The 114,246-nt window shown below is 47.4% G+C and overlaps 2 protein-coding genes across 5 annotated transcripts; one reads left to right on the top strand and one right to left on the bottom strand.

Moving 5' to 3' along the window:
• The first annotated feature begins 3,587 nt into the window (after positions 1–3,587).
• On the top strand, positions 3,588–14,603 carry RLBP1 (retinaldehyde binding protein 1). Its single transcript, XM_019726747.3, has 8 exons — positions 3,588–3,769; positions 5,925–6,016; positions 6,265–6,393; positions 7,461–7,665; positions 9,142–9,320; positions 11,504–11,662; positions 12,572–12,682; positions 13,009–14,603. Exons 2-8 carry the CDS (start codon positions 6,005–6,007, stop codon positions 13,165–13,167), a joined length of 954 nt encoding a protein of 317 aa, XP_019582306.3. The 5' UTR covers positions 3,588–3,769; positions 5,925–6,004; the 3' UTR covers positions 13,168–14,603.
• Positions 14,604–17,186: 2,583 nt separating this feature from the next.
• Positions 17,187–84,360, bottom strand: ABHD2 (abhydrolase domain containing 2, acylglycerol lipase). 4 transcript variants are annotated; one of them, XM_088789343.1, is made up of 12 exons: positions 84,210–84,322; positions 82,848–82,972; positions 67,473–67,573; positions 65,410–65,609; positions 42,035–42,210; positions 38,975–39,142; positions 34,979–35,162; positions 31,121–31,213; positions 28,431–28,541; positions 26,449–26,518; positions 24,888–24,972; positions 17,187–22,963 (listed from the first exon to the last, which is right to left on the bottom strand). In XM_088789343.1, exons 4-12 carry the CDS (start codon positions 65,601–65,603, stop codon positions 22,767–22,769), a joined length of 1,278 nt encoding a protein of 425 aa, XP_088645469.1. In that variant the 5' UTR covers positions 65,604–65,609; positions 67,473–67,573; positions 82,848–82,972; positions 84,210–84,322; the 3' UTR covers positions 17,187–22,766. The 4 variants fall into 4 exon arrangements, with proteins under 4 accessions (XP_088645469.1, XP_019582304.1, XP_074174229.1 ...); XM_019726745.3 differs by lacking the exon at positions 82,848–82,972 and having other exon boundaries at positions 84,210–84,360; XM_074318128.2 differs by lacking the exon at positions 82,848–82,972 and having other exon boundaries at positions 83,995–84,290.
• Positions 84,361–114,246: the final 29,886 nt, after the last annotated feature.

The raw sequence follows: 114,246 nt of genomic DNA, 5'->3' as shown, positions 1-114,246 counted from the left end.
AATGTCCCTCCACCTGGCTTTCCCCCTTTCTCAAAGGAGGGGCTGAGGTCTGGGCATTCCTTAGGGTCCTCCCTAGCCCAGGAGAATTACTACTATTCAAAGAGGGAAAGGTAGTGACCAGACTCTTGCCCTCTGGGGCTGCTCCCAGGAAAGTGTGGTGACGTCACCTTCCCCAGAAGCCAGGTGTGACTCCCCTGGGCTGTCACACCTGTGGGGCTCATACTTGTGGAGGAGTGGGCAGCCTTGTGTGTTGAATGACAAGAGGGCTTTCGAGTGACGGGGTCTCCACTCCTTACCAGCGTGTGGCTTCAGGCAGGTCACTTCCCCTCTCTCTCAGTTCCCTATTCTGTAAGAGGAGATATTTCGCCTCACACCTGGAAGGACTAGATGAGATAATGCTGGTAAGGCACCTGCCACAGTACAGAACGGGGCCCCAGCAAATGTGCACCCCCTTCCCTGCCTCCAGCCTGGCGGAGACAGCCTGGGAGCCCACGGTTGTCTGCCAGTGTGGCCAGCACAGGTGTCTGGGCCAATGAGGGCAGCGTCTCCCCTCACACAGTGGCACTATTGTTCCAGCCGGAGGAGCCAGACATGAATGGGACTCTTGGGAGCGGGGAAGGGGCAGGGCAGAGGCAGGAGAAGGGCTGTGAGCAGAAAATAATGCCAAAGAGAGCTCTGCTCCCTACAAAGGCCTCGTGGCCCGCTAGCATCCTGAAAGGCTCTGTGTGGCCCACTCCGGTCAGGGCCGTGCCATTAACACGGAAGTATTTTTGGTGCACACGAGGGTTCTTTGGGATGAAGTCCATCACGCAGCTTTGACAGAGCCTCTTCTGGGGCCTCCATGCTCCCTTCCCATAGGGCAGCCTGAGTTCTCAACCCCACGCCCCATTATCTCCCCTGAACCTCATACCCTGTGAAGCACCTGGGGAAAAAACACAATATCCCACCTGTATTTGCTAAAGCTGCCATAACAAAGTACTGCAGATTGAGCGGCTTAAACAACAGAAATTCATTTTCTCACAGTTCTAGAGGCAAGAAATCCAAGATGAAGGCGTCGGCAGGGCTGGTTTCTTCTGAGGCCTGTCTCCTTGGCTTGTGGATGATGTCTTCTCCCTGTGCCTTCACCTCATCTTCCCTCTGTGCGCGTCTGTGTCCTAATCTCTTCTTATAAGGACACCAGTCATATTGGATTAGGGCCCACCTTGATGACCTAAATGAAGATAATTTACCTTAATTGCCTCTTTAAAGACCCTATCTCCAAACACAGTCACATTCTAAGGTCCTAGGGGACAGGACTTCGATATAGGAATTTGGGAGGGGGGTACACAACTAAGCCCATTTTACAGGTGTAGCAACTGAGGCCCGAGAGGGTCAATGGCTTGTTGCCGGCAAAGCCAGGCTAGAATCAGGTCAGGAGACCCTCCCTCTGGCCCCCTTCCTCTGCTGTCCCATCCCCCAACTGGGCCACCACTCGCCTGCCCCCAAGAGGAAGAGATGGTGGGCAGGGGCCGTCCTTAATCTACTTCCTCACCAATCCTCAGAGCTGATGGGAAGTGCGAGGTCAGGCACAGGCGGGGAGGGGCCTGAGGATGGGACAAGCATCTCTGTAGGGCAGTGCTTTTAAACCTTCAAGCGCAGAGGCATCACCTGGGGGCCTTGTTAAACTGCAGATTCTGAATTAGCCTGCTTGGGGAAAGGCCTGGGACTCTGTTTCTAACAAGCTCCCAGATAATTCTAATGCTCTTGGTCTACAGGCCCCACTTTGAGGAGCAGCAAGATTTAGACCAGCCCTGCCCATTGGAAATATAATGGGAGCCATTAAAAAACTAAAATTAGAAAAAGTTAAATTTTCTATTAACCACATCTCAAGAAAAAGTAGAAAGAAACAAGTGAAATTAATGCTAATATATTTTTAATGCAATGTACCCAAAACATTATCATTTCGGAACATGAAGCCACATAAGAATCATTAACGAGAAATTTCATGCTCTTTTCTTTCTATTAAGTCTTCAAACTCCAGTGGGTATCTTATATTTATAGAATATCTCACTTTGGGCTCTAAATTTTCACCGCAAATAATGGATTACAAAATTTAGTTGAGAAAGTAGAATCACACACCTGAGTTGTTTCAAACATACTTTAAAGTCTTCCAATAACTGAATCCAGTATCAGTTTTTAAGTTTAAGCAGATTAAAATTAAATAAAATTTACAATTCAATTATTTGCCCCATTTGAAGTGCTGAAGAGCTACCCATGGCTAGTAGCTTCTGTGTTGGACAGCGCAGGGCTAGACCTCCAAGGAGCGGGTCAGAAATGAGGCTTCCCCATTTCTGGGAGGACCTGGGAGGGAAACAGCTCAACAGCTGACAGCAGCCACTGCAGGAGCCGAGGGAAGGTGGAGAAAAGGGCTCCGCAGTTACTCAGCTGCACCCCAAGATCCAAGCCCCAGGCATTTCAGCCTGTTCTAGAATAAGGGGTCCAGAGAGGTCAGTGGGGGTCAGATGCTGATTGATCCCAGGGTATGCCCTCCTATGACACTCTCACAAACCCCAGGGTGTCTGCAGAGGGTATAGGAGGGTGAAGAGATTCCAAACCCACCCAGGGAGAAAGGGGTTGAAAATAAGTATTTCTGAGGGAAACCAAAAAGTATTTCTGGGGTGGATGCTGGAGAATGTGCTGTGCACAGGAGCTTGGCCCTGCCCCCAGCACCTCCAGGAGGCAAAACCAGGGCCTTACAAGGGTGACATTACAGAAGGCTGCTTGGGGCTCAGACGGAGGATGAGCTTTAAAACAAGGAGGATTGTCTAGTAGTGGAAATAGGGAGCTCCCTGCCCTTGGAATCCTGGAGGGAATATGCTAAAGGAATCCCACCCCTCCAAGGGGAATACCAAAGCAGAGACTGGGAACCCTGCTGAAGGGCTGCAAAGGGGTTTCCCTGCTGTCCAGAGGATGGGATAAGTCCCCTCCAACCAGATGTGTTTGGAGTAAGTGCCAGCACACATTTACACTTACTAAGTGTCACTAAGCTAAGCATCCGCCTGCATTTCACCCTCACTAAAGTCCTGCGCCTGTCTCCATAGTTCAGAGGAGGAAACTGAGTCACGGATGGTGGAGTCACTTCTCACAGCTAGAAAGTGCTGGAGGTAGGCTTTAAAAGAGGGCAGCCAGAACAGGCTCCTACCATGGGTCAGGTCAGCCTGTCTTGTTCTCGCCCCACTCCCCCCTTCAGCCTAACCGGTTACATTTCGCTATTGGCCCTACTCAGTGTGGAGGTGACAACTGCCTCTCCAGGCCCTGATGCGCTGGGGGAGAAAGTGACAGGCCTGGATTCGCCCCAGCTGCCACTGCATCAGCAATCACATTGAAAATTTCCCTCTGCCTCCTGCATGTCATACCCTGGGGTGCGCTCTCTCAGAGCCCCCCTGCGATGAGAGAGAGGACAGGGAGGAGGGAATGGGGCTGGCCCGGATCCCACCCCCACAGCCTGGCTTCCACATGCTGAGCAGGAGCAGACCACACAAAGGAGGGCTTTGAGGCGGCTCCAGCCAGGCCCAGGCCGATCCCCTCTCCCCGCTGGCGCTGGCGCTTTGCTGGCCCCAATTTGGGCCTCTGGTGAGCCTGATTTAACAGAAACCATGGGCCTGAGAAGTTCCTTGTGACATACTAATCCCAGCCTGCTGACCGGACCACGCCCCCAGCGGAGGCAACCCGGGGCTCCCAGAGGACTCAGGCACCAGGTGGCCCCAAGGAGGAGCCGCTGACCTGGCAGGTAAGTCAGTACCAGGGGCCTGGCTGGGCCCGGGAGCCCAGCACTGGGGTGAGGAGTCGGGAGAGGGGAGACCACATCCCAGGTGCCCAAAAAACTGAAACCAACTGGCCACTTTCCAGGGTGAGCCAGACCAACCTGATGGCAGAATTAGCAAATAAATGCGTATTCAATGTGAATAGGAATTTAAATATGAATTTCAGATTTTGAAGTATAAGTATGTACCATGCAATATTTGGGACATATTGATATTTTAAAAAGTATGTGTTGTTCATCGGAAATTCACATGTAATTGGGCATTCTGTGTTTTATTTGGCAACTCTCCTCAGCAGGAAACAGCCTTGATGTTGAGTGACGGGTGGGTACTTTTTCATTGCATAGAGCTCATAAATTAGTGTTTGAAAAATCAAAGTTAATAGAATGGGCATATTTTTAAGAAGAGTTACTGTACTGACTGTCACCGTTTCTAAGGTCTGGGATGTCCTGCTGATTTGCATAACTGGCTGGGGCTGTCCAGCCACTCTCTCTCCTGCCCGACCTCTTGGGGCAGTTCTATCAGCCTCTCCATTCCTGTGCCGGCAAAACCCAAGTGAGAGCAAGGCAGCACTTCCGTCTGTCTGTCTCCGTGCCCACGTGTTTGACAGTCTATCCACCAGACATGGCTTAGATTTGGTGCCTGTTGGAGGGTTACAGCCCCTAGAATGTCCTTGCCCTGGCTGGGGCTGTGGAGTGAGAGAAGCAGGAAACGGGAAACCCTCAGATATTCCCTGGGATGCCCTCAGTCTGTCAAGTTGGGGTAATGATCAGTATGATGCTAAGAAAGGGAAGGGGAACTACGGTGCTAGAGCAAATCACTGTGCTAGGTGCCTTAGAGAAAGTCCATGGTCTTCATTACAACTCCATTTGGTAGGTATGGGTATTAGCCCCAATTTGCAGATGCGGAAACTGAGGCTCAGAAAGGTTAAATAGCTTGCCTCAGGTCACACAGGTGGTAAATGACCAAGCCTGACTCAAAGCCAGGTGTCACTGACCCTCCTCGGGAGTTTGCTTGGAGATGTCGTGGCTCTAGGTGTCAAAGCAGCCTTGGTGTCACACAGATAATGGTTCCAGGGCCACTGCTGCCACTCACGGACAGTGCCTACGTGATAGAGCTAACCAACAGAACCTGGTCATCGGCAGGAGCAGGGTGCTGATGGGTCCAAGGCATTGGGGATGTGTAGGTGGCAGAGGAGAAAATCTGGAAAGAGGAGAGCTATCTCCAAAAAGCCTCATTGGGTGAGCAGGGTGTCATGTGGGCAATGGATGGCATTTGTGCTGGTGGCCAGCACTGCGTCTTGTACATTAGTGACTTAATTTTCACAAACCTTCCATCTCTCTTTTACAGGGGAAAACCCAGACTCAGTTAGATCACAGAGCTTGTACGTGGAAGAGATAGAATTTGAACCTAGGTCTGACTTTTGTCACACCGGGCTGCCTCTTGGTCTGACAGAAAGTCACAGCTTGGGCTTGAGTCCTGATCCTTGGCTATTTCTGGCGGTGTGACCTGGGACAAGTCCCTCATTCTCCTGGGCCTGTTTCCTCCTATGAGAAATGGAAATAAGAATGCCAGCCCAGGCTCTGAGATAATGGATTTGGAAATACTTAGTTCATCACAAAGCACCGTATTACGATTAAGTAACTCGTCCTCACCCCTCACGAGAAGCAAAGCACTGGGGAAGGGGTCAGCCACTAGCCTGGGAGTTTCTGAGGCCCTGCTTTGGGCCGGAGAAGGAGGGCCACAGATGGGGTAGGGCGTGCTCTCGCCTGCAGACAGCATGTAACTGAGAATGGAGGCCACCCCTAGTGTTTTCCTGGCTGGGCCAACTCATCTGAAGAACTGAGGTTTGAGTTATTTTTGTGCATATTCCTTCTCAAAGGAGTGTTTCCCAGTGTGGAGCCTAAGACTCCTCTTCTTCAGAGACACTGGGGGTGCTGCTTTAAAGCTTCCTGCGCCCCAGTGCAGACCTCCTGAGTCAGAATCACAGGTTGCAGGACCCAGGCGTCTGCATTTCCAACAAATGCCTCCAGGTGATCTGATGCACTCCAGTTTGAAATCCACTGTTCTGAGACAATACCAGAAGTTTCTCCGCACCACTGCAGCCCCGACTTCCTCTCCTAGGAAGGAGGCTCCCTGGAGAGACCAGGACAGGGGAAGTGGGCCCTTCTTTTTCTGAGGACTCTGAGTCTTTCAGAGGCAGCATGTCAGAAGGGGTGAGTACCCGTGTCCCGGGGCGCCCCTTCATCCACCTTCCCCCTTCTCTCTCTCCCCCTCCTTGCTTCTCCACCATCTGGCCTGCCCACAGTTAGGGATACTCACCCCTACCACTTCTCTGTGGTCCCTGACCTCACCCAAAGACAGGAGGCGTAACAGTGACCTCAGGGAAAAGCACTAGTGTAGGGTTTGAGCAGGCCCCTTTGCCTGCCTCACTCAGGCCTGTTCCTGGCCCCTCTCTGCCCAGGCGGGCACCTTCCGCATGGTCCCTGAAGAGGAACGGGAGCTCCGTGCCCAGCTGGAGAGGCTTACAACCAAGGACCATGGGCCTGTCTTTGGCCGGTGCATCAAGCTGCCCCCCCACACCTTGCGGAAGGTGAGGTGGCCAGGGGTGCGGGGAGGGGAAGGCTAAGGAGGGAACAAGGGGGAATGTTGACAGCGTCCTCTCCAGGAGAAGGCCCAGCCCCAGCTCTCCAGGTCATCCCGGACCTGATGGACCGGCCTGTTCTAGGGACCGTCCTGGAGGTCAGGGCCACGGCAGCAACTGGACTGACCAGACATCCAGGCTGGTCTAATCCAAACTACAGCACCAACATTTCCCTGAAACCAATGCCGGGTCCTGGGGCCTCTGCACCAGGAATCACCTAGACTCTGATATTAGGAGTGCTGGCTTGCAAGTGGCCCTGGGGAACAGGGATCCAACTGCTGTCCCCACTAGAAAGGTAGAGGCCTGAGTTCAAGAATCAGACCTACTTCCAACTTGCTGTGTGACCTTGAGCAAATTGCTGTCCCTCTCTGGGTTTTGCCTTACAAACAAAAGAAAGTTGTTGGACCAGCTCAGATATGATCGGACTGCTTTCCATCGAGGCTGGCAGAGCTGTCTTGGGGCTGAGCTGAGCCTGGGCTCCTGGCTTCCATCTCTGCTTCCCTGGGCTTCACGAGGGAAAGGTGCTCTGAGCTCCCCCAAACCTGACTCGCCCTCCCCTGCCTTCCCCATTCATGCTGGCCAAGAACAGAGCTGCCTGAGGCTGGCTCATCCTGAGACTGGGGAGAAGCACACCGACCTCACTGTGCTGGGTTGTGGCAAAGACTGAAAACCACAAGGTATAAAGGACTTGGCAGGGTGCTAACCCAGGACCCCAGTAAGTGAAGGCTGTTAGGATTAGAAACCTCAGACCGTTAGCTATCTCCTGCAAAAGGACCCAGGGTGTGCAATTGCAACTGATTTTCTCCAAATATAACCGGCCGTCTGAGGCACTGCCAGTGCACATGTTGCAGAGGTGATGGGCCGATCTGCAGCCCCCTCTGCCCCTCGGCTGGCACGCGCGCGCGTGCGTGCGTGCGTGCGTGCGTGCGTGCGTGCGTGTGTGTGTGTGTGTGTGTGTGTACACCTTTCCACACAGCACCTACCTGTGACTGTGCTTCCACCGGACTCTGTTCCAGGCCAGGGATGAGCTGAACGAGAGGGAGGAGACTCGGGAAGAGGTGGTGCGAGAGCTGCAGGAACTGGTGCGGGCACAGGCCGACTCGGGGCAGGAGCTGGCCCGGGCTGTGGCCGAGAAGGTGCAGGGGAGGGACAGCGCCTTCTTCCTGCGCTTCATCCGCGCGCGCAAGTTCCACGTGGGGCGTGCCTACGAGCTGCTCAGAGGTGAGGCCCTCGCTGGAGAAAGGGGTCCGGGGAGGCTGCGGGGTTGGGGGGTGGGGGCGGTCTGAGATTGGTGTTGACCCTCAGGCATCCACGGAGGAGACGGACTCCTCCAGTTTCCTCCTCTTCCCTGCGCGAGTCTCTGAACCTTCTTATTCTTATCTGTAAAATAGCCTCCAAGATCCCAATGAATGAACGAGTCCAGCAGGACCAAAATTCCTGGGGATTTGACTCCTCTCTGCTCTCTCCCAGTCTTGGGGCTCACTGAGTGGAACTCAGCCACCCAACTGGGTGCCCAAGGAGGGGAGGGGTTTCCCCTCCACCCACCCATACCAGAGGCTAGGTTTTGGCTCTGGAGCGCTGCAGGGAAGGTGGGTATGTCGTGCCTGGCTCCCCATAGGCACCTAAAACTCATGCAGAGCAGAACTGAAGATGGGGCCAGCCCTGGAAGGAGCTCTCGGACAGAATTGCCTTGGCCCTGCTGGCTGGACCAAGACAAGTTTCCTCTGGAAATCAAGTCCGCGGCACTGGTGGAGGGAAGGGGTGTCTGAGCAGGCCTTCCGCAGGCCAACGGGCCTCCTTTTCTTGCTTCATCCTTCCCTCCTTCCCCAAATGGTAATTCGCTGGCCTGCTGCGCCAAGCGCTGTTTTAGGCCAAAGGAGGCAGCAGAGAATCAAGAGGACCGGACTGCCTGCCCTCGTGGACCTTATATTCTAATGGTGGAAATAACAAAACCAGATAAAGAAAATAAAAATAAGTGGATGGTTAGATAGTAAAAAGGGAGAATGAGAAAAATAAAGGAGGGGGAGGTAAAGGAGGAAGGGGTTGCAGTCTCAGTAAAGTGGCCTGAAGGCTCTGGTGCAAAGGGAACTCTTGAAGGAAACCTCAAGGGGAATGAGATCTCTGGGGACTGAGCCCCAGGGCAGAGGGAACTGCAAGGGCCGGGCTAGGAGGTGGCAGTGTCTGCAGTGCTGCAGGGGCAGCCAGGAGGCCAGCGGCATTCCCTTGGCAGAAGCTCCCGGAACGACTCCTAGGGCCTGGCCCCTCCAGGGCTTGGTGGTGGAGACAGCCCGAGAGGAGGGGATCTGTGTGGGACGGACAAGGATGGGTTTCTAGGGGGTAGACGTGCTGCGGAATCCGTACGGCCTCTGGGTCCTGCTTTGGGTTTGGGTTTCATCTTGGGGTCTTCTCCCCACCCCCACGGAGCTCACTCTGTGCCCAAGTGAGAAACCTGTACCTCTGCCCCTGGGTGAGAGGAAAGAACAAGGGATAGGCGTCCTCAGATTTAGGATTATATCTCGTGTGTGTGCAGTTTACCAATGACGTTCCTACCTATGAATCTTGTCTGATTCTCGCGACAATTTGGTGAGAAAGGCCAATATTGTCCTCAGAAAGGCGGAGTATCCTGCTGCGTCACACGCAGGTCAGGAGCCAGGGTGGGCTGGCTCCGAGGGGACGCCTCTGCCCTGCCTCCCCCAGGCTATGTGCACTTCCGACTGCAGTACCCCGAGCTCTTCGACAGCCTGTCCCTGGAGGCCATCCGCTGCACCATCGAGGCTGGCTACCCTGGTGTGCTCTCCAGTCGGGACAAGTATGGCCGAGTGGTCATGCTCTTCAACATTGACAAGTGGGACTATGAAGAAATTACCTTCGACGAGGTCAGTGGAAGCTGGTCTGCCTTCCCACCCTCTGGGCTGGGTTCCCTCCTCCAGCCCTGGCCTCCTTTGGCATCTTATTCCTGGCTCCCCAAGACGGGAGGTCTGGGGAAGGGGGGACACCTGCAGCCAATGCCACCAAGACCTTTCCAGGTAGGGGGAGAATTCCTAGGATGTGCCAAGGCAGCTGGAAAACCCAGCAGCTTTGCAGGCGGGGTCCTCTGGCCAATACATGGCTGCCCTCTGGTGTTGTTGCCAGGGGAGGGTGACAGCTGTGGACCAAGAGCTGGGGTCAGCTCTGCCACATGCTGAAAGGTAAGATCAACACAGAGAATAGGGATTAGTAGACTGCAGGCTGTGAGAGATTCTGGGAAGCACGGTTACGACCTATTTAGCAGCCTGACTTCTTTGCATTTATACTCGCGTATATGCAAGGTGGCTTGTCAAGCAAGCCCTTAAGAAAGCTTCCCTAAGTAGGGGAATAAGGTTCGTTTTGTGAGAACGCTGGCATGTGCCCTGAAGCCTAAAAAACATAGTACAACTTCATTTTAGAATGTGCCATCTAGTTGTCCCAACACCATTTATTTAAAAGGTCACCTTTTTCCCAGTGACTTGAAATGTCATCTCTATCATATTCTGTATTTTCATGTGTACTTGGGTCTAGTTCTAGACTTTCTTCTCTGTTCCGTCGGTCTCTGCCTGTTCACGCTCCAGTAGCACACTGTTTTAATCATAGAGATTGTACAGCATGTGTAATTTCTGCTAGGGCTTGTTCTGTCCTTACCGCTCTCTTTTTCAGGCCTTTTCTAGAACGCCTGTTGACATTCCCCTACGAACTTTAGAATTAACTTTTTCAGCTCCAGGAGAAACGTTAGGAGGAAGGTGGGGATAACATTAAATGTAAATAACACACTTGGGAAGGATTAACCTCTTTATGGATGCAAATTCATCCATGCCGAGTTCTAGCCACAAACAAGGGTGCTTTCCTTTTACAAACCTACCTCTGAGCCTTCAGGAGTGTTTTAAAGCTTTCCTCACAAACATGATGCACATTTCTTATTAAGTTTTCTTCAGTATTTATTGTTGTTCCTATAAATGGGGCTTTCTCTTCCATTATATCTTCTTAATTGGTTATTGCAGGTCTATATAAAGATTATTGCTTTTTATGCTAATGTTATATCCTGGTATTTTACCAAATCTTTTGTTATGTTAGTTTTATTAGCACCATGCTCTAAGCAACTGGGCTAACCGGCCACCCCTGTTATGTTAGTTTTATAATTGGGTCTCTTGGGTTTTCCAAGCACACTATCAGATTATCTGTAAATAGATAGGTTTTCTTTTCCTTTTCTTCCTATGCTCCTGAATTTTTTGTTTTTAACTTGATTGTATTGGCTAATATTTCCAATACAGAGTTAAATGGTGCTGGAGCTAGTGAATATCCTTATCTTGCCTCTAGTGTTTTCCACTAAATAAGATACTGGCTTTATTACTGAGATATATATATATATATATATATATATACACACACACACACACATATATATGTATATATGTGTATATATATAACCACATGTAGATATATATATAATCATCTATATCATATATAATCATATGTTATGTTAAGAAACTTACAGTCTTTTTCCTATTACATAAGTGATAGCTACTCATTTTAGAAAATACCAAAATATCACAAATTTAAAATAATCCACAATTCTACCACTCAGAGATTTCTACCATTGACATCCTTCCAATCTATTTTTTCTAGAAAGCTAGACACACACATCACACGTACTTATGCACAAATGTACATGTACACACACACATTTTTTAAAAATTAAAAATGGGATCAAACCCTACAATATTCCAAGAATGGACATCTCCCTGTATTGTTAGTCTTATATATCATTGTTAACCATCCCAGAATATTCTACAGCATGATTACATCACAATTTCATCAGGCATTGGGGTTGTTCCACTCTTATAAGGGTACAGGGAAAAACACCCTGGCATCTAACCGTGGAATGACATTCAAGGTTATTTTCTTGGGATACATTCACAGAGGGGGAATGTCCCAGCTCAAAGCCTGTGACAAATTACCTGTGGTGAAGGATAAACCAGTTAGCTCTCCCCTCAGGACCTTGATCTTCGTGGGTTGGGTCTGACAGCCTGTTCACTGTGTGCCTCAGATCTTGCAGGCGTATTGTTTCATCCTGGAGAAGCTACTGGAGAACGAGGAAACTCAAATTAACGGCTTCTGCATCGTGGAGAACTTCAAGGGCTTTACCATGCAGCAGGCTGCCGGGCTTCGCGCTGCCGACCTCAGGAAGATGGTGGCTATGCTCCAGGTGAGGCCCCAGAACCCTGCTGTGCAGGAGCCGCTCACAGGTCGGAGGCTGGGAGGCTGCGCCCAGTGTCCTGGTTCAGTGGTGCTGGCAGGGACCTGAGAAGGTGACCGCTAGTGCCATACAGAGCAATGACAACCACAAACACTTGCCCAGTGATCAACAGTGTGCCAAGTATTCACACTCACTCATTCATTTACAACTTGACAGCACTCTCTCGCTGCTTCCCTGCTTCGTTTCACAAACCTGGAGACCAAGACTCAGAGATTTGAGTGACGTCTCAAGGTCACAGAACTCTAAAGTGGCAGAGGCTGCACTTGAACCTACACCTGACCTGGAATCCCATTCCCAATCCACATACATCTCGTCTCGCTGCCTCTCCCCGAATGTGAATTTATCCTGAGAAAGGATATCACTAATGCCCCCGACAACTCACGCCTATAAATACTGATGTGTCAGAAGTCCTTTCTCCGAGCTTATCTTAAATCTGCTTTATGTGTTCCTGGGAAAGGAAAGGGGGCAGGTGGGGGCTGTGGGAGGGGCTGAGGGACAACCAGGCATGACAGTGGTGTCCTGTGGTCTATAATAGTTTGCAGTCCACTCAGCAAGCAAGTGGGTGTGGCAAACTCAGTCCCCTCAAAACCAAGCAAGGCCACCATTTCATTTTGTCATTCCACCTTATTGCAAGGTTTTGTGCAGGGATTGGGCTGCGTGGCCTGTGGGGCTTCCTCCCGCAGTTTGGAGCCATGGTGAAGCCAGGGTTCCCCAGTTGGTGGCCCGGGGCTGGAACCTTCAGTGGGCTGTCCCACTGTGTGATAAGTCTGTCCTCACGCCATGGGGTCGCAGTGGGGGAGCAGTGGGAGCCTCTGAGGCCATCGGGGCTGCAGCGTGGGGTGCTCTCTGTCACTGCAGGATTCCTTCCCAGCCCGGTTCAAAGCCATCCACTTCATACACCAGCCGTGGTACTTCACCACCACCTACAACCTGGTCAAGCCCTTCCTGAAGAGCAAGCTGCTCCAGAGGGTGAGTGTGTGGCCACACAGGGTGCTCCGTGATCTGCTGGTGCGTGAGTGGGTGAGCGAACTGAGTGAACGCGGCTGTAGCAGGAAAGGGTTCACGAGACAAGACGGATGAGTGTGTGGGGGGGTGAGGGGACCCCATCTGAGCCCTCCTCAGACACTTACCGTAGTCCTGAACTGAGTGGACCCACAGACAGCACAACAAGCATTGTGGAGAAGGATGTCACCAGGCAGAGGTGGCACACGGTGTCTTTGTCCTCTCCCCTCCCCTCCATCCCTCATTCTCAGGGCACTGCCTGCTCAGCTCTTGTCTCCCCTGCTTTCCTCCAGGTCTTTGTCCATGGAGATGACCTCTCTGCCTTCTTCCAGGAGATTGACAAAGATATCCTGCCCACCGACTTTGGGGGCACACTGCCCAAGTATGACGGCAGGGTCGTTGCTGAGCAGCTCTTTGGCCCCCGGGCCCAGGCCGAGACCACCACCTTCTGAGGACTCTTCCTGCCATCTGGCCTGTAATTAGCATCCCTGGGCCTCTCCTCAGCTGTCCTGGACCCAGAAGGCTCGGGAAGGGCTGCCTGGGTGACTATGCTTCCCCTGAACCTCCCGAAGCCTGGGGGAGCTCAGGTGCCACCCTCCTTCCAAGTTTGGGGGCAACAAAGCCGAGGGAGTTTCCCTGAAGAAGAACTGGGGGCAGTTACATTCCTACTGCCTCTGAAACTTTAGGAAAGGGACTTGTGTGAGACTGACCTGCAAAGACTCTAATGAAGCTTCTCAATGATTTCCTTCGTAATGGAGTTTTGCTACTTCGGGTCTGTGAAAACAGGCAACGAGGCTGGTTTCAAAGTCTCTCCTCCCAAACAATATGACAAAAAGAAGATAAAAAAGGGGGATATAAGTGCAAATGATCTTGACAGCCAGTAGGCCGGGGAGGGGTTTTCCACATGGAATTCAGGGTGGGGGCAGGCTTGAAACAGCTCCATTTTGGGGGTGCCCTGGTCCCCCCAGTCAGGCACAGCCCCATGGATACAGTGATGGTCCAGACCTTGGACCTCCTGCCAGGGTGGGCGTTGTGTCTCCCTCCTCCGGCCTGCGGGGTCTCTCCACTAAGAGCTGTCTCCTGCAGAGCCCTTGCCTCGGTGCCTTCTGTCTTCTCTGAGCGCTCACTCGGTCCTCACGTCCTGCAGTGGGAGCTCTTCTTGGTCCTCTGTCTCAGGCACTTCACGGGGACGATCGTCTACTCTCCACTACTCTCCAGCTTGGCACATTGTCACAAATACAGACGTGTCCCCTCTGTGGAGTTGGTGTTCCTTGAGTGCTTGGGGACTTGCGCGTGGGAGCTCATCTTTGTCTCTGAGACCTTCTGCTCGAGGCCTCCGTTGGCTGAGCACGCTGTTCTCTCTTGGGGCAGGGCTGGCTTCTCTGGGTGTGGGGCTCACAGGCATTGACGGACAGATGCCCCTCCCAAGGTCCTCCGCTGCCTTTCCCACCTGGACGCAGAGCCTGGTTCTGGTATCTGGCTAGTGGTGGTGGGTGGGGGACGACTGGCCTGGCTGCTCCCACTGAGGTACCCCAGTAATCACCCTAAGACTTCTCTGCTATTGCCTGGGGAGCCAACCCGCTTTTTTGTGGGCATGAGGTACCCTGGGTGCTGCACCCACCTTTTGGAACAGGGTCTCCAGCAGTTTCCTAGGCTGTGGATTCAATCCAATGCCTTCTGCTTTCACTTCTTCAGGAATTCCTCTGATCCACTGAGAGTTCTCTTGCTTGTTTTCCGGCCTGGCTCTGTACCTGTACACGTATGTGAATGTACATATGTATTTCTTACATCCTTTCTTTCGTTTCTAGGGTTTGCAGTGTGTGCTCATCACTCAAGTAACTTCCTTCTTTGTAACGTTCAGTGTGAACAATCCATGGTCACAAATGATATTGACATAGGATTTCAGAGCTGGAGGAGGGCTCAGCACATGTTTGTGGGTGTCTGACCATTGAGGATTTCCCCCAAACCCTTCTTCAAACCCTTTAAAAGCTGAGACTACGCTTTCCCAAATCAAATCTTACACGGAGCTTCTCTGGTTGAAGGGGGTCAAGAGCTTCATCCTGCGGGACCTCCTAGAACATCTGGAGCTGAGAAGGCCAGGGTCTGAAAAGAAAGCCCAAGGCGCTTTCTGAGGCAGAAACTATAGGGTTGGGACCCAGTGAGTGGGCTCTGACTGTGGGCTGGCACCACCCCCTGCTGGCCTTGCCTTGGTACTGCCCCTCCAGGCTCAGACAAGCTGAGCAGGAGAGAGGTGGGCACACCTGAGCCAGTCTGTGCCCAGGAAAGTGGTGCCGCCTTTGGGAGAACGTGTCCCAAGACCATGAATGTTAATGTTAAAATACTCAGCCTCACAAATCCCAGCTGCCTCCGTGCTGGATTCTTACAAGTGGCCATCACCACCACAGTAATGAGGCACATAAAATCTTTTGAAAGCCACCAAATATGGCGAGGGGGACAACAGAACTTGATTTCAATGACAACCATTTGCTGCCCAGAACACCTTCTTTCCAGAGACATCTGGGATGAAGCAAGAATTCGGCCACGTCAAAGTAATTTGAACAGAGCGAGACTTGGGAGATTACAACAACGCGTTTCTGCCAGCCTCATGTGGACCTTCAGGGAACACTGTCTGTGAGCAGATGGAGGCAATTCGTTAGCGTGTGGGTGGAGGTCTCAGGAAGGCGATGGGCCTCTGAATGAGATTGGCTGCTGTTCAGAGCCTCAAGTTTACCTAAGGGATGCTGCAGGGTGGCCTGGTCAAGTCCTCCTGGCAGAGGGACACCCAGGACTTAAGCTGGCCAGGAAAACAGCTGCAGAGTCACCTAAGGGTGAATTGTACCATCTGTTATCCTACTTTCACTGGTGGGTGAGGACACTGGCAGTGCTGGGTCTGGAAGCTCCCAGGCTCCCCGGAGCCTCACTACGCAAAGTGTGGTCCCAGGAGGGGGGCATCTGCCCCACTTGGGAGCTTGCTAGTGATGCAAAATCTCTCAGTATCCAGAGATAGGCAATTATTATAATCATTCCCATCTTACAGGTAAAAACAAACAAACAAAAAACCCCTCAAGGTTAAATTGGGATAAAGAGCTAGGAAGTGGTGAGGATGGGACCTTAACGCGGCAACTTTGACCCTCCAGCTCTGTTCCTACTCACACTTTGTCTCCAATGTGTGTTTATTTCTGGGGATAGAGGTGGTGTAGGGAGAAGCGGTAAGAGGAACAGTGAAATTAGAATGTCACTTATTCCAGGGCCATTTCACCAACATCATCAGATAAAGGAGGAAATAACTCCTAGAGGAAACCAGTCTTCAGTAGAGACACTGGGAGAATTCCAAATGAGGGAGAAAGTGTGAGTCAAAAAGAAGTTTTGGCACACATAGCCCCAGGGAGAGGGGAGACATTCTGCAGTTCAAGGCCAAACTGCCCGTAATGTCTTCCCAACCACTCAGATACATGTGACCCTCTCTGGGAGGGTGGGGTGGGGTGGATAATACCCGAGAGAGAAATGAGAGAGGCTGTCATACCTACGGAGGGCCATCCAGGTAGGTGTTTGGTCCTTACCATGGGCAAGCACTCCCTAGAGGGCTATAGCTGAGGGGCCTGTTAATGAAAAGTATAACAAAAACTATATTAGCACCATTGGGACAGCGAGTGACTAGGTAAATGTCACTGAAAACAAATTTGCAGGGTTGTCTGCTGGCATGAACCTGCCTGACACCCGGAACTGAAATATCCTCCATGTAATACTTGTCACAGGCAGTATTCTTCGCAAGTTGGTGCTCTTGGATCAAAAGTCTGGCTATTTTGTGGGGGATCGGAAGTGGGGGGAAGCTATTTGCCAGAGAGGGACGCACTTTGACTCAATTTGTTATTGGCTGTTCTTAGGTCATGTTAACGCAGCTCCTCCAAAACCAACACTCCCCGCCCATCTGGCTTGTCGAAGGTTTTGCGTGGCCAAGGAGGGAAGAAAACACTGAGTGCAGGCTTTTGGGGTCGGGGAACATGGGTAACTCTTTGGCTAGGCTAGTGCTTGGCCCCGGGAAACCCCTGGATTCAGACAGACACCAAGAAGAAAACACCACCGTCACCCAAGCAACCCAATATAATCTTAACTTAGGTGATTTTCACTCCATCTGTTCAAAGAACACCATTAGAACAGCATACGAATCATCCGTGGCAAACCCTCATTTACATCTCACCTTATGTTCCGTCTACATGGTTCACTTTGTAGTTTAAAACGCTGACGTTTCACTTAGCTCAGGTCTTGGCTGTCTTGCCTGGAGAGGATGGGCTTGTACTGACACCTCTGGGCTGGGCATTCCTCGGAATCTGTCTGCAAGGCTGGGTTAAAAGTCAGTGGTGCTGAGAACCTGGTGCTCCCCCATTTCTTTCAAGCTCATGCTTTGGTGAAGACACAGGCAGAATCCTTTTAGACGGAAAATCCCCGCGACACAAAGGACACACAGCCATGCCACATTTTTAGTCTTTTATTTTTTAAGTAAAGAAATTCCATTGCATCAAAGATAACAAAAGTACAGTTTTGGTTTGTAATGATCTTTGTTTACTACCACACAGAATCAAAATTGGACCAAAAGTCATATGAGAACATAAAATGGTCAAGGACACCATTGTTTAGAATAATTTGTTAATAAAGGTAAATATCCTCATATTTAGAAAAAATTGCATTGCTAGTTGCAAATCTTAAACACCTCAGTGCTGGAGGATCCTGTATTTCTCCCTCAAAATCCAGCAGCACGGAGGCTCTCAGAACACAAACTCAAAAAAATACATTATTCTCAGGGCAGCATTTTAAGTTCCAGAGAACCCAAACAAAATAGAAGAAAACAAAACAAAAATTGGGAATGTGAAAGTGATGGTTCTCAAAAATCAGTCTGGGAGCAGATCTGCCAACAGAAGAATGTGGTTGACAGGTGTCTAACCAGGAAAAGGGGATGCGAACTGGCTCCCCACCCCCCTCCCCTCACCCCTGGTGTCGCTAAGGCAGCTGCAGTGGCAGAAGTCAAAAGCTCAGGTACAGTGTAGGTCTTCTTCCTGAGGCAGTGGGAGAGACCCAGACCATCTGGAATGGGTGTGGAGAAGTGACAGCATTGGACATGGACTTGTGCTTTAGGGAAACTGAAGAGGCCAAACCAAACCCAAATGAAATCTAATTCCTACCCCCAGGAACTTGGTCCACCCATGCGAACAACCTGGGAGGGAAGTGGCCGGTGCTGGATCCAAGCTGCCAGCCGTTATTCTAGGGGACTGTTGGCTGCTCAGCGTGGGTGGTCTGAAAGGAGAATGCCCATTGAGATGAAGGATATTTCTGTACGTGCTATAAGTGGACTGTCCCCAACTTATGGCAATAGTCAATTTCTTGGCTGATGGGGACCAGGAGGGGGTGAAGGTAGGTTATAGATTTCATTACTAATAACAGGAGTCGAGTTAAAAGACTGAATCCACCAATCAGAAATTAACTTCAGCTTCTTCATGACAGATACATGGACGCTTTACCCACGTACCTAGGCAACACAGCTCAGAAAACATGGGGTGGGGGGCTGACTCTTCCAAAAGGGCAGCTGTCTGCTGTCGGGAGTCTGAGCATGGCTGGGAGCTGGACTCCACAGCTTGCTCCTAAGGGCCACTTTGGGAAGATGCCTGGGCTACAGCCTCCGGGGGCAGTGGCAGCAGGAACACAGGCAAGAGGAAGCAGCTTTTGTTTGGGGTAGCGTGCAAGTCTCACTGCCAACAGGGGCCAGTTCCCTCCCTCAGCTTCAAATACAATTTGGCAAAAGCAATCCTCCTCTGTGAAGAGAGGGTTACTTCCCTCTGCTTAGATAACAGAAGTAGAAGAAAATCTTTCCCTCAATTGCTTGGCCTCTGAATGCCAAAGGGAGGCCACTCTTCACGGCTTTTTGAAACATCCAAGTAATTCAGAGTGGCTTTGAACAACAGAGCGAAGCCAAGAAGGAAGAAAGGCATCAGAGATGAGGCGTTTGGCAGGTTCTGGGTCCCTCATATGGCCGAGGGGTGTGGGTGCCTAACATAGGAAGGAGCTCACAGGTCGCGTGAAGAAATTCTCTGGTTTTGCTGTGGTTTTGCTTCAAACTTCCCCAGCAGAGGAATTTTAATTCCAATGCCACAATAGTGTGGTAATACCAGGGGGATATCCTAGAGGCAATGAAGGCTTTCTGGGCAAAGAAAGTGATTCCAGATGATACTGTAAGTGGATGCTACAGAGAAATGCCTCTTAATAACTCTCCTGCCTAAAAGACAAAGACCCAAGTTCTTTAACTCAACGTGATGTTTCAGTGATCTTTACTTTAGCTCTAAGCCAGAATCGATGCCACAGGGAAAGAAAAGCCTCTCACATCTCAGACATCTGCTCGCCTGGCAAATACACACCAGAACACATGCATTGTTTCCCTGGAGCTGGCAAGATGATCTCAAGTCACACGGTGACAAAGACAGCTCTCATTCAGATGCCAGGCGCTGTCGCTCAGCTACCCAGAGAGGTTGGCTTTAATGAAGACAACGGCTTCAGAATGAAAGACTGAGCTGGAAGGATTTCTGCCCTGGGAACTCTCAATGCTCTGCCAGAGTCACATAGAAAGCTGGGGGGATTCGCCTCGTTCCAATGGCGCACCTGTCCCAGTCACAAGACCACCCTTGGAACAGCAAGGACACTGAGATGATGATGGAAACTCTGAAGAGAAGCCAAAGACACAAGGCTGTGGGCAAGATCCAGGGCCTCCACCAGCAAAGCCTTCATGCAGTAACCCCTGTCTCTCCCAGTCCCCTCAAGGTGAGCCTGGAGACTTGCCATTTCCGTTTCTACTTGCAAGGGCTGCAGAAGGCAAGTGGAGTGTCTGGGCAAGTGACGTGTAAATAGATGAAGTGGATTTAGAGATGGTCTAAGATGAGGTAATGGGGGCTCAGAGAGAAGAAGCAATAGCCCACCATCCAATGAGAATGAGAGAGAGTTAGGGCAGGAACCCAGGTCTCCTGGACCCTGGTTCCATAACACCACGTCAAGAAAGGAACATTCCGCTTTCGGGTATATGTCCACTCTTGTGGTGTTAAGGGTTCCCTGTAAGTACAAAATGCTGCAGGGAGGTTACAAGAATGTAGTGGCAACAAACAACTTTCTGCTCTGGAATATAAGAAGTTTTCCTCAAGTCTGTAACTCCCTTCTAACATAAATGCATCAAGGAGACGCGACACCACTTTTCTGATGATCCTAATTTGATGGGGATCCGTTATTCAGATCATTTCGGAGCACAACCAGGAGAAATGTGGGTGCTTTCCTCCCTCCTTGGTTTTTAATGTGTTATTCCTGCAATAGAATTGTCTAGGTCTATGCAATTTATAGCCTAATCTGATTTTAACATATAGTATTCAAATGCTCTTTGAAAATGCAGCCTAGTTTTAGCCCAAATGGGACCTTAATAGCAACACGAGCGCCCACACTATCATCGGAAATGAATGACTTTAGGAAGAAAAGCTGCAGGGAGGAAAAGGCTGACCTACATATACAATGCTGCTCCCTTGTTTATTAGGCGTCTCTGTAAATTCAATGCTTCTGTGCTCTCATTCAGGGACAAACAAAAATCTTCCTGTAAGACAGCCACAGTCACATTCTCATTCCCATGCCTGAGAGCCTGAAGCTCGAACAAAGGGCTTCAGTGGGTTTCATATGAGCCCAAATGGAATGTAAGTGCCATTCAGAGTCACACACTAAAAAGAGTTCAGCTGGGACACGGCCCCCGCAGTCCTGTGGGGTAAATTCCGGTTGTGTGACAAAGGCGATGCCCCAAACCTTGCCTCTCCTCCATAGGGCCACCGGTTCCAAGGACTTCTGGGTTCCCTCCCTGAGCCCCCACCCTGTGTGTGAAAACAGGACTGTCTTTTCTCCTCCTGAACGGAGCTGGTACCTGGCCACTGCTTTGTCAGAATAGGTCAAGAGCTGTGCCTGGAGGCAAATGAAAAAGGGCCTTTCGCTTCCTGGGATGATTAGACGACCCCATTAAGTTATTGCTTTGTTTACCTAATTTCACAAAAAGTCTTGAGAAATCAAGAGAGGAGTAGGAAATACGACTTCTAGATTACAGCTGCGGTTGCTGGGTGGCAGGGAAAGTACCAAAGGAGAGGGACTAGCTTCCAAATTGAGCGATAAAGTGCCAATTTGTGCTAAAAGAACATGAAAAGGGAATGCACTAGAAAAGCAACAACTGGGGGGGAAGGTCACAATGACAAATTTGGTGTATGTGTAAACCAAACCAAAACTGAGACCACAGAAATCTCAGTCTTTTGGAGATAATGGCTATTTTTGAGAGCCATGATTAGTTATTAGTTAGGATGATCTGGCGATTGTCAGAAAATAATTTTTTCAGGTTACAGACGTTACTGTCACAGTCACTTGGACCAATGCCCAAACTACAGCCACCTGTGGCCACGAGGGTCGAGATCCAGGCCCCCAAATGACTCTCTCTACCCCTTAAACATCCACACTGACCCACTTTTTCTATTCCTGCTGTCTCGGAGGGAAGGAGATGAAGCAGGGAAAAATTCTTTGAATGTATCCAGCAATTTCACTCCAGATAGCAACTGCTGATTTTTCAAAGTGCAGGGTTTTTTGATATTCAAGTACCACAGGATTGGAGAAAAGGAGTACTTGAAACCTTGAGTGACATTTTCTTTTGAGAATACACACTTTGGAAAGACCTTTCCAAAAGACTATAGACTTGAAATTAAAAATCTGGTTTCAAAATAACACGCTCTTCAGTTGGAAAGATCTTTCTCCAAACTCAAATCCAACTTTTGAATTGTTTGGTAGCAAAAGCTAGCGTTAGAGAGACCTGGGTTAAAAAAATAAAATTACAATTGAGTGCTTAATAAAAGAAAAAAACCAAAAACCTCTTTATGTGAAATGAGGGACAAAAAACCAGAATGGCAAGTGACGCCAGCAATGAATAGTTCCCAGCCTCCTCTGGAGGGATGTTCTCTCAAACCTCAGTGAACTGAGTTTGTCATTGAACTTTAGAACTGGTAGTGATCTCAGCAATCTACCTGGTCAAAGTCCCCCACTTTACAGGTGAAGAAACTCAAGTTCAAAGGGACTTTTCCAGGGTCATACAGCCAGTGAGAAGCAGAGTCAGGCGCAGCCCGGCCCAGGCCCTTCCGTGACATCACCCTGAGGTCACACAGGGGCAGCTGCTCAATCAACAGGTCCTGCTCTCCTGGAGGCCTCTGGGAGCTGTGTGACATCTCTGACTATGAATTTCAATAAAATGAGCTACTGAGATGTTTCTAATTTAAAGGCTTTGCAGAACAGTGTTTCCGAAATTTGCCTGGTGATGAGAATCACCAGCGGCACTTGTCAAAAATTAAAATCCCCAGGCCCCTTCCTAGACCCACTGAATCAGCTTCTCCAAGGGGAGGGACCTGGGAGGCTGAATTTTTAACAAGTGCCCCCGGTAACTCTCATCACCAGCAAAGTATAGGGATACTGTCTTAGGAGATAGTGAGGGTGATACTTGGCATGTGACATAAGGGAACTTCCTTTCCATGTAAGAGGTGGCACTGCGGCCTGGGAGGCGCAGGTCCTTAGGTTGGTGAGCAATTTTCCCGGTCGGTCCGTGTAAGGACACATACGACCACCACGAACAAACAGGCATCCTTCACTGTTCTTGGGGAAAAGCCTTTTGATTGGCAAAGCAAAACTGCTATTCGGACACATTTTTAATAGGGAAACTAGACGTCATTGGCTTAAAAGCAATCATGATGCTGCTGAAACTGGACAGGAGGGTGAGAAGCCTGTCACTTGTCACCATGGCTAACAATGCAGTGGAGAAAACCAGTAACTAAGCACAAAAGTAGCCTGGAGCTCCCAGGGATAGCTGCCCACTCCAAGGCAGGTGTGCCTGGCGGTGGCCCCCGCTGATGGTGTGAGGTCAGATCCAGGTCACGGAGGGAGAGGGGGACCTGAAGCAGCCAGTGAGGGACGCGGGTTCCAGAGAAGGGCTTCTGGGGCGCGCCGAGTCCGGGCGGCCTCATTCTGGGTCCGCCTCCATCTGCTCCGTGTCAGAGCACTGGAACTTGCTCCGTTCCCACTGGCAAATGGCGTTGGCGTACTCCACCACCAGCTTATCCATCCACGTCAGGGGCTCGGGGAACAGCACGGAACCCTCAAAGAAGCCCAGGTGGCCCCCGTGCAGGGGCAGCACAAACATGACGTTCTCCCGTTTCTCTGCAGGGGAAAGGCAGCCGAGTGAGGCACTGTCCTCTGCTTAGTTCCCCGGCAGGAGGTGCGAAAGCACGCTGGCCAGGGTGGCCCAGGCTTTCCCCACAGGCATCCGACCTCTACTCACTGCCTCGTTCACCAAAGTGGGAGGGGTCTAGGGGGGCAGGCAAGATAGTGGGATCTAGCAGGTTTGGGAACAGCAGCTTGGCTTTGGAGCAGGACGGGCACCTGCCTAAGAGATCCTCAGAAGTCTGTGTTTCTCAAATGTGGCTGCGTATCAGAATAGGTGGGGTTTGTAAAGATGCCTATGGGGCACCCAGATCAACTGCATTAGAATTTCTTCGGGGGGTACTAAGTAAGAGAAGGGGAACTGGAAGCTGGCTAAAGCTCCCCCATGATTTGATTGCACAGCCAAGTGCTTCCCAGCTTTGTGCATCCAAAGCCCCGGGGTAGCGCCTTAAAACGGAGATTCTGCTTTCATAGGCCTGGGAAAGGAGCTGGGATCCTGCACTTCCTCCAAACTCCCAGGCTGGCGATGCCCCTGCTGGTGGGGGCCGGGGAGGGGGCCTGGCTCTGAGGAAGGATTCACAGCACAGCATTTACACTGTTATTTACTGGAGAACACAGTGGACTCAATGAAGTCGATGGTTTTTCATTAGAGACCTTTATCTTTGAAGACTGACGCATAAAGCTGCCAGTGGTGGTAAAAGACGCCCAAGTTCTCCACGGCACAGGCTGCAGGGTCATCCTGAGAAAGACTAACCCGGAGCCTGGCTGTATGAGATAGGTTAGTTGCACATGGGCTAGTAAAGGCCATTACTGCAGACAGCTGCAAAATGGGCAGGTACCGTGGGAAGCAGCTGTCCTCCCGGGGCCATAACTGACAGGGGGCCCTTGCCAGCTGCTCCGGGCCTCCGAGACGCTTCCTGGCATGCACACTGGTGGCTCTCCAGGGCTCTTTTCTTGTCTGACCCCCTTTACTCTTCTCCTTCCAGTCGCTATTGCAAACATTTCTGTGTGACAGCAGCAGAGCTATGGTTGTCACTTTAGATGTACAGAAGGAAGCAAGCGCTGCTGCCTTCTCTGTCTGCCGCCCACGTGGCTGAGGGGGCTATTTCTGTGCAGGGGCTGACGGGAGAGAGCTCGTATCACGTCACACAGCCACAACACATGCAGCATGCACTCTGAGCGCTGTACCAGAGTTCTCTGGTGGCTGGGCGTGGGTCCGTCTGCTGTGTGATCTACTCTTCAAGCTTGGGATCATAAGGGAACCAGAAGTCGCCCCCTTCCCTCTGGTTAGCATATGATATGTATAGAGGAAATGTAATCGCAGAGGACACGGAGGGAGGAGATGAGGTCCTAGGGAGCTGAATTTCAATGCCACTTTGGAATCCCCAAGGGTTTCCTTCTGCTACCCTCTTTCTAGTCTCTCCTTTAGCTCCTATCTGGTGCCGTGTGAGACTGTGCCGGCCGGAAACACGTTAACATTCTCATGAGTGACAGTCTTGGCTTTTCCAGTCACTTGTATTTTTATCCTCAAAGCAGATGGAGAGGCTGACTGTCACGAGATGTGGCAGAACTGGCTTAGATTTTTTTTTTTTTTTTTTTTTTTTTTTGCTTTTCAGATCAAGCTTTAAGTGTAAAGATCTCTTTAAGTCAAACTCTCAGACTTAATGGAACCTTAACCCTGAGACAATAATTTAACAGGACATCAGAGGACTCTGCAAACAGCTCTTGGCTATGGATATAAATGATGGGTCTGTCTCTTGTACCAGGACAGAGAAGGCTCTGCCCAGGCCCCAACACAGCCCAAGGACTAACAGGTTAGACTGAATAAGAACAGTCAGGAGGTGACAGCATGACGAAGGTGACAGAATTTACTATGGCAGTTTGCCGAGTGGCTGAGGGAGCAGCAGGAAAAAACACTTACCTGAAAGAGATTTTGGAATGGTTAGAAGGCTTTCATGCACCAAGGGGTCATCAGCTGCATTAACCAGCATGAGAGGCACATAAATCTGAAACAAGAAGATGAAAAGGATTAAATAATCAATTCCCTTTAGACCCCACTGATTCAGGGCTCAAATTCACTACCGTACATGTTTTTGAAGCGCAGGGACGGGGGTGGCTGCTCAGCTGGCTGAACAGGTGGCCTGAGGACGCCTCGGCTTCCCTGGTCGCGGCATGACTTCTAGCTGCCGCTGTGATTACAACCCTGCAAAGCTCCCGTGTCCTTGGTGACCCACGTGCTCCGATGGAGTGAGGGTAAATACTCTATGGAGCTCACGAGCAAAATATTTCTGATGCTCTTCAATCATCAGTGTTTCAGATGAGCCGTACCTTTCAGAAAAATGGCTTTACAAAGAGTTATGTGTATCCTCATTCAGTTAATATTGTAGGGAGGAAAAATGGGAGTGTGCTCCATTCCAGACAAAGGAGCCTTTCTAGAAGAATCTGAAGGTAGGAAACAGGAGTACGCTGGTGGATATTGGGAAGCTTTTGGCAGGATTGCATTCAACATCCGTTTCCACAAAAGAGCCAATAATCTCCTTTTTCATTTTAGTGGAGATCGTGCTGATGGGGCACTAAGGCATTATTGGACCGTCAGGCCAGGGGGTGGAAGGCTGTGCTAACCTGGGGGTCTCCAACATTCGCTCCAGACAGCGCAACAGTTCTGTAATATCTCAAGCAAAGACACCAGAAGCCTGGGTGATGATGCTAAATTAGGAGGGGTGGCCGATACGACAGATTGCAGAACTGCAATCCACAATTATCCGCTTTAGCCGGGGGGTTGGGGGCCAAACAACAGGTGGACATTGACAGGGATAAATGGGTAAAAAGTACTTAAGTGAAAAGAGCAGTTGTGCAAAGACAGAAAGAGAGAGGCTGATCTGGTGGCGGTTTAGGTAAAAAAACATATGGGGTTTGGCCACAAACTTAATTTAATCCACATAAAAGTTTATTGGAGCTGCTGGAAACTGCATTGGTGTAAACCAGTCTTCTTGTCAACGACACGTTCGTCATCGTCTGGATACAGAAATACCCCTGTTTTACTCTGAGCTCGCCAGATCACTGTAGGAATTCTGAGTCCAGTCCTAGCCACCACACTAACGAAATCCACAATGGCCAGAAAAAGGGTCCAGGACTGTAAGAAATCTACACGGATCTCCTACAGGAACGATGGCAGGAACTGGACAGGGTTTTACTGTCAAAGGAAGACTAAGGCAAAAATGGGTGTTGCAGCGATTTTAAGGGCTTTTTCACAAAACAGGAGCAGACTGGGCAGCTCTGGCATTAATACATGGAGGTCATGGAGGAACAGAGTTTGGGTCAATGATAAACCCAAGGCAACAGCTGGAGCAGTTTGAGCCAGACTCTGGCTGGGCTTCCACCAGAGAAGTTTAGGAGGGGTGCTTGTTATCTGGGGTGGACAGCTGGACGGAGTGGCACTAATTCTGAGGTGCTGCTCCTGCTGAGTCGAGGATGGTACTCACCCTGTGCAGGTATCTCATGCAGCTTTCTTCCTCGTAATATTCCTTCAGGGAGTTGTAGCCATGAAACTTCCTGGGACACGCACACAAAGGAAAAGAACAAAATAACATTTATCATAAGATCGAACTGCTGAGTTGATTTCATTCCTGCTCCAGTTCCTGCATTAACTCGTCATATCAGCAGGATATATATAGGCACTAGAATTAAGGTTAAGAGCTTTGGCATCTGGGTTCAAATCCTGGCTATGCCACTTACTGGCTGTGTGACCTTAGGCAAAAGGTTTAACCTCTCTGAGCTTCTCTTCTGTAAGAACAAGAGCTAAAGACAGGAACTTCCTTAACAGCGCTGTGAGATTTATAACATTAAAGTGTGAAGAAGCACAGTGATTGGCTCAGAGTAATTACTAAGTTAGTGTTATCTATAGTAATTATTGGCAGATGTTACATTTTTCGAGGTGGTATGAAACCAGATGTCACTGTAGACACTAAGAAATTTAAATTCAAAGGCATTTACTGGAACTCTCTTCACAACAGAATTCTTTCTGGCAGAGTAACCTGGACTACTGTGAATTGGAATGAAATATGTACTGAGTAACAGAAATGAGGGATTCAAAGTCACCGATTCTGTCTTCAGCCATCAGACATAAATCGACATTTAACAAAACCTTCAGAGTGGCTCTTCCCCATGCTCTAAGCAGCCTGTGTCAACCGCAGGCCAGAGGCTCTCTGAAAACCTCATTTCCTCCTGACACAGATTACAGCCTCTGGTCTGTCTATTCTGACTGGTCTCATTAAGGTATCCCATCTCCCTTTTCCACCACCATCTGCCTGGGGAGGACCCAGAAAGCTCAGGCTGGATTATCAGGTCCCCCTCCGTAGGCAGGAGGCCACGCGCCGAGGTCATCTCCAGGACATCTGTCTTCATGGACTCAGTCCCCTTGTGGTGTCAGCGGGCCAGGAGAGCCCTCCCAGTCCTCCATGGTCCCTGGTGACAGGTTTATGAGGAGGCTGCCCAAATTGGTGAAGATCATGAGAACTGCTACTCTCCAGCACTGTTAAAACGGAAGTGCTTTAGGGAGAGTTAAAGAACATTCTCTTTCGGGCTTCAAAAAATTCAGAAGATGAATAGGAAATTGAAACAAATTTGGTGTGTTTTTCTCTCATTAGACACCACAATAGTCACACACCCCATCTTAATTGAGGGTGGGTAAAATTCATTCTCAACTTCTGAACATACCAGCAATTTCCTAGTTTCTATCTCCTTTGAGTGACTGTTAACAGGCATCTGTCAAGGTTCAGTTGGTGTAAGAGGGCTGCTAAGATCCCATAAGGAAGCCAAGCACAGATTTCATACCCTCGGGTCAGCGTCTGCCTACGGTGTCCACGGGGTGAACGCAAGCTTGCTTTAGACTACGTACGCCTAATGGTATGAAACGATCATTAAATAAAAAGGGTGACTTTTTAAAAAGAAAACAGTGAGGTCGGAGATCAAGTTTACCTTTTCCAGCTAAAGCTACCCTCAGTCAGAAACTATTGGTACCAGGAAAAAGGACTGTGTCAGGGTCTCCACCCAGGGAGCCAGGAGGGGCCAGGAGGGGCCAGGAGGGGCCGGCAGGGAAAAGGTAAAGGAGTGAAGTTTGTGGATTACACTCAGAAGAGCGTCTACCTGTCCCCAGATAGAGGCTCTACCTACTTTTCTCGCAACACACAGCCTCTCTTGGTCTATTTTTTGTTGTTTTTTACTTTTGATAGAGACATAGAAAGGTGTAAGAAATATTTCCTTTTCCTTTCCCTCCGCTGCGAACGCAGTTGATGTGGCTCCTGATCCCTGCCTGGCATGGAGCACACAGGTAGGGGGAGGACGGAGGCGCGCACATGCCAGGCCAGGCTCAAGCGCAGTTAAGCCGCGCAGGGAAGCCGAACACGTGGGCAGATCCGCTTTCTGCGGCCTCGCGCCTGGGCCCCCGTCCGGAGTGCGGACACACCTCATCACGTTGTCATCAATCTGCATCAAGGACGTGGCTGTGTAGAGGCGGCTCAAGTCCGAGTCCTCCAGGCTCTGGGGTTTCTTTACATGGTCTCCAAAAAGAGCTTGTCTGGAATGAGACACAAAAGCCAACAGAGAATAAAAAGCAGGTGAGAAACCAAATCATCACGTTGTACACTTGACCTATCTTAGACTCTTATTTGTCAATTATACCTCAATAAAGCCCCCCCAAATTTTTAATTAAAAAGAATTTTTAAAGCTGACAATAACCACAGCAGAGCCTGCTTTCCTGCCCAGAGGTAAGCTACCGTGTTTCTCCGAAAATAAGACCCGGTCTTATATTAAGGTTTTGCTCCAAAAGACACATTAGAACTTATGTTCAGGGGATGTCACCCTGAAAAATCATGCTACGGCTTATTTTTCGGTTAGGTCTTATTTTTGGGGAAACACAGTAGGGGACAGTCTCTGACAAAGCATAGCTGGGTAAGTTAAAAATAGGTGATTTCAGACTTCAGAATGTCCCAGAGGATAAGCTGGCACGGCTGGATTTTGAGTAACTGCAGGAAGATGGATGTCAAGACCTTATTTTCCTTTTCAGGGGCAGCTAGACAAACTCAAGATTGGGCCTGAGCCTTCCTAGGTGGCTATTAGAAAACCTTCATTGCTGGGGAGGAGGTTTCAGGTGGGTAGTCACACAGTGAGTGCAGGAAGGTTGGCCAAGCAGCCTAAAGTTGTGGGGGCCCCATCTTTACATTGGTGGTGACACTGCCCCCTCTGGCAGAACTCCTTTCACTTTATGAGTTTCTGCTGCTTACTAAGGAAGACAGCTCTCCAAAGTGGTAGCTAAAAAGCTAATGTATGCTCAGAAGAGTAATCATGTCTATTAAGAAAAAGAGCCATCTTAAGAGGATGACAAGAAACGTAGAGGTCAAAATGTGCACATTTAGACTCCCATTCTCAGCAAGGGCTCAAATCCCACAGCTGGAGGAGTATTGAGTTTGCTTTGAGGTTTGGCCTTACAGTGCGAAGTCATTTATAGAAACGAAATGTTCCGGTTTCCATTCACAACCTCTCGCAAAGAAGAGGAAATTTCTTGAGCAGTAATTTTCCCCCCCAAAGATTCTGTATCTATGGTATAGAATAAAAGTGCCCCTATTACACAGTGGTATATGCCATTTATATTTCAATAACAGTGGAAAAATAAAAGGACAATGCTGATAAAAAACAAAAAACAAAAGTGTCCCTAAAATTTCTAGACGTGTGGCTTTCTGTAGTAACTTTAAAAAATGTAAATCCACTTAGAGCACATCCAAAGGACTCTCCCAATTTGTTAAGACGTACATGGTAGACCTTCCGGATGGACTAACTAATCAATGGCAAGACTGGGCCCTGTAGCAAATCAAACATTCCGTGGGAGGAGTCACTTTCCATTGGAGGTGTGGCGAGGCAAACAGAGGGCTGGAAGTTGGGGTCAGAGTCCTGGCTTCACCCCTTCCGGAACCTCAGTAAATCCCCAGCCCTGTCCAAACCTCAGCTGAGCCACACCCACCTCAGGGCTGAGCACCAACTGATCCTCACGCTCCACAATCTGAGTGGAAACAGTTTATGTCCTGCCAGCCCCGGGGAACATAAGTCTCCCCGGTCCTCCAGCCACCCAGCACGAGCACCAGCCTTGCCCAGGCACCACGTGAACCCACCCACAGGAAGACCAACCTGGGGTGCGTGGCCAGCATGGGCAGTGCCACTTTCTTTTTACAGTTGAGAAAAAGAGAATAAGAAACTGATCATTCAGTCAGACTGTCTTTCCTAGGATGGCATCAAAACCCCCCTAAAACTATATTTTTTGAGTGCCCATTATGTGCCAGGCTCTTGGGGAAATGAGAAGCCCAACCCTCCAAGGCTCTATGGTTTAGTTCCAAATGCAGAATTGATACCCGGGAAGCAACAGGAAACCAAGCTGGGGCTGGAGGGGCTGGCTTCACAGAGGAGGGAACTGAGATGGACCTGGAAGGATGGGGTTGGTTTGGACAAGCAGACATTGTGGGAAGGGCATTCTCCCAAGGGCACAGCGGTCTGGGAGAGGCCAGAGGGCGCGTGAGCTGGAGGGGCAGGGAGGAGTGGGGGGACGGGGAGAAGACGTTGATTATAATCACGATGATGAGTCATCGCTGATATGTATTGAGACCTACTGCACACCAGGCCCTGCTCTAAGCACTCGTGAGGGGCTGGCCACCGAAGGATTCTGAGCAGAAGAGATGGAAGCAGGAGCATGGTGACACGTGGACGCCACACTTTGCACCAGCGGCTGGACTCCTGTCATGCTTCTGCTTGGTCGGAACCCCAAGAGCCAGCAGAGAATGAGTCTTGATCCCCAAACACAAAGCATGGTACGGAGAAAGTTTCCTAAACAATGCCAGCCACCCTCAGGATTGCCCGAATTTGGGGAAGAACAGGGTAGGACCGGCTTCTCGTCTTGGATTTATTGGGAATTAGGAGAGCAGAAAGCGATCTGGTGAATGTGCGAGCTGGGTACAAGTTCATTTCGAACCCTGTCACAAAGCAGTCAGCAGAGGATCTGCACCCCACCCTCCATCGTTTCCTGGAGAAACAAGAGAGCTGGCTTTTAGTGACACGGAAATCAAGCTGAGACAGGGACTCTGGCTCCCGAGAGAGCGGAGGGTGACATACCTGTGTGAGAGGATGATCTTCTTCATGTTGTCAGCCATGAGGAAGTTGTAGAAGCGCCGGCACTGATCCCACTGCATGAAGGTCTCCTGGGCCCTGGGAGAAGCACCCGCAGAGTGAGGGGCGGCGTCCTGGCGAGGAGGTGGCGGGCGGGCCATGGGGCAGCTCTTACTACTGAACACGTGCTCACATGGAAAGCACGGCTCCCTACGTCGGGACGGCGCTTCGCTGGAATTCAAACTAGCTGCAGAGGCCCGTGACAAACCTCTGCAGGGCCACAGGCTCTGCTGGTGACACTCCCGACACCCTCTTCCAGCACCTGAGCCTCCTCTAGTCACAGAACCTGCCAGCTGCAAAGTCTGCTTCAGTTGTCATTTGAACACCCTCTCTGTTTGGCTTCCTACCCTGCAAGCATGTTTTTCTGGCCTGATCATGGGTGTGTGCAAGGGGAGAGTGGGTGTGGAGAGGTAGGTATAATGCAGCGAGAAACCTAAAAAACTTTTATTGCTGTTGGGTTTGAGCCTCACCACAGCTGGCACCATGGAGCTGAACTTAAAACTATGGAGCTGAACTTAAGTCCCAGAGGAGGGACTTACACTATGGCCCATCTGTCCCCACTGGGTATTTCGCTAAACTCTGCACAAGCCACCTCACCTCTCCAAGCTTCAGTGTCCTCGTCTGTCAAATCAGAGGTTAGAGAACCCCTCTTTGCACCCCGATTGCTCTACAGCTGAGGTATCCAGATGTTTCTATCTCAAGCCTGACAGAGGCCACCCTGGGGGACATGGGTGGTGTCTTCATTGTTTCTGATTGGCGGATGGAATTCTGTAGACAGAGCATTCTCTAGGGAATTCTATCAGCCAGGAGAGCCGGCCAACTAGTGGTGTTAACAGTGAGTCTGAATTCTGGCCTCAGAATTCGTAAGTTTTCAAGTGATTCAGTAAGCCAGAGCGTTACACTGAGCTTGACCACACACATTTCCAGGGCTGGTGGGCGGCTACTTATGCTGAGGGAATGTGTTAAGTCAGCCGGATACCAGCTAGTGTCAGAGCATTTATGTCCTGGCTTCGCTGGGTCAGCACGTCATCAACTGGAGCTTGTTCTGAGGCGGCAGCTACACTTTGCAAGCGGGTGCTGGCTTCTGAGCCTAGAATTGGCTCTAGCTAGAGGAGACATGTGCTACGGGGATGACAAGCCAGAGGGAGGGGATGGGCCACTGACAAGCGATGCTGCAGACTCAACTAGGAAGGATTTACCAGAAGCACGGACTCCCGGGCAGACGAGCCCTCCCTGCTCCATGTGGGCATAAGGGAAGCACGGCTGCCATCATCCCAGCGCTGAGAAGGCTCATTGCCCTCACGCCTTGGCAGGAAAAAGAAAGGTTACACTGGTTTAAAGCACTGCACACTGTCCTTCAGTGAGTAGAGCTGGTGGAAATGTTGAGGAGACCTGAGCCCCGGGCAGCACCAGCACACACAGGACGACGGCGTCTCCTAGCCTGCCATCAGCGCCCGTGTGTAGGGCCACTGGACCTTAGCCCCAGTGTTAGTTCCCTGTGCTCTAGAGGACAGAGTTGCCTCTTTCTCTCCTCACTGCATGAAGCTGGGGTGGAGAAGTAATTATGAGGAGGAAAATCTTTGAGGTCTCAAAGAGGGGTGCTATGGACCATATCTGCAACATGTATAGCAACTTAAAAAAATGAAAGTATAGGCAACATACAATATTATATGAGTGTCAGGTGTACAACAGTTACTCGACATCTATATACCTTACTAAGTGATGACCGTGAAAAACCCAGTAACCATCGGTCACCGTGCAAAATTACTATGATACTATTGACTATATTCCCCATGCTGTACATTACACCCCGTGACTTATTTACTTTATAACTGGAAGTGTGCACCTCTTATTCCCCTTCACCTTTTTCACTCGCCCCCCCCCCCACTCACCCCTCCACCCGTCCCCTCTGGCAACCATCAGTTTAGTTTCCTAGCTTCTTAAACCTTCTCTGCCTTAGTTCCAACCTGTTTGCCAAATGTGCTGGTCATGTGCTCTTGCCAACAGCAGGTGGCGCTACTGCAGCAACATTTTGTTCTTTGAAGGGGAAAAACACCAAGCTTGTCCTACATCGTCCTACTTATCAAACCCACTGCTCTCTAAACAGTCCGTGTTCACAGTCCTCTCACAGCATGTGGGTGAGGAAGGGACTCAGCAATTCCAATTTTACAGATGGTAGAAGGCTTCCCAAAACCTGGTCGATTTGTCAGGTGAGCGCAGGTGAAGTCTGCTCGTGCCCGGCCCTGCTCCCTTGAATCCTGTGTACGTCCTTTGCTGACCTCTCTGTTGTCACAGTGACTGGGCAGGATGAGACTTCAAGTCTCCTGTGAAATGTGCCCACACGTAGATTCTGGCCCTATGCCCCAGATTCGTGAATCAGAATCTCCAGGGGTGGGGCCCAAAACACTGAATTTATTTCTAACACGCTCCCCCAAGTCATTCTTAATCGAGTGAGATGGTCACTGGTTGACCAGACGGGGCTGTGTGATCCACTGATCTACCCCCCTTATTTTATAGTGATTAATGATGATGGTAATTAAGTTACTGGCTCATTTTCTACGTGCCTGGCACTGTTCTAAGTAGTTCACAGGCATTAACTCCCGTGGCCCTCACTATGGCGCTACGGGGCAGGCCTATGTATTATCACTGTCAGCCCCATATTGCAGGTGAGGAAGATGGGAAGCCCGGCTGAGGCCCTACAACTCAGGAAAGGCTCCGTCAGGGATGTCTTACATGACGGCTGGGTACATTTAAACCCTCCTTTTTGGCCAGCCTTAAGCCTCAGCACAGGCTGAATTCTGGGCCTGCATTAGCCCTTTGGGTGTGCTGGCTCAAATTCCAGGTACTTTTAGAAATAACGTAGCTCCATCTCATCGGAACACAAATGGGTTTATACACATCACAAGAGATAATAGGTGACGCAAAGAGAAAGGGTTCATTTATTAACGGTAAGAACCAACTGGCATTACGCTGCATCAGTGATGGAGATTTTGTTGTTTTTGAGGGAGATATTGTCACGTTGTGAGATTTTGGGTTTCCTCCAGAGATCTTTAATAATCGGTCATTCCCATTTGTAACACAAAAGTCATTACGCAGAGTGAGTGCAGGAAGAGGTACGAATGCATCTGAAGAATTTGGGGGATTCCAAATCTGCGTGTGTGTGTGTGTGTGTGTGTGTGTGTGTGTGTGTGTTGACTCTCCAGAGATCTGGGAACACACAGGATGAGTCCTAGGACAGTAACACCCTCCGAGGACTCATCCTGTGGAGTTCTGTGGGCAGGAGACTAAGGGGCGAGATAAGTCTTTATCCAGTAGGTCACCTCCTTGTGGTGATGTCTGGGACACCTACGAATACCTGAAGGTGAGCGCACAGATTAAATGATTTCTATAGATCCCTTCCAGATGCCAGCTGAGACTCAACTCTTCTGTAGGTAGGAGGGATTGTCAGGTTCTGGGGTGCCTGTCTCCTGTGGTCTTTCATAAACCCCCAGTTGTACAAATCTCCTGGGGCATGAACAGATTAAGTCCCCTCACAGAGACTCCCTAGGGAAATGCCAGCTATAAGGGGCTTTGGCTTATTCAATTACAGATCTGATCCCAAATACAGCTACATATCCCAGGCTTACGGGGTCTGAAAGGACAACTCCAGCATACGATGTGGAAGGAAGAGACCTGGAAGCTTCTGCTTAGTCTATCACAGCATTTCCTGGGGTCTTCACGGGACAGCGTCTGGTATGCAAATGAGTGCTCACGGAAGGACCTGCTGGAAGGAAGAAGTGGGGACACGGGGTGGGGATCACTCACCTCAGCGCACTGTAGCCCTGGCACACGCTGACACAGCACAGCACCTTGTCTTGGTTGGCTTGAGTCTCCCCCAGGTATTTACACACGATGTTACCGCCCAGGCTAAAGCCCACGACGACCAGCTGAGACAGGGGGTACATCTTCCTGATGTAGTTCACCATGGCTCCAAATTCCCAGGTGCAGCCTGTGGGCAGAGAGGCGGACATGCAATCGTGAGAAAAGGTGAGCTGGAGGCTTGTTACTAAACGGAGAGAAGCTCCCAGACGCCCCCCCAGTAGAACAGGAAGCAGGGCATTAGCAGGCAGGTACTATACGTCCAACAGATATGCAACGTGCCTTTAAAGGTAGGAGATCTGTCTGGATGCTCATGGAAATCAAAAGAGACATTCAGGGGGTGCTTGAGCACATATGTTCACACACAGATACAAACAAAAGAAAGAGCAAGTCCCTTTGGGATTAGATTTTAGGCTACAAACAGGAAGCTGTACTCGTGTGTACAGTGATTCACAGAGTTAAGAAAAGTACCAGGTGGATGTTATTTACAGGATCTTCTCCAGGGAGAGGGAAGGAAAGACAAACCGCAGTCCAGAGGGACCGCCAGGATGCTCTGGAGGATTGAGAAAGTGTTCTCGGTGACGTAAGGACAGGGTGCCAGGGGAGGCAGACCCACTCAGACACACGCAGACCATGTGTGGGCCTCGTTTGCCCAGAAAGAATGATCTCAACGGCTGCCCCCTAGGGAAGCTGGTGAAGTCATGTTGTTTCAGCAGCTCTGCTAAAAAAGGAGATAAGTGGCCATACATGGGGGAAGGAATTCATCACATCCTTCCAAGGCCCAACCCCAGGCTCTGCAGGGGGCCAACCTTAAATAAAACCTAACAGGGAAAGTTAGGGGCTTTGGCAAGAAGCACATACAAGACCGACCAGCATGAAGAGAATATGGATCCTGTGCCTGTTTTTAGAAGTACAAGTCTTTGGTCCAGCAATGACACTTTTAAGGGGACTTTATACAGCAGAGGTGTGCACAGGTGTGCAGATATGTGTGCAAGAATGTCCACTGCAGTGCCATTTGCAACAGCGAAGGACTGGAAACAACCTGAATTTCCATCAGGAGAGGGCTAAGTTGCTGTGAAAAGGAAGGCTATAGACTGATTTGCTGACGTGGAATGACTGAGCCATCTTACTCAGGGACAAAAAAAAGCGGTGGGGCAGGGAAGGGCATCATCTCACGTGTGTACTTGGGTTTTAAAGGGATTACCTGTGCACACATATCTGACTGAGGATGTGTTTAAAAACTGTAGCAGATATTGATTTTTCCGTGGAGGAGATTTAGGGGTCTAGGGTGGGAGGGGGACATAGTTTTACTCATCGTATATGGACTTCTGCACTGTTTGAATGTTTTTACTATGTACATGTGCTACTTTTTCAATAAAAATCCAGCCAGTTAAAAAGTCTAGCAAAAATAAATAAGAATAAAAAAGGTGTTTAAATCCCCCTAGAACAGTCACACCTGTGCTAAAGACACCCCACAACTCTCTGGTGCTGGCTCGAGATGGGGACATTATTTGCCTGCTTAAGAAATGGTACCAAGGGACTTACTTTAAATTATTACTAAAATCTTTAATCCTCCACCATTTCCTTGGGGTTCTGCCTAATTTCGTTCATCCCTTGGCTAATTACTTATCTATATTTCATTCTAACATTGAATGAGCCTGTGTTTGAGTCCCAACTCCATAAAGCAAAGATGGTCTTGGTACCCATTGGGCCAGGCCTTTGGGGGGCACTCCGTCAGGGTTACGTAAATGAATGGGCCAAAGACTGACGGACCACGTTCCAGGCTCTGTATTAGGGACTCAAACACAGGTTGGAAGCAGGTTGAAAGGGATGAAATGACGGGCCCAACCTCACACAGTGAGCGAGTAGGAGCACAGGACTTTGGACCCAAGTCAAACCCCAAAACCTAAATCCTTGGCCTTGTATCCTAAGTCTACAAGTAAGTCTACAAGTCTACTACTGCAGGGGTTTATTTTTGTAACAAAGTCTCCCTTTTGCACTATCTGATTCCTTTAGACCAGGGGTGTCCAAACTGCGGCCCGCGATCCATTGTTAATTGGCCCGCAGCAAATTTCAAAAATATATTTAGTTTACTTAAATAAACCAGGTGAGGCAATACGTACTTCACCTCGAGTGAGTGGCCCGGCTGTTTGTGTATTTTACCGCATATGGCCCTTGGTAAAAAACGTTGAAAAGAGTTTGGACACCCCTGCTTTAGACACATCTATCTTTACTCAGGTTGGAGACTAACTATTGGAGACCTAGAGCAGAGGTTCAGATGTTAGGGGGGCAGTTACCAAACCCGGATTTGCTACATTACTGAGGAGCTGTGCTACAACTAATTGTGTTGGCACTTGGGGAGCCTGGATGTGAATCAATTCAAACACATCTGATCTGGACCAAGGGCCAGCCCTGCCTAATGCTGGACAAGCTGCTGCGGGTTTTGTGAAGGAGCTGCCATCTCTCCTCGGCAAGGGATGGGATGGTGTCTGCCAAGCTCCAGGACCAGCTTCCTGGTAGGTGCTGGGTGCTCCTGGGCTCTCCACCTGATGCCAGTTACCAAATGCCCTCAATGTCTGGGAGGCCCTCCCTGGGCTGTTCCGCTAAGAGCACAATAATCTGTGTTTTAATACTATGAGGATTTTAATGAAGTTCTATGTGTTTAACCTCGTGGGATTAGCACCAGTCACAAGATTTAGGGCTCTAATCTTGCTGGAGCTTTTCAAAGCCAAGATGAAATATGAGACACTACCTGACCTTAGAGAGATGAGAACGACAGGGCCATCTCGGAAAAGAAACCTGCTGAGAACAGGAAAGACTCTTTCCCGCAAGTTCCCACCCCTAAACAAAGACAAAGCTAAGGCTGCCTGAAAGGTACTATTTCAAAAGCCACTTGCCCCGAATGTCACTAACATGACTAGGGAGGCTCAAACACAAGGACCTGGAGACTCGCTGTTCCTTGTGGCTGGAGACTTTGAGTCATCTCTGCCCTTCATACCAGGCCTGGGCCTGGCACATGGTGGGTGTAGCACCAATGTTAGCTCGGTAAGAAGGATGTCTGAATCATATGGAATGAAAGCACACCTCGGAATATCACTGCATTTGGAGAAAGGGACTTTAAGGAGGTGATTCATTTAAAATGGGTTTGTCAGGGTTGGCCCTGATCCAATAGGACTGGTGTCTGTATAAGAGATTAGGACACAGCTAGAGTCCTAGCAAAATAAAGCAGTTTTCACAGAGTCCGTGTATCTGAGTGTCACGTACTGAAATAGTCACAGATGAAGTGACAGGCTGTCTAGGACTTGCTCCAAAATAATCTTTGAAAGGGGGATGTTGGAAGGGGGTGGTTTGTAGGTAAAACAAGATTGGCCATATGCTGAGTAACGGCTGAGGTTGAATGGTGGATACACAGGGGTATATTCTGGGTTCATTTACTCTTCTCTGTACTTTTGTATGTTTTGAACATTTCTATAATAAAAAGTTTTTAGAAACCTGAGGAAGAAACAAGGATTGTGTAGACCTGTACGTATCTATGGTTCTCAACGCTGGGGGTACGTTGGACTCCCCAAGGGGATTTTAACGTTGATGTACACAATGAGAATTAGGGGTTCTTTATGGGAGAAATAAAGGAAGACTTGAAGGAAAATGCCATGTTACTACACGAGAAAAGTAAATACGGTAAAAATAAACTTTTCCAAGTTAATTTCGATGTTAAAATTCCCATTCAAAATTGTGATGCACCGTACTAGAGGTCACCAAAATCGACTTTTGCTTCCTGGGAAGAACGCCTCTCCCCCACCTCACTGCTGTTAGGCTTGGCCTATCTCTTGCTGATGGGCATAAATTCTGAACTCTGGAAAGGAAGGCAGAGGCAGCAGTAGCAGGGCCCTTGCAGTGAGCACAGAAAAGGGGAGACTCCACGTGGCCACGACTCGTGCTTACCGTAGGTGAACATGCGGGGCGAGGTCAGTTCAATGTTGGGCAGGGCGCCCAGGTGGTTCAGCACGGCGCAACGATAGCCATTTTTCTGGGCATAGTCGACAAAGGTTCGAATGTACTGCTTTTCGCTGTGATTGGCAATTCCAGGGCAGATGACCATGGTGATGTCATCTACGGGGCGAGAAACAGATCCCACTATATCCAATCCACAGTGACATGACAAATGGACACAATGACACTTCAGTGGCTTAGAAAACAGTTGGAGGAGATTTAACATACATCTTTTCACTCAATTCTCTGGGAAAGAATGTTTCCCTTCTAGCTGGAGCTGTCGATATGAGTGCCTCTTAAACTTTATGGTGTAGGATCAGTTTTTAAAATTTCTACTCCGTCATGGACAGATACTTTTGAAAAACAATAAAAATTAATTACTAGAAATATGAAATAAAAAAACATGTAAATCTCATCTTTTTATTACTAGATTCAACAGATATAAAACTACTCTGAAAAATTGCTATACAATGTTTCTGAACATTACTCTTAATTTCTGTATGAAATGCTGCATGAATGAACAAATGATTGAATGGAAAAAAAAAGTCATGTCTGCACCTCTTTGAAACAGCAATTTTGAAATAGCAATTTTACTTTCAGGTAATCTTTCTACTGATACACTCGTACGTATGCAAAACAGCGTCTGTACAGTATAGATTATAATGGCAAACAATTGAACACAACCCAAATGTCCAAACATAGGGGTCTGGTTAAATAATTTATGCAAATCCAAGTGATGAAATATTAGGTGGCCCTTAAAAATGAGACATCTTTATATATACTAATATGGAAGCTCTCCAAAGTGTACTAAGTGAAAAAAAGCAAGGTGTAAAACAGTTTATGATATGCTGCCATTTGTGTGGATAAAAAAAAGACATCTATGATTGTAAATCATCCACTAACTCTAGAATCATATACCAGAAACCGAATAGTGGGTGTACTGGGGGGGATGGGTGGGGAGTAGAGGTGGGAGAGAGACTTATACTTTCCTTGTATACCCTTTAGTACCTTTTGAATTTTCTATCATTAGCATGAATTACCTACTTGAAAATATGAATACATATTGTTCCTTTAAAAGAAAAGTGGAGCTTGGGTTATTAAAACTGATTATAAATTTTCCTTCCAAAAGTTAAGAGGAAAACAATTTTAAAATTCTTACGCAATATGCATAAAGAACCTTAAAATTTTTATAAATGTTGTCCTGGTAATCTCAATTCTTAGAATCTTGCCTCAAATTTTATGATTAAAGATGCTCATCATAGAATTAATCATAGTAACAGAATTATAAACAAGCTAAACACCCAATGATAGAAGAATGATTAAATTATGGTAAGACCACATTGTAGAATATTAACCAATCATTAAAATGATGTTTTTGAAGACTTTTAGACTTTTTAATGACATGGGGAAATAATTATAATGTATAATAATTCAAATTTTGGAAAAACTGTGTATAGAACAGGAAGTAAATGGAACAAAATATTTAAAATGGTATGTTGGGTGATGGGATTATAGGTGATTCTTTTCTTTTAAAAATGTTTATGTATGATCTAAATTTTCAAAAATGCGTATTTATTCCTTTTATAGGAAAAAAAAATCATAAAAGAAAAAAAGAACTGTTTTCCTTAGAGCATTTCTTGGATGCAAATACTCCTTTGCCCAGAGTCACCCATATTAACCCTTTCTAGGGATGATGGAAAGACATGAATGAGTAAAACAAAGAATGTAAGTTTTTCCCTTTTCAACTTTCCACCTCTGAGCAGACTGGTTAAATTTTGCGCTTCAATGGTAGAAGAAATAAGAGCATTAGAAACAAGAGAAAAAACATGTGACTGGAAAAGAGAAATAAATATTTGAAAGATCAGCTATGAGATTTATAAACACAATGTGAATGCCTAACCTATCATTTCGTCATTCCTTCTGTGACTATTTATTGGGAACCTACCGTGCTGGCCTCTGGGGAGCCTTACATCCCAGACAGATAATAAACAACTGCACAGATAAGTTTAGAGAGTGGCAGGTACCATCAAGAACTGAAGCGGGGAGGTATGACGGATTTTGGGGGATGGAAACATTAGTTTAGGGGAGGCAGGGATCGTCCCTCTGAGGAGGTGACATCTGAGCTGGAATGACAAGGAAGCAGCCATGTGAAAGTGTGGGATGAACATTACAGACAGAGGGGACATAAATTAAACCTTTGTCACTAGCTACTCAGCAGTTCTATTACTTTAAGTAACTGCAAGTTATAACATGTTTATTGGAATTTACCCGTTAATATTTACTGAGCTCCTACAAAAAAACAACGAGGTGCCTTTGCAGACTACAAAACTCAAAAGACGTGTTTTCTTCCGGTTGGAATGGCATTTTAAAGGGTGCTGCCATCTAACTCCACTTCCTCCAAGTTCTTATTGTGTATTTTAGAATGAGTGCTGATTGCGCAGGCTGGACAGAGCAATGGAAATAGGAGTTGTTTCTGAGACATAGGTGTCCCAGGCCCTGCCTGAAAAATACGACCTTAATGTGTCTTTTTGTCAATGGAAACCTAAGCAGAGGGTACCTAAGAGCCTTTATCTGCTATTATCCAGCAAACAAAGTTAGCCTGCACTGCATCCCTAAGCTTCAGTTCCCTCATCAGTAACAAATACGGCATTGACTTTATGCGGGTTACATGAGATAATAGTATAGAGAAAGCACATGGAACAGTCTGACTTCTGTTATCAACCCAGAGGTGGGGTCCTGGGCCCCGAGTTCTGCCTCGCCCCCTTACACCAAGCTTCTGTCTTTCACGAGAGGATTAAAAACTATTCAACAACGCTTCCTGAAGAGTGGCACATGGTGGCTGGCAAGCACAGGCCACTTCCTCCTACGTGATGTATTTCAGCAGACTTCCTCCCAGCGCGGGGACACGCAGGATGGTCAGAGTCGGAGGCCCGAGCGCATGCACCGTGCTTTCTCACTGACTGGTGTCCCTTCTCCAAGGGATGGCCCATTATATGACCCAAACTAGTTTACCTCCAACACAGTGCTCAGCCAAGGGCTCGAAGAGGTCGAAGGTCGAAGTGGCTCCATCGGACATGGTGATGAACTTCCGGTGCCCATACGGGTGTGGTGACCTCACCCTTCCCATCTTCCCATACAAGGCTGTCTGGATGTGTCCGCTTTTCCCCCAGATCAACGGCGGAATGTATCTAAGAAAGAAGGAGACAGGAGGTCACTTTTATCCATATTCCTTCAACAATGCTCTGAAAAACCTTTGCGCAAAAGTCTTTCAACCTATTTAAGTTTTTTCCTGACAAATTCTGTACACTAGCATAAATGAGGTTTTCTTGAACCTTACATCTATGCCGTGATTTACCCCTTGTCCCCACTTATGAATACAACCTGCATCAGATTCACTTTAGAAATCAACCAGATTCGCTTTAGAAATCAACCAGGACATGTTTATACGGCCAGGATTTCAAATTTGGGGTGTTATGTCATTCAACATGGGTTATTTCCATAATGTAGAATAAAAAGAAAGCAAGTAATGCTTTGAACACATGCTACGTAACCGGATTAGCCTCATGATCAAATGCGCTAACATGGACAACATAGCCCACGCTCACTAAACGCTCACTTCTTTTCCTTCCGGACAAGACAATTCACGCTGTGGTGGTTCCTCCATCCACCATACCTGCTGCTCGGTTACAGTGGGAAGGGCTGCAAACTCGTCTAAGAGCCTGTAAGTGCCTTGTGCATGTGTGTGTGTGTGTGTGTGTGTGTGTGTGTGAGGCACTGTATGCCTGAGAGAAGGTGCCAGAAGCGCAGAGCAATGTAAATATTTGTCGGATTATTGAAGGATAAAGGCTTGTTAGCCTAAGCAAGGCATGATGCCAGCCTAACAACTATCCTTCGTGAAAACATGGTGACTGGTCCTTGGTACAAAGTGCAAAAACCACAAACTAGTTAATTACTGGGAAAACAAGGCGCTCCGAGTTACAATTAAGGAATGATTAGTTCACAACCACAGTGCAAGGATGATCCGATTTAGTAAAACCGTTATTGGTTTCTCTTCTGCAGCTTTGAGCCCAAGCTTGATGGCTGGCCAGGGTTTGTGTTCTATATAAACTAGCGTCATATAATATAAAATGGTAATGACATCAATCCTTCCTCTCTGTAGTATGTTACAGTGGTGACAATTTTACTAACAGTTTACCTTAATCTATCTGCAGATTCATGCCTATCATTTCTATCAGGCCAGATGAACCTAGAAGCCCATTTTAAGTTAAACCAGATTTGCTCTCTTTTTTGGTAATTCATTAAATCTACACAAACTTTATAGAAGTGAAGCTAGCACCTTAAGCCAGCCAGCTCCCAGACTAACTTCCTCTGTGGGAATGGGGAGGAGAGGGAAGAGTATTTTAAGGCCTAAGGACATGAAGCCACTTGCCAGCATAACAGGGCAGGTGCAAGTCTCGGAGCAGAAGCCATGGCGTTTGGAAAGTAGTAGGAGACATTTATAAGAGAGGATTATGACAGTAACAAGAAGCGAGCTTATAAAAATAATGTCAACTGAACAACTGAATACAAGATTGAGATGAGAAGTGATAAAGGGTTTCAAGCTACCAAGTTGGATGATACACTGTGCCTGCGGAGGGGGAGTGATGTAAGAAACTAGACTCCTGATGGCTCCTGGAGGAAAGTACCCTGTGCTTATCTCGGGCTTGATGAATTTAAAGGCTCTTTTCCAGGCATAGGAGCCAGGCTCATGCAACTTTTCTGTCTATCCCCAGGGCACCCCACTCGCTAAGTATATAGGGAGGTCTGCTGAAGGAACACAGTACACACCCACTGAGTAAATCTGAAAAGACAAAGAGACACTTACGAAATCATATGCATCCTAACAATGTGAATTTGGCAGTAGCACGCTTGGTGTCTGGTTACTGTGTTCTTTCCACGCCATCTAGCACCATTCTCAGATGGGGCTGGGATATCATTCTCGAGGGGTGTGTGTGTGTGTGTGTGTGTGTGTGTGTGTGTGTGTGAGAGAGAGAGAGAGAGAGAGAGAGAGAGAGAGAGAGAGAGAGAGAACAAGCGACTGCCTCAGCATCACCTGAGCCCTTCTTAGTTCACTGTAAGGCACAATCTTTAATTTTATGACAATAAAATTTTGATCACCGTCACAACACAACACCAGGTTTACGAAATTGAAATTGTGGACAGCATTTACTATGATGGGGTTCTTCTGTGTGTTTTTGTTTGTTTACATAACTTACCCACAGATCACAAGAAAAAAATTAAAAAACAAAAAAACCACCATAGGTGCCTAGTCACCTGGTTTAGGTCAGGACCAAAACGGTGGAAAATGTTAAAATTTTATAAACATGGAAACACTTAAAAGAGATGCTGCTAAAACGGTACATGGAGGAATATGCTTTACTCTAACTACCTATGTGGTAGTTTGTCTGAAAATATGCCTGCCAAATGCTACCTATTCCTGTCCCCACAAGCCACTTGTCCCATCAGGAGCTAAATACCTCCCACCCCCAACTGAGTGTAACCTGGCCTGTGACTTGTTTGGGTTGATAGAATGTGGGGGAAGGAATGCTATACACTTCTGGGCCTAGCCCTTCAGAGGCCTGGAGGCTTCTGCTCGAACCTCGTACCTCGGGGACCGGCAGCCATGTAAAGAGTAGGGGCTCCACTAACCAATGACGGAGAGGCAATACGGATGCGGACCTAGAGGATGAGACGGGAACGGAGAGCTACACGCGTTTTCAATTTTATAGGGCCACTAAATTGCCTCCCCCAAAAGTTGGATCAATTTATATTCCCACCAATTATGAGATGCACGAAAGTACCAGTCTTCCTCACCTTCAACAATAATTGGTGCTATCGATCTTTTACATTTTGGCCACTTAGATGGGTAAAAACTGGGCATTTCATTTCAACTTGTTTCTTAAGGTTGAGCCAATCTATGGTTAAAAAGAAAGTTTATTTGAATTTGGATTTCCCTGCTGCATGTTCATTAGTCATTTGTATTTTTTTTCTGTGAATTGTCTGTCCATGTCCTGTGTCCATTTTTCTATTATATTTTTCTTTTTCCGTTTGATTTGTAGGTATTATCTTTATCACGCCTACATTAAGCCACTATACATGTTGTAAAGGTTTTCACCCAGTCTATTGTACTGTACATTTTGTCTTTTATTTTACATAACTTTTATATTGTTTAAATTCGTTAGTTTTTTCTAACAAAACTTTTGTGTTTTGCATTTGCTTTAAAAAGACCTATTCTGACACCTAATTATATTTTGACTTGTCCCATTCAAAATATATTCCCCGTTATTTCCTTCTATTACTCCTACAGTTTTAAAAAAATGCATTATGCTTAAATCCAGTTATGTTTGCAAATGATGAGAAGTAAAAATCTAATTCATTGTTTCCTAACAATTAGCTAATTGTCCTTATACCACAAATGGCCCATCCTTTCTCTACTGACAATAGTCATTCTTAATATATACCAAGTTCTCAATTAAATAATTCAATTTATTCCTATCTTTTCCATTCTGGTTCATTGATCTATTTGTCCATGCTTGTGCCAATACGACACTGCTTCAATTAATAGAGCTGTAAGGAATATTTCGAGAGTTGATAATGCAGGCCTCCTTTACTCTTTCAAAATTTTCTTGACAGATTTTTGGCATTTTATTTTCCAGATGAACTACAGGAACAGCGTGTTCTATGGAAATCTTAGGAGATTTTTAATTGGAAACACACGAAATTTATATTTTACCTTGGGGAGGACTGACATCTGTACAATTTTGATTTGTCCCATTCAAAAACATGGTTTGTCTTTCCACTGTTCAGGTATTTAAGTCATAGAGTAAAACTTTATAGCTTGCTTCATGTTTCAATACTCAGTTTTTACTACACTAATTTGTATGCACTTCTATTTTTTTTGTAAGCTATTCTTAGTTAGCATCTGGACATGTTTATTCCTAACTGCTGGAAAGCAGAGGCAATGTCTTCTAGTTTACTAATCCACGTGGTAATTTGCCCAATATTACGCTGTAGCCAGTGGTTAGTAAATGCTTGTCACTAAGAAAGCAGCCAGACCACACTGAAACACAGAGGCAGCCTGTTCTTATCTTCTGAGCCTATTTATAATCAACCTCTGGCTATACTAACAGAACTGCCCATGGGAAAGACCTCAAGGGAAAATCTGGACCTCCCTCCCACCCCATCCCTACACACACGCACACACACACACGCACACACGCACACACACAGCTTTCGGGCAGATGGAGTTCACATCAGCAAGGACAGCTGGTTGCTGGGCTGTTTAAAAGAGAGTTGGAAAAAAAAGTTGACTCATGCTCATCTTTGCCCTAAATCTGTGGGTGACCAATTCTCCCCATGGGATCTGGGTCCCTTGGTTATAGCTGCTGAACGCAGACTTAGCTGTTATTCCCTTTGATTCTCTCCAGTACCTCTCTACCAAGTTGGCATAGGTAGGCGCACAGAAGAATGTGCTTAGTCTCAGCCTTACACTGAGCCTCCCAGCTCAGCAACTCCTTTCCAGTGAACAAAATGCCCATGAGCAGCTAGTCTTTGGCACTTGTTTCAGACAGGATGCTTTGCTTAAAGCAACAAAACCCAACTCTGACTAATTTAAGAAGGGACTGTATTAGAGGGATGCTGGGATGGTTCTGATTTGCATTTTCCTAATGTCTAATGATACTGAACATCCCTACGATTTTGACTCTCGGCCATTTCCTTCCATGCTATTTCTACTTTCACCTCTATCTCTAATAGTAATCACATTTTTAAAATTAATTAGTTGATAAATAAATATATATCATCAGTCTCGTTCATTTCATAACGACTACTATTGGTAGAAAGAATTGAATCAGAATAAAATGTGCAACACTTAAAACTGCATGTGGCATAGTTTAGTACTGTCTAAAAACCGACAGAGGAATCCAGTTTTCATAAAAGCACATAGACTTGCAAAATTTAACCTAGAGAATTGGACCTGGTGGAAATAATAGCCACAAGAGAACTTGCTGTAGCATAAGCAATGGTCAATAGTGCAGAATATGGACAAAAATCTGATTCCGAGCTTTGCAGTAAAATCTAAATGGAAAGCAAGCCTGCTGAAGATAAAATTTGAGTATTGCATTAAAAATTCATCACGGAATCAAACTGGCTCGGCAGAATTTGTTCCAGAAAATATTTCTCAAAGAAAACTCTTTAATGTGAGCATAACTGAGTGGGCAACGAGGTCAGAAGGAATGAGATTAGGGGAAACTTACTCACATGGCTGAGAAGTACCAATTTCACCCAGGGAGTGATGGGGAGTGCTAAGGACTGAATGTTTGTGTCCCCCAAATTCATACGTTGAAGCTCTATCCCCAAATGGGATGGTATTTGGAGGTGGGACCTTCGGAAGGTAACTGGGGTTAGCTGACGGCATGAGGGTGCAGTCCCCGTGATGGCGCTGGTGCCCTTGTAAGAAGAGAGAACACAGCCCTCCTTTCTCTCCATCATATGAGGACACAGAGAGAAAATGGCCACCTGCAAGCCAGGAGGGCCCCCACCAGGAACCAAAGCTGCCGCACCTTCATCTCGGACTTGTCAGCCTCCAGAACTGTGAAAAACAAATCTTTGTTGCTTAAGCCCCCCAGTCTATGGCATTTTGTTATAGCAGCTTGAGGGAGTCTAGGGCTCTCAGAGAGGGGGGACGTTTCTGAGCACCCAATGTCTGAGTCAAGGACTGGGCTGGTCACGTCTCTCATTTAATCTTCACAGCAACTCTGGGCGATGGTCTCACCCCATTTTACAGATGAGCAAAATAGAAGCTCGACTTGCCTGGTGTCACAAAATCAGGATGGAGGAAGGTCTCTGAGTTCTGTCCAGAGCTTTTCTTACTATGTCACACTCAAGACGTTCATCAACTCCCTTAACTAGAAGTTAAAATAACAAACATCTTGGTACCTGTTTTTTCTTGTCTCATCAATTGTCAGAATGTTAATACAAATCCTGTTTCTCCAAACTGATAATTGAATTTGCTGGAACTTCTCTTTGGGGTTCTTCACATACTTAAACAACAACAAACACACATTTCTTTGCTTTTACATGTTTTTCTGCAACTGTAACCAACTTCCTGATGTCAGAGAAGTGTGTTTCTGCAGGAGCCCCATCTGAAGGTGGTTAACGAGAATATGCACATTTGATTATTCCTCCGAGGAGGCCAGATTCCTGTTAATAGAATCATACGGAATACGTCCCCAAAGATAATGAGACCCAGGAGAGTGATGAGAGTGAGAGTGAGAGGATGGAGGGGGGTCGGCAAGGCGACAGGGGTCTGATTCAGGGAGAAATTTTTATCCTACTTTAATGAGTGAGAATAAACCAGGCAGGATGAGCGCCAGTGCCGGGGGAGGGGCCGCTGGAAGCAAAGCTTTGTGGAAGCTCCAGAAGTCAAAAAACTGAGCGCTAGGCCTTCATGTGTGTGTGCGTGTGTAAGTGTGTGTGTGCGTGCACAAGCTTATGTGCGCACAGGGGCGGTGAGGAAGCAGGATGGGGCAAAACCCCACAGAGTTTAGAGGAACATTCTGTAGATACTTATCCTGGATCCTGACCTGCCAGAGCCTCCTGTCCGCTGGTTTGAACGAAGGACTCCTGCTGCTCCCACCACAGTCCCCTATGGCTCCCTTTCCCCCACATCCGGCCTGCCAGACCTGCCGCCAGGAGGGCAGCAGCAGGTCTGGCGTGAGTCCACCCCACTGGGCTCACCCTTCTCCGCTAGAATGCAGCCCACTGGAAGCCCCTTCTTTTCGGGAGGCCAGAAGTGGAGTGGACCCCGCACGTCGCACCAGTCCTGCTGGGGGGGCGGGGCAAGGCTGAGGCTGGGAAACAGCTTCATCAGTAACTGTGGGAACACACATCTTGGGCCTTTTATCTCAAATGGCAAGTGACATATTCAGCTTCCCAAACACCCATTAATAGGTGCATCAGAAACATGCTTAAACACAACATTTCCCCCACTGGAGGCAAATACTGCTTCACAGCTGTCACACGTCACGTTTTCACTGTTGTTGCTAGATGTTCTATTCCTGAATCGCAGGCTTATGCACAGGAAAAATTCCAATACAGAGACTGTTTCGTTTTTGCCTGTAATGACCAAAAGTGGCCATATATGAAAGAGAGAGAGAGAGAGAGAAAACATCTGTTCCTGGAACTGGTTTCTAAATACAGGCCACAGGCCACCAGGGTGAGCTGGCACCTCGCTGACTCATCGTGTAAGCTATAAAACCCGAATGTTAGAACAGGCACATGAGTTACAATAAAACTGCTTAAAAAGAAAACACACTTTTTTGCTCTAAGGAAAAATAAACTCAATTTTAAAGCTCAGAGAAAACCAGTGAACACCCGTAAGAATTATATCCACGTGTTACATGTATCTATCTGATCCCAGTATCTTCCTGTTCCACAGACAACGTTCGGACTGGTCCGACTCCCCTGAACACAGATGGAAGCACAGCCCTCTCTTCTCGTGTGTATCTCCAGCTGGTTTTGACATTATGTTTCACGTGGGCTTGGAGTTGAAGAAGAGCTCCAGGGTTCCACCTGACAAATGCCATCCACTGAAGAACTAGTCCTGCAAAGAGCAGGACTGGTATTAGTTCCCGAGCCAGGAGAATGCGTGGCAGCTCCTGGAGTCCAGCTGCCCAGGTGCTGTGCTAACTGCACAGCTCCCAGACTGGGCACAGAAGACGCTCCTCCCCCATCTCACCTTTCCTGTTGCTAAATTATGGACTTGAAAACACTGCCTGTGCTCACCAAACAGGACGTAGGTGACGCACAGCACACAGACCACCTTTGTTCTGTCCCCGTCTCCTCCCATCACCCCTATCCTGTCTGGAGGACACGCATGTATCTATGTCAACAGTCTGTTCTTCGCCCAACCCAGGGCTGCCTTTTCACCACTTCTTGGCCCAAGACCACCTCAAAATCTATGCCAGCGCTGGGGAGGAGGGAAGATGAGAGCTGAAAAATCACATTGTATCTGCTACCATTCCTTGTGAGGAAAGCTGGAAGTGCCTGCATCACCTACATGGAACGCCTCAGGAACACTTTCATCAACAGGTGACTATGAGGGGCCGGCCAGGTGGCTCAGGCGGTTGGAGCTCCGTGCTCCTAACTCCGAAGGCTGCCGGTTAGATTCCCACATGGGCCAGTGGGCTCTCAACCACAAGGTTGCCAGTTTAACTCCTCAAGTCCCGCAAGGGATGGTGGGCAGTGCCGCCTGCAGCTAAGATTGAACATGGCACCTTGAGATAAGCTGCCGCTGAGCTCCCAGATGGCTCAGTTGATTGGAGCACGGGCTCTTACCCACAAGGTTGCCAGTTCGACTCCCACAAGGGATGGTGGGCTGTGCCCCCTGCAACTAGAAACGGCAACTGGACCTGGAGCTGAGCTGCGCCCTCCACAACTAAGCCTGAAAGGACAACAACTTGAAGCTGAACGGCACCCTCCACAACTAAGATTGAAAGGACAACAACTTGACTTGGAAAAAAGTCCTGGAAGTACGCACTGTTTCCCAATAAAGTCCTGGTCCCCTTCCCCAAAAAAATCTTTAAAACAAACAAAAAAAAAATGTTTCTTTTGTTTACACACACACAGCCAAAAAAACGTATACACATTTTAAGAAAGGAAAACTATTAAAATTGTAATATTCAATATATACCAATAACAAAAGGTGAATACAAATCACATTTGACTTCTGTAATTACAAGAGGTGCTCAAAGTGGTTCCCATCAGCGTCCAGACACTTCTGATGATGGCAAACTACTGCTTGAGCAACGCTGACCAAAGTGTCCACTTGTACACATTTTTGTGGCACCCCTGGCATAGATATCATTACCAATAACTCACACTCAAAAGTTGACTCCATTCTTGTCCCCAAGGAGTTCACAATCATGAGACGGAGATAAGAAGAAAAATTTGTAATGCTCTTTAGGACTTAAGAGACTGGAAGAAATGAATTTGCAGTGAAAAACTCAGCATCACAAACATGTCAATTCTCCCTAAATTATCTATAAACTTAATAGATACACAACAAATATAACAGGATGTTTATATTTGGATTTAAACAAGCATTATAAAGTTCATACACAAAAATGAAGCAGATATAATAGCCAAGGAAATTATGAAAAAGAGTAGTGAGGGGGTAGTAGCACCACCCCTGTAGTAAAATATATTAAAAAGCTACAAATGATAGATATTCAGGATTCTCAAGGAACAGACTGAAATATGACTAAGTACATCCAGGAAACTTAGTATGAGAAAAAGGTGGCATTTCAATAAATGGGGTAAAGATGGATTGCCCAATAAAAGATGCTAGGCAAAGGGTAGCACCTAGAAAAATATTAAGCCATACTTCACATCAGGGTAAATTCTAGAGGGATCAATCATTTCAATAGAAAATGAAACCATACATGTGCTAAAAGAAAGTTTAGAATTGTTTTTTTAATAATTTTACAATGAAGAAGACCTTTCTAAGGAAAACAGAAATCCCAGAAGCCCTAAAAGAAACGATCGAAACATTAGACTATGCAAACATTTTTAAAAAGTTCTGCATGGCAAATACTACCACGGGCAAAGTCGAAAGACAAATGACAAATTGAGAACAAATATTTGCAACTCATAGCACCAAGGGCTAATTTCCCTAGAACATAAAGGGCTCTCTCAAATGATTAGGGAAATGACCAATAGCCATCAGAGAAATGGCAGGGGCTACCAAAAAGGAAATAAAAACAGTTATTAAATGTAAAAAGATGCAGGGCCTCTTTCATAAGAGACATACAAATTACAACCACAGTGAGGAAAAAGTTCTTACCTACCAGATTGGCAAATATCAATCAACCCTTTATGTGGACAAGGTTGCGAGGAAACCAACACTCTGACACAGTGCTTATGGGGACAGCTTGCGGGCATCAGCTAATGGAAATTCCCATGCACACCCCATTTGACCCAGCAATTCCACTTCTAGTTTATCCTACACTGACACACGTACATACGGTATAAGCACAAAATTATCTATTGCGGCATTATGAAAGCAAAACATTAGAAATAAATGAAACCTCCATCTAGGAAACGGGTTTAACAAATAAATGATGGTCCACTACGGAACACCAAGCAGCCAAGACATAAATGCAGGAAACTCTTCCTATACTCACATGGAAGAATCAGAGATATTTCACAAAGAGATGTAAGGTGCAGAAGAGTATATATTACAGCATACTATGATTTGTGCAATAACTCTGTGTGTGTGTGTGTGTGTGTGTGTGTGTATAATTGCTGTTTTTGCATAAAATACGTCTGGAAAAATAATCAAGAAACTGGAAACACTGGTTAAAGCAAACTGGCTGAGGGCTGGGCAAGTCTTCTTTTTTTAACGTAGAAATCTCCATTTTCTCTTTTTAATTTTTTTTTAACTTAAAAAAAAAATATTTTAAGTGTGTTTTTCCAGGACCCAGCAGCTCCAAGTCAAGTAGTTGTTTCAATCTATTTGTGGAGGGCACAGCTCACAGTGGCCCAGGCAGGGATTGAACCAGCAACCTTGCTGTTAAGAGCACCGTGTTCTAAACAACTGAGCTAACCGGCCGCCCCTGGGGGAGTCTTTTAACATAAATGTATTACCTGCTTTTTAGAAAATACATACAAGGTATAAAGAAGTAGAGAATGCTGCTGATATGCATAACTGTTATAAATTTACTCTGCTAGACACAGCAGCCTACTGACGGCAAGGGCGACACTGAAGGAGAAAACAAGATCACAGATTCTACTATGACCTTGCTGAGAGAACTATGGGGAAACTGGCCACTGCTTCTTGAGCACCGTGAGCCTTGAAGGAAATGTAAAAGGAAGGAAATGATGCAGCTGCCCTGGACCTTTCAGTAAGAGGAACACAGTTCCAAAAGGGCTGAAAGAAGCCACTGTTGATGGCTGTGGTTTAGCCCTGTTGAAATGGCAGCCCTCTCCTGTGGCATGAGAACACAGAAAATTATTTCCTCAAAGAGTCAACAGCTTCATTCTGTGAAAAGTCACAAAGCTCCATTCTTGTCCACACAACAAGAGCGCATCGCAAACCCAGCATGGCCCCCTCAGATTTGTGGTTTAGAAGGTGACGTGGTGGCACGCAAGATAAATTAGGAAAGGTAGAGAATAGGGATGCAGCTAGGACGTGAATCCAAGCAGGAGCTGATGACGCCCTGAACTGAAGCAGAGGCAACGGGATGGTGCGGACAGAGGGGGTGGTGTGTGGTGGCCATTATTCTCCTCCATCTAGATACAGGGTAAGCCTGCACTTCTCAAGTTAGGCATGGCCGTCAGTCTTGCTTCAACCAATGAAACAGGAAGGAAAATAACAAAGTGTCACTTCTGGGTAGCAGCCTCCAGAAGCCCATGTGCAAGTCTCATCCCTTTTCCTGCCTCGGCGGTGACCACAAGAGTACGTGTTGAAATGACACCTCCATCAGCTGGGGTCCTAGTGGGACTACACTCCGCAAAGCCCTTGGGCCGATTAAAGTAAATACGTATTTTGAGTCAGAAATGTTTGTGGTTTCAAGACGATGAGGTTTCTGGGTAATCAGTTAACCACAGCTTAAACTAGCCTATCTTGACTAGTAATACTGTATCCCATTGAATTTCATATATTCTGATAATACTGCCAGATTTTCCTCTGAGCATCAAACAATACTTCATTTAAAAGTTCAAGGCCGTGAACCTCATTTGGTATTTATTACTAGTATTTCCTCTTGTGGGAATTATCCGGTCATGTCCTTTACCCATTTATCCACTGAGGTCTTACTGATGAGCAGACAGACTTGTAAGAAGTGGGTGTACATCATATGCACTTTGTCATTTATACAACTGATCTAGCTAATAATATCAATATAAAAATAGCTACAATAATAGCAACTTGGGCTGGCCCGGTGGCTCAGGCGGTTGGAGCTCCGTGCTCCTAACTCCGAAGGCTGCCGGTTCGATTCCCACATGGGCCAGTAGGCTCTCAACCACAAGCTTGTTGGCCTTGAGCTGAGCTGCCGCTGAGCTCCCAGATGGCTTAGTTGGTTGGAGCGCATCCTCTCAACCACAAGGTTGCCGGTTCAACGCCCGCAAGGGATGGTGGGCTGTGCCCCCTGCAACTAGCAACGGCAACTGGACCTGGAACTGAGCTGCGCCCTCCACAACTAAGACTGAAAAGACAACAACTTGACTTGGAAGAAAGTCCTGGAAGCACATATTGTTCCCCAATAAAATCCTGTTCCCCTTCCCCAATAAAATCTTTAAAAAAAAAAAAAAAAATAGCAACTTAAAGGTCTTACACATGCCAAGCATCCTATAAATCATCTCACACGCTGTCTGTTTTTATCTTCATACAGAACCTATGAAATAAGTACCATTATCCGTATTTTACAAATGAGGAAAACAGACTCAGCAAGGTGACGTCACCTGGCCAGTAGGGGGCAGAGGTGGCATCTGGGCCCAGGTTGGTCTCCCAGCACAGCCTGAGCTCTAGATCGTGGTGAGCTTGTTTCCCTCTGGGCGGGGCTCTGCACTTACCTTCTCAGTCTTGGGAAAAACCTTCATCCAATTGGGCTTTCTCCTCTAGCTTCTTATTTTTTCTCCTTCCTTTCTCAGCTTTTGTTTACTCACTTGTTTCTTTGGCTTCTATGGGATGACTTCTTTGTTTCACCTTACTACCGTGTTTCCCCGAAAATAAGACCTAGCCAGACAATCAGCTCTAATGCGTCTTTTGGAGCAAAAATCAATATAAGACCTCGTCTTATTTTACTATAAGACTGGGTATAATATAATATAATAAATATAAATATAAACATAATATAATATACCGGGTCTTATATTATTTTTTACTCCAAAAGACCCATTAGAGCTGATTGTCCGGCTAGTTCTTATTTTTGGGGAAACACAGTACTGAAAATTTATCTTCAAAAATCCCTGATTCTTTCTGGCCCAGCTCAAAGGCGGATGGTCGGCCCTCATTCTTCCAGACTTTTCATGGTTTCTGGCACCTTCTCCTTCAATGTCTTCCTCCTCTGGCTTCCGTGACACTTGAGGCTCCTGGTTCCCCTTCTAGCCTTTCCTACTGCCAGTCCCTGGCTGATGGCTGGCTCTCCCTCCCACCCTAACCTGCCACAGCCATCAGTCCTCAGGTCTCTCTCGCTCCTCTGCCTTCCTCTGCTCTGCCCGCGGATGACCTGTAATCTGCACATCTGGCCGTATGCTCACACCTAAGTTCTATTGTCACATCTGTACCTGCTTACCTGCCCATCTCACAGAGCACCCCAAACTACACAACCTTCCCAGAGAAAGTAGCTTCCCATGTGATTTCTCGATTTCTGTCAATGACTCTATTCTTCTCTCGACTCTCGGTAACCTTGGCGTTACCTATGATTCAGCCCTTTCCTCCGCAGTCCTAGGCCATTCCATTATCCGCCAACACCTACTGATTCTACCTTGACAGAGCTCTGGAGTATGTCCAATTCTTCCCTTTCCTATCACCACTAGCGCTCCCAGGATCAAGTCCAAACTCTTCCTTTCTAGGAACTTGAGACTCCCCATGATCTGACCTCCTCTTTCTCCCCCAGAGACCTCGGGCTCTCTGATACAATCAGACAGCTCTTGTCACACCACATCGTGGCATAGGGACCTGGCAAGGAGCTGGGCAGGAAGCAGATGTGGAAACCAGGTCAGTGATGGGGCCAGAAGCACATTAGCAAACAAAATGAAGGGCCGAGAGTGACAGGTGCAAAGGCCATGCAAAGAACACCAAGGAGATGTTTGGGAATTGTGAGACAGATGGTCAACGTTTCATCAAATGAAGAGCCATGGAACTGGGGGGACAGAAACAGAGTGGTTGTGGGGTCAGGGCAAAGCAGTGACAATGAGGAAACGTGCCAAATCAGTGAGGCCTCCCTCATCTTGTCTCCCAGGTACGTTGGCGGAGGCCCATAGGAGAAAGCAACAAATGTGTGTGGGTGACATGTTTTGGCCTGGAGAGCAAAGCCCGTTTTCTCCCAGAAGCCCTTGCTTAAATGATTGATTTCACTGGCTTATACTGACATCTGTGCCTTCACTCATTTGGACCCACCTGTGCAAATCAACTCATCTTTCAGAACCATATAAGACCTCAACTCTTTCTCCAGACTCCTTTATCACACAGGTTCCTATCAAAACCATCTACAAATATTAATGTTCACTGACTTTGTGCACAGCAGCAGCCAGAGAGAATCCACAGAAGTGAAGCCAGTCTCTGTCCTTAAGCCTCTCAGGATATGGTTGGCGGGTGAAGAGATACATATACAGAAAGGTATGGTTACATCCTTTGTTAGGGGGGAGCCAAAGGGACTACGAGGGGTAAAAGTCAGAGAATGCAGGAGGAGCTAGTATGCGAAGAGGCCGTGAGGGATGAACAGAGAAGGTGGAAATATGATTGGGAGGATGTGTGTGTGTGTGTGTGTGTGTGTGTGTGTGTGTGTGTGTGTGTGCAGGAGGGGCTGAGCGTGGTACACAGACAATGAACAGACTGGTAGAACAGGTTACTGAATATTAATTGACGGACTTATATATACTCACATATTTACTGACTCACTGAGAAGACTCTTCTTTAATGAAGCACCAAGGAAGGAAAAGTCCACACGATTATGGCTTGGCAGATTTCAAATTGTAAGCCATACGTAAGAGTTCCTCACTTCATGTTAATAAGGAATTACTATTCAAGCTTTTGTGATCTGGCTGAAAACATCAGTTCAGGGTCTTGCCAGCAGGAGAATTTGGGGCTACATGTCACTGGAAAGTCAGGTTGGCTGTGGCAATGGCATTAGTGCCTCGTGGGAAGATGGAAAAGTACATCACCTGCTGCTTCTCACGGACCTGTTCCTCCCTAGGAGGCCACAGATGGTTCTGGATGAGACGCTGACCTCCAGGTGAGGAGGTTTCCCAAAAGCTCCAGATTGTAGACTCTTTTAATGGCCCCCTCAGAAGCTAAGCTGTCTGGCTTGACGCCATGTGCCCACGCTGACCTAGAGCCCTCACTCTATAATTAGAAGGTGACATGGGAGGAGATTTAGGGTGGTTCACCAGCTGCCATAGGGCTGACTCATTTCCATGGCTCACGGTGACACAGGATCCTGGCAGACAGTCATTTGGGTGGCAGCACGGATGGCACCCATCCGAAAAATCAATTCATCAAGGATTATACAGCTTTCTATATCAGTAACAGTTTCGCTTCCTAGAATTTTGTGGACAGGCGGATTTCCTTACAAACCCAGGGAGATACTTCCCTGAGTCAATCCTATACCAGCTAGTAGAGTCTGGTACTCCAGCCAGCCCCCGACACACGTCTTGTGCATGGAAGGTGCTCTCCAGGCTGAAGAAGGGGACTGACCTTCCACAGTCGGCCCCTTCCCGAACTGCTGCAGCCACCTCTCAACCTGCCACCCTGCTGGGTGGCGACGCAGCCCCGACAGTTTGGAAATCAGACTTATTCACCCCCCGATACACTTTCAAAGTCAAGTTATGGTCTGAATTCCGCCTTACCAATAAAGCATATACTGTTTTGTGGTATAAAAAGTGAGTGAGGGCAGGCGTGCTGAGGGGCAGGTGGGGAAAAATAACCGTTTGAGATCAAAGTTGGTAACCACTGAATTGACAAGATCAGCAGAACACGAGAAGCTGATCAAAGCTGGCTACACTTGGACATTCCAGACTTTCTAGAAAATGATGCCCATTTCCTGCTCCTGGATATTGGACCCAACTATATATTGCCAAGGACCACAAAAGTGGATCTGATCCCAGGAAAGTCCTATAAAGTAAATTCAGTTTAAGTGAAGTAGCTTGAATAAAATTGCAAATAAAGGATCACTGGTGGACCAGGACGTACCTGGGAGCCTGGTCTGGGAGAAGATGACTCAGTGATGGGGGAAGCCTCGCATGGACCCATTGCCCATCCAGATGTGCCAGGTTGGACATCGCGTGATGGAATCAGCTGTAGCACGTGCTTCCTTTGCTTTCTTTGAAGACAGAGTAGAGCACCGAAGAATAAACTCAGGGCAGTGGGTTGGTCATACATTTTTGGAAACTGGAATTGATAGCTTTAAGGAAGGCATGGCCCCTGGGAGATGAGCCTCCTTGCATCTAAACTAAATCAAGGCCGTGTTGAATATTTTAGAGTCTGAACCTTTTAAATTTTTCAGCCATTCCTGCATGAAGGCACAGGGTCGTTAAGGAGACGCTACAATCTGTGCCTAGGTTAGAGAAAGTGGATGAATTTCACCCCAGGCTCAGCTTCGTCATCTTGATTCAATACAAAAAGCCTCAAAGATGGTGCAACTTTCCTTTCTGGCTTGATGGCCTCCTGGATAAGTGACCTGCTAGAGCAGAGACGGAACAGATGGGCAATATTCAAGGGTTAAGTTAAATCTGGCCACTGGTGAACTAAATACCCACCTCCAAGGGCAAATCCACTAATGAAAACCTCATCAGCTGATGGCAGAAGACAGTGAGTAATAGAGAAGGTGACCAACACACCCCGGTTTCTCTGGGACTGCCCCAGGTTTAGCATGGAAATGCCCACATTACGGCGAATGTAGCAGTCCTGGGCAATGAGGATGTTTGGTCAGTCTAGCTACACAGGACAGCATCCCGGAGTTAATCATTGAACCTTTTCACCTTGACAGTTTGGGTTTGGGCCATTTCATGTGAAACACAAGCAACTTTAAGATGAAATCACCTGAAAATATGACTTCACTGATGTTAACCATTGATCCTCAGTCTCAATAAAGACGACTGTGAGGCTTTTATCTTTTAAAGAACTCCCTCACAATGTAAGTTGCCAGGCAAATATGCTCTGAAGATCAGATGCCTGTATCAGTACATCACAGCACCGCAGATCCACTTATCAATTGTTCATGGCTTCCCACAACCATCTAAGGAAGTCTTTGCACAGTTCTTCCCGTGGGTAAAATCAGGCCAGTGGAATTAAGAGTTTTGGCAATTAGGAGTTTATCCTATAAAAAGGACAAAGCTTTAGTGTTCAGCCAAGGAGGAAAGGATCTAAATCTGATCTGGAATGTCTCTCTGAGCAAGAGAATTAAGAGGAATTTAAGCCCAAGATAATGAAATCCTTCTCAACTTTAACTCCTATAAGTAAGCTGTGCTGGCTCCAAAACGTGTGCCTAGCAGGGGCATGGGGTGGCGGCGCTTGGACGGGAAGGCAGTGCGTGGAGCTGCGTCTGCATGATGCTTTAAGACTGAGGAAACATCAATTGCCCACAGCCAAGCCCCTCACCCTCACTTCCCCTTTGGCACTGCCACGGCAAATACACAGCCTTATGAAGGGAGGCAAGGGAGGAAATGGCCGGGGAAGGAGGAGTCTATAGAACAAGTCCTGTGCTGTTTAGACCTGGAAAGTAACTCCATATATTGCGATATCAGAGGCCTGAATTAGTGCTTTTCTGTAGAGTACTTCTAATGATTAAATACGTTCTTTGTGCAGTAAGACAAAAACAATGTATCTTACACGTCTATGACAAATATAGTCTCTTTATATATAGAAGTTGGCTGTTATTTGGGGTAGATAAAAGGAAAATAAATGTTACTGCTGGGAAGTAAATGTAGACGACAGCAATAGAGAGGGAATTGGTATGGTTTGAGAGAAAAATCAAAAGTAGGTTTGGTCTGCCTTACCAGAAATCATCAGGGAGCACAGTTGTGCAGAAACCATAAAAAAAAAAAAAAGTGCCTCTAGAACATTTCCACAATGAAACAGTTTTAAAAAATGATCCTTCTTTAAAACCTCCCAGTAATGGCGTCTCAAAGAAGTAGACCCTCAATTGTTCATTAACCAGAACGAATGGGGGACTCCTGGCAGGGAACTAAACATATGGACTCATTACGAGGAGAACAACATTGCAATAGGATTGTTTTGGCGGTTGTACTCCAGTGAGTGAGGCGCGACATGGGAAAAACCACAGACGAACCCATTACGACTTATGGAAAGGTCACAGCGTTTCCGCCATTCTCTCACGAGGAAATGCTCAGAGAAGGCACCATGCCCTGGGAGAGTCAACTATTATTTTTGGCTTGATGTTGGAATGGGTGTGACCCTCACCCCCAAGTTTCAGGTACCTCTCAAACCCACGGAGAACAATAACATCCCACTCTTATTAATCCAGGTGGCAGCTGGTTGCAGAAGGAAGCTACTACCTTTTTGTCTCTGGGAAGAAAGGACCCACAAACATGTGGCAGTGGTTTTGATCACGGTTTTTGTTCTTCAGACCCTGCAGGGGCTCTTATGTGTCTCAGTGAAAACACCCCAGCTATGTTTCCAGGCTTGTGTGTTAGCTAAGCCCTCCATCACGCATCTCCTAAGTGCCTTCATCTGTAGCTACACATGACCCACACTGGCAGGCCTGCTAATGAGGGAAAAAGCAGAGGCCTGGCTTCCCACAGGGAATATCTAAATTTTAATAGCAGGCTTCCGGAGACGGGGCACCTGCCGCCTGTTCTTTGCTTTCTAACCAGGACTTGGTGATGGAAACTTCAGCTGGGCCCAAGGGATGGGCAGAGGCTGCAAACTGCTTTTATGCGTACAGCTGGGGTTGCAAACTGCTTTTATGCATATAGCTTAAGACAGGGCAGTGACAATGGACAAAACTGTCAAGAGCTACAGGTACACCTGATTTCCTGGAGTGCCCTGAGCAGCACTGACTGCATAAGCTGGGGACAGTGTGGTTTTTTTGGCCCAAGCACACATGGCATTTGCCAAAATGGGGACATCCCCCACCTACGCCTGTCTATGGCAAACAAGAGACAGACGCCATGATACTTAAGATTTGGAACCGGTAGGGATCCTGTTCTGTCTCGCCAAGCGTGTGGCTCTGGATGTGGGGTCCATGTACTCTACTAATGAAGATACAGAAATTCCCATAAAACAAGGTGGAATGTGCTACATGGGCCTAGGCGCTGCATGCTGGGAAACACATGGGTAGGAAGATGGAAGAGGGGCTTGTTCTGACGGAGGAGGAGTGGGGAGAAGTCAGGGGAAGTTTCTCAGAATAGGTGCTATCTAAGTTTTTCTCACAGGATAAGAGGCATTTTGGTGGAGAGAGAAAGGAGGGGATTTGGAGGAAGCCAGGGGCCACCAGCCCAGGGGGACAGCACTTCATTGGCAATGGAAGAATGCCATGGCAGGGGAGGCTGGACAGGCAGGTTGGGGTCACTGTGGCGTGCGTTGGGTGCTGGCCTGATTCACAGATGTGTGGGTAGGAGGCGAGGAGGTAACTCAGGACACTCCAGTAAAGCCCCAGGGAGTGGTAGGTCCTGAGCTGCATAAGGAAAGTCTGTGCATTTTACTGTATGTAAATGACAGCTAAAAAAAAGTCCTTAAAAAAACAAAAGCCCAAGGGAGCCAGGGCCAGCCTGTCCTAGAGCACCAGGGTGGGAGTAGCTAGGAGAGGGCAGATACTCAAGGAAACCCTTCTCTTTGGGTTCTTGTTCTCACCTCACAGAGCCCCCTCCCCAGGGTCCTCCCTCCAGGAGGACTTGTCCCATGCTTGGTGACCACGCAGTGGTACTAGCCTCAGAGGATGCCAGTTCATCTGTCAATTTTACACAGAAAGATACTAAGACCAGAGGGCTGTCATTTGGTCCAGGGTTCCACGGCCTTCCACGGCCAGTTTAGAAGCAGAAGACACATGTTTGTGTCCTAGTCCCAGTTTCAGTTCAAGGCTTTTTCTCTACACCACTGCTGCCTCGGCCACTAGGACATTTGAATAGCTGACACATTTCAAAAGCTGTTAAAATTCAGACATTAGAAGATATGGAGCAGCACGGACAAATGTCCACAGCCTACCAACTGTAAAGCAGGTTACCAGACGCTATCCCCCTGATCTGGTGGGGGAAAGCATCTGCAGAAGAAAAAAACCCCAAAGGGTCGATCACCAGAGTAGCAACGGTATGTATCTCTGAGTAGAATTATAGATGATTTTGGTATTTCACTGTATTTTCCATTCCTAGAAAATAAATACGCATTGCATTTTTTATTCAGGAAAAAAAAAGGGGGGATTTGCATTGTCATCTAGATTTTTCTCATAATTCTGAACTGAGCTTTTAGTCTGCTTGATTCGCTAAAAGCAAACACTTAAGAAAAACAAAAAAATGAATCACTTGGTAAATATTGATCTGTTGCTAAGTGAAGAAAGAAACATATCATCCCATCTAAGCAGAGTTTTCCTCCACACATTAAAAAATTCATTTCTAGTGCATCTTTACCTTAAAACACATTTAAAAACTGAGTTGAACGCTCAAAGGTGGGGGGTGGGGGGTGGAAATCCCTACTCTCCTGGTTTCAATGTTCTCCTTTCATCAACTTTTTTTATTTTTATTCCAGAACAGCAAGAGGAAATGTTCTGATTCTACACGTAAGTCACAATAACTGGCTGCTTTCGGTCAGGGTTACTGAGTAACACCATCCGCTTGTTGTAAATCTGTTAACTGATCTTTCTAGCCCAGACAATTGTTAGTGAAGGCTGCAGACAGGCTTCCTCTAGGAAAAAAACCTTCAAAGTCCCAGGAGAAGCACTTTTACTCCTAACAGACATATTTCCTGCCCTCAGCTTCAAATGGATGGGAGGCTGTGACAGAAATCACCACGGAGAATGAACACTGAGGACAGTGGCTTCCGACAGAGGGATTAAAATAGAAAGAGAGTCACTCAGGGAATTGGAAGGCCATTCCGCGGCCAGTCCTGCTAAAGATTCTCATCGTGGGCTGGCCCCTGACTGCCCCCTGCCTCACTTCTATCACCTGCACCCCAAGAAAGTCTCTGTCCACCTCTCAATGGATAAGAAGGGAACCAAATCTGGAGTCACAAACTTGGGTTCAGTTTCTTTCTCCGCTACTCCCAGTTTCCCCAGCCTTAAAATGAGAGGGAAAATGCATCCGACCTCAAAGTGGCTGAGAGGATTAAAAGGCAAAACGCCTATGAGAAACCCCCAACAAACGTATCATGCAGTAATGTGGACAAAAGAGCAAAGTGCAAACGTCTTGGTGATATGCTACATGAACGCAGGATACAGGTATTCCCTAAAATAAGCATCTAAATGAATAATAAGAGGTTAGTTAAAAGATGGAGGGGAAGAAGCGCATCCCGTTGCCCTTTACTCATTTGTCACACTCAGGTCAGAGAGCGTGGGTGTTTGGAATTTAGCTTCAGAAGTAAAGCTGCAACGTGCTCTGAGAGGGCTGGTCCCATCATCAAAAGGACAGCTCTTGGAAGGCAACAGTTTCTGGGGAACTTGTCCCTTCACAGCTACCTTCAAACCATGCCTAAGTAACTGAGGCTGCCCTCCGTGCCTCTCTAGTGTGGGTCTTACCAGGAGGGAGGATGGCAACTGGTTAATGACAGGGGTGGTGGAGTGCTGGGAGGGGTGGACAGAGCGATGAGGTCCACGGACACTGTGACCAGAAACGCACTTCTATGTCAGGAGGTGGGGGGGCGGGGGGCGGGGAAGTCTCAATAGAGGTCAAAGGGCGCCGGGCTAGTACCGTAGGTTCATGGAGAAAGTGTGCTAGGGAGGGAAAAAAAGCAAAGAGAAACCATTGGACTTAAGGTCTCTTGGTTACTTTTTAAAGGAAAACAAGAAGACAGGTAAAAAATTGCCATAATCAGCTTTTCTTTTTGACTTTGAACGATTAGTATGGAATCACACCTTCCGTGATGTTTTTCCAGAGCCTGGACAAAGCAGCTTTTCCGTGGCTTTCTCTAATCACTCAGGAACCAGTGCTGGGTCCAAGTTTACACTCATCTGCGTATCAACTTAGAGGGCTTTTAATACCTTGGGTTTTCAACAGCTCTTTAGAAATGAGATGGTCTAGGAACTGGGTCTAGCTGGGCCCCACGCAACCTGAGAGTGTCATCTGCCAGTCCAGATTAGTGAATTATCTACATTAAGTATTAAAGAAACATGCCGGACAATTTGAAAAGCATACAGATTCTGTGCACCCCCTTACGGAGGAGATTTCTCACTGCAAACACTGCTAATAAGAACATCCCATCCTTGTCTAAGCCCTGGTGCGGGGCCCCTGTGACAGTCCCCTCAGCAGGGGCAGTTCCAAATTCAATATGATGACATTATATTGTATGTATATGGCGCTCCATACGAACTGGGCAACACAATTGACTTCTACATCTCTCTCCGCTTGACTGTAACTTTCGGTAACATTTCGCATCCCTGCTGCAACGACAAGGAAACACTACACAAACATCCAACACAGCCAAAGCCCACAGGGGCAGTTCTTCCGTTGGCTAACAGCGTGTAAGACTGAAGTAGACAACCAAACAAGGAAACAAGACCCAAACTCTCAGACATGTCTATCGCCCATTTGTCTGCTCTTAGAAGAGAGTCATTCAACCCAGTGTCACCGACCCCCAATAGAGGTGGTGGGGGGTCATATCAGGATGCAGGGAAAAGCGTCTGCTATGACCCACTTAGCATTAGCGACTCTATGGAGTGTGGGTCATGCGCTGAGGGCACACAGAGTGAATAAGACAGGTCTCCAAGCAGCTTCCGTCTGATAAGGCCCACCTGGAAGAATGGCATATGCTTGAAGAGGCACAAAGAGTGAAGCTGCAACAGAGAGAAAGGAGGAAGGAACTCAGACCCAGGAGAACACGGAATGCTTCTTGCGTGAGGCTTGGCCTTAGCCCCGAAGAAGGACGTGGTTATTCAGAAGACATGAACAGGTAAACGTAACCAGTCTGTGTGAAATAAAATGCACCCTTTACAACAACGGTTTCCTTTCTCAGAAGCAGTGTTCGCCCCTGCCACCTCCAAATTATAGAGCTGGGGCTTATGCAGGGTACACCTAGTTCACTCAGAATAAAGGCATTCCCTTTACGTGGGTTCCCGTAGCTAATATCAGTCCATTATTCAACAAGACAGATGGAGAATACCCAACTCTCTGTGCTTTTTTGCTTTTTAATTTGGGGCAAGGACTATTTCTCTGTTCCAGACCTGGCACCAGCACATTTGATAAAGGGCTAGAATGCTGTCCAAGTTTTCTGCATCTACCTAAAGTGACTACTGTTTTCTGAAAGTCCTTGTTATGGATGAAGACTCCAGACAACAAAGATCCGGTTCTGTCACCTGCCCCCTAGGACTCACACTTCTGTGGAGACTGTAGCTATTTTCATAGCCATGACACTATTTTACATGGAGGTCTGGAGGTCACAATGTGAGAAGATTCTTCTTTGAACACCACACAAGCCAAACAGCTCAGCAGGCGGGCATACAGCAGGCATGAGATCTACTCACTCTTTGGTCAGGAGAGGACAGGACTTGAGCAGAAAGCGCGAGAGCCCTGAGTCCTGGAAGTAGAGGTCAGGCGGGGCTGTGGGGCTCTTCAGATTCAAACACCGGACAATCACGTACAGCACAGCAGCCACTGCAGCCAACTTCACCCCGTCAAACACGGCCGGGAGCTCAGGGGTCTCCAGCATAGCATTCATCTTGATCTGGGGAGCAGAGGCACAGTGAGGAGGGGGGAGCCCACACACTAGGAGACAAAGTCCGTGATGACAGGTTGTGATCTAGTTGTGTCCACAGGGCTCACTTACCCAGGTAGATTGTCATCAGTGCCCTACGGCCACCAAAGAGCTGGCAACAACCCAAATGACAAACAGTTCTGAACACTGATAGACTGGGTAGGGCCTTGTTGTTTCGTTTAAATCTACTGAATACTTCGAAGATAAGAACATTGGAAAATGCTGCAGATGGAATCCTTTGGAGAGTGTGAAAAAGAAGTCCCTTCAGAGGGGAAGACTGGGGGGGGGGGGTCGCGCTCTGGTCTCTTCACAGGCAGCCTCCAGTCTCTCTGCAGACTTAACCCACCCCTGGGGCACCAGGGGCGTGTGATGTGTCCCCTGTACAGCCTGGTACAGAGACGTGGGGTGGGACTGCTATGGCCCCCAGGTGTGGCTGCTCCGCCTGCTGGCCCCACCCCTCTATTTTTAGAGCAGGATGAGATAAAGCCACCTGGGCCTGACTCAGCCATCTGCTCCTGGGGAAGGAAGGGGGCCCTGTAACAAAGTTCAGAGCCAGCCTAGGTCGCAGGGGTCCTTGTTCCTGGAGGTTTCGGGCAGTGTGAAATGGAGCTCAGCCAGTTTTTTCCCCCACTAATCCAAAATTAGGCTAAAAGTGGACCAAATTCAATTGCTAAGCCAAAATTATCTGGCTTTTCCCAAGCGCTCCAAATATTTTATCTTTTGAGGTAGTTTTATAGGAGACACAGATGTATGCACACACCCCTCCAAACACATGCAACCAAACAACAACAAAAACAACAAAAATCCAGTCCTTTCCTTGCGGCTCGGCAGAAAAACAGAACATCAGCTGTCACCTTAAAAATCGGGGAAACCACAGGCGAACAAGAAAGGAGAAAATGGGAACATAACCAAGGTAGCTATGGCAACAGCTTCCCCTGGAATGGCTTCATGTAGCCTCGGCTAAAAACAGTCTACACGAGAACTGTGGCCAGCGGTGCAGACAGAACTGGCAGGACCAAACAACCTCCCAAAAACATGTTTGGGGCATAACAGAATAAAGTCTCTCGAGGCCCACAGCAAGGCCAAGGGGACGCAGAAACACTTTTCTAAGGTCAAGGTGATTGGCAAATGCAGGATTTAAACACACTGCTGACGATCTGGGCAGGGGCCCCTGACTCAGTGAGGAAGGCAACCACAGATTGCAGTTCTTTAGCTCGCCTTCCAACACCGGGGCAAGAAAAGAATGTTGAAAAATGCATCTGACACAATTTCACATCCAGGCTAGACTTCTGAATATACTTTCAACTGCACCCACCTTGAACTTTTAAGAGTCGACAATTTCCTGAAAACTCAGCTTCTAGGGACATGTCACCTCACTCCTGGGGCCATGCCCACGCCCTCAAAGGCTGGCTACTTATAAACCCCTAAAACAAGACCGTACTTGAAGGTGCTCCACGGGTTCAACCTGTGGCTCTGGCCCCCCCACCTCATCAGAGCACTGTCACCTGTGCCAGTCAAGCCACTGAGAAACAAGCATCCAAAACGATACCGCTCATTAATACGCGTTTTTAAGTCTAGTGAGGGACGGGCCAAAAACAAGATCCAGTAGGAACTCGGAAATTTCTCTGACACGAAACAGAAACAGATGCTCTTTCTTTCCCTGTTTGTTGGGAAGAGAACAGAGGAACGCAGCAGGTGGCTGTACCAGGTTCCTTGTAGGTGTAGAGTAAACTTCTTGAATTAAAAATAAGTCCTTCCCTCCCCACTCCCACTCACTACTGATGAACACAAGGGAGGGGGGAAGAGAAGTCAAAATAAGAGGGCAACACATACCTATGTCCCTTGTTCCTCTCTACTGCGAATATCAAGTGTCCTTGAAGAGTTGCACAGCTGGGCCGCTCAGGTCAGATCTCTTATTCAAATTAACCTACAAGCTGAAAAGATTGGATGGTGATGAGACAGAAGCAGTTTAAATGAAATACAAGCACAGTCTACACCTCTCTGCATTTCTAGTCTTTCAGGAAAAGGAGAATTTCCGTCACTAACGTGCGTGCCACGCTCTTGGCCATTTGAACAAACCTGCTGGGGGAAACCATTGTCAATCCACACAGACTGATGGGCTCGCTCTGGTTTCCAGGAGAAGTTATCTGCTGCGCTCAGAGCTCTGGCCGAGGCGAACTCACCCTGCTTTTACCCTTCATCTCGTAACCTGATCTTCAGAAGCGCCTGACAGGTATCGTTTCTATGTGACCAATGATACAACTTAATGAGGCTTTAGGTCAAGATAGCAGCCGGTTGACTCATTCTTTCTCTTCCAAACATTCAGCAATGATGGAAAAAATATATATGAGCTGAGAAAAGTAAAAGGGCATAGACAGGCCCAAAATCATGGTACCAGGAACAGAACAGAACTGATAGTAATGGGTGGGGAGCCACGTGGCCTGCTGGGTGTGGGTCCAGAGTGGGAGCAGGAGGCTGGCTGCGGAGCGGCTCCAGGCCCTGAAAATACTCTCTGTGACACGGGGAGCCATTGTGCTAAAGTGATATGGCTTCTGAAGCAGCAGAGGAAATAAAAAACGAGAACGGTGTCATAGAACGCTACCTACACGCCAAGCTCTGCTCTTCATACAATGCATTGAATTCTTACCACACCCTATTAAGTGGGTACCATTATCCCCTTTTACAGACGAGGAAACTGAGGCACAGGAAACTTGAGTAAGTTGCCCCAGGTCACACAGCTAGCAGGTAGAAAAGCTAGGATCCATATCTGGTTCCAGAGACCCCCTCGTCTTAACCACCATGCTGTGTTGCTTGAAAGCAGGAAAAGTAGGGAGAGGAGCAAGCGAGAAAGAAAATGGATGGTACAGAAAACACAGATGAGACCCCAGAGGCTTGCCGAGAGTCACACAGCTGTGAAACAGTCGAGCTGGGGTTCCAGCCCAGTGTTCTCTGATTCTACCACCTCAAAAGGATTTAAACAGAAAATGAAAGCCAGTTGAAGGGGAGACTCAACCTTCAGAGCAGTCTTGCTGAACTGCAAGTTTTTATTATTTCTTCGTATTCTGTCACCGATTAGCCACAGAGGACCAAGTTTTGTTGAGGTGGGGCCAGAGAGCAAAGTTTCCAGCCACATCACAGGCACGTCACCTCTCCAGAGCTTCACTGCCAACTGGAAACCAAGGATGGACCCTAAACTGGCAGCCCACGGAGGGCACTGCGTTTGGCGGGTATTTTTAAAAACTGAATTTACTAGCTGCCAAGTTATAAACACCAGGAGATTTCTGAAAAGCATCTGGATTTCTGGTTTCTTTAAAGAAAGAAAAAAAAAATCAGAAGATTTGGCAACACGGAGCCAGCATTCTCAAATGGCAATGATGCAGCGCTGAGTGGCGGTGGCCCCCTTTAGATGGCCCCCTCTTTGCCACAGGCCCCCCACTCCCTGTCCTGTCCTCAACACTGACCCCTGGCCTACTTAATCACTTATGGTACCTGAATGGTTCTTCAGGCATCTGAATGTGCAACCCTTGGAGAAATCGAAGATCCCTTCTAGCCCTGGAAAAGTCTGAACCAAGTGAATATTCAAAACACACACTATCGGTATGTGTATATGTGACGAAGTCATAGGAAAGGATTGTGGAAAGGCAGCGTGACAAATAACAAGATGTGGCACATTCTGCTTATTGATATGTACACTGATGTTTATTCCTTGACGCCAACCACCAACTATTGGAGATTGTTTCAACGAAACACTGAAGAGATGGGCGTACAGATTCAGAAATGTGGCAGTCTGCTGATTGTCTCCCCAAAAGAAATCTCTCCTTCCTTGTGACAGAAACCTGGAAATATGACTTGCTAGGGGAAAAAAAACAAAAACAAAAAAGCAACTATAGACCTCAGCCTCGCTTGCTGGAAGATGAGTCCCTGGGACGACATTCTGGCCACTTCTGGAAGGATTGGTCTCTTTAAAGGGAGGATCCTTAAAAGGCAGGGAGTTAAACAATTCTGCGCTTTTCCCTTCCTGCGTCTCCCGGATGGAGACCACATGGCTCCAACTCCAGCAGCCATCTTGGGCCATGAAGTGACCTTGAGGTCACTCTGGATGCCACATTATGAGGACAGCAGAGTAGAAAGCCAGAAGAAGCCTGGCGTCCCTGGTGATTTCATGGAGCCACCGTATCCGACCTAGACTGCCTACCTCAGGATTTCTTTTACATGGGAGAATACACCCTTGCATGTTTAAGCAACTGTTATTTCTAGACTCTTTTAGTCTGCAATTTCTAATGACACAGAAGGAAATGCTATATACCCAAATCTTCATGGATGCTACAATTGCTGGGTTAGTAGAACACAGGCAATTTTCCCACTGTTTTTCTTTGCCAAAATTCCTAATGACTATAAAAAAATTTTATTAGAAATAAAAGCTTTAACTTTCAACTAAGAAAATCTAAGAAGAAATGAAGAAACTCTGGACAAGGAAATATCTATGTCAACATACACAATTACCTATGTGATTCAGCCTAGAATGTATTTGAGGTTTCTGACAGGGACAAAAAGGAAACCCAATTAGACCCACATTCTCCGTTGTGCTCTCACCCCAGAAAGCATGACAGATACTAAGGGGAAGCAGGGCTTTTCAGGCATGGAATTATTAAAAAAAAAAAAAAGAAAGAAAATCTGTGGGAATTTATATAAGGGGACCTTGAGTGATGTGATAGGCAGTGTCCTCCTACAACATTTTTTTTTTTAAATAGCAAATGGGATAGAGAATTAATTTACTCAATCCTTGAAAAATGACAAGAGTTTAAAATTGAATTCAATTCAGTGAAGGCAATTCTATGAGAGGTTTGTAATTATTATGGTCCGAATGTTCAGCTTTGATTCAAGGCTTGAACCTTAAGTCCCAAGGAGCAGGGCAGTGCTACCACATGTCACTAGGGCCATCGCCCTTGAACTTCAGTGGGCTGTAAGGACCATCATGATGACCTACTGTGTGCCTAGCATTGTGCTAAGCATTGTATAGGACTGCAATTAAGTAGAATTCTCATTTTAACCGAGGAGAAAAGAAGTTTATGTTAAGGCTATACATAACCCCACACCTCTCCTGCTCCCACCTCAGTCATTTTACGAGTGGGATCTAGATGCTATAAATCATAGTTAGAATTTCATGGGCATCTCCATGTTAACAAAGAAACCCAAGTTTCTTTGCCCAATGCCCCACAGTAAATGAACTTTCAGGATTGCCCTTGGTCTCTGAGACAAGCTGGACTGGTATTTCCAGCAGCCTGAGGGCTTGGGCTCCTCTCTCACAGCTAAGAGCATGATTTTAAGATGGAGGCACAGAGGCAGGGAGAGACAGGGCCACTGTGCTGGGAGAGGCTGGGAGTTCTGAGACCAGGGGCCCAGTGCCTGCTCTGCCCTGTCCTAGCCAGTGACCTTGAACAAGTCACTTAACCTTTCTGGGCCCTCAAGACCTCATCTGTAAAGTGAGAGGGTTAGATTAGAAGTAGATGATACCAAAGGTCTTTTTCAGCTCAAAATTTCTGAGATTCTAGGGATAGAATTGCACTCCTTGGCTAAAGAGCACAGGAAAAACTCTCTGAGCTCTGTAACAGAAGACAGGCCTGGGTCCCAGCCTACTTTGTAGACCATTAAAACACAAAATTCACAAGAACTGTAACCCTCAAGGCCTTTGTTCTTCCTTCAAGTAAGTTACACAGCAATGTATTTTCAGCTGTGCCATTTATGCCAATAATTCTGTCAAATTCATTCCATCTGCAGAGACGAGGGAAGACTGCAGCCTTCGCGTATTAAGGTTCCCTGACAATGCAAAACTTACTGTGAAGGAAGAAAGAAAAAGCCGAGCCGAGACCTGAAACACAGAAGACTCATTACCTCGTATAGGTGAATGGTGTCCCCTTAAAAGATGTCCACCTGGAACCTGGGAATGTGACCTTATTTGGAGAGTCACTGAAGATGTAATCACGTCAAGATGGGCTCATGCTGATTAGCGTGGCCCTAACCCCATGACTAGTGTCTTTGTAAGAAGAAGGACATTTGGACAGACACACAGAGAAGGAAGCTAGAAGTAGAGATTGGAGTGATGCATCTCTAAAGCCAAGGGACCATCAGAAGCTAGGAGTGAGGCCCAGAACAGACTTCCCCTTAGAGCCCTCCAGAAGTAAGCAGACTTGCCAACACCTTGGTTTCAGACTTCTAGCCTCCACAACTGTGACAGAATATGCCCAAATGACCTCCTGGGACTCAGCGGCTCCACACCCCTGTCCTTTAGAGGCTGAAGAGACCCTTCACCACAACCCTTCGGAAGGTCCTTTGTTATCCACACAAATTCCAACCAAGACAGCTCATAATCAGCTAACGACACAAACACTCCCAGGCCACTTAATAACACAACACTAATTGTATTCTGTGAACAACTATTGATTGGCTAGGTTTCTATGCTTCTGTGACTCAGCTGTCAGCTCCATCTTTTTCCTCTCCTGTCATCAGTCAAGTGAGGAGACCCAAAGACAGAGACACCTGGCGAGGGTGCGGGGGTCTCTCTTTCTTGCAACCCAAAAGACCTGATTGGGAACAAGCTTCAGTACTTATGTGGGTCCCACGGCAAATACCTCTCACGGAAAACTAAACCAAACCAAACTCCTAAAGAATTTCTCTTCGTGTTCCATTCTGGTCGTGGATGTGGCTTTGGGTTCAGGCCCTGGAGGGAGCGAGCCCAGGGTCAAATTCTGGCCCCACCAGTTACGATGTTTGTCCTCTCGGGCAAGTAGCGTGATCTCTGGGCCTCATCTGCAAACTGCGCATGTTAATACACACAGAGTATTTTAAAACAACCCCTGGAACACAGGAAGTGCCCCCAAATATTAGCTATATATCACCACTACTACCCTCTCCTCCATTTTTGCCGTAGTCAACTCCCTAATCCGACAGAAATTACCAGATTGTCTTTCCTAACTGACACAGAGGCCTCGCCAACAATGAAATAACTAGCTGATTGACTGCTTGGGCCTCTCCCAACAAGCTTAAAATGAATCCCAGGACACGTCGGAAGCAGGAGAGACTTAATAAATCACTGAGTAGTAAGTGTTTATCACCAAGTTCCATTAACAGGTCCAAGATGCGTTCTTGTGTCTGTGCTAACGGGTTCTGGCAGTACCCCCTCCGGATGCCCTCCTCGTCACACACACACCCCCTCTCTCCTGCCCAGGGGTCCCTCCTTTCCCACAGAAAGGCTGTGCCCGCATCCACGCGTCCTTCCCGCAGGGAAATCCACTCTTGCCTGGCCCGGCCCTCCTGGTAAACCTCTTCAGTGCCCCGGAATAAAACCCCAGGCCAGCACAGCAAGCCTCTGGCAGGCTTCCTTCCTCAGCGCTGCCCTCTGGGTACGTCAGGACGATGGCGGAAGGCCAAAGCACACTGCCGACAAAAACCTCACATCACTCCAATCTGTCAGCCTTTTTGGTGACAACCTAGATAAAAGCAATCAACCCTAAATGTGGGCAACCTGACATCTTTGGGGAGAAGGCAGGGAGGAAAAGGGCCTATTTCTCCCCCTCTTTACCTGCCATTTAACTAAAGAAGTGAGAGCTGTTATAGAGAGAAAAAATAAAAAGCCACTCTGCAGGAGAGGAGAAAGCCCAGAGCAAATTGCTGGGGGAAAGCCCAGCCACCCCCCTCTGAGATGTTGCTTTGTGCTCTGAGTTACTTGCTGCCATGGCACTGGGACAGCGTCAGAGGCCCCGCCAGAAGGTCCAAGGTCCCGAGGTCTGTCCTCTATGGAGACTGCACACGTGCTGACAACTTGGGCCTGTTCTCACCCCACAGTGCGCACCTCTGTCAGCAGCTCAGAGAGGCACCTCTCAGTGTATCCAGCATATTCTAGGACCATGGATCCCCCCACAAGGAGAGTTCTGTTGGATGAGTCTTCAAGGAAACAGGGTTTTGAAATCCCCCCCTCTCACCACCACCTCAAGCCTGCAATGATAGAGAGACCTGGCAATGATGGGGACCACCCTGTTTCCAAGAGCTGTCAAGAAAAGTTTATGTACTTATTTTTATTTTTGAACAGTAAGCGCTGGAAACCTACACCTTTTCCTTCAGATCCAACCAGGGAATGGCCCTGGGAGGTTGGGAGCGGGTTATGGTGCTGGGAAGTGGGTGGTGGTGGGGGAGACTGAGAACCATAAGGAAAGAGAAAGCCCTTGGTGATCGAGTCCCACTTCTCTTACAAATCAGGTCTTATAAGGTGAAGGGACTGCCCCAAGTCACACACAGTTTGGTAAAAGGGAAGGAATTGACAAGATAATTAAATACGGTTAGGTTAACGTTCTCAGTTTGGGTCCAAATTAAGACCTTGAATTGGCTTTTTGTGCAAACTCGCTCATGTGATAAGTTTTATTTAGCCATTTTCTTCCACAAAGTCATAAGGCCACACCCTCAACACGCTGACATTTCAGAAAATGTCCTACAGGTTCCTAGCAAGAGGAAAGTCACCCTGATGCAAGAAAATGTGAAACTCACAGTTAAATGTCAGCAATGGCTACTAACCCATGAGCTTTCACAAAAGAAAGTAAATAAACTAAAAATAGCTGAAGATTGAGTCACCAGTTAAGTGGCACCTTGAACTGAGTACTTTTACGTGGTCTTACTAAAATACTGAAAGGAAACGGGCCTCCCCCTTCTGCAAGTAGCCCTGCTGAAAGAGCAGTATTATTTTCTACTGGAGGACAATGGGTAAAGCACTTAGTAAAATCACAAGCAAAATTGTTTTCTCTACTGTCGAGAAACCATTTAATTCATACCGGAGAATAAACCAAAAATCACAAGCCAGCTGTTCCCTCTGTGGAGAGCCCAGACTTTTCTAAGAGGAGGGGGCGCTTTCATGGAGAGATGTGATAGCTCTCACACTGTATTGAAAAGCTTATACTGTCATTAACTCCTTTCATATCAAAAGCAAAATCTCAGTTTACCAGTAGCCAACAAACAAGTGCCTAGTGTACTAGAGTTTTTAAGAGACAGGTACAAGCAAGAGAAGAGTGTCTCGAGATGTACTGTGCAAAAGAAACTTCCAGGGCATGTGCTGGGAACCGTATGGATCCCACCCAGTCTCCTACGTCTGCAAACAAGCTTCCAGAAGGAGGAAACTGGGGGATGGGGTGACGGGGCAAGACTTAGCACCTGGCACAGCCCTGACGAACCACAGAACTCATGGAGCTCACGAAAGCAGAGAAGACAGTTTCACCAACAGCGGCAACAGAAGACGACTCACAGCTTCCTTCAGTTAGTGAGAAAATAAAAATAACCAGGGGCCCCCATTCCTACGGCTCCCAGTGTCAGGTCGGCGCCCAGTACTGGGCTAATACCCACACTTTGGCCCCTGTGATGAGAACACTAACACGCGAGGCCCAGTATAACTCTGACACGTGCCTTTCACCACGGGGGCCTCAGGACGTAGATCTGTGAGGAGACGGGACCAACAAATCAAGCCCCTCGCCGCCCCCCATGGGAGACACGTCTACCCACTCGCAGGTGGGGCAGGCTGAACCCCCACGTCTCCCGGCACTGAGGGTCTGTGATGATGAATTCTGCCAGTTGTGGGAGCAACAATTCCCCTCAGAGCTCAACCTAGAAAGTGGGAAAGGTTCTGGGCTCCTTGTCCTTCCAAGCCCGAGAGAAGATTCTGGGGGCAAGGGTACACAGTATGCACAGCATTTTAAGGCATGCTTTACTTACTTCTGTTTTACAAATACCTGGGACACTGAGTAGAGACAGGATCTCCTGCCAGCTTGGAGCAGCAGGCTTAGCGATCTCGTCACATGGATTCCATTGTGACAAGTGCCCAAGTTTAGAAGACAAATTCCACCAGCTAAATGAAGACAAATATGATGGACTGATTCTCATTCAGGCCCTTGGCGTAAAAATGAAGGAAAGGGTATTGTGAGATAGTCACCCATCTAATGCTGACCAAGCCAGCCCCAATACTGGGCCTCCAGGGAGCCCCTACGCAGCCTCTGCCATCAGTCCTGCTGATTCTGAGAGCTAACCAGAGCCTTGCCCTCACAAATTTAGGTCACAATCCAAGTGGAAAGACCAGAGGTGCTGGATTCTGGATGTCAGCAGAGGGAAGGGAACCCACTTGTGTCTCTATACACTCACTTCTCATAGCATCTGGAGCTATTCCCAGCTCTGAGTATGCTGGGCTGTGCAGCTGTGGGCAGGTCACTTGCCCTCTCTGGGTATTTTGAAGCTTAGCCTAAGAACCCATGCGGTATAATCAAAACAACACAGGCTTTGGAATCAGAGGATCTGGGTTTTGAGTTCAGGTTCTGCCAAGTGACCTTGGGGGAACCATCTAATTTTTATGAAAGTTTGCTTTTTCTTCTATAAAATGGGAAGGGCAGGTTATAGTATAGGTTATTGAGGGGGACAAGCTGATGAGAGGATGTGGGGTAGGGGAAGCTTTATAAATATAAAATATCCACAGATATCCTCAAGATAGGATTTGTAAAATGCCTTGAGCTATTTAGAGGAAAGCTGCCTTGTTAAATATTTCAAGAGTAGAAAATGTTAGTTTTAAAGCAACTGCTAGGGAATTTTAACGTGAAGAGCATGAGAATTGTTCCCCCAGGCACTTCTGAGCTTGGCTTTTATCAGATCCTGCTACTGAGGACACAGAAAATCTAGAACAATAAAAATCCAAAAGTTCTAGGATGGCAAGAGCCACCCCCTGGCTGGATATATTTTGGGGTCTCAGCTAAATAGATTGCTTTTCCAAGAGACAGAAGAAGGTTCACACCCTCAAATGCTTCTGTCTCCCCACAGGTCCAACACAAACACCCCACTGTTGTTTCAGGCCTCTCTCCCTCTCGCCGTGCTCTTGGGAAGCAAGCTTTTTCAGCCTCTCTAAAACCCCAGGGCAAGTCCCAACGGCCACCCCTAGTCGCCCAGCAGCCTTCTCTGGTTCTCTCTAAACTGCCTGTTATTAGGCAGGCATTTGCCCCGAGTCACCCCCGCCTACATCTACCCAATGGGGCACGAGAGCTCAATGAAACACGCCACACCCTGAAGCAGGAGCCCACTCGCTCACTTTACAGCAGTTCTTCCTCCCCCGGCACGGGTTCCCCATGCACACGTCCTGGGAGGCGGGCCACCAGCCATGGAGGAAGATTGCTTCATCAGAAGAGATGGAATGCAAGAGAAGGTGAGGAGCGGTGGGCGCAGGCATCAGACTGGGCTCCCAGGCAGAGCCAAGGCCTGGGATGCGGGGCACTCGGGAGACTGGCAGGCAGGACGAGGGACAGGTTCGGGAGCCTCGGGCGTGAGTCACTGTGGAACGAAGCTTCAGGGCCTGACTTACAAGGGGCACGCCAGACGTTAGCCCGGAACATGGCACCGCACTTGGCTGTGTGTGCTGGGCTGGCACCGAGGGACGGACAGATGGCAGTAGGTGTGAGGAGGTGTTACCTGACGCGTGGGATGTTGGACAAGCATTGTCATTCACTGTTTAAACATCACTGCGAGCCCTTGAGGGCATCTGGATAGTTTTGTACAACCTGCTGAACTATACAGGAACCTTCATTTGGGGGCCCATCCCCTCTAGGCCCTAAAAATCACACCATCTCCCACCTTCGCATTTTACAAAGACCCTTTCATAACCAGAGAATTTGCACGTCACCTCTGTATATAAAAGTGATAATTCCCATCCCTTTAATTTCTGCTGGGGATTCTGGTCTCTGCCCTTCTAAGTCGATCCTCAGGTGTAAAATCCTGAGTTTAAATTTATGGTCTTGAGCACACAGTGGGTACTCTAGGTATTTATTGATTGAGTCTGCGGGAAAGGCCTAACATATCACCACTCTGATCCCTTGAGCAGAATTTTCTCATGAAGAGATGACTGCATTAGGCTGAGAGGTTTGGGCCTTGATGAGTAACTACCACGTGACTGTGGATGGAGAGAGAAAGCTCGATGTGACCTGGGCTGTCGGAAGCTTTTGGCTATTTTAAAGAACATCTCAAAGTTCAGGCAAATAATTACCTGTCTAAATGAAAGCTTTCTACTTTCCATCGCTTGGAGAAACTACTGTCCGATGCCATATTCCTTTTCACCTTTTCCCTGTTTGTCTAAAGCACATCTTACTGGGTTCAAGAGTTACAAATCCAGGTCAGAAACCACTCACAAATACAGAAAGAGAATTCAAAGCAAAGATGGGCTGTTGGAGGTATTAGAAGGAAAGAAAGGTCCCCCAAAAGAAGGCAGGCAGGATCTACCCATTATTCAGATAAATACTGAAATACCATTAGAAGACTAACCATTTCTGCTACTCACTCCAAAACATCCAGTGCAACAAAACTGTCCATGGCATTTTCCAACTGACGTGAGCTTGTACGATCCAGACAATATAAATCTGAATACAATGAATCCTACGTTAACTTAGACTGAGAGGTAGGTAAGTGTTAACTCTAAAATACGGATCCTTTAAACATCCAAGAAAAATGGAGAAATTCTTCCTCACATCTTTGTGGTATCTGAAACAGGTTTGTGGAAATAGGTCAGAATAATTGGTGTTAGAAAGATTTCTGCTTCATTGAGATGCTTTCCGTGGGGGGGGGTGCACTGATGCCGGAGGAGTGAGGGTAGATAAATTCATGGACTTCGGGGAAGGACAGAACTGGCCTGAATCACAACTCTACCACTTACTGGTTGTGTGGTTTTGAGCAAGTTGCTGAACCTCTTTGCACCTCAGTTTTCTTACCTATTAAATGTGGATAATAAGAGCATCCTATTATTATAATAAAAATAAAAAACGCAGACACAAAGCTCACTTGGCAGTGGTGTGCGCACTAGAGACGGGAAAGGCGGGGCCTGCTTTATCCAACGAGGCTAGAGGACCGCAGTCCAGACCCCAGCATCTGGGCCTTTGAGCCTGGTTAGTTCAGCTCCCAGACCTGCCTGGGAGTGATTACTATCAGTCCAGCTCAACCACCTTCTACAGGTAACAAGTGGCTCACATACGTACACATTCCTGTCCCCATTCCAGACCATTGGCTTCTTTGTCAGCCACCCAGAGAAAATATTGTTTGTGAACCACCGGTGAGGGGTCAGAGACCCCACCCTGGGATCCAGTAGTGCTCTCTGGCTCATGCTAACTAACTAGTCACTGTATCTTTAAAATGATGGAGCAGAACTAGATAATAAAAATTCCAGTTTGTGTAGTGCCCATCAATAGACGATTGGATAAAGTAGGTGTGGTACATATACACAATGGAATAGTACTCGGCCATAAAAAAGGAAATCTTACTATTTGCGACAACGTGGATGGACCCAGAGGGTATTATGCTAAGCAAAATAAATCAGACTGAGAAAGATAAACACCATATGATCTCACTTATATGTGGAATCTAAAGAACAAAATAAATGAACAAACAAAACAGAAATAGACTTAGATGCAGAGAACAAATTCATGGTTGCCCAGAGGGGAGGGGAATTGGGGAGTTGGGTGAAAAAAATGAAGGAACTGAGAAGTAGAAACTGGAAGTTACAAAATAGTCATGAGGATGTAAAGTACAGCATAGAGAATATAGTCAGTAATGTTGTAACCATGATGTATAGTGCCAGGTGGGCACTAATCAGGGGGTCACTGCATACATGATATAAATGTCTAACCACTATGCTGTACACCTGAAACTAATGTAAAATAATATTGAATGTCAACTGTAACTGAAAAAAATTAATTAAAAAAAGAGACCAAAAAATTTCCTATTTGTGTTACTCCGCAATTTATCAAATGCTTGTGATTTAAATATCCTTGTATGACATCAGTTACCCTTCAAACATGTCACAAAATGCACTGGTGTTGACAGTGAAGACCAATTACACAATTTACTGTTTCTAAAGTACATCCTCAGACATTACCTCATGTGGTACTCACCACAATTCCCTCATGCAAGCGAGGACACTGAGGCTTTGGGGACCCCCGCCCCGTGCCAGGCCCTAGGTAAGGCTCTAGGAATCCCAGGAGGTGAGGTACCTGTCCATCTCAGAGGCCCTTTGAAGAGCTGGGTGGATCCTGACCAGGTGAGTCCCACTGACAGGTGCTCTGGAAGGCCTGCCCCATCCAAAGAAGCCTTAAAAAAAAATTGTGTTCTTCTTATAAGTTCTTTGGTGGCAAAGTCAAGATTTCTCTTGCAATTTCAGTGCAATACCCATCTTTCTACGTCGAGTTAATAAATAGACTGATGGGTGAGATTAATGATAGGTCGAGGGAAAGGAACTATGTTTTCTAAATTGGGAAAAATATCCTTGGCTATAATCTACTTGGCATTTTCTATCATCTTTCTCTTTAGAAGGGCACATTTTTTCAATGTCATTGAGAAGAGCGAGCGAGGACTTTATTTACATGATCAGAATAGAGAAGGGAGCTGCAGCCTGGGTTTTTGGAATCTGAGAAGCTGAGGTCTATGGTGTGAATACAGTTCAGGCCACACAGAGAGCTGGGCGGGGCTGGAAGTTCAGCAAGCTTTCCCAGAAAGGGGTATTCATAACGAATTTGCTAATAGATGTAGAAAACATCCTGGTTGTGCACGGAACACCCCTGGAGGACGAAGAAATCAGTAACACCAGTGCCTCTGAGGAACAAAAGCAGGTGGCAGAACCAGGGGTGGGCAGAGACATATTCACTGTCTAACCTTTCGTGCCTTTCATCATATACAATTCAAATATTTTCTTCATATACAATTCCAATATTGTCTTTCATCATATACAATTACCCATTTTCTAAAATAAAAAAAAATTAATTTAAAACATTAAAATTTTAAAACTGTAAAATACCAACAAAATAGTCTTTATGCAGCAAACCAAACACACTTGTTTATCTGGGTAGCTGTGTTCCTGGCACACCCGATGCTCGGTTTGTCCAGCTTAAGGGACCTCCACTTCAAGACAACAGAAGAGAATCAGAAACCAGGCAAACGCAACGGTCTCCATGTCCCAATTCCCTAATATGCTCTTTACCTGTCTACTGCTTAACCACGGCAAAGGATCAGAGACTAGGTCCTTGTGCAACAAGCCCTGCACCCATCTGGGTCCAGGTGCCCAAGCTTCAAGGGTGCCAACGGGTCTGATCACCACCCGTCCACACCAGCCATTTTATAAACAGAAAATGTTTAATACAAAAACATGATCCCCTGGAATCAAGACAACAAAAATAAATGTGCAGATATGAAAATGATCCCACACTGCAGTCGAAACCAGCATACTGTAAACAGTAGGTCATAGCAGAAGTTCTGCCACTTGGAGTTTCATTATATTGGAAGTCTCTCTCTGCTAGGGCTTTTCAAAGAGCCAGGTTTTAGACGAAAAATAAGATAGACTCTGCCCTTGTCTTCTCTAGAACCAAAAAAATATGTGCTCGGGCGAGGGCAGTGGGAAACCACTATACTCTTTGCGGATACTGTCAGAGATTGCCAGGAGGAAGGTGTAAGTAAAGTAAGGAATAGGGGTGGCTGGTTAGCTAAGTTAGTTAGAGCGCGGTGCTCTTAACAAGGTTGCTGGTTCGATCCCCGCATGGGCCACTGTGGGCTGCGCCCTGCACAACTAGATTGAAACAATTACTCAACTTGGAGCTGACGGGTCCTGGAAAAACACACTTAAAATAAATAAAAGTTTAAAAGAAAAAAAAAGAAGAAATAAGGAATAACAGTAAATGAGAAGGCCTTTCACTAGGACCTTATGAGAAAAGAGAACAAGATAGAGAGAAAGGGGCCCATTATTAATACACAAACAATGGAAGTAAAACAATTATTCTAAGATAGCTAAGCTCTAGAATATCCTAAACAAAAAAAATCAAAACTCAAAATTAACTGTTAAGAAAGTGCCAGTCAATGAATAGTGATAATATTTGGTTCATTCTAGAAAACACAGAGGGGGGAAAACCAAAGGTGACTGGAGTACTGCAAGAATTGAAGGTGACAGGTGTTTCTCAATGAAAAGGAAATTTGGCTGGCAAACTGAGAGTAAACATTTATCAAAACAGGGAAGGTGATAAAGGAAATGAAGATGAAAGTAAAAAAGGGGAACCTCCCCGACCAAAATGAGAGGAAAAGACCGTCCCATGGCACTTGCCATCTGGTTTATTTCAAGCTCAAGGAAAGAACGGGAAAAATGAAAAAAAAGCAGTGAACAAGCTAGATTACCAGCGAGAATCAGTCACACACTTGTTTCTGCCCGGCCAGGCAGGCGCTGCTGGTATACACCCTGCTCAAATGACTAAGTGACTTGCCTAAATGCATTTGACACACGATCCCTGAACTTCCGAAAAGCACTTAATACAGTGGCTCATGAAATCTTAATCTAAAAATGTTCATCCATTTATAATCAAGCTGCATTGCACTGACAACTGGGAAAGAGGGCCGAACAGAGGGAAGAGGTATCTGGAAGGCTGCCATGGAGATTGGTATCTCCGGGACTTTATCACTTTGAGGGATTCCTCTCCCCCTTTTTAAAAAGAATAAAAGATTTGGAGTATAAAAAGAGTGCAATTGCCAGGAGAGGACTAACAGAAAAAAATAAATAAAATGATTCAACAAAATGGAAAAATAAATAAGAAATAAAATGCAATGTGACTTGGAAACCCTCCTCCCCCCCCCACCAGATGTCTGCGGCTACAATAAAATCTGGAATTTGTTTAATGAACTGTGGAGCAGGCAAGAGTAAAAATAAGCTGCTGAAAGACAATATTGGCTGGTAGATACGAAGAAAAACTGTATACAAGGGCAACAGAACATCCTATTTAGCAAATCTGTAGTGGTTACTGTGTACCAGGCACTGTTCTAAGTGTTTCAGATAAAGTGACTCACGTACTCATCAAAACAACTATCTGATCTGAGTACTATTATTATTCCTGTTTTATAGGTGAGCAAACAGAGGTACAGAGAGGTTAAGTAATTTCCCAAGGTTACGGCTAGTAAGAAGCAGGTCTAGGATTCAAATCCAGGCACAATGGAACCAAAACCTGTGCTCCTAACTTCTCTGGACTCCCCTAGAATGTAAACACCAAGAGTGAGATAACTAGGCTGGGAGTAGAATACAAGCCACGCACTCGCTAGCTCCAGGGGCAACAGATCATGGCCCTTAGTCATGGCTCCGTGATGACTGGTCAGCCCTGCGACCTCCCCAGGCTTTTGTTTCCTCACCTGTGCATTGAGAAGACAGATATGATGAGCTCTATCTAAGGTGTCTTCAGCTCTAAAATGCCACAAGTCCATGCTGTATATGGACTGGTCTGCTTTCTGACCGGTTATTCAAAGGTTAATTCATCCTAAAACAGACAGCAAGTGGTATTAAAGTTCTTTCTCTGCCTCTATTCAGGCAAATGACATCGGGTAGTCAAGGGGACTGTATGGTTTGTCTTTCAGACTTTACTTCATGTGGCTGTAACAAAATGGCCATCAAAAAGCTCTGGGCACAGATCACATTAACTCTGCCAGTCTCCCTAGGCCCCTCTCATGAGCCTGTTCTTAGAACCTGTCCTCAAGTCCAGTTAACAAAACTGCAGGTGACACTGACAAAAGAGAGGAATTGGAAAGAGTAAGAGGCAGTTTAGTAGTTCACACTAAGGAGTTCCATGATGGTTAACTAAGCCTTATCTTCTTGGTACAGTCCATTCTCTTGGCTAACACGCACTCTTAAGAGTGGAGACATCCAAATTCATTATGGGTGAATTCAACACTCATAATACCCAGTAGTATCCTTCTCACGCTAAGTATCAAAGGTCACCCAGAATGCATCTGTGAGTGGAGAAAGGCCTAACAAGTGGGTCGTGCAGTCCTCCCATGGGAGTCCTTTCTAAGCATCCCTGACAGGTGTCTGTAATCAGGCTTCTGCCTGGACACTTCCAAGGTCGAGGAGCTGGCTGGTTCACCTGGCAGGCAGCTACCTGTGCTGCTGGACAGCTCTGGCTGTGGGGAAAGCCCACGAAGCGCCTAGATCAGTGCCCGAGTGGGGACGAGTTCAATAAGCGCGCCTCCCAGTGGGTCAAAAGCTGCCTTTTTTACAACTTGAACCCGTCGGTCCTGGGTGCGCCCCTGGAGCCCGGAAACGCAGAGGCCCCTCGGATACGCGGGGCTGTAATCAGGCCCCTTGGCCCTCTCCTTCCTGGGGCGGATCTCGGACCTCCATCACCAAGCTTGGGCCAGCAGACCCTCTTCCCCAGACCCCGGAGGTCCCAAGAGTGCACACCGACGGAGGGATGGCCAGCAGAGAGGCCGAAGTCGGGGATGTCCCCAACCTCTGTACTTGGGGCAGGAGGGGACAAAGGGCTTTCAGGAAGGCGTATCTCACCCGCTGCAGTCCAGGCTGCCTCCCTCCCCACCACTTGGCTAGCCGGCCCTCGGGACCCCCGCGGCGTCAGGTGACAGGCCCCCCGAGGATCCCAGGGGCGCAGGCAGCGGCGCGATGGGCCGAGCCACGACGAGGACCGCGGGGCTCAGGGGTTTGGCCCGACGGATCGGGGGCGTGATCCTGCCTTAGCGGAGCTCACTCGGCCTTGGCTTTACCTCTGCGTGGTTGACTGCAGCGGCCCAGCTCGCCCCTGGTCGGGTTCCTGCAGCTCCGTAGCTGCCGGCGGTGTTCATGGAAATACAGCCGGAACCCCTGGCCAGCGCAGCTCCCGCCGCTACCGGCCCCGCCCTAGCAACTACCGCCACGCCCCTGACGACCGCTTCTCCCACGCCCCTAACCACGGGAACCAGCACGTTCATTGGGCGGCCCAACCGCTGCTCCACTAGCTTCGCGCGCTCATTGCACCCAGAGGACAGCCTATTGGTCGGCGGAGCTGCTCCTCAGAGTGAAGGCGGAGCCCTTAGCGAAGACAATTGGTTACTTTTGACGTCTTTGGCCCGTAAGCCAAGACCTTATTGGATAAAGCCAGTTCGGAGAGGGCGGGGAAAAGGGAGGTGGCTAAACGACGGGCCGTGTTTGATGTTGATGGGGGCAGGGTGCAGAGGGAGGCAATTGTGACCGCAAGCTGGTTTGGGGGGCCGGGTAAGGTCGTCTGTCGTCTGGGGCTGGGAGGAGAGAGGCTGGCTGGTAGCTCAGCTGCGGGATCTGATGGCTGCAGGTCGAAAGACTGACTCATCTGGAGCCCAGGACACAGGGGGTGCAATTTGGGGTACTGCCCCGGGAGAGAGTAGGAAAGTGAGTGACCAAGTCGCAAGGAGAGGAAAGGATGTGGAGGCAGTGGCTTCTGGCTCCTTCCCGCTAGGGACGCTAGGAAAGAGTGATGGGGACGTGCCATCAGTTACTGTCCCACTGCCCTTTCAAGCATTAAAACGACCCTCGCTCAGTTGAAGGCAGCCTGGAAGAATGTATGTAGGCTTTGGAGTCAGACCTAAAATCGATCCCCCTCTGGGTACATACAGGTTGCATGGCCTTGAACCAGTCACTTTAACATCTGTGCATGCACCCTGATCTCTTCATTTGGCAACTGGGAGTAATAACGACAGCAGTTGAGGAGAACAGTAAAGAACTCAGTAAACAGTAACAGTGCCTGGCAGTCAGTCAAGACTGGTTCCCCACACACTCACCCCTATAAATCTATGGAACTAAATTCTATGAGCCTGAAACTGCTTTTGCAATAGCATGTGCTTTACCAAGAACAGAACACTTGACTAACTTGAAATGCAACCTCTTTGGGGCAGACAGTCACCCTACTAGAACAATAGCAGGGCTAGAAGAGATGGGAGGAGCGATTTAGCCAGAGAAAAGAAGTGGTATTTGTAGCAATGTTAAACTTTTTCCAACACATTTCAGAAGTATGATGAGGAAAAATGGAACTTCCTTTATCCTGTTCACCCATCCAAGTGTACAATGGCTCAAGTTTCATGGAGTGTGACCAAATAACCCTTTGAAGGTGGATGAGCACTGGACCAGAAAGCACTGCATCAAATCTGTCAGGGACTCCTGAAGCCCAGTCTCCGTTGTGAAGGAGTCCTAGAGAATGAGCAGAAATAGCCTCCCAGGCCGGAATTTAGCCCCAGACCCTTTGGGTCTACCTTTGAGAGAACCCACACCCAGGGTGTCCCAGGGTGAAATAGGAGAAAGAATCCTTTGCCATTGCTGTATTTTTCATTCAGTTGTGATGTTACCTAAAAAAAAAGTTCCCCTCAGCATTTGTTTATTCCTGTCCATTCCTTTCCACCTTAGGCAAGAAAATCCTCGACTTTAGTAACAAAGGATTTTAGTGAGGGACCCCCCATAGTTCTGACTCGTGGTGTTTAAACACTTTGTGCTGCTGGAAAAAAACTTTGGATCTTTCAACAGTTGGGTGTGTGTGTGTGTGTGTGTGTGTACTTGGTTCTGTGCCACCATTTTCCAGTTCTTGTGTCTTTAAATAGTTCTGCTTGGTGGCCATACATGTCTGTACCCGGCTAGGGAAAAAGGCCTGGCTTGTGTTTGCTAAAGGAGATTGAGATGTCTTGTTAGGTCCTGAAAGGCATGAAGTGGCTCCTGAGATCCTGGGAAGATTTCTCCAGCTTGATTCAGAGTCACAGAAAGCAGCTGTTAGAGTGCAGATGGACTTACCATTGCATACACTGACTTTTCCCCCACGTCAGGAATGTAGGTTCAGCCAAGAGCTCCAGAAAGGGATGTCCATCCAGTTCAGGAATTCCAAAACAGAATCGCGTCACAGAGGCTGCAAAAGCAGCACAGAATGAGGCCAGGCAGAGGAAGAAGAAGGACAGGACACGCACATCTTCTCTGCAGCCCTGGCTGGTTTCAATATTGACCCATTACCACCTGCGACACTCAGAACTGCTTTCTGTTTGTCTCTGGTGCCTGTTCCTTCCCCTTCGCTTCGGCTCTTGCCATATTCTGTTGAATCATTTTGTTTCAGTCTATAAAGCATTTCTGTGAGAGGCCACTTAGGAGACATAATGGACTCATTTTTGCCTTCATGATTGATGATTTGGTGAGGCTTGGCCTGGGATAAACAGTGGTCAGGATGAAGCTATAAAGTACATTTCTGAAAACATGCGAGTGCCTTGTTATAAAGAGATGGAGGGAGAGGCTGTGCTCCCACTCACATTCTGGAATGCCTAAAAGCTTCAGGACTTAACTAAAGTGGAGCTGGCTCTAAACTCACCTGGGGCCTCTCAGCAGGATTTCCTGACCCCTGGGCAACAGCAGGCAGCAGTGGTCAGAGCATATAGTGTGCTCTGTTTAGTCTCGTCTTGAAAAATGAGTAATTCACTTAGTTTGTCATTTTCATTATTCTGTATCCTTAGGGGATGGTTGAGAGCAACAGGCTTTGGAGTCTCTGCTCTTGGGGCTTGAATCCTGGCTCCTTCCTAGCCTTGTGACCTTGGACAACTACCTCACCTCTCTGTGCCCCCCTTTCTTCCATAAACTTCAAATGACGGTACTTGTACTTCCCTCATGGGGTGCTGTGAGGAGCAAATGAGTTAAAGAGCATCAAACAGTGCCTAGCACACACTTAGTTGTTAATAAATGTTTGCCATAGTTTTTCCAGAAGCCCATTTAGAACCTTTCCCTAAGGCGCTCTTTTCTAAGTTCCGTCGTGATCACAGGATTCAGGATTTATTTTCACACAGATTTTCTTTTTAAAAGTAGTTTTAGATTCACAGCAAAATTGGGCAGGAAGCTCCTATTTACCCAACGCCCCAACACATGGAAAGTTTTGGGGTTTTTTTGTTTGTTTGTTTTTTTACTAGCAACATCTACCACCTGGTGAGAGAAAGTTTTCCTTTGGAATATCCTCACCCAAAATAGAGTTCTGAGGATTGAGTTAAGGTTTCTGAGACTAGACGTCATCAAGCTAATCAGTGCGAAGGAAATGGGAAAGGATGTGGCTGACAGAATAGTACTAAAAGCTGCAGACTGCATGTTCATGAAATCCCCCTAAAGGCCAGAGATGGCACAGGCTCTGAAGAATCCAAAATTGTCCCTTACTTGTCACACCCAGTGCTGCCTCTGTGTAACTAGGCAGTGACTTCAGAATGCCCCATGGCCAGGCCTCCTGGCCAGCTTCTTACTAATAATAGAGATAAAGTTTGTTTGGAAGTTCTAAGTTCCAGCATGCTATGAAGACAAACTATGATGAAATTCAAGGGTTTGGCTCCTACTGTAATGGGAAAAGCTTCCTGCTGGCTGTTGAAAACAGTGATGAATGATAACCTTGTCTATGATTTGGGGTGCTTCCTTAAACTGATAAGTTGCCTATAATATTATAAAATCATAGGGTGCTTCTTTGCCCAGGACAGTCTTGGCTTATGCCTATTGCCTTGGCAAATTTTTAGCAGTGCCCCCTTTTTGCTCTCAAATGGTCTCAGTTTGGATGATAAATTATATGGTAATACTTATGTACATAGGATCCAGCATTGAAAATGCTCATGAAACACACACACACACACACACACACACACACACACACACACACACAAAGCTATTCCAGTCTTTATAATCAGATACATATAGAGTGTCAGACAGGTGGTTGGCTAAAGATGACTTCTTAATCACCATGCATTCTTCTTCTGAAGTCATCCTTAATTATAGTAATAAAGATTGAGTTCTTCATGCTGTTAACTCAAAAGGAGTCAATAAAATCTGTGCATTAAATAAGGGCAGCACAACCCTTTCCTGCATAATTTCATGTTATTGAGCGATTTTAAAGCTGTTTATAGCCACCAGAGATCCCTATGTTGCTTTACCATATGTATTTGAATTAATTAACAACAGAGTAAATATTTTTACTGAGCAAGATGTGCAGTACTAGAGAGCTAGACAGAACCACAAAGCCAAGTCCCTTCCCTATACAGGACAAAAAGGACCTACCTGGACAGATAACTAGAAGGAGTGAGCAGTAAGCAATAGAACATTATCAATGTCATGAACACATACTTGGAGGTGGGAACAATTTCTTCTGATTTAGATTCTGGGAGATTTTAACTGGCCCTTGAAGGTCCATAGGGCTGGAATTGGGGCGGGCGTTCCAGGCGGGTGAGGACACCAGGAACGCAGGTCTCTGAAGCAGAGGAATACGGGTTGGTCTGTGTAGATCAGAGTCCCAGTGGAGAATCAGTAGGAGGGAAGACGAAAAGGTAGACAGGGCCAGTGAGAGAGGCCAGTGAATGTCCTCATCTAAGTTCCGGGCTGCCTCTGGGCTGCCCGAGCACTGGGACATCCCAGCACAGTGCACAGCAGGCACCAGGCATCTGCTTCTCACCTGCATCACTTTGACTCTGTCTCTTCACTACTCGCTTATTACAGTCATGTGCTGCTTCACGATGGGGATACAGTTTGAGAAATGCATCATCAGGCCATTTCATCGTTCTGCGAACGTCACAGAGGGCACTCGCACAAACTAGACGGTCTAGTCTGCCACACACCTGGGCGAGGTGCTACAGCCTATTGCTCCTGGGCTACAAGCCTGCACAGCACGTCACTGTACCGAATTCTGTAGGCAATTGTAACACACTGGGAAGTATTTGTGTACCGAAACACAGAAAAGGTACAAAAAAATGGAAAAGATAAACAGTGCCACACCTGTATAGGGCACTTGCCATGAATGGCGCCGGCAGGACCAGAAGTTGGTCTGGGTGAGTCAGGGAGTGAGTGGTGAGTGAATGTGAGGGCCTGGGATGTGACTGCACAGCTGGAGCCTTTATAAACACTGTACACTTAGGCAACACTAAATTTATAAAACATGAGATTAAATCAAGCCCAGGAGAAAATGATGCAATAAAGAGACGCAGTAAACACGAGACGTATGAGGCCGCTGCCAGTGGAACATAGCATATGGTTTTTAGATGTGTAATCAGAAAAAAATAAACCCGATTTCAAAAGAAAGGAATTTCCTGTTCTATCAAGAAGTAGCCATTGTGACGGATGAAAGAGAATGGACCTAGTCAAGAGAGCAAGATTTAAAAATTTTGAAGGCAATTATTCTCCAATACAAGTGGAGAATACAACACACTCAAATGTATCTCCAATACAATACACTCATTCAGTAAGCAGTAGAAACCAATCAGGTGAGATGGGCCAGCTTTCGATCTCTTCTTTGACTCATTTCTGCCCATTTTACAACAGGACATCTGAAACTATTCTTATTTCCTTCTTGCCAGCCTTACAACCACCATCCCTAGTCCAATTCTAGATGGTTTTGGTTTTTAAAATGAATTCATTGATCTCCTCCAGATTTACCCCGAGTGCACATCATGCCCAAATACCAAACAATCTTAATATTTCTGAGTCAACAGCACTGGGGCCCTCAACACGCTTCTTCACTCGCTTTTTCTGGACCTCAGCATGGCCTCAGGACTCCAGCCACCTTTCACTTCGGGCCTTGGGTCTAAACGGTTCCTGTCTTTCCATTTGTGGCTGTATCCTCCAGAATTCATGGCTTACAAGTGTCCTCAAGCTTTGGGGGTCTCTGTGAGCCTCGACTTTCCCCGCTCTGTTTGTCCTGGGCCCTCCCAGCTGGGTCTACTGTTCCTCACTTCAAGTTCAGTTGTGCCCCAGCCACGCCTAACCCGTGTAGCTTTGGCCTTAACACCCGGGGGGCTTAGAGTAAGTCTTGCAAAGATGGCCCTTTCACACATTGCTGGTATATACAACCTTCCAGAAAGGCCACTTGGCAATACGAAAGAAGGTCCTGAAAACGCTCATAGTCTTTGAGACTCTGACCTTACAATTCCATTCCCAGGACTCTAGCCTAAGGAAATAATCTAAATGATGGACAAGGATTTATGCAGACATAGGAACTGCATAATAATTTAAGTTAGCAAAACAACAGATGTCCTAGATGTCCAAGAGCAGAGAACTGACCAGCCAAATTATGGCATATGCACATTACAGACAGTGATGCAGCCGTTAATATGTTTGTGAAGTGCTATTAATGCCATGGGAAAATACTCTTGAGCAAAATTATGTATTTGGAATGATTTCAAGTGAAATGAAAGAGGCACAGAAGAAAAATAGGACAGAAATATGTCAAAATATTAATAATAATTTGCCTCTGGGTAGTGAGATTATAGATACTTTCCCCCCCATTTCTCTTTATATTTTTCAAGTGTTCTACATGAGTACAAATTACTTTGTAATTTGGAGGCAAAGACCCCAAACACTCCCCACACATAAAAGAAAAAATAATTCAGTTACACTTGGGCTTGGTGTCCTCTTCTGAACTGCTAGGCTTCCACTGAGAATTTAATTTGTGTTTTGTCTTTTGTTGATGTTGTTTGAGAGGTTCCTGTTCATTTGGGGTGGGGCAATGGGCAGATAAGCCTTTAGGTTTTTGATGGGGTCAAATGGCTGAACAAATTCTTTGTTTGGGGGAGCTGGTGTTGAACAGCAGGGTCTGGGTGGTTCTCAGGGACGAGGACGAGGGACAAGGTTTGCTGTTCAGTGAGAGGCAGCTGCTTGAGCCCAGGTCCCTTTTTACACGGGAAAGGCTGTGTAAACGCCCGAAAGATCTACGTAGGAACTAACAGGCAAGGCACTGGGAGCCTGACAGGGACTCCAAGCTCGTGGAGGAAGATGTGTTCCTTTGAGAGCCCCGGCTGGCCTGGGCCGCAGACAGGGGAGTAAGGTTTTCCTACAGTCATGGACCAGCGGCCCGTGTGTGGGAGGAGGCACTGCAGCTCGGCAGCACGAGACCCCAGCTCCCCACTTCCCGTTGAGAGTAGAGCCTGGTGGACTAACTTTATGGCAGATTCCTCTGCCGTGGCAGCCTGCCCTCCTACCCGATGTCTGAGGCGCTGCCACTGCCCCAGTGCCTTCCATCTCTGGACTGGCACCTGCAACTATTGTGCCGTCTTGCGCAGCACAGGCTAGCCATCACACTTTTCAAGCCCATCCATACGTGAAATTCTCCAACTCTTATGGTTCGAGCGCTTTTTTCCCCCTTTAACTATATCCAAACCATTGTCTGCCCAGCATAGTGACAAGAGATCTAAGGCTTCCCAAGGTGTGAGCTATGACCGTCTGACCAACCATATGAATTTGTATCAGATTTGTGAGTTAGAGAATTGGAACAGGAAGTAATCTGTAGGGGGTCCTCCCTGGGACAAATAATAGCCAGTTTGGGGCTCCTCCAGGTTTGGGGGTACTAGGAGGTCAGGACAGTGCCAGCTTGCTCTAGCAACAACTCACGTTTTGTTGAGGTTGCTGGTGGGTGCCTTGTCTGGGTAAGGAGGGTACCTCTTGCTGAATGCCCTGGCATTGGCGGTGCGGGCCCAGGGGCTCACATGAGACTGAAGAGGTGTGAGAAGGGAGCCCCATGAACATGAAAGGGGGACATGATGGGAGGTGCTGGAAAGAAGAGAAAATTTCCATTTGGCTTTCCGATCTCCTTGCCATGTCCCCAGAGCACAGCAACTTGGCGGCTGTCCGAGTGCCCGATCCCTAGTCTTTCTTCATGAATTTTTCATTCCAGGCAAAGAGCCCTTATCTCTCACTGGGGCTGCTCCGCGAGCCTGCCTTCCCATCAGCTGGAGACTGGGCAGATGAAGAGCTGCATTAAGGCAGGAATTATCTGTCCTTTGAGAGAGGAAGGGCACTCCGTGCTCTTGAAAGAACAGCTCCTACCCCCGCCCCTCATGACTGTAGACCTCTAATGACCATACGAACGTTGGGTTGCTATTTTTTTTTTTAATTGGGGAAGGGGTGCAGGACTTTATTGGGGAACAGTGTGTACTTCCAGGCCTTTTTTCCAAGTCAAGTTGTTGTCCTTTCAGTCTTAGTTGTGGAGGGTGCAGCTCAGCTCCAGGTCCAGTTGCCGTTGCTAGTTGCAGGGGGCACAGCCCACCATCTCTTGCAGGAGTCGAACCGGCAACCTTGTGGTTGAAAGGATGCGCTCCAACCAACTGAGCCATCCGGGAGCTCAGCGGCAGCTCAGCTCAAGGTGCCGTGTTCAATCTTAGTTGCAGGGGGCACTGCCCACCATCCCTTGCGGGACTTGAGGAATTGAATTGGCAAGCTTGTGGTTGAGAGCCCACTGGCCCACGTGGGAAATCGAACCTGCAGCCTTCGGAGTTAGGAGCATGGAGCTCTAACCGCCTGAGCCACCGGGCTGGCCCTGGGCTGCTATCTTTATTGAGATATTCTTGAGGGCTCAGAGAGAAAGGCTTTGGGGTCAGCCCCTGTGGTCTTGCCTGTGGAGTGAGGTCTTCGCTGGTGCCAGTCATTGGACACAAGGGGGATCCACAGCAGAAAAGACCTAGTTCTGGGAGCCCTGGTCCTGAGGTCCCTGGTGGACAGGGAAAGGGCTGTGAGCTGCAGGGAACAAGCCAGACCTAGCAAGCTGGAGTTTTAACTCATGGTAACCCAAGGCTGTTTTCTTTCTGTTATTCTTTAGCTTTTAAGACCGTCTTGTTGGAAAGTTCAGGTACGCCCGGATCAATGGCTGCGATCAATAGCCATTGTTGAAGAGGGAGCAGTGCCACCCTGAGGCCAGGGTGGGAATGGCAGCAGGGGTCATTGAGTGACTCCAAGAGGGCCTGCGTCTGAGAGCCTGACCACTGGACAGGCCCCCTCCCTGATTACACCGCCACAGACAGCTACATGAGTGTCTACTTTTTATTTTCTCCCTGTGTGTGTCTGTGTCCAAATTCCCCCTTTTTATAAGGACACCAGTTATACTGGATTTGGGGTTTGAACCATTTACACCAAACAGAATGGCTTGGGCCACTATGAAATTCTAAGACTAGCCTGTCTGCTGATTTGATGGTAATTTAGAACCTACTTCACCTCTACCTCCTGCAAACTGACTACTCCTTTACTATGTCATTAAATGTATGTCAGCTCATAGCTTTGTTATTAAACACAATTAAAACTGGCCTTATGAATTCCCAAGTTTAATCCCCTTCTAAACCATACCAAACCCCAGACAAAAAAACCTTGGCCTTTGGCAGGCCCAGCCCCCCAGAAAGGAGTTATGCCACGGGGCTCCGTCCCTCTGAGCCCTGATCTAGAGAAGAGTTATGAGTAATTGAGCTGAATAACACTGTGAGGTAAATCAGTTTCCATCCCGGGTCTAAGAATCTAGCCTCCGTTTAAGGTATTGTTCCCATGGGAAAATGCCTTCCAAATTCCACACAATGAGTTTGTGCATGAACTTTCCCTCTGGGGGTTTGGGACGGCTGGAATGTGCTCTCCTGTGGCTCAGTCTTCCCATAGCTTCCCACGAGTCCCATCCCCTGGCCCCCTCCTCTCCACCCACCTCCCCACTACACACATGCAACCCTCAATATGGTAGCGCTGCTGCGAGGCCCAACCACATCTTCTCTCCCTCCCTTGAACTCCTGGATCTTTGGGCCTGGGCGACAGTGTTTACTTGGCTTTGCCTGGGTAACAGAGGACGGCGCACGAGGATCCTGACCTCTTACAGGCTCTTCAGATGGGTGAGGGTGAAACTGTTGTTTTCATCTTTATATCCTCACAGGAAGAAGGCCAAGCTCTGACACAATGCTTTCTGGCATTCTTTCTTTTACTTATCCAACCCCCACCCCTGTGCCCCCCCGTCTAGCCCAGGATCTGACACATGGTAGGTGCTCAGTGGATAGTTTGGAAATGGATCAAAAGTCCCTGCTATGATACGTTCTTGCAGCCTCCTTTCCCTGTCTTCTCCTGGCCCCTGGGATGTGCTCTCCCAAGCTCGCTGATCCATGCTGTCATGCACGCTGCTGCCGTCGCCTCCCTGGGCCCGAGCTCCCTGGGGAACTGTCATCTAGTGTTTGACGGAAAGCTAGCTCCCTCTTCTCCACTTCCTACCCCAGCAGATGGAACCTGGTGGGTTTGCTGAGAATGGGAACAGACTGGGTCCCCAGGACTCACAATGTGGGAACAGGTGCACTGGTTGGGACTCAGTCTACAAACTCAGGAGAACATGGTTTCCCATTGCTTTTCATAAGTCAACTACTCTGCCAAACTGGGGGAAACTTAACCCCAGTTTTCATGGAAATGAGTTCCTTACTTCCCCACCCCCACCCCATGGGTGCTCTTCAGTCCCCAAATGTTAGCTGTGCCAAGCTATCGTGTTGGACATACGTCCACATGGTACTGCTGAGATGTCCACAATCCCTGCCCCCCGGCCCTAAGCCCGGAAATTCTGCCAATTTCATCTAAACGTATCTCCACCTACACACGTTCTCCTGCCGTTCTTTCCTGGGCTTGGGTGTGCAGCTTCTGGGGTATATCAGGGAGCCAGGCCACGACTGTACTGCTCCTGGGACCCGTGAACTCTCTTTCCTCCCTGGCCCAGCATCTCAGGGGAGGAAATGCCCAGCTCCCTTCACTTTCTCCAAGACATTCTGTCTCTTCCAGGAAATCCTGTCCACGTGGGAGCCTTGCCCAGGGACAGTGAGCACGGAGCCCACTACCCCCACATTGGGAAGGATGGAAAAGAGAACACAAGGAGGAGGGAAAAACCTCGTAGATGAATGCACCGAAATATTTATCCCACCCTTGTAGATTGCCCCAACCCCCGCTCGTCTGCCCATAGGGAACATGCTTGATTTGGGGTGCCAGGCGGGAGGGCTGCACCACGCCACCTACTAATATCCTCTCTTAACTCTTTGACGATCCTTATTAAGTTTGCTTCATGTGGTATATTTTGTCCTGTTTTCTCCGTGTGTGTGTGGGGTGTGTGTGTGTTCCTTTTTTAACAGGAGATGAACTTCTCAGGTATCTGACATTTCGGCCTGTGAACCCACCTTCCCTTGGTGGCAGCTAACACTCTGCTTTTGGGGACGTTCATGTCCTAGTCTGTTTCCCCTGATGAGTTTAAGGAAAGTGCCTTTAATGAAGCCAGGTGTAGAGCTCCAGGCACCACGCAACCACTGCTGGTCCCCGTCCTCCCCTCTCTGTTGCTGGGCCACCAAGCGACCCCTCTGGTCAGGGTTTCACCCTTGAACCCTTCGAAAGAAGCAGTGCTGTAAGGAGGAAACTTCCTCAAGGGACACTATTAGCCCTAGTGGTGGGACAGAGAAGTGGGGGAAGTGAGCGTCTGAGGGAAACTGGTCAACCCACACCTGTGTTCCCCAGTTTCTCACCCCGGTAGAGCTACTGGGATGCCCTGTTATTACACCACCAACACCTGCAACCTGAGCTATTGTTCCCGGCTTCTGTCACACAGAGGCAGTGGGGCAGTCATGACTGTCCCAATTAGTGAGGGGAAGAAGCAAGAGAAAGACTTCAAAGATCTCTGCCAGCCCGCCTCCCTCTCACGTCTCAGTCCACCCAGGTGTATGCCCAGCCCCCCAGCCTCCAGACCACACACACACACATGTTCACAACTGCCTTGGCTTGCCTGGGAGCACTCACGTTTTTTAGGTTTGTTTCCCAGATCCCAGTTTCTCTCTGCTTCTATGGCTTCTCCAGAGTTGACTTTTTGGACGGGAGCTTGCAGACCATGCTAGACTGCCATCTTGTGAGGAATCAGAAGTGCTTCCACCCCCACTTCTTTCCTCTGAGTCTCTGTAAAATAATGGAGGGAGATTAGATCAGGGTCACACCCTCACATGCCCACTGGAGTAGATTATACTAACCAACGAAGCTGGCTACAGCGAGGCAACAGGGGATGATGGAGCCTGGGGGGAACTGGCGTGTGCACGTGCATGCTTTCTCTATGAGGGCAGTGATGCCAGGGCCAGACAGCAAGGTAGGCCAGTGTCCTCATGAAGCCAGAAAGGCAGATTTGATGGGAAATGTCCTCATGAAAATATCTGAGGGCTGAACTCAGCTGGGGGTCACCAGTTGGCCACCCCTGGTTTGTTAATCCCTAACGGTTCTTTTCAGATTTAACAAGTCAGGAGTCTTAGAGTCTAGCGAATTCCCCCACCCAGCCACCCACCCACCCAGCCCCCATCACCGGCCAGGGTGAGAACTTTCTCAAAAAACGGATACAGGCCTGTCTGGCATGACCTGTTCTTCACAAGCCCACACTGGCGCTCTGTTCAGTTCACCCGCCCTACAGTTCCTAGGATCCTGTTCTTCTTTTGAAGATCAGAACAACATCTGCCCGTTTTCAGTCAGGTGGTGTCTCAGCCATTCTTAAAAATCCCTCAAAGATAACAAACAGGGGTGGGGCCTTGGAACTTCACCAAAGCAGGCTTTGTGGACTTTAGAGGTTTGTTTGTGTGTTTTTTTTATTTCCCTAAAAATAAGCCTCACCTCATCCTATGCTTTATTTTCCCCACACTCTCTTCTTACGGTACTCTATCATTATTTTTAAAATGTTTGTCTGGACTCTAACCTTCAGATCAGGTTTTGACCCTTCTTTCTCACATACCCCATCCTCAACCTACATCAAATCAATATGGATATATGGTGATGGAAATAGAACTGACTCTGGGTGGTGAACACACCACGTGATATATATACATGATGTATTACAGAATTGTACACCTGAAATCTATGTAACTTTACTAACAATTGTCACCTGAATAAACTTTAATTTTAAAAAAATCAATCTGGAATCCGATCATAGCTGTGTGATCTTAGGCAAATCACCTACACTCTCTGCACCTCAGTATTCCCTTCTATATAATGGGGGAGTGGAACCAGGTGGTCACCAGGGTTACTTCCAGAGCTAAGTTTTTGGGTTAGGGATCCCTTTGACCATTAGTTAAAAACTGTGGACCCTTATTCCAGAAAACCTATCACATGGCTTATGCTGGTTTACTTTGCTTCTTTGTCTGCCAAGGCCACCATTCCCCTTTCTTTTTAGGGACATTTCTCCCCCACTGCAACTATTTGGCTCTAGATGGGCTATCAATAAAAGTACCCCCCCACACACACTCTTCCCAGAGAGTGGGCACATCAAGTCCTTTTCTGTTTGTTTTTCTTCTTTTGAATGGAACCAAAGAGGAATTTTTTTTTTCTGTTTTGGTAGACAGCCAGAGGTATGGGTCCAGAGCTGCCTGCAGCCCTTTTCCTGCTTTGCTGAGAAAGCCCCTTTCTGCAAGCCAAAGAGAGAGAGAAGCTCAGAGATTGAGGGTTGGAGGGAAGGGGAGAGAAATTCAATTCCGTCCTGGATCCACCTGCCCCTGAAGCTAGCCTATCCTTTCAATGAACCAGTAAATACCACCCTGCCCTTTTTTTTTTGTTTATGTACGTTTGAGTTGACTAACTGGCATTTGCAGCAGAACGAGTCCCGGTTAATATAGGCACGACCTTCCCCTACTTTGTACCGTTGACCTTGATATTTTAACACTGTCCCATTCCTCATTCCTGTCGTCCTCAGCAGATTATAACCAAGCTCTTTGAAGGCAACTTCCCTTACGCAACTCCTCACTCAAGTGCTCCATTGGTTCTGATGGAATCAGATGGAATTTTAGTTATTTTCTCGTATGAACTCATGTTATCAACCCCTCACCCCCATAAGACTATGTGGTTTTGGAGCACAAGGTCACTGTTTGCTACTTTTTTCAAGTCTCCGAAAAGTGCTGTGCACATAGTAGGAACTCACAAAACGCCGGAGATTGTGATGACCGTACTGACCACATCGTGAGGAGCTCACTGACCTCGTGCCCTGTAACATTTCTAAACATGCTGTGAATGCTGGCACCACTGAGAGAATGGGAGTGACACAGGACAAGAGACTTTTCTGCCAGGAGTCCTGGGGTCCAGCCTCGAAGCTGAGAGGACACATGACCCCCACCTCCCCCTCCCTCAGGAATTCCAATCAGCCCTGGCTAACAGGACAGCAGCTTCTGGACCTTTCCCCATGAATGGAGCACTGGGCAGTAAGAGCCTATATACTGACAGCAGTGGCTACAGCCATAGTCTGTTTTTAACACTAGGGCCAGAGTGGCCTGGCCTGGCTAGTGGGTTCCTCTCCTAAGGCCCTGGGAAGCTCTGGAAAATATAGTGAGGGAGCTGGGCACACACACACACACACACACACACACACAGGACACACAAGTTCACACACGAACGACGTGGCTAGCAGACAAATAACATGCTTTATCTACTTATGTACCTGCAATTTTTCAAAAACATTTCCTCAAGCAGTGGATATTAAAAGCACATTTACTGTCCTGAGTCTGTGAGGAGGTGGGATTGGATGTGTGAGGGTACGAAATCGCCAGGGGGAAGTGTTTAGACTTCCAAAAGGGTCCTTCACATTTCAAAACCAGAGCTGGGGTGGTTGAGAGGAAAAAAAAGCAATGGGTCCAGTTAGACAGTAGAGGGCGCCAGGGAGCAGGACATCCCAAATTTTCCTGAAGGAATTTCAAAGGCCAAAGGTGGCACCTCTTTTGTAGATAGAGGTCAAGGCACCTGGCCAGCAGTGACTGAGTAGGAACAAAGCTGTAACCCCCAGTCTTGTCCTTTGGGCATTTCATGGCTTCAACGAGCAGAAAAAGCCAGAGAAGTTCCACCTCAGTGGTTAAGCTTCATGGGCCATAAGGATGTCTCTTAGCTTCATTAAAATTCTAACTCAGGTCTTGGTCCTAACCAGTTCTCCAGCCCCTAAGCCACATCTCTGTTCCTTCCTGCTCACTCTGGCACTGAGGGCAGGCCCCCCAGCCATGAGGGAATTAGGTAAGCATGGGGAAGGAGAGAGAAGGCAGCCACTTCTACCTACAGTGGCTGCTTATCTTCTCAGGTAGCAGCGGGAGACTTGCTTTAGGATAGTAGCAACCTCAGTTTTTCCAGGTGAGTGGGTGTCCAGGAAGTGCCCATGGAGTTGCCTCCAGGAGAATGAGTCACTTATTGGGAAAATGGGAAAAGAACTTATTCACTAAAACCACAGAGACGTTTTACCCAGAAACTGGAAATACATCTTTTTCCACTGCTGCCCTGGTGTTGTCACTGGCAGGGTGACCCATTGCAGAAGCCCAGAACAGGATGTGTACCCCTTAAAAAGTTTTGTGAGCAACAGACCATGGCCCAGGGTGGTTAACACACCAAGGGTGCTCCCCGGCACTTAGGAGGGTCGATGGAAACTTTACCCCTTTTTAATTCTTCAATCCTACTCCCCTTCAAAATCAGCATAACCCATTGCCTTTTTGTTGAATGAGCAGCTACAGAACCTCTGCTGGGTCAAGAAGCATTAATTTAGTGCTCTACACACAACAGATGAGGCCTATGGAATGAAGAACTGTTTCACTGAGAGGAAAAAAAAGGTGCAGGGAGGTCCTGAATTTCCTTCACTTCTCCCTCCAACTTTTTGGATTTCTTTCTTTTTTCCTTTCTTTCTCACTTGCTTTCTTCCTTTCTCTCTTCTTCATTCCTTTCTTTTCCATATGCCATAAAATTTACCCTTTTAAAGTGTACAATTCAGTACAATTTAATATACTTAGAATTGTGCAACAATCACCACTAATTCCAGAACATTCCCATCATCCCAAAAAGAAACTCTGCACCTGAGCAGTCACTCTCCACTACTCTCTCCCCTCAGCCTCTGGAAACTAATCTACTTTCTGTCTCTGTGGGCTTCTTACTGTGGACATTTCATATAAATGGAATCATGTAATATGTCACCTTATATGGCTGGCTTCTTTCATTTCATATAAGGTTTTCAAGGCTCATCCATGTTGTAGCATGTATCGTTATTTATTCCTTTTTATAGTTGCATAGCATTGCATTGTGTGGATATACTACTTTGTTTACCCATTCATCAGCTGATGGTCATTGGGGTTGTTTCCATTTTTTGGCTATTATAAATAATGTTATTAACATTCATGTGCAGGTTTTTGTGTAAGTTTTCATTTCTCTTGGATATAGACATAGGAATAGATCTGTTGGGAAATATGGTAACTCTAGCCTTTATCTTCTGAGGAACTTCTAGACTGTTTTCCGAAAGTGGCTGCACCATGTTACATTCCCACCAGCAGTGTATATGAGCTCCAACTCTCCACATCATCACTAACACTTCTTATTGTCTCTTTTTGGTGATCGCCATCCTCATTGGTGTGAAATGGTTTCCACGGTGATTCTGATTTGCACGCCTCTAACGTCAGATGATGTTGAACATCTTTTCATGTGCTTATTGGTCATTTGCATACCTTCTTTAAAGAAAGAGCTATTCATGTTCTTTGCCCATTTTTAAATTGGGTTGTCTTAAATTGTTGTTGAGTTCCAAGAGTTCTTTACATTCTAGATAGTAGACCCTTATTAGACATGTGACTTGCAAGTACTTTCTCCCATTGTGTGGGTTGTCTTTTCACTGTTTTGATAGTGTCTTGTTCTAAGAATCAAGGTCAAATGGACTCTTTATTATACTCTATGTATTTCACAAAATGAGCTTGTTTCATATCAGTGATTGACCAGGAAGGGACATGAGGGAATTTCCGGGGTGATAGAAACATTCCTCATCTTGATAGTGGTGTAAATGAGCGTCTGTCAAAACTGATGGAGTGGAACTGAGCATTTTTCGATATGTACATTATACCTCAATTTCAAACAAGAAATAGTTTGCTTCTTATATGGGTCACCACTTTCTTATACAATTCTTTGTTTTTCCTAGAGTTTTATTTTTTAATTGGTCCCCTCCCCTTTTTGTATTGAGGGGGAGATAAAAATCATCTGTCATGAACATGATCTGTTGATTGGAATCCACTTTCTCCTTGAAAGCATTCCTCACAGAACTCCTTGACTTCCTACTCTAATTGAGCCACTAATTTACAGATCTGTGGACAACTGCCATTCTGGGATTTTTGTTCCCCATTGTGCCCCTCACTTGATTTTACTATTTCTTTTACCTGAATTCCCTTTCCATTTTGCTAGAGTATATCACTGGGTTTTTGTTTTTTTCATAAAGGGCAAATAGGAAGCCAATGTTCTAACTTCTTATACAACTGAAAAAAATTTTTTATTTCAACTTTTGAGTGGGCATAATTATAGGATTAAAACATTCCCTGAGAACTTGGAAGGCACTATTTCAGTATCTTCTAGAATCCAATATTGCTGATGAAAATTTTGAGGCTAGTTGGATGTTTATTTTTTTGCAGGTGACTTGTTTTTCTTTCTCCAGAAAATTTTAGGATTTTTTTCATTATCCTTAGAGTACTGTAAGATCATCAGACTGTGTCTAAGAATTTTATTTGGGTTTTGTTTTGTTCCTTTATCTTGCTTGACATCCGAGCCCTTTCAATCTGAAGACTGTGCCTTTCTTCAATGTGTGCATGTTTTCTTTATTTCCATCCTCTGTCTCCTTCCTTTCTTCTCTTTCTCTGGAACTTCCAGAGAAATTGCTCCTCCTGTCCCTTATTTTTTCTCTTTTTGGCAACTTCTTTATCTTCTAGTCCTATAAGTGCTGGAAATACCCCAGCAGCCAGCCAATGTATCTCTTGTCACTGACCATTTCCTTTCCAGATGATTACATCCACTCCTACAGCTTTATTTCTATGTTGAGGCCTGTTCCAACCACACTGCCTTCCTCTGCAACTCTCATGAGCTTCGTACCCACATTTTCTTCTACTTACTCATCCTGTCCACACAGGTGGTTCCACAGATACCTTAACCTCAGCATATCCACTCTGGTGTGAAAAGCTCAGAACCTGGGCAGACGGCTCTCTTTCCAGTTCACCCTATTCTAGCCAGGGTGTTAGAAGGAGGCCAGCCCTGCTTGGGGCCACTGGGATTTCCCCTCGGCACAGGCTCCCTGAGGTTATAGGTTCAGTCTGTCTGGGACCTTGATAGTTGGGATTTTGGGGTGTTTTTTTCCTAATAAACAAAGCAAGGGGTCTGCTGGGATGAGCTGGCCACACTGGCCAAAGCTACGGAAGTGCTGTGGTTTTGGCTGCTGTAAACATCTGGATGTAGGAGGTAGGGTGGGCAGATGCAGGCTGACAGGGGAACCACACTCTTCTGCAGAAGCCACAGGCCCGATTTCTCTCTCTCACTCCTCTCATTGGGGCAAAAGAATCAGATGATTAGAATGGTAGAATTTCACATCAAAAATAGAATTAAAAAGGCAAGATTTAGAAGAGACTGTGGAAATCATCTGGGTGCCTATGATTCAAAAAAAGAAAGCTCAGATGTGGTACATCACCGGCCCAAGGTGCCCCAGGGAAAACTGGGTACTTTGCATCCCGTCACCCAGGTGGCCCAGCACCCAGCAGGGACCAGGTGTGTCGACTCCACAAGGGAAAATGACGGAATGAACTCATCCATGAGCCCTACTCCGGGATTTCCAGGTGGCAGGGCTCCTGGTGAAGGGTCAGGCAGCAGTTCAAAGGTCTTCGAGATTTGGGATTCCCTACATTCAGTTAGTGGTGGAGGAAGAGCACCGTGAAGCCTCCCCCTGGCTCGTGACTTGTGACTCATTTATCAAGGTTGTGTCAACTCACCTAAAAGCATTTCTCGATGTCCTGTGAATGACCCACACACCAAGCCAGCTACTCAGGGCATAGGTCTGACATTTCTGCTGGGAACATGGAAGGAGCATTGATGGTGTGGAGTGCTGGAACTGGGATTCTCAGACTTTATTTCTTCATTTCCCCAAATGGGCGCTCTGAGATTCCACTTCAGAAGGAGGATGCTTATAGATGTGAATGGAATTTACAAAATGCCAACTTAAATAACATTCAACAGGTTGTGGCAACAGTAACAAAAACCAACTTTTACTGAGCCCCCAGTACCTGCCAAGCACTGTTCCCACTGCGCTAAATGTGTGAAGAGGAGCAAAATGTGCCACCCCCAAATGTGCCACTTTGGTATAGTGATTATTTTGAATTAAAGTTATTGAGAAACAGCCAGTACAAGAAGGACACTGAGCTAAGGGTGACGTAAGGCACCTTAGGGCTTCAGAGGGGAAGAAATCCCTCCTTTATCCCCCTGAAAGCAGGAAATAAATCTCCCATGTGAGGGTACCCTCTGTGTACCAGGAGGGTAAAGCATTCTTATCACCAGAGACAGGGAATTCAGGCTGAAAAGACTAGAAACAAACCTTGTTATTTCTTCACTAATTAACTACCCCAAGCCCTTTGTTTTGTCGATTCTTCACATGTTTATTGTTTCCTTGTCTAAAAGGTATAAGCCTGCTTTGGTCATTTCTGGAAGCCCCCTATCTTTGAGGATCCCTTGCAAGCAAAATTAAATTTGTTTTCTCCTGTTAGTCCATTTTGTGTCAATTTCATTATTAGACCAGCCAAATAACTGAGAAGGGAAAAGTTTTCCTAACAAAATACCCAAAGTAGGTACTGCTATGAAAACACTGGGGCACAGAGAGGGTCAGCAACTTGTTCAAAGTCACACAGCTAGGAAGCTGTGAGAGCTGAGATTTGAACTCAGGCAGTCTGGCTCCAGAACCTACACATTCTTACCCTATACCACCTTGCCTCTAGCAATGATTGTCCCTACTGACTGAGCACTTACTTTCGGGGTGGGGGGGAGAAGAGGATGGGGGAAGGGAGGGGAGAGCATTAGGCTAGTCCCTTAGAACTACCTTATTTCATTTATTCCAGAACAATCTGTTTAGGTATGAAGTCATATTCCCACTTAACGCATGAGGAAACAGACTCAGAGAGATTGAGCAACTTGCCGAGGGTTCTAGCACTAACTGCTGGTGGGACTGGCAGTCCTGATATCAGGTTGATTCTCTAACCTTTTGTCTCCCATGTTCCTAAATGATTGTTGAAGGCAGATGACACAGCCAAAGCATTTATTTTACTATTATTCACTCCACATGTATGTATTTGAAAGCTATGTTTAAAAAAAAATCCTAAAACCAAAAAACCCCAACTATGCCCTCAGCCACTGTGCTGTCCCAACTTAGCAGGTTGCACGTTTCCTATGTGGATGGGGAAGGAGAGGGGAAGGTTAGACTTGGGTCAGCAGAATTTCCCCAACTTTTTCAACCATAGAACTTCTGTTTTCTTTCAAGCATTTTATGAGCTGAGAATTCTGAGACCTTTCTTTGGGAAGCTCAGCTATTAGAGAACCGGCTTCTGGTGGCTTATCCTGGGGCCAGGTATCAGCAGGAAGTTAGGAGAAGTGGGGTCCCAGGGAGAGGGGATCAAAACAATATGCTCACGAGGCCCCAGGCACTGTCCAATCAGGCACAGAGGAAACCTCTGTGAGCAGTGGCCTAGGACATACACACAGATATATCTTTCCTGGGGTATGGGAAAGGGTCCATGCAGCTTTCAAGGTCACTGCAGAAGACAGAAGGCAAATGCAGAAGACAGAAGGCCAATTCAGGCAGGGACTTGAAATCCCCCAAATTTATTATCATAACTTATCTTTCTTACATACCTTTCCGTTTACAAGATACTTTCCCACACAGCAACTCAATCCGTCTTCCTAACATTCAAGCAAGGTGGGCCATGTGGATATCACTCAGCCCATTTTTTGGCACGGAAGAAAGAATTTATGTGACCCTTCAAGGTCACATGATCAGGGTCACAAAGGGAGAAATGGATGGGGGCCCAAGGCGTCAGTGCCCTTGCCACTCTGTCACCCAGCATCATAACATTGCCAGGGCAATGTTATTACTTTTAGGGAGGTCGGTTTGGTCTATAAATGTGGGTGCAGCCCAGTCACATGGGCATGTTCAGAGGGGGCCATACAAGCAAGAGGGGAGACAAAGCTGGGTGTGACATGCCCCTGGACAGGAGATATGGGTTCTTCTCACAAGTTCTGGCTTAGGATGGCAAGGAGCTGGATTTATGAGTGAGGAGAGGTGGAAAGTGGAGGAAGGGGTCACAGTCAGGGAGGGACAGAGAAGGGATCCAGATACAGTGGGTATGTCCATCCCACACTGAGTGTAAGTTGTGCCCTGGTATGCCCAGAGGCCAGCTGATTCCAGGCCCTCACCTTGTGGGGAGCCAGCTCAGCTCCTTGCCAGGCCAGGAGGCTGCAGCAGGAAATGCTGCTTCTACCTGTGTGCAGCTTTGTTCTTGGGCAATTCTCTTGGGCTGAAATTCTCAGAACTTCCAAATGGACATGGTTGGCCTGGGGGAAGCTGAAGTTAAAGAAATGCGAGAGGCTGGGATCGAGTGGGGAAGACAGTGAAGCCCTCAGCTCTCCAGAGAGCAAGAAGCCTCTTCCAGCTTCTGGCACTTCAGCAGCAGCTCAGAATGCTGATGGCTCGGTGATTCCTCTGCTCTCTATAGGGACAGTTCTCTCAAGATTTGAAAGCACTTATGGTGTCTCAATAATTATGTCTGCTCAGTGGATGGACCTCTGCTTTCCAGATATCAACTAAAAACGTAAAGTCTCTAACACTAGTCATGGAGTCGTTTTATAACCAGAATGATCATACCCCGGTTTACCTTCTCTTCCAGAACTTGGGTTTCTGTAAACTGAGTTTCCTGAAGTAGTTATATGTATGAAAGAATAAAAGGAGGAAAGCAAGCTCTACTTTCGTATGTTCCAAAGAAGTCGCTACTATATACTAGTAGGGGCTTTCTGTGCGCCAGACGCTACCTTAGGTCATTAAATACATTATCTCATTTAATCTTTACAACCACCCCATGTGGTAAGTACTATTATTTTATCACCCTTCTTAGGAATGGATCCGGGTTTTTGAGGCCCTGAAACTTAAACAATTGGGGGACTTCTTTAAAAAAAAATTTTCAACTATAAATACAAAATTAGGTACAGAGCCTTGGCAAAGGAGGGGTCCCAATGCTTCATTGGCTTCATGGTCTGGTCTGCAGATGCAAAAATTAAATCTCTGAGAGGCTAAGTCATTTGTCCAAGGTCACACAGCCTGTAATCAGTGGAGGGGGAACTTAAAACCAAACCTGCCCAACTCCATCATGCTACTCTTCTCTGAGAATGAGAATTCACACACAGCACTATGTGCCAACTCTCTTCTAAGCACTTTATATATTTTAAATCATTTAATTCTCACAACAACCCTATGATGTAGGTATTATATTTACTCCCTACTTTTATATATGAGGACGTTGAGGCACAGAGAGGTTAAATAACTTGCCCAAGGTCACACAGCAGCAAATGGGAGCCCTAAGAGACAGTCAATGAATAAGAGGAATTGGTTGAGCAAGACATACACATACACTTTGAGTCTGTAGTAAACAGCACCTAGAACAGGGGTGTCCAAACTTTTTTCAACGTTTTTCACCAAGGGCCATATGTGGTAAAATACACCAACAGCCGGGCCACTCACTTGAGGTGAAGTACGTATTGCCTCACCTGGTTTATTTAAGTAAACTAAATATATTTTGGGAATTTGCTGCAGGCCAATTAAAAATGGATTGCGGGCCGCAGTTGGACCGCGGGTCGCAGTTTGGACACCCCTGACCTAGAAGATGCACCCTCAGACTCCTTCAGTACCCAATGCTCTTGAAAGAAAAATTGAACCCGAACCTCATGCTTTATGGTTTCCCTAGGATCTTAACCTCTAACCTCAGCCAAATCCTTGGATCTCAGCCTGACTCTATGGCAACTTTGTCAAGTAATCTGGTACTTAGAACCAGGATTTAACATTGGATAAACTGTACCCAAAAGAGATAGCGTGGTAGGTTTATCCTCATAGCAAGTCAGTGAGGTACTCACTGTTCCCTTGTGTTTTGTTTACCTAATTCAAATTCTATTTCTTAATATATAGTCATCAAAAATTTTCAAAATTTTAAAGCTCAAAAAGTTACACTCGAAAGTTTCCCTCCTCCCCTGCTCCTTGGCCACCCAATTTTCCCTCCTGGCGGCCACCCAAACAGCCCCTCCCCGCCCCTTTAAATCATTGCAGAAACACTTTACGCACACATGAGCAAAAGTGTATAAATATTATGTCCCCCCAGTGGTGGCACACTACACATGCATTCTGCATCTTGCCTTTTTACTTAACAATATGGCCTTGCCTCATTATGTTAAATAAGAAAACCCGGGGGTTCACAGGGCTTATGGAGCCTGGATGGTGAATGCAGGCCTCTCAGAATGCAAAGCCCATGCGGCCTGGACTCCAGGAGGGGGCATCAGCTCGCCTGGGCCTCCTGGATGTGCCTATTCAGGGCCTCTCCTCAATGGGCTCTGGGCAGCTCTGATCACCACACCTCCCGGTGCCAAGGGAGCTGGGAAAGAACCAACCAATGGTTTGGCCTGGCAGAGGGTTCGAGGATCTGGAGAAAAAAAGGGTTTTGTTCGCCGCCCCCTGAAGACTGGCAGAAGTTGGCCTGCCCGGCCATGCTGCCTTTCTCTTTACTCTCTATAAGAGCAAAAAAGTTTTCTCTTTCTGCCAAGACCTGATGGTCGCCTGGCAGGTCCTGTGGTGGCCCCTCCAAGGGCCCGGCTCCCACGCCTCACTTCCTTTTGACAGCCTTGCTGGCGATGGGCAGCTGCTGTGGTCTCTGCCAATGTCTTGGGGTCTGGCCTCCCTGAGAAGGTGCATCTGCTCCCACGTCTGGATCTAATTGCCACGCTGGAAAGGAACTCTCCGTGCCCATGTTCCATGCCAACCGGCCTTCTGGGATAGGCGTGGGGGTAGGCGGCAGGAAGAGCTGACCAGCCTGGGCTAATGAGGAAACGTCACTGGGAGAGTGGGGAGGAAGAGGCGAGAAGGTTCTTTCTGCTGGTCTAATAATGAAATCGACACGGGAGGTTAGATGACAAGATAAAATGACCAGATTTAACCACATACATATGTGTGAGAAGCCCACATACATGGGAGGTTCAGAGACAGAAGGGAAAATGAGGTACATGTGACATTTTGAGCTAAGATGAGGTAAGGTACTTTGGGGCTTCAGAGGGGAGGAAAGTCGTTCGCATGATGATAAGAGCAGGTGTTCAGTAAGTAGAAGTTTTCCCTCCCTAAAGACAGGTCAAAAGAGTATCTGGCGATGTCTTATTACGGGCAAGACCCCAAATTTAAATTCTTTAAGGGAGAGGTAAACGTTTTTTATGAACGCGCACAGGGTCTCCATTGCCTTCAGCTCAAAGTAATTCACATGCCAAAGTGGCACAACTTGGGGAGGCCTGTTCTGAACCCCTTTCGCAGTTAAATGCATAGCGATGCTTTTCCCTACAAAGAGATCCATTTGCAGCCTACCTGTCACCTGCTCTCCCGCAGGCTCTTTTCTCAACAAACACTGGTCTGAAAGGTCCGCTGGGAGGCTGCAGGCCGCTTCCGGTGCGCTTGCTTCTCTGGGGGCCTGCGCCCAGTTCAAGCTTGCTGCTGAGGGGAGTGCGGGGAGCCCGGAGCTGCCCACTGCTCACAGCTGAGGAGATTTCTTCTCCGGAGAGCCAGCGGCCCAAGCCAGGATTTACTGTTTTTGCCCTCAGGGCCTGGGCTTCCAGGTACCCAGTCGGCAGCTATAGCTCCCGGCAAACAGCAAGTGGGAGGCTTGACTCTGCCTCATCCTCCCAACTGTGAAATGGGCACTCCCAACAAAAATTCCCAAAAGGAGTATTAGAAAACGGAGAGACTGTAGTCATGTGAACAGTTGCAAAGCGGGAAGATGCAGCCTCCGGGAAAAGCCGGAAGCGAGCTAGCTGATAGGAAGGGGAGGCTCTTTTTATAGAGAAATTTCCCGCCCAGGTTCCAGTATGCGTCCTGATTGGTTGTTATAGAGCAGTTCTGATTGGTCGGTGTAGACGCATGCGCTCTCATTTTGCAGTTCTGATTGGACCGGGCAGATCTCAGTTCCTTGGTCAAAAGGAGAAATCAGGAACTTCCTGTGTGAGTTGACTTAGACGGTGGCGTGAACAAGTGGGCAAAGCGCAGGAAACCGAGTTCACGCGGAGGTTCCTACGGGTATACAGGGTAAGTGAGAAGCTCTTGTTCGCAGATGGCCCGCCGCTAGGCTCTCATTATTTATAAAATTTGGGCCCTCAGTTGACCATGGGGAGTCCATCTCAGCAGATAAATTTCTTCTTCGGGTTCACTTCAAATGAATTTCTCTTCTGGCGTCCACAGCACAGTACTGTAATTTGAAGGTGAGAGTGCCCAGATGAAGCAAGAAGAGAAGCAGCTACAGGCAAGTGTGGGGACAGCGTCCCAGAGAGCAGTTTCCAGGCTCTCAGCATCGCGGGGAAAGGTGCTGGGTCGGGTAGTAGATGGTCATCAGCTGTGACTAGTTGGCCGAGTTGAGGAGAGTCAGTTGGTTGGCAGCAAAGCGGACAGCAGGTCTCATGTCGTGTGCATCCAGCCTCCAGTGAGACTATAGTGGTATGACTCCCCTCTCTGTGGCTCCATGGGTGTCCCTTTTTGGCCTCACCATGTCCTGCGTTCTTATGTGGGGAGCGGGAGCAGAGACCCCACGTGACACCCTGCATGACACCAAGTCTCCAATGGGAGAAGTTTTGCAGGAAGAGCAGAAATAGAGAGGCCTGCTAGGGGTTGGGGATGGCCCAGGGATTTGTGATGACAGGGGTCCACACTCGCCTCTTGAGGGAAGTAGGCCCCTAAACCTGGCATTGGGGAGACATGGCTCAAGGCACCTTTAACAAATGGGCCTGTCTTTTGGGGGGTGGCAAGGAGGGGTACCCAGTGTTCGGGACGCAGGGCCTGCACCCTGATGATTGAGCAGCGTGATATGAGTTAGAACGCAGTCCTAGTAGGCAGCTGGTGGTTCCAGGCTGGAGATTTCAATAACAGCATCAGGGACAGTGGTCAGGATTCTTGGAGTGAGCAAGAAAGAGTTGTCAATTCATAAGGGAGGTCAGGTAACCAGTGGGCCTGTCATGCAGGGTCTCAGCTCCCGCTCCCCACATAAGAACCAGGACATGCTGAGGCCAAAAAGGAACACCCACGGAGCCATAGAGAGGGGAGTCACACCACTATATTCTCGCTGGTGGCTGGGTTGGAGACACAGGAAGCAGGAGCCACACGATCCGCAACCTGCCGTCCACTTCTCTCTGCCAACCAACCTCACTTGCTAACTGCAACCTGCTCTTGCTACCTCAGCCACCATCTTCTTGCTAGCCCCCATCTGCTGCTAGCGTAGCCACGGCAGTTCTATTAGTGGCCATTGGCTCACTGGTTACAGCTGATGGCCATCCATTCACCGTTGATGGCCATTTACTACCTGAGCCAGCACCTTTCCACGTGAGGCCGAGAGCCTGGAAACTCCACTCCTGGCTCTGTCCCCACAGGGCCTCCACTTGCTACTTCAAGGAGAAAGTGGGTTTTCAGAGTTCTGTTGAGACCCTGGCATTGAAAAGCATTAGAGGTACAGCAGGAAGAAGAGAGGCATAGAATGTGATGTGTGCAATTCCAACTGTTGGTCTTTTCTCTGAGAGCCAGTGGTCTTTGTTAGAATGTGTCATCATCTGCCTAGTTAGTCCTGAATGAGTTTACTTACCTCCTGGACTTGCAGCTCCTTCTGGTCACGTGTATTTCCCTTTGGCATTTAGCACTAGGCCTGGCAGATAGTAACTGCTCAGCATGAGGATGGAGAATTTAATGAATCATCTGTAACTTTTCAGGACCTCTTTGCAAGAATGGATAAGTAATCTGGATCAACTGTGGCTTGTAACGCTCTCCATCTTCCTTCCTTTCCCATCCTAATAGGAAAGAGGTCTTTTAGCATAATAATGTAGCACAGCCAAATTGGCAGAGGTGATGAGAAAGGTCTGCTGCCCTGCTGACTCTCACCTTGCTGAATCTGAAAGGCCTGAGCCCCTTAGAGCTCTCATCCCTGCCCACCCTCCTAGGATGGAACCTGGAACAAGATCCCATGTCTGTGGACCACACAGGTGTGGACAAAAAAGGGTCCAGTTACTAAACCTGATAAGCTCAGGGTAGGCTAGCATGGTGGGCCCTACAAACTCAGACACCCAAAGTAACCAAACAGGATGGTCTGAACATAAAAATTCCTAACTAAAAGCATATCGTGGTGGTGGTCACGTTCTAGACCTGTAGTTTCCTGGACAAAGGTCAATCTTTACCTTAAGTGAACCCGTCTATTGTCTTTTTGCATCTAAGGTAACGTACCTTTGAAATGTCAGAGGAATCTTTTCCACACCCACCAGCACCAGAGCATGAGGCCACAGCACCTCTCATTGTTCTCTTTTTCCCTAATACCATTTCTATGTTCTGTAAATGTGAATTATTAACCATCCTGCACCCACCAATGTGAAAGAAGTCTGTGTCTCTCTGTTTTACTTCTTATCTAATCCCAGAGGTTTCCCCACTTTGCTTTCTCCTGCTTCCCTGATCTACCACCAGTGTATTTCATTAACCCTCCTTGCATTTCCTCCTTTGATTCTAATGTATAAAATAAGCTGCAACACTGCCATTCTCTAGGACATTTTCTCAATTTGTTGAGATTCAGCTTCCCAGCAATTGTCATCAGTTTGGCTCAAATAAACTCAAAAATTCTCATAGTTTAGTACGTATCCTATGTTGACATAGTGCAGCTGCCAGGGTGGAGCCAGTTTTACAGGGAGGGTGGAGAAGACAACAAGGGGAGAGGAAGGGATACCAGAGAGAAAAAGGGACGTGTGGATCTCCATCCAAGCCTGCCCTTACAGGAAAAGTATTATTTTGCTCCATCCTCTAAAATTCATGATTGACTAATAAGAATTTTTTCCCCAATAAGGAGCAGTAGCTCTAATACCTTCTTGAGTATTATAATTGGAGGGAAAATATGAGGCTAAAAATTCATCTGTGGAAAAAAATGAGAAAAGTGAATTGTCTAATCCCTTGGGTGGGGTGGAGATTCGGGGAGTCTTGAAATAGGACATTGAGTGAAGCTCTTTGAAAAGGAGGCAGGTCCTAGGTTCAGCAACAGCTTGAGAACAAGATGCTTCGGTAACATTTACAACAATCTTGTGAATAAAGAAAGGATAGGGTGTGGGGACAGAGCCAGGAGAGTAGTTTCCAGTCTGGGCCTCACGTGGAAAGGTGCTGGCTCAAGTAGTAGATGGTCATCAGCTGTGACTAGTTGGCCATCAGCTGTTACCGGTTAGCCATTAGCCACTGATGTAACTGCAGCGGCTGCGTTGGTTGATCAGTGGGTTGGTTGGCAGGCAGAGGAGCGGACAGCAGGTTGCAGGTCTTGTGGATCCAGCCTCCAGTGAGACTAGTGGTATGACACCCCTACCTATGGCTCCGTGGGTGTTCTTTTTTGGCCTCATCATATTCTGCGTTCTTATGTGGGGAGCAGGGCTAGAGGCCCCCCCCCCCCCCAGGCTGCCCCGCATGACAAATGGCACAGCCAGTAGGGTCTTCCGAATGACAACAAGCAATCTGAGGGAAGGAAAGGAATTTCCCCAAGGTCACCTTAGGGCTGGCTTCAAGGGTGTGAGATCTGTGTATTCCCATAAGGCCTCTCCCTTAGAAGGACTTCCATTTGGCTTAAAGCTCTGCTGTTTTCGTCTTGAAATTCTTAATTTTTGAGCAAAGGGCCTTGCATTTTTATTTTGCACTGGGCCCCCAAAATGGGAGAGCCAGAGTCAATCCCAGTTTGGAGACCTCAGAACTCCATGGCCTTCTCATTTCCTAATGTCACCTTCTGGCTAGTAGGCACTCAAACCCTCTCAGTTTCGTCCTGCTTTTCCTCCTTTGAGTATCGGGGGAACTGGGCAGAGATGAGGGAAGGCACCTTCGTATACCCCACAGCTGCAAACACAGGTTCTGCCTTCTCCCTGTGTCTGCCCCCAAGGGAGCGCCCCCATTTTCTTGGCCTGGGTGGTCACCTTAGAGCTGAGGATTTTCACTTCTATCTGTATGGATCGACTCACTCCGGGAGCTTTATTTCCAACTGAATGGATGCCTCACACATCTCAACTTTACATTCCCAAACACAAAGATCACCGGAAGAATGCCCTCCCCCCAGCCCCGGACTGTGGCAGACGAGGAGGAGGCCACCCTTGGCTAAGAATGCAATTGCAAGGGGTGATTTCAAAGCTTCCGCTGGGTCTTTGTGTGGCCAAGAGCAGCCTTGAAGGGTCTGGGCTCCCTGGGACACTATTTTCTTGTTTCTGGCAGGGCCTTGGGGCTGGGGGAGGGGTGGGGTGCAGTGCTAACTCCTATCTGAGAGGCAACCCTGGTACTATCTCCGAGAATGAATGTCTGCCTTTAGGAAATGTGGGAGTATCTGATTCAGCGGTTCTGAGCTGGATAATTGGGGAAAGGTGGCTTTTGTGCAAGTCACCTTGCTGGTGATTCTGAAGGGGTCTGACCCAAGCTCCCCTGGTCAAAGACCACTGTATGGTCTGGCAGAAGCCCCCCAGGGCGTTATGCAGCATTCTAGATTCTAGAAAGATAAATAGCCTCTAAAATCTAAAGTTTTGAAAGACAGGTATCTTTGTTTGACCTGTGGATATGCTGGGAAAGGAGTGGATTCTGGCTGAAGGCCCATGGCCCCCAGAGTTCCTCTGCCGACTGTAAGGACAGGAGAGCAAGGCTAGGAACGGGGACACCCCCAAGGGCCTTAAGGTCTTAGGATCAAGAGGTTAGCTGCGCTCGGTGGGTTTAGGGGCTCCAGGCCCTGCCAAGAACTGGAGGGTAAAACCTGGGGAGGAAAGAAATGTTTTGTGTACCCTCTGAGGTTCTGTATCTGGAGGCCTATGAATTCAATTTACAAAAGACAGGTTAACAAGAGAAAAAAGTTTATTTTCGCACAGGAGTGCTCAATGTTGAATAACTCAAAGTAGAGGTTAGAATTAGGGCTTGTGTATCTAACAGTAGGGGAAAGAGAAGCGGGAGAAAAGGCACCTGCG

Source organism: Rhinolophus sinicus, chromosome 13, assembly GCF_057876585.1.
Source record: "Rhinolophus sinicus isolate RSI-liver-muscle chromosome 13, RSI-T2T, whole genome shotgun sequence".
Classification (NCBI taxonomy): domain Eukaryota; kingdom Metazoa; phylum Chordata; class Mammalia; order Chiroptera; family Rhinolophidae; genus Rhinolophus; species Rhinolophus sinicus.
Note: the sequence above shows the minus strand (reverse complement) of the source record. Positions and strands in the feature narration are given on the sequence as shown.

Excerpts from the sequence above, each read along its gene's own strand:
- ABHD2 (XM_019726745.3), bottom strand. The coding sequence starts at position 65,603 with ATGAATGCTATGCTGGAGACCCCTGAGCTCCCGGCCGTGTTTGACGGG. Across the intron at positions 39,143-42,034 it reads GGCTGAGCACTGTGTTGGAG|ATGACATCACCATGGTCATC; the intron begins GTAAACTAGTTT and ends CTCGCCCCGTAG. Across the intron at positions 31,214-34,978 it reads CAGGGCTACAGTGCGCTGAG|GGCCCAGGAGACCTTCATGC; the intron begins GTGAGTGATCCC and ends TGCTTCTCCCAG.
- RLBP1 (XM_019726747.3), top strand. Across the intron at positions 9,321-11,503 it reads AAGAAATTACCTTCGACGAG|ATCTTGCAGGCGTATTGTTT; the intron begins GTCAGTGGAAGC and ends TGTGTGCCTCAG. Across the intron at positions 12,683-13,008 it reads AGAGCAAGCTGCTCCAGAGG|GTCTTTGTCCATGGAGATGA; the intron begins GTGAGTGTGTGG and ends GCTTTCCTCCAG.